The 132288-nt window shown below is 35.9% G+C and overlaps 9 protein-coding genes, 3 long non-coding RNA genes, 4 other non-coding genes and 1 pseudogene across 58 annotated transcripts; 6 read left to right on the top strand and 11 right to left on the bottom strand.

Moving 5' to 3' along the window:
- Window positions 1-6627: 6627 nt before the first annotated feature.
- LOC112276776 (uncharacterized) lies at window positions 6628-15370 on the top strand. Of its 7 annotated transcripts, none has more exons than XM_024508451.3 (13): window positions 6628-6808; window positions 7125-7248; window positions 9374-9555; window positions 9769-10006; window positions 10240-10556; window positions 10669-10740; window positions 10896-11109; window positions 11321-11653; window positions 11901-12484; window positions 12598-13116; window positions 13315-13538; window positions 13720-13822; window positions 14031-15370. In XM_024508451.3, exons 3-13 carry the CDS (start codon window positions 9424-9426, stop codon window positions 14724-14726), a joined length of 3432 nt encoding a protein of 1143 aa, XP_024364219.1. In that variant the 5' UTR covers window positions 6628-6808; window positions 7125-7248; window positions 9374-9423; the 3' UTR covers window positions 14727-15370. The 7 variants fall into 7 exon arrangements, 6 of the variants coding, with proteins under 6 accessions (XP_024364219.1, XP_024364218.1, XP_024364216.1 ...); XM_024508450.3 differs by having other exon boundaries at window positions 6662-6784; XM_024508448.1 differs by having other exon boundaries at window positions 6803-6982.
- A 3808-nt stretch (window positions 15371-19178) lies between these two features.
- On the bottom strand, window positions 19179-22276 carry LOC112276630 (purple acid phosphatase 23). 2 transcript variants are annotated; one of them, XM_090247129.1, is made up of 5 exons: window positions 21854-22276; window positions 21546-21740; window positions 20671-21413; window positions 20124-20552; window positions 19179-19891 (listed from the first exon to the last, which is right to left on the bottom strand). In XM_090247129.1, exons 1-5 carry the CDS (start codon window positions 22128-22130, stop codon window positions 19829-19831), a joined length of 1707 nt encoding a protein of 568 aa, XP_090103255.1. In that variant the 5' UTR covers window positions 22131-22276; the 3' UTR covers window positions 19179-19828. The 2 variants fall into 2 exon arrangements, with proteins under 2 accessions (XP_090103255.1, XP_024363872.2); XM_024508104.3 differs by having other exon boundaries at window positions 19179-19902.
- Window positions 22277-23503: 1227 nt separating this feature from the next.
- On the bottom strand, window positions 23504-26289 carry LOC112276631 (uncharacterized). 2 transcript variants are annotated; one of them, XM_024508105.3, is made up of 6 exons: window positions 26056-26289; window positions 25601-25888; window positions 25230-25319; window positions 24807-24927; window positions 24271-24651; window positions 23504-23882 (listed from the first exon to the last, which is right to left on the bottom strand). In XM_024508105.3, the coding sequence occupies exons 1-6, from the start codon at window positions 26140-26142 to the stop codon at window positions 23758-23760; spliced, it is 1092 nt and encodes a 363-aa protein (XP_024363873.1). In that variant the 5' UTR covers window positions 26143-26289; the 3' UTR covers window positions 23504-23757. The 2 variants fall into 2 exon arrangements, with proteins under 2 accessions (XP_024363873.1, XP_024363874.1); XM_024508106.3 differs by having other exon boundaries at window positions 25601-25954; window positions 26056-26196.
- A 68-nt stretch (window positions 26290-26357) lies between these two features.
- LOC112276632 (uncharacterized) lies at window positions 26358-29208 on the bottom strand. The gene is made up of 6 exons (XM_024508107.3): window positions 29078-29208; window positions 28525-28849; window positions 27769-28061; window positions 27494-27675; window positions 27010-27295; window positions 26358-26820 (listed from the first exon to the last, which is right to left on the bottom strand). Exons 2-6 carry the CDS (start codon window positions 28679-28681, stop codon window positions 26734-26736), a joined length of 1005 nt encoding a protein of 334 aa, XP_024363875.1. The 5' UTR covers window positions 28682-28849; window positions 29078-29208; the 3' UTR covers window positions 26358-26733.
- Window positions 29209-30447: 1239 nt separating this feature from the next.
- Window positions 30448-33013, bottom strand: LOC149986451 (uncharacterized). 3 transcript variants are annotated; one of them, XR_016500532.1, is made up of 5 exons: window positions 32541-32681; window positions 32106-32403; window positions 31394-31450; window positions 31136-31181; window positions 30651-30945 (listed from the first exon to the last, which is right to left on the bottom strand). It is a non-coding gene; the product is annotated as an uncharacterized LOC149986451 (long non-coding RNA). The 3 variants fall into 3 exon arrangements; XR_016500534.1 differs by lacking the exon at window positions 31394-31450 and having other exon boundaries at window positions 30448-30945; window positions 32541-33013; XR_016500533.1 differs by lacking the exons at window positions 32106-32403; window positions 32541-32681 and adding an exon at window positions 31809-31996 and having other exon boundaries at window positions 30801-30945.
- Window positions 32702-39020, bottom strand: LOC112277009 (uncharacterized). Of its 4 annotated transcripts, none has more exons than XM_024508934.3 (18): window positions 38552-39020; window positions 38059-38331; window positions 37566-37724; window positions 37186-37283; window positions 36960-37020; window positions 36732-36806; window positions 36499-36602; window positions 35994-36138; window positions 35612-35668; window positions 35288-35404; window positions 34995-35086; window positions 34680-34758; window positions 34388-34453; window positions 34204-34252; window positions 33987-34076; window positions 33532-33641; window positions 33227-33310; window positions 32702-33013 (listed from the first exon to the last, which is right to left on the bottom strand). In XM_024508934.3, exons 2-18 carry the CDS (start codon window positions 38326-38328, stop codon window positions 32852-32854), a joined length of 1818 nt encoding a protein of 605 aa, XP_024364702.1. In that variant the 5' UTR covers window positions 38329-38331; window positions 38552-39020; the 3' UTR covers window positions 32702-32851. The 4 variants fall into 4 exon arrangements, with proteins under 4 accessions (XP_024364702.1, XP_024364701.1, XP_024364703.1 ...); XM_024508933.3 differs by having other exon boundaries at window positions 38059-38336; window positions 38552-38991; XM_024508935.3 differs by having other exon boundaries at window positions 37577-37724; window positions 38552-38983.
- A 4429-nt stretch (window positions 39021-43449) lies between these two features.
- On the bottom strand, window positions 43450-43521 carry TRNAW-CCA (transfer RNA tryptophan (anticodon CCA)). Its single transcript has one exon. It is a non-coding gene; the product is annotated as a tRNA-Trp (tRNA).
- Window positions 43522-45633: 2112 nt separating this feature from the next.
- On the top strand, window positions 45634-45705 carry TRNAW-CCA (transfer RNA tryptophan (anticodon CCA)). Its single transcript has one exon. It is a non-coding gene; the product is annotated as a tRNA-Trp (tRNA).
- A 1024-nt stretch (window positions 45706-46729) lies between these two features.
- On the bottom strand, window positions 46730-50623 carry LOC112276416 (uncharacterized). Of its 2 annotated transcripts, none has more exons than XM_024507707.2 (8): window positions 50147-50623; window positions 49681-49936; window positions 49253-49457; window positions 48895-49125; window positions 48370-48718; window positions 47986-48168; window positions 47615-47816; window positions 46730-47482 (listed from the first exon to the last, which is right to left on the bottom strand). In XM_024507707.2, exons 2-8 carry the CDS (start codon window positions 49916-49918, stop codon window positions 46998-47000), a joined length of 1893 nt encoding a protein of 630 aa, XP_024363475.1. In that variant the 5' UTR covers window positions 49919-49936; window positions 50147-50623; the 3' UTR covers window positions 46730-46997. The 2 variants fall into 2 exon arrangements, with proteins under 2 accessions (XP_024363475.1, XP_024363476.1); XM_024507708.3 differs by having other exon boundaries at window positions 50083-50336.
- Window positions 50624-50840: 217 nt separating this feature from the next.
- Window positions 50841-51595, top strand: LOC112276418 (uncharacterized). The gene is made up of 2 exons (XR_016500530.1): window positions 50841-50975; window positions 51081-51595. It is a non-coding gene; the product is annotated as an uncharacterized LOC112276418 (long non-coding RNA).
- Window positions 51596-52078: 483 nt separating this feature from the next.
- Window positions 52079-54264, bottom strand: LOC112276417 (uncharacterized). Of its 3 annotated transcripts, none has more exons than XM_024507709.3 (3): window positions 54223-54264; window positions 53546-53789; window positions 52079-53347 (listed from the first exon to the last, which is right to left on the bottom strand). In XM_024507709.3, the coding sequence occupies exons 2-3, from the start codon at window positions 53745-53747 to the stop codon at window positions 52443-52445; spliced, it is 1107 nt and encodes a 368-aa protein (XP_024363477.1). In that variant the 5' UTR covers window positions 53748-53789; window positions 54223-54264; the 3' UTR covers window positions 52079-52442. The 3 variants fall into 3 exon arrangements, with proteins under 3 accessions (XP_024363477.1, XP_024363478.1, XP_073387010.1); XM_024507710.3 differs by having other exon boundaries at window positions 54134-54264; XM_073530909.2 differs by having other exon boundaries at window positions 54097-54264.
- A 13211-nt stretch (window positions 54265-67475) lies between these two features.
- On the bottom strand, window positions 67476-67547 carry TRNAP-UGG (transfer RNA proline (anticodon UGG)). Its single transcript has one exon. It is a non-coding gene; the product is annotated as a tRNA-Pro (tRNA).
- Window positions 67548-72038: 4491 nt separating this feature from the next.
- Window positions 72039-76706, bottom strand: LOC112276715 (uncharacterized). 26 transcript variants are annotated; one of them, XM_090246981.1, is made up of 4 exons: window positions 76241-76664; window positions 75936-76007; window positions 72825-74161; window positions 72039-72544 (listed from the first exon to the last, which is right to left on the bottom strand). In XM_090246981.1, exons 3-4 carry the CDS (start codon window positions 73974-73976, stop codon window positions 72215-72217), a joined length of 1482 nt encoding a protein of 493 aa, XP_090103107.1. In that variant the 5' UTR covers window positions 73977-74161; window positions 75936-76007; window positions 76241-76664; the 3' UTR covers window positions 72039-72214. The 26 variants fall into 26 exon arrangements, with proteins under 26 accessions (XP_090103107.1, XP_024364089.1, XP_090103109.1 ...); XM_024508321.3 differs by having other exon boundaries at window positions 72825-74164; XM_090246983.1 differs by having other exon boundaries at window positions 75997-76020.
- Window positions 76707-87117: 10411 nt separating this feature from the next.
- LOC112276559 (uncharacterized) lies at window positions 87118-89908 on the bottom strand. The gene is made up of 2 exons (XR_002968092.3): window positions 87801-89908; window positions 87118-87636 (listed from the first exon to the last, which is right to left on the bottom strand). It is a non-coding gene; the product is annotated as an uncharacterized LOC112276559 (long non-coding RNA).
- Window positions 89909-95528: 5620 nt separating this feature from the next.
- LOC112277074 (small nucleolar RNA SNORD18) lies at window positions 95529-95613 on the top strand. Its single transcript, XR_002968254.1, has one exon. It is a non-coding gene; the product is annotated as a small nucleolar RNA SNORD18 (small nucleolar RNA).
- A 14533-nt stretch (window positions 95614-110146) lies between these two features.
- LOC112276680 (formamidopyrimidine-DNA glycosylase) lies at window positions 110147-115771 on the top strand. Its single transcript, XM_024508220.2, has 10 exons — window positions 110147-111395; window positions 111784-111835; window positions 112305-112365; window positions 113048-113116; window positions 113296-113421; window positions 113615-113665; window positions 113988-114065; window positions 114377-114476; window positions 114622-114656; window positions 114783-115771. Exons 1-10 carry the CDS (start codon window positions 111167-111169, stop codon window positions 115536-115538), a joined length of 1557 nt encoding a protein of 518 aa, XP_024363988.1. The 5' UTR covers window positions 110147-111166; the 3' UTR covers window positions 115539-115771.
- A 138-nt stretch (window positions 115772-115909) lies between these two features.
- On the top strand, window positions 115910-120284 carry LOC112276678 (uncharacterized; annotated as a pseudogene). Its single transcript, XR_016500785.1, has 9 exons — window positions 115910-116716; window positions 116909-116978; window positions 117094-117225; window positions 117443-118230; window positions 118407-118496; window positions 118656-118751; window positions 118947-119049; window positions 119238-119341; window positions 119714-120284. The product of XR_016500785.1 is annotated as an uncharacterized LOC112276678 (transcript).
- The last annotated feature ends 12004 nt before the right edge of the window (window positions 120285-132288 follow it).

The following is a 132288-nucleotide window of genomic DNA, read 5'->3' on the forward strand; positions in this document are numbered from 1 at the left end:
AAGTGTTTACCATGAAATATCAAGTTCTTGAAAAATTATTTCAAAGTCTTCTTTATATTGTAAACATGTTTTATTTTAATTTAGACACATAGACATAAATATATAATGAAGGCAGTAAAATAAATTTCAATAACTATGATTTGATTTGATTTGGTTTTATTTGATTTTTTTAATAGTAACTTAATCATTTAAAATGTAAGTTATATTTTTTCAATTAATTAATTTTCTATGTTTTGATAAGCACAATTTATATGGTTATACAAATTATATAAAATAATTATAATATAATTATTTGACATAAGGAACTACTAGGTGGACACCCCACTTTTTATGGTATAGACTTTCTCCTCTGTCATGCACTCCACAAAAAAAACTAATTATTGATATTTTATTTGGCATTCATAAATGATATTAAGACTACAATGTTCTTTTTATGTTTTTATTATTTGAAGACTTAATTTACCGAAGGTTTGCATGAAAAATACAATAGGAAGTTGAGATAATATGGAGCTGTAAAATATAGTTGGATGAGGATATATAAAAATTTGGTAATAAAATAATAAATATAAAATCATGATTTGATATATAACTACTAATTTTTTGTGGGGTTATGTATATGGGGGTGCATGGAAAATGAGGTGTCCACTTAACAGTTTTCTTGATGTATCGTAATATTTTAAAAGCTTCATCTTATCCATTGGCAAACTTATAATTTACAGATTTATTAAGATCAATAAAATATCATATTTTTAATTTTTTTTTGTAATAAATTAAAAAATGGGTTTACAACCATACACTATAAAATCAAGGTTTTATTTTATTTCCAAAAATACAATAAGAAGTTGGTGGTTACAAAAATTATCTATGTTCTTTATTTAATTTAATTTATTTTGTATTGAAATTTCTTGTTTTCTCATTAATTACTTTAAATATAACTGGTGGTTTATTATATAATTATATCTATTGAAAGTAATAACTTACCAATTTATCTTTAACATATACTTGTTTTTTCTTTTAAATCTATTTTTAATGTTTGAAATATATAAAAAGGTCTTGCAAATATTATATTTTGTAGTCCACAAATAAATTTTTATTTTTTTATTCATATAATATTTTAATAAATAAGTTAAATCTATTATATTTATTTGAAATTAAATAATCTCTGGTTTTTTTAATAAAGAAAGGTTTAAATCAATCTGCTTGGTTTCTCAACTAATATAAAAAATTGAGCAACATTCTTTAAATTCTTATTATAATCATAGAATACTTATTTGTAAATCAATAAAATGATTAATTTTACAAACACTTCGAAACAAGTAGAATTAGATGTAGGTCTTTGTTAAAATTAAGCTATAGAAACAAAAACATTCACTAAAAATTTAAATAGTGGAGAATTATTTCATATGAATTTTGTGACATAAATAAGAAATGATTATTTTTGAATATTATATGAAATAGATGTGTTGTGAATAAGTAATAGTTTGCAAGCATGCACAGCTAGTATATTACATGAAATAGATGTGTTGTGAAATTATTTACACGTATGAACAGCTAGTTTTAAACACCCTTGTATTAATTTATGCAGCCAATGGATATTGCATGGTAATTTAACAAGTTGTAGCCATGTATGTAAGCAGAGAACTAGGATATATTTCAACAGATTTACAAATTCTTACATCTGTTATTCAAGTTTAAATCTCTAATGTAATTGAAATAAATATCCACACTAATACACCATAATTTCGAATTATATATCCTTGATCTAAATCTCATTTATAACAAAATTTGCCTCACAATACTTAACAATCCGGGGGTGAATTTTAAGTGTTTTTCACCTTAAAATTTGGAACTTAGAAACTTTATTGTGCACATCATGCTATGTGTATGTATTTCAATAAAAATAATCACCTTGTCCTTGATTCCAAGGAAAATGTAGTGAATTATGTATGAAGTTTGAAGTAGCAGTTATCAAAATTCATCAATGTTGTATGAAGAAGCAAAACAATGAATGGCATTGTTAAATGGAATTGTGAAGTTAATCATATATAAACTACCATTCAATAGCACTAGGATTCAAATAAACTACCATCATGTTTTAATTTTGTAATATTTTTCTCATGTATATTACGAGTATTTAATATTATTTTTCAAACTGGCTAATATTGAGCTTTCCACCTACTCTAGAATCCCCACTACCTTCATACTCTTTGCTTTTATGTCACCTACCAATTCTTAAGCTTTTTCTTTCAAATTCTATCAACAAATGATGAATCCCATGAATTGCCACAGGGACACACACACACCTCCAAGCCTCAGTTAAAAAGGGAGTGAAAGAAAAAAGGAAAAAGAAAAAGCAAAGGAAACTTTGTTCAAGGGGCGTTGGGCTGACATTAGTTTGAATGATGCCAATGGAGCTTTGGAGTTGTACCATATTTTACCAAAGAGTACCCCCTTTTTAATGACCCCCACTTGGGCCCCATATTGTTTCTTTATTCATCCCATCTTTCACTCATTGGTGTCACCAATCTATTCCCTCATAGAATCATTAATTTTTCTTCTCTTTTTGGTATTTTTATTCAATTTTTGGGTTTTTTTTTTTTTTTTTTTTTTTTTTTTAACATTGGACCTCATCATCAAGACCAATAAAAGCTTGATTTGGAGGTACATGAGTTGCTGGAAAATATGGTTTGGAAATCATGTGCATAGGAAACCTTTGCTTGTTCCCAAACTCTTTCCTCTTATGTAGCCCTATCTACCTAAAGAATAACATGTTTACAATGTAGTGAATGAAAATGTTTTGGTTTTGTTTGATGAATGATCTTTGCATGTTATTTGCATACAGGTAATCAACTTCATTGATTTTGAATGGAAATAATTTCATCAAATAAACCATGAGCTTTGTGGGGAAAAAAAAAAAAAAAAAAAAAAAAAATTCAAATGTTGAAATCTTGTGTGCTTAATAAATTTGAAGCATGACATTAAACAGCCACATGAATTGTAATATTGTTTGAGCAAAAGAAAATAAACACACACACACACACACAAATGCTACAATTTTGTAAGTAAAATATCAAAATGAAAAAAGGTGAGATATGTTGAACAAGTCCTTAAATTTCTTGTCATATTTTACAGGGTCTGTTGGATTTCAATTTGAACATGCACACATTTGTAAAGCTTTTAACGTACATGCTCACTATCATTAAATTTAAGACAATGTTTCTTATCATCATATGCATTGACACAAAGAATTTTCAACTGCCAATGGAGTGTTACCTCATTAGGGCTAAGGTCCAAGCACGGTCTTATAGAAATGGGCTTTAAAAGATCCCCTTCAAGGAAGCAAATTGAAGACCAAGAGCCCACATGTATTGGAATGAGAGTCAAAGGCCAAAGCACAATTCTTTGTATATGGGTCAAACTCACTCTCATGCTTGGGAATTAATTCTCCTCCTCTTTTCTCTTTACACTTTTTTTTTCATCTTACTTTGTATTCTATTTTTATCATATTGTTTGAACGTGTTATTCGATTTATTGTTGAGAGGATCTTGAAGAATCACACCAAAGACGTACTTCCCCTTGACAGACATTTGTTTAGTGGTTAGACTACTACCCTATAGAACAATCAGCTATTGCCTCACAAAGTAAGTAATTCATTACAGTGATAATGTATCACAGAATCCTGTCCCCCTTTTGACTTTGCATGGGAAGGGTTTGACCAATTTGGAAGGTGTAGAGGAGGATGGACATCCATTACTATATCAATATTCATAAATGTAAAGCTAAGCTACGTAGCTAGGCACAATCCCTAGGCCAACAGGGCAGTAGAGTGTGTGTTACATTTTAGGAGATACAGTGCGGTGTTTACATTTCTTTTCTCATGTGATGAGTTTAATTCAAGCAGCAGAAACAGCTAATGCAGGATGCTCACAGCATTGGGAGTTGGGAAAGAGGTTCAGGAAGATTAAGGTGCTTTCAGATAGGCATCCTCAGAGCATGCATTCAAAACCAGCCCCCAATTTCTGTGTGTGTTGACACCCACACACATATATATATATATATATATATATAATCTCACACTTTCAAATGAGTGTACATGTGATGGGTTTTGAACCCTAAAATTAATAGCAGTAGAATAAGATGAAGTAGGATAAGTTGTACTAAATCCAGAAACTGAACCTCCTACTCTGAGAACCAGAGCAGAGCCTAGTGTACAAACACTACTGCCACTTTGGAAATAGGATTTCTCCTCTCTGCCTGCCCACCAATAAGAAAATAAAAAAGGGGGGGTATAGAATGGAATATGTGTGTATTTTTTAATATACATATATGAGCTAGTATAATATATATATATATATATATATACATACACTTTTGTTTTAGTTGACCAGACACTATTCTACAAGTGTGGAGGAGAATCAAGTGCTATAAGCAGTCCCACATACATGCATTCATACATGTACATGTGTACGTACTTGCACTCTTCAAAGTGTTCATTTATCAATGAAAGTAACAAGTTGGCAGCTCATTATGTGGACATATTCACTCAAAAACTAATTCCAGTTTTCAAAAATTGTTCTGACATGTTAGTTTTTAATTGGATTTGACTTCTACCATGCTAACATAGACTGATATTTACTTTGTTTTTTTGCAAGAATTGACACTGTAATCATCAGGTTTGATTACACATTTTTGGACAACATGAAGTGAGAGGTGAGTTTGATAAATGAAGCCAATGGAGGGGATACGGGGGAAAGAATGAAATGAGATAGTTGATCTTCCCAAAGCATAAAGACCCTTTCACATGACTTCCTATTTGGTAGTATTGCTTTCTTATTGCATTAGCGGGAAACGTACAAATGCCATTTATGAAAGACTGCTATTGGCACTGGCAAAAGGGGAAAAACCAGCCAAAGTATGAAGAGATTTCTACTATTATTTATAATAAATGAGCTTGTGGGTGTATTTATCATTCATTCATCCACTCCATTCTTAAAACCAGCCAGTGTATCACATCCCAAGGTCTTGGAGCATGGAACATCTGACTTGGCTGTGTGTCAGCTCATAAACGGTTACCAAGCAAGAAGAAAGAAGAAAGAAGAAGAAGATTGTTGCATTTCCTGCAAGATAAATAAATAAATAAAAAACAACAACCAGGGTTCATTTATATTTTATATTTATCCATCTTAAATAGTGTTATGACTACTACCATGGTGATAAATAAGAGTGTTGATTTGATTATTTGTTTCTAGCAAACATGTACCAAGATGTTATCATCCTGGTCCTTTTTACAGTGCATGTTTCAGCAGCTCTCATGCACAACAGATGATGATTTTTGAGGGATGGGGGAGGAGAGTTTGGTTGGACAGCTCTCCACATGGAAATGTAATGGCCAATGGGGCAATGCAAAACGACACAGGAGGCCTTCATATACCCCCCCCCCTACTTTTCTTTTTTCTTCTATTACAATTGCCTGTGGTGGAGTGGTTTTTGCAGACACTAGCTGGCTGTGCATATTTGGCACCAGGTTTGGAAATCATGGCCTCCAAGAGCCTACCTGGCTGGCAACAAGGTCTTGTACTATGTGGCCATGACCCAAAGCTCCATCATTCAAGAGTAGAGCTGAATCCACCCTAAGCATATTCGTGCACAGTAACCCCTACAACACATTGAAGGAAGTAAACCTCACCTACTTGGACACTCTGCCTGTTGTTTTTTCTTTGAACCCATGCTAACAGAATTGGAAATGAGCACACTCCCAAGGGGTGTTATTTTTACCACCATTCCTTTTGTTGTGAGCTTGTGTCTCAAATCACACTGCCATGCTTAGAATCCCAGACCTGCAGCTCAATGATCCCACAGCATTGATCTTAGCACAGACAATGTGCATCAAGCTTCGGAGGCCATTAGGGCTTAGTCAGAGGGTTTGATGATGGGGTCTGCTGGAGGAGTAAAAGATGCACTTTGCTTGGTTGAGCTACTACACCATGAGCTACACATAACACTCCACACACACACACACAGCAAAGAATTCGGTGTGTGTATGTGTTTCTGACACCTGGTTTGCATCATTGACAGGGAACCCACAAACAGTGCAGTGTTGACATGTGGGTGCAGGGAAGAAACTTGCTGACCACCCCATATTTTATGAAAGGTAAAGGGAGGGTGGAGAGGGGGGCAAAGGCTTGAACCCCCCACCCCCTGTGGCCATGGGCAAGGGGGGGTACTTTGTCCAATTCAGCGGAGCATGTCAAATCAAACAATACAGGAAAACATTCTCCAAAGCAGCCTGTGTGAATAGGCTATACAAAAGTTAAAGGGTGAGGGGAGGGGGGGGGGGAGTGGCACCCCTTCCATGCAAAGTTGATATAGATGCTACTTCTATCCCAAAGAATCACATCAAGTAAAGCTCCAGGACTTTATTTGTTTGTATCAGTGTTAGGTGCTCATGACCCCACCAATAATGCCCACAGCCCCTTAGGGGAATATTCACACCCTGTTTTATCCTAGCAAATGCTTCAGGATAATATTGACACTAGCAGATGCTGTCAAAACAAATCACCTCTCACAGTAGCAAATATATATATATATATATATATATATGTATGCGTGAGTGTGTGCGCGTAGTTAACTTAAAATCGTCAGCTCACGGTGACTCATTCACTCCCACGAGTAGCCCTGCAAACTAATTCAAACTTGTTTTGGCAACTGTGTAAAGCTGCAAAATTTGGATGTCGGAGTGGGTCTGGAGTGAAGGACTCTGGACGCGGTGTATATATGTGAAGAGGTAGTCAGATCGATAGTTAGAAAGGTGTGTGAGTGCGTGTAAAATTTTTAACGCAGTGAGGGGGTGTCAATCTGATCTGGAGGGAGGGAGGGAGAAAGAGAGAGAGAGAGAGAGAGAGAGAGAGAGGGGCGTTGGATATGGCGTGTGTCCCTGCCCCCCAGCTCGAGAGTCATTGAATATGTGTTTTGGTTTTTATGTGTACGTTTCAACGCTTCATTACTGCGCTTTGCCAGGACCTCTTAGTGCTGTTGTTGTACTGTTGTAGCCCACAAGCTTCCGCCACGATTGCTTGCAGCCAATCACTCCTGCCTTGGCCTCAATTCATTCATGCGTTGTGCAGCTCTAGACTTTGTGCTGATGACAACCATTTCACGTTGTTTCCAAGACATGCCATGAATTTTCACGATTCTGCACGCCGAGCAAGCGAAAGGAAGGAGAACTCAAGCTCCTTGTGCTCGAGGTTGGTAAGTTTTTTTAAAAATTCTTTTTCCTTGTCTAGTTTCCGACACGGTGCTTCGCAAGGAGATCGTTGACGAGGAGCTTTAGAAGCTGCATTTTTTGAAAGAAAGAAAAGAGCGGAATCGAAAATTCTCCTTCTTTCAGGGTTTGTGTTTTGGCGCGTTGTTGTGCATGATTGGAGTTGTCTTTGATACGAGCTCTTAAAACTTAGTGTGGCACCAATGTGGCTTCACTGGAGTGAGAAACGTGTCTGTATTTTGTATTTCTGTGCATGAGATGGGAATATGTGACGGTTTTTGGATTGTGATCCACGGACCCCACCTTAGTAGACGACGTAAACGGTGGTTCTTAACAATCGTTCACCTTGAGAGCTAGATTCGACAAAAGCTGTAGGATGGGGAGGATCCTAGTGTTGTGGAAGGGTTCTTGAGTACCTAAGAATCCTGTAGTTAGCCATAGAATTTTCAAATTGAGCACACCTTCTCGGCCTTTGAGATTAATTGGCAAAAACAGTCTTCTATATTTTTTCTGTCACCCAAAGTCGGATCACTGGTTATGATTTGTTAGCACTACATGCAAACCCTGTTGATCAGTGCTCAACAGATAATGGATCCCATCAGAGCATCCCAAACAGTGTTCGAGACCCTGCATTCATCGCAACGCTTAACTTTCTGCATTAGTCTAAAAAATTGGTTATCGTTTAGTGAGAAAGTGACCAGGTGTTTTAGGGAAGAAGCAAAACACAGAACGTTACATTGTGTAGTGCGATTGCTAGATACTGTGTGGCGGATTTCCATGCTTCAGAGTGCATCATCGGCTCTCTGCAGACCCTTTCGTCGATCGTTAGTCGTGGAGCAGAGTCTCCTCACTAGTGTGTTGTGTGATCCAGTTTGAGTGGACACCATCTCTTCTTGATTCGACTAATTCGACCTGATGCAGTTCACTTAGAAACCGGTCATTTATTCTTATCGTGGATGCGACAGTATTGATATTCTGATGGTCCTTCCTTATTCTGGTCTTTTAGGCTCGACATCAAGCTCTACAAGCCTAGAAACGTTAGCTAGTGGCCATTTCGTATCCAGCAACACCCATGGGAGTGCCTCTCTTGTGTAATTTCGTTGTGTTTCGCCGTTTTTATCTCATATTGGAGAAATTGGGAGATTAGAACATTGGGTGTGTATATAGTTTGCGCATTAAGGTTGATACCTTCTTTTCCTTTTCACTCGGAGGCCATGGATAGTCTTTCTACGAATGTTTCAGCAAAATGTGGTTCAGTGTTACATACGTCTTCCTCACTACAGTCAATTGCTGTGTATTTTCCTCCTCACATTCCATTCCAATAAGTTTAAACAGTGTAATGAGGTTTTACGTCGAGAGTCTCATTATGATCTTGCGGAATTTGCTGTTGGATTTCTATCTCGAACCACAGTGGAAATCGCCTAGACATAGATTATTTAGATTTACGTGGGCTGCAGTAGGATAACGAATTCCTTCAGTCCCCACCGGCCTCGTCCTGAAAATGTTCTGTCATTTTTTAAGCAAGATCGTAATTAGAATTTATGCGCACAATCGGACGTGTTCAAGGGCAACTTAAGTGTACCAGAGATTCAGCTATGGTACATGCAGTTTGTTGATTTCTAGTCATTCCTAAGACAGATTCATGCAGGGCAGATATATAGATTCATTGCTATGATGTCCATAGTTTCACAACTGACCATCTTGATTGAGAGCTAGCCAATCCCCAGAACCCTTTGAAAACCGTGAGAGAGGCTCAGATTTATCAGAATTCCACAACTAGCGCTCTTGCAGTTTCATCGAAAACTATCTTTCGATGTCGTCAAATTCCTGGTTGGAGAAATTGACTCTGAGGTGGCTAACATGCTTGATCTTCACAGTCCTGGCGACGATGCTTGCTATTGCCAAGTCATAATGTAAGCTTAATATGTTGATATTGAGGCGTGGTTCTCCTTTTTTCTAATATTCAGAATTGAGAGTGCTCAGTGTATCATGAATGCTGATGCTTTCTTATTGCTGGATATTACAGAAAAAAACGTTCCTATTTCTCATGTGCTTTCCCGAATTTTATCGTTGTTTCAGCTTGGATTGAATAATTTTTTCCCTCACTCGCAGGATCTAGGTACAGAAGGATTCAAATAAGATACTTTTGGTCGACTTAAGAAATGGAGAGGTCATCTGAGAAGGAGAGTTCAAGACGGAGTTGGCCCTGGAAAAGGAAGTCGAACGACAAAACATTAGTTCCTCAGGACTTAGGACCCTCTCCAGTACCATCTAAATCTTTTGATAATCACCAGGTGTGACATCTTTCAAGACAATGATGCTGACTAGGCTAGAAGGGGACCTTAACTCCGTTTGAATTTTCGGCAGTTAGGCTGCCAGTTCTTGTTTGCAACTTCTTAAATGACGGTGTACTTGAAATGATGCTAGTCTCTCAGCAATGGCAAATGATGGATTTCGAGATTATGGTGAAGCGCCTTTTAAATGTGATGGGCTTGATAATAATTCAGATATGGGAGTACCAGCAGCAAGACGTCCTTAGTCATCAACGGCAACTGTCTCCTATGAAAGCTAGAAGTCTGCAGGATCGCAACCGAATAGCTATTGATGAAACCAGAGGCCAGTGGCTGGAATCAGAAGAAAGAGCAAAAGTACTATCCGAGAAGCTATCCAATGCGCTAGCAGACATTACCTCAAAAGATAATCTTGTCAAGCAACATGTCAAAGTTGCTGAAGAAGCCGTCTCTGGTATGGTCCTCCACGAAAAATATAGGACAGTGTCATAACTTCTGTCACATATGTTTATTATTTCATCTATGACTCCAGATTATTACTCGCCTAGAATCTATTCGGAGACATCTGATGGAATTGGATTCAGAGCGGAACGTTAGCTCAGACTCGAGTGGAAGTAACCCTCGTTCTTCTTCACGCGTCAGCTTATACTTGTGATGGTTATAACATTATTGTCTGGTCGTTTTTAGGTTGGGAGAAGGCCGAAGCAGAAGCTGTAACATTAAAAGCACAGCTAGATGTCGCACTTCACCAGAAACTTGCGTCAGAGGATCGTGTAGCACACTTGGATGGTGCCTTGAAGGAGTGCATGAAGCAGCTGAGGCAAATGCGGGAGGACAATGAACAACATATGCACGACACTTTGTTAAAGAAAACACGAGAATTTGACAAACTTCGATTTGACATGGAAGCTAAGCTGGCGGATTCTTCTCAATGCTTGGCTCAGTCCCGATCAGAGCTCCTGGAATCAAGAGCTGAAGTGGCCGCGCTTGGAAAGGCCTTACAGGTAAGAGCTCCAGAATCTTTGCCGTGAAATCTCGACCTAGGATTACTAACGTCACAGCTCAAGAAATTTCACCTGCTAAACGTTAACAACGGCATGTTGCTGAAAATATCAGGAGCGTTCTCGCAGCATTGTGGAGATCAATGAAGCTAAAGGGAAAGCTGAAACTGAGATAAAAGTACTCCAGGTATGTACTTGAAAGTTTTGGCTAACATGAGGAATTACATCAGTGTACCATAATTTCGCTGAATTCCAGTATCATACACCAAGAACTTCGTCGAAACTTTTTTCTTGTGATGCGCTTGAATTCTCAGATTGGTCTGGTTCTGGGATGAAATGTAGGTAAGGTTGGAGACACTCGAAAAAGAAAACTCACAACTTAAGTATGAGGTACATGTGCTCAACAAAGAGCTTGATATTCGAAGCCAGGAGCGGGAATATGAGCGTAAGGCAGTGGATATGGCGTCCAAGCAACACCTTGAAAGTGTGAAGAAGATTGCCAAGCTTGAGGAAGAGTGCAATCGCCTTCGACTCTTAGTCCGCAAAAAGCTTCCAGGTAATGCTTCCCCTTTTCACGATTTATCAGTAAGGATGTTCCTTAATATTCTACCATTTATGCTGCAAAGAATTGGGTCTTTGCATGGCACCTTCCAATGGGTGTCCAACGGTTGGTAGATGCTTAGGATGTTTTAGGATGTTGACTTATTTAGAAACAGGGCATTTGATCAGGGGCATCATCATTTAGCTTATTTTAGTAATATCTGCAGGTCCAGCTGCGATTCAAAGAATGAGAATGGAAGTGGAGGGTGTATCTAAAGATCAAGGTGATAGGAGACGAAGGTCGATGAGCCGTTCTGGTAGCCAATTAGACCTTTCTGCTGCGACCGACGGCATGCAGGAAAATGGACATGATGGTCGCACGCATGAAGCCCAGATGTTAGCTGAGCGAGTGGTGGCCATGGACGAGGAGATGAAGATGCTAAAGGAAGCCCTTGCACAGAGGACTGCAGAGGCTCAATCTGCCCGTTTCATGTGCTCCAAAACCTCAGCCCATCTCTCAACTGTGGAGGAAGAACTCAAAAGGGCTAAACAGCAAAACGGTATAAATTCTCATTGGTTTTTAAAAATCTTCGATCTCCGCGTCTGTTAGTGCATTGTGCGAAGGTTAAGAGGTGGCATACTTTGTTCAACATGGATTTTCCTTTTTGTTTTGGGTAAGGTATCAGTATCCTCGGTAGCAAGCCTATGGTAGAATTGCACCCACAATTGAATGAAAGGGGCGAGAAGGTTGTTAGCCTCGTCCTTGTCAAAAGAGAACTTTAATTTATCGAATTGCAATGTGTGCAGACGCATCGAGCAAGCAATCCACTAACTTCAACCCGGAGTTTATAGGCAGGAAGGGTGGTTCATCGCTTGGCAAGTCTGATAATAGAAGAGAGTCTCAGAACTTTGAACTTATGGATGATTTTGCGGAGATGGAACGTCTTGCCATGAGCGTTACCTTGACTGAACCCCTGAGCAGCGTCCCCACACCTAAAACTCTACAGGACTTGGAAGAGGCCTTGGCATCGAAGACTCGGGAGCTGGAGTCGAAGTTTCAAGACTGTCGAGTGGCCGACCAAATGTGCCAGGATCTCAGGCTGAAGCTAAAGGATGCTGAAAAACAGCTCAATGCACTTCGATCCCACAATGCAAGCAATGAATCCTCAGTAGTGAATTTGCAGGAAGAGCTAGATCTGTTATCTCAATGCGAACGCGGAAAAAGTGGAAGGCATAGTCCAGCTCCAGCTAAAGGACTCTCAGGATATACCTTGAAAGACATTCTGGTGAGGGCTAAGACAAAGGAAAATGGAAAAACAACTTCTGAAGCTAGCTCTTCAGAAGGGATGATGAACGACGAGCAAGTCTCTATTTCAGATGCTGAGTCGAAGGTGAGAATTAAGAAAACTGTCAGGTTTTCATTGCTGACGGTCAGCCTCTCCTTACTCAAGGCGTCTCTTATTCCATGCATAATAAAGGTTCTTACATTTATTTTGGTCCGCAGGCAAGCACTGCTCACTTGGAGCTTTCGGTGGCAGTGCGAAAAATTGTACATGCTGTGGAAATGCTTGTTCAGGCAACTGGGTGCGATAACAATCCATCCTACAAGGATATGTCTAATTCTGCAACCAACGAAATATCACTTCAACTAGATTGGCAAAATCGTGAGTTGAATTCCATCATGCGCAATCTAGCGCATGCAAGTAATACATTTTTACAGGGGAAGTCCGACTTTGTTGATTTTGTGGTGGAGTTGGCGGCAGTCCTGGATTATGTTTTGACCCTTAGGCCTTTTGGAAGCTCTGCTTGGGAGAAAGTTGAAAGCTCGCGAGAATCGGTTAGCAAGGATCTGAAGTTCATGCGAGAACAGTGTGCAAATTTCGATGCGGAACTTGATCGTCTAAGATCAGAAAAAGCTGACATTGCTTCCCAGTTGGAGAAGGCAGTTGAACAACTTCAATTTTTCAGGACGGAACATCAGGACGGCAAACCGATGATGACACATGGAGTTTCACAAACTCAGGTACACGAGATTGTATTCTTGCATAGTTCATGAAATCAGCAGCCGAGTAGAGGTTCTGGTTCAGAATGAACCTTCTGAATGCTCACGAGGGAAAGGGAACTAGTGTTTGGATTCAAGTCTTCAATAACTGGGTGCAATATCATTTGAAAAAAGAAGATTTCTCTTTTCCCCTCAAAGAAAACGTGGATTTTGTGGCAGTATGGTGACGATTCCCCAATTGCTAAATGTCGGAAGGAGGAGGACACAAGTGAAGAAGAGTTCTTGGTCCTGTCATCTCCGAACCCTGCACTCCGAGCTGCAAGTGGAGAGCTCACGAGGTTAAGGGATAGAGTGGCTGAATTGGAGAAGGAGCTACAGGGTGAACGACAGCGACACCAAGGGGTGGCTGCCAAGCTAGGAGACCTACAAAGTCCGGTGCTAAGGTATATCTCGCTGAAGTCTTGCTGCAGTCTTGCTGCACCAGTCGTGATTCTGGAAGTTATTTACGCGAGGAAAGTAAGTTTGATACATCTCAACACCTTGCAATGTTTTTAGGCAATATGATACCCTTTCTGCACGATACTTTTCGTGACGAGAACATTCTCCCTCTTGGAACTTTTGTAGGGCTGATAATGTCGCCGTTAGTGGTGAAATGTCCCCCGGGTCACACGGAGACTTATCGGGTCATTCGACTTCTGAAGAAGATGAAGATGACAACTCTGAGAAGGTACTGTACTTATGCACTAGTGCTGGCAATGACATGCATATGATCTATGTAAATATTGAAAGTGACTCTCGACTTCCAAAATTGGAACTGGGTGAAATTTTGTTAAGTCTGCAATTAACGCGCATACGACGGTGTGATTTATTGCTCAAGTCTCCGTTGCCGATTGCTTTGATGGTCTTTAATTTCAGATTTATCCTCATTTTTGCAGAAAATTAATAGTATTTCCATTAACCGTGAGCGACAAGAGCGAGAGATCCAAGCAGCAGCACTAGCTGAGTGCCAGAGAACCATTCTTGCTCTGGGAAAGCAGCTTAAGAGCTTGGGGACAGTTTCCCAGGGCCAGGAAGAAAGAGAGATCTCTCCCAACTCCACAAATTCTTCCACATCCATCGAAAAAATGACTGAAAACATGGAACTTCTAAGGTGGCAGACGGAAGCAGTGCCGGACGTCGTTGAAAATCTTTCCACCAACCCAGCTAGCACTTATCAACTTACCACGGTTGGCCAACGGGAGCCTGGAAACCAGTGGGTCAGCCCCAGCCCATGTCGAGCTCAACGCAGTCCAAGCCCTGCTGCAGCTCGACGACTTCCTTCTACTAACGTAACATACTCATCGACACAAAACGACTCCAGCTTCTACAGTCGTGGAGAGGGCGGACACACAACTCCTAGAGCTCCCTCGCCGGCTCGGTCAGAGTTGAATCTGCCAAGACCAGGCTCTGTGCCAGCCTCCCCTTCCCGATCTCCTGCAACAACTCCTTGGTCCTTGAGATCTCGAACCAAGGAGGCACAGGGCGACGCTCAACTAGAGGATGTTCCAGTGGAGAAGCCACGAAGTAGCTCCACCTTCAGTCGATTTTACTCAAGGACCAGAAGTGGAAGTATAAGCGGATCAATTGGATAACCTGCCACAATCCAGCAGAATTCTCAACATAAAGATTCACACTCTCTGATCAACAACGTTCATGGCTCAAGAGCTGAGAACTGCAGGCAGATGTTCGCATTCGATCACGAGGTACCAACAGTCGCACATTGATTGAATCACAGGACAGAATGAATGACTGCAATCTTCGGATTGCACACAACAGTTTGTCTAATTGTAAAGTCTTTACAGTTCTAGTTTAGTCTGAGTGGAAGTTGATAGTAGCATCTGGAATACCTCTACACTTCGACATTCCATGGCGTTGCACTAGATTTTTGCGCTTGCGCTCAGCCTCTGCAAACTTATGCTGAAACAGGCTGCACTTCAAGGAACTTTTTCTTGTGCTGTAGCTAGCAGGTAATTCCATTTGGTAGTGTGCCAGCCCAACTTAGGTGTTTTCTAAAATGAACACATAATATGGTTATCATTTTCTGATAGTTTTTTTTTTCTTCTAAAGTCCTCTTTGAAACTTCGAAAATTTCAACTACCAGTTTCGAACAGTATGTGAATTAGCAATGGTGTTGGCAATAGGTCATTGCATTAAACACCGGAAACTTTTGATATCCAGTACCTAGTAATTTAAAATCCAAATGCAGATCAATAAAATATTTCTCTGTGTTCATGCATTTAGTGTGCAAATTTAACCATGTTTAGTTTAGATGCTATCCTCGTCACTTCCTTATCCTGGTTTGATGTTTACTTGTGAAGTTCTGGGTGTTTCATGTTATCTAGTTCTCGGATTTTTTTACTTTTTAACACATCCAACGTCAACATTGTGTTTTTTCAATACAGCTGTATTACTAAAAAATCACAATTGTCTTGAATTTGTTGTGTTTGTGAAATATTTTAGAGCCTTGGCATTAGCCAAATATAGAACTTCAAAAAAATTGTCTATACAAGATCAAATGATTATATTATTCAATTGTAAATATAGATTGTTGTCTCATTAATCTTTATAATTTTTTTTTTGTAATAAAAATATAAATACTAGATTTGAATTTGAATACTAAGTTTCTTCAAATCCTATCTTCATATTTTATGCTTACTAATTCTAATAACAAAATAAAAAGAAAGCTAATATTAAAAAGTTATTCGTTTATTCCAATTTGACTTCAAGACTTTACATTGTTCATGTTATTTGGAACCTTTTTAAAATGTAAAACATATGATTTAAACCACATAGTATTCTTCTTTAAATTCAAACAATTGTAATTAGAATAAAAATAATTAACAATAACATATATATAATAATAGATAATTTTTATTTGATTTGAAAGGTTGTTTAAATAAGTGCACTTATAACATGACTTAAAAGACAACTGTAATATTTTATAACGACTAAAAATAACTCTTCATCTATACTTTTTCAGTGGGCAATAGCATGTAGAATATTTAAAACATTTTTAGATATTTCATGGTACATTAATAAATTAACGAATGCATGTTTATGAAATCTCATACAATTAGGAAATAATAACACTGAAAAAACCACCCTGATTTCCAAACAAAAAACCCATCAAAGAACAGCTATCACAAAATTATTTATAGTCAATATTGTAGAATTGGAGAAAAAGAGCAGAAAAGAAAAGAACAGAAAAGAGAGAACGAGAGCGATGAAACCACTACTTCATCCATCCACCCACCCATCCATCTATCCATGGTAAATTTCGTGCTCAGTGACGGGCAGTGTATTGGAAGTGCAGGACCGGGCAGCGGGCAGGGTCGCGGCGTGGGCGAGGCGCGTCGGGGCCCAGGCTCTGGCCAACAGCGTCGTCGCTGGTCAAAATGCCGTCGCATCACATTGCGAGAACGGCTGTAGCAGGTTTGTCTTAGTGCGCAGACCTGGCTGCGATCCTTTTGGATTTGCTGTCACGGGGTGCCAGCCAATTCGCGCTCTCCTCAGTCACAACTGATGGGTACCACGGAGACGCCGAGGAGGCTGGTACGACTTGTCTCGGGTCACTCAAGCTCGTTTCCATCCTGTGTGGCAACTCATCCCCACCCCCTCTGCCGGGGCCATTATTGTCCTTGCTACCTTTGTTTCCTTCCTTCCTTCCCTCACTCATCCCTTCTTCCACTCTATCGTGGAATTGATCACCGCACCCGTCGCCAATCCCTTCTTGTGATAAGGAGTTCTCGTTGCATTTGTAGGTAGCTCTGAGTGCAGCATGAAGATGGCCACCGTTGTCATCGTGGGACCTGTGTGAGGCTTTTCTGTCGTCATTGTAGGACTCTGTAACGTGTTGCAAGATTTTGGGTCGCGACTTCGAACGAGGGATGCAGTTTATCGTGGTATTTTGAGATGCTGGGGAAATCGCTCCAAATCTATTGGAATGTGTGAAATGGAGTAGCCCAGTAGAATGGCCAGTGTGCGATATCTTCCCAATACATTGGATGCGGCCTGAGGTCTAGATCATCCAAGAAATAGGAACAAGAACCTGCCGGCTTGATTCTTGAGCTTGTGATACAAAGGTTGGTTGGAACGGTCTGGAGATGACAAGAGGGAATTGCCAAATCTTCTGAGATGTGCGTCGCAGGCTTACTATTTGATTTGCTCGAATATCTGTTAGCGTGGGACTTCAACTTCTTTGCAGTATTGATCTAATGTCGGTTGAGTGCTGAATGCTTCTCGATTGAAACATGACAAAATGCTGGCAAACTATGTTGCACTGTGAGACCTCCTGGCAAGGCCGCTTCCTGACGGCAGCATGGGCTCCATTAAAGCTAAACTTGATATCGGGTATATTAGTGCGAAGCAGACCAAGGCCGTCCTTCAGTGATTCCATTTCCTTCTCTTCATGGTAGATGAATGGATGCGGCATGTATTGATTCTGGCTACTTTGATCCTCCTGATCCCTCTCATGCCGGTCCTGCCGCTGCCACCACCCCCATGGGTGCTCATGCTGCTGCCGATCCTCGTCTTCGGGGCTCTCGTGGCGCAGGCTCTGTTTCATACTGAAGTTCATGTAATCTACGTTTTAGAGAAACAGTTGGAATCTACTTTGTTGGGACAAACAGCTGGAATCTACTTCGCCGAGACTTGGATCAGCTCAAAATAGCCACAAAGATGATGTCGGTATCAATTCCTCGAATTTCCTTTTTCCTCTGCCGTTTGGAAGTGGGGTTCAGCAAGCAGGAGACATGGACATATCAATGCACTGATCAAAAGATATCAAGAGTGATTCTAGCTCCCAATTTTTTTTTACCACAGACGATACCACCATTCAGACAAGGTGTTCACCATCAAATTATGGAATCCGCGAATTATTATTAGAACCTACTTCAAGTACTGAGGGGAGGTCCCTGATCATATCTCCCTCATCTCTTCCATTCTCGGGTATAATTCTACGTCCGAAATTCGTTGTATGTATTGTAGAAGATACCAGCTAGCTGCCCGAGAATGGTGTACCCACTTCGTTCAGATTGATCGCTTGCTTGCTTCCTGCTGCAGGTTAGAGTCCACTTCTGAATTTTTTTTGCCCTCGTTTCCACACGTTTTCTACCACCCTGTCAGTTGTAGAATTTTCATTCAAAGCTAAATTGAGGTTGAATCAGCTGACACTTCTTTAAAGCAAGGCCCAGGCTGTTCGAATCATTTCCCATAAGTGATCTCACATTCATCATTGGATTTCACGTACCACGACCAAACTCCGGACACAACAATTATTCACTGCTGTGGCAATGAACAAATCTTTTATTCAAAAAAATCTTTTTCTGTTCTCTCTTCTTTCTTCAATTCCTATCCTGTTCTCAGATTGGTTTCTGTTGCAGGGGCTCCTTCCCTCAGTTTTTGATTTCCAAGGTGGAGTCACTGGACGAAAACCATTACCCGTGTTTATTGTTGCAGGGCGATGCTGCAAATGTTTCTAGGCACCTGATCACAATTCAAAGTCACCATAACGACTATTTTCCCCAAATTTTAATCCACTTTAGATGGTGTATTGCATACATGAAAATCGAGACTTTTGAAACAAATCTGTTTAAATTCGGATGAAGCTGTTGCTGCATGTTAAGAGCAGTCCGGGTTTTAGTTTCAATTTTGATTACGGGAAGCATGCCACCTCGATATCACATGCAGCGCAGCGCGTTGTACATTCTTAGGAAAGGCTCACTCCATTTGGAAAGGTTAGAGACATCATTGTTTTACATCCCTAGGGATAAGAGCCCATCTTCCATTCATGTTCTACAATATCTGGTTTTTTTTAGTTATGTTAATGCGTTGTGTCCACGCATTCAGGATCAGAAAGTGTTTTGTAGCTTTGAGCTCCTCTCATGAGAAATTTCATGAGTATTGAAATGTGCCTCGACATTCCAAGCTCCACTGATGACAGCGTGTGGTTACCGAAGGCGAACATGTGGGGTTCCGCCTTTCACATCTGTACCCAGGAGAGATGCACTCTGCAATCAGCAAGGGTCAACCTGACATTGCAGATACGCAAGTAAAACTCACAAAGCCTCCCTTCGATTAGAAATTTAAATATTACCGTCATAGATTTTGCTATACTTCGTGATGGTTCTACTTTCTTTACATCACTCGTGTTCTCTTTCGACCTGCGGTTGGCCACTGAGGTAACCAATATCGTTGATGGAGCTTATGGGATTTGCGGAACTTGCCGACGAGAGCCTGATCTTCTCCTTCGGCGGATCTTCACCTCCATTTCTACCTCCTGATATAAATTCAGCCCAACTGCAAGGGCAGCAGAATGAAATCTAACACATATGGTTTTGTGTGTAATCTGACACCAGCAATTTCTCCACAGCCTACTGCCATTAAATTTTCGGAAGCACTCTTCCATGCCTTCTGATGCTCGCAAGAGGGAACGAATTTCTGATCAATCCCCCATTACTCAACCTCCAGCACAGGATCAAATCGCATAGGAAACAGAAAGCCTCCGCAAGCGTGCGAAGCCTTGAAGGCCTCCGTCCTTGTTCTCCAAGAGATCCTCTATCCCAAAGAACAGGGCTACTACCGCAGTTTCGACACCAGAGAAGAATCACCCAACTGAATTTCAAGCCTACTCAAAATTTGTCTCAGTTTTTTTTTTTTTTTTTTTTTTTTTTTTTTTCTTTTCTTTATTCAGTTATCATCGAATATCAATTTTCCGCCATGTCTCTGAGCATTCGTGATATGCCACCATTGCTCGTCTCTGAACATTATCTGTGCAGTGTTTAGACAAATGAGAATGTCTTTACATGCTATATACAAAAACTTATATTGTAGTTGCGCAATTCTGGATTGGAGCAAAATTATCATACGCAGCTAATATGTATGAATATATACTAGATCTTACACCGCTACAGAGTAGGGCGCACTTTTAAGATGGCAGTTTAATGTCAAAACTAAACCATTTAAGTATGTTGTTGGTATTCGGGCCCCACCGGCAACTTTCTGTCACGGTAATTCTTCATGCTGCTATATGGGCACCCGTCCGGTTGCCGCACAATGTATATCTGATCGCCAACGGCTTCCTTATACATGTCCTGGTTCCGATGCCAGGTCCAGAGCGCGTGAGAGGAGTTCACCACCTCCAGAACTCCGTGACCAAAGCTGCTCTCCCGAAACGCGCTCCAATCGGGCTGCCGGTCCCAGCAAAACTTCCCCACAGCAGGCCCGAAAGTGAAATTAGAACGACACACTCCGCCATACTCGGGCACGTTATCCCCCGGCCCAGGACACAAACCCGAGTCGTCCGCGTGCGCCACATCCACTTCCTCAATATTGCCGCCGTCTCCGACCGTCACGTACACAGGTCCACAGGGATTCAACGTGTAATTATACACTTGATTTGTTCGCTCATACGCATGAACCTGCCAAAGTCACACACCCAAAAGGAATCGATCCTTCGAGACGTAAGAACAATGAGCCTTGTTGCATGTAAAACAGAGCTTACGATTTGCACAGAAGCTCGCACGAACAATTGCTTACATGACCCGAGAAGACGATGTTCACTTTGTAGGAGTAAAGCAACTCCTCCATTTCAAGTCTCATGCACTCGAACTCCCGGTAATGCGAGCTGTAGCTGTTGTACCACGGGGGGTGCCAGAGTGCAACCAACCACGGCGTGACACTACGATCCACACTCTCCAAGTCCCTTGCCAACCACGCATACTGCGCTCCCGTCATGTTGTAATCGACGTATCCTCCAAGCATGACGAAGTGAATGCCGCCAGCGTCGAACGAGTAATATAACTTGCTGTTCGAGCCACTCTCTTGAGATGGAACGGAGAATCGTGACTCGTACGCAACGAACGACTTCCCACCAGCTTGAGGCTCAATCTCGTGGTTGCCTTCGATCACCATCATCGGCACTTTTGATATCAATGGCTGCATAAACCTGCCCCAGTCGTCCCAGTGCGGCTGGTAAGTCTCCCGAGTGGGAGAATCCGGAAATGCACAGGAGTAGCAAGGGGCGCTCTCGCCGGTCGTCAAGTACTGATTCGCGTAGCTTAAGTCACCGATCATCAAGAGCAGCGAGGGGTCGTTCTGGATGATGTGGTCAAGCGTGGTGCTTGAGTTGTGCGTGAGGCCAAGGTCGCCAACGATTGCAATTCGCGCCGGGTACGCGCTAGGGCTTGGTAGCGGAAGTGTCGTGAAACTGTGCTCGGCACTGAAAGTGTCTGTGGCAGCATCCCCGCACTGGAAGTAATAACGCGTGTTGGGTTGCAGACCTGAACCACCCACACTCCATTGAGACATTAAGGTACTCGTGACCTAGTTCAAGGATCACTGCACGAGATGGTTGCGGGAAGAACCATTAGAAACGCGATACCAGGGACATCGCCCGAGGGATTACCACGTACCAGTAAGCCTGACGTGGTGGATGATTCCCGAGGTGTAGTTGCGAAGCCCAGGGAAGTTGTAGAGCTGCGAATACACCAGCGATGTTCCAGGGGGAGATTCAAACGTGTAAACGCCGGGTGCAAGACCGTAGCGCACCGTGCTGCCGACAGTCGAGGGGTCAAGCGGGGTCACTTGCGAGCCAATCTGAGCATCGCCTACAGCGTCACCATCAAAACACGACGTGACCAATTAGCGCCGTGACAACAACACTCTAGGTCACAGGCACCGCGAAGAAACATTGCAGCGATGGAGAAAAGGGGGCAATTACCGGTGACCCAAGAGACCCACATAGCATCCGGCGTCGAGAGCGCCAATGCGATCTGTTCGGGGGCATCTCCCACCACGGTCTTCGCCACGCGCGGGTCCGTGGGCAGCAAGTCGACGCTCCCTCGCCGCAGGGACGAATCAAACTCCACAGTCCGGGGCGTGAAAGGGCCATCGAGCGTGGTGGGAATCCGCTGACCAGCTCCAAACTGCGCCAAACCCAGCACGAGAAAACAAACATACCAGAGAGGCAGCACCGCGCCACAACCTCCACTCGCCATGGCTAGTATCCTCCGAGGTTCACCCACGCTCCGCGACGCCCATGAGCAGCGTCACCGCGGGGCAGGCCACAATTATGACCAGTGCAGTCCAGTGGGAATCATACGCGGGACCAGGCAACAATCCTGCTAATCACTCCAGGGATATGTGCGGCATATTCTCGACGCACTGAGGCACTGATTCCACGCAGTGCGAAGCAGCGCACCCTCTGTCCCCCTCGCCCCGCCCCTTGCTCCACCTGATCGACGCATCCCCTCATCGCCTCGCGACGCAGCTCTGCGTCGCTTGCCATCCTCAGTACTCTCACACTCTCACTAACTTTCTGACTCGCTGTGTTTAGTTGAGTGTTCTGTTGCTGTTGCGTTTGGGTTTGGGTTTCCATGGCCTGGTTTCCTTGGGAGGAGATTATTGGGTTGTGGAGTTTGCCTGCTTTGTTGCCTCTTGCTTTTATAATGTACACTGTGGGGGTGTGTGAATGTGTCTGTGAGCAATTTACTTGTGTTGATTTGTTGTTCATCTTTTGTTTTGAGTGTGGTTGATGTGGAGTTTTCTAGGACTGGGTGTTTATGTTTAGTTGATGATTGGGCTTAGCTTTGGATAGTTTAGATTTTTTCTTTGGGAAGAGACCACACAATTGGACAGGTGACAATGTGGCCCCTACTGGAAAAATTATCAAGTTCTGAGTTAGCTTTTGTAAAGCACTGAGTAAAGAATATTTGATGTATGTTTCAGGACAGTGTAACATACATCAAATTTGTTACTTTACAGGCATAAAATCTTTTACTTCAACTTGTTTGTAAGTTTTTGTTTTTAAAAAGGAGTAAGAAGTATACAACAGTTAAAAGAATAGATTTTTTAACTTATTTCTCATCAAATTAATCTTGAATATACTTTTTTCACAAGACATCTTCTGAATAGTTGTAAATTATCCAAGGAGAATATGCTCTAAAAAATGATGTAATGCTACAAGTATATAAAACATAAAAAAAATTTAAAATAAAAGACGAATGTTATGAGTTCAAAGAAAGTTGAGGTTTCTTTTAAAATTTTATGAAATTGTAAAAATTGTATTTGAAAATTTTAAAAACCTATTTTCAGTTTTTATAGTATTAATTTTTTATTTTTTATTTATTTATGTTTGAAAGAAAGCACATCAATTTCTCTTCATTCAAATTTTATATTCTATACCTCAATGTACATGGAAGATTCAAAATATAAATCAAAACAAAGCCCCATACTCTTAAAGGTGAAATTGGGTCAATGCACAACCTGATTATTCTTTTAGATATATAAATATATATATATATATATATATATATATGTATATATATATATATATACGTATTTTAACCACTATGACTTCATTCAGTCACCATAATATGAATCATTTCTCGCATTCTGACTCATACAAAAGCTTTTAACATATTAGTTACTCTCATCTGCAGAAATTAGTGGCCATGCGACAAATAGCATGTGCATGCTTACTTGGAGACTTTGTTACGACAATAAACTGCTATCCTGCTGATTCTGTGTCAATAAGTTGTGCACATGTTGACGCAGAGTCGCAAAAAAACGGAAAATAAATAAATAAATAAATAAATAATAAAAAAAAAAAGAAAAAGAGACTGATCATTTTGGTTTTGTTGTTTTGGTGGACTGGCGAGGACCATTCTTACGTGCAAGCTTCTCTTCCCATTCATCCAAATTCACCACTAATTGTACCAGCTCACTGATGTGCTGCGCCTTCCCTTTAACTGCCACACCCCACAAAACAATTCACAACATGTCTTGCAAATTGACACCATTTAGCATGCTTACACAAGCAATATCTCATCGAATTGAGTTTCTAACAAGTATGTAGGAAATGCTTGTGAAGAGCCCGATTTGATATTTGCGGATAAATTGGCTAAAATGCATAGTACTCTTGAACGCTCTTTTCCCACACCCAGTCAAGGTACCAGGTACAGACCAGTTACCTTTCACTCTAAAGTGGTTCAAAACAAGAGTGGTTTTCATATTGCATTCAAGCAACTACATAAGAAAGTTATGCATAATGTGTAGGATTGAATACAAGATAACGCAAAATACAAAAGAACTCATCGATAAGTGATGTAAACAACTTCATGATGAGGAGTGGCTTACTCCAAGCTGGGTTGTGAACATGCTGAATAGGTGAGAACTCAGGCTCCTTCTCAGTAGTGTGGGTTGGAGCTTTCGGGTAACGTTTCAGGTGCCGGGGGTTGTCGTAATGGAACAAAGAGTATCTCATCCTAGGAACAGCTTGCTTCTTCCTTTTTGAGTTTGCAGCACCTCCTCCTGATTCTAAACCTGAGCTCGAGTCCCCGCGATCAATGCCCTCGGGCGAAGGGGAGGGTGGCAGCCCTTCCATAGTTTCCCCTTCAGTCTGTTCTTCCTCCTCTTCCTCGTCACTGTCGAACTTAGACCTTATAGTTTGTGGGGAAAGCGGACATCGGAGAGTACTTTGATACTGTAGCTGCTCCGCTCGTATCTGCTTCCGCAACTCTGACTCATCACAAGATCACAAATAAGAGCCCAACACTGAAGTCGATAGAAGTTTTGGGCGTTTGTGGTTTTCCTTGATTAATGGCAACTCGTCGTTGCATATCTCTGATAGAAATTCAGCAGGAGAACGAAGAAGATAAAGCTGAGAGGCATACTTTGATATCTGAGGCGTTCCATTTGGACTGCATACATCTTGCGCAATTGTCCTCGCATGTCGTCCTTGAGAAACTCGAGTTTTCGCCAACCCTCCAGCTCGAAAATCCGGGCGTCATGCCTCTGCACCCCCATCACCAATTCCGATTGATCAAACCCAATGAATTGCCCCAGAGTGGTTCACATCATTTCTTCTCATGGCATTTTCCATTTTCGCGGCGTTTGTTGCCGAAGGAAAAAAGAGACGACGCTATGCACAAGCACCGGAGTAAGGTCAACACTTCCAGAGAGACTAAGTACAGTTGGGTCCAGTTTTTGTAACCAAACGACTTTTGCATGTGAAGCTTCACAAATCATCTGAACCTGTATTAGGATCTTGAGAATCGCCTACGCATGTCAAGATACTGTTTGAGCTCTTTCATCACCTTCAGAAGCTCATCAAATTCGTAGTGTTTTGCAAGATCGTTAGACCGCGATGAGCGGCTTGCTTTGAAAAAGTCATGAGGATGGTTTCCCTACAGAAAAATAATCCTCTCATCGTCAGTGACGAGCAATTTGAAGCACCATAACCGTCGATCACCCCACCACTTCGGATCTCGTCTCATAAATCGAACCAAGGAATTGCTTATATGTGAAGACAGGATGAATTTGAGAGAAAAGCATATGCTGAAATTTCAAACATGCAACGCCGAATCCTCTGAAATGTATAAGCTAGAGCTAGTATTACAACTGAAGTGCATACAATAGTAAACTATGAAGGTCGTGTCTGGATGGAAAATAGATAGCATTTACGTACATAATGCCATGGCTTGAGTAACATGTCCAAGTCGTAACCGCAATAGTTTCCGGCTCTCAACTCCTTCTGGTCGACATACGGAATCTTCTTCCAAGCATTATCCAGCTCCTTCTGCTCGGCTGCTTGGTCTAGTGCTATCCTGGCTTCCATCTCTGCTGGGGACTCTGCTAGTGGCAATGAAATTTTGTCCAACTTAACAGGTTCCTTGGGCGGTTCCAGTATAGTTACTTTTTTCGGTGCCATAATGCCTACTCTTTCGATCCAAAACTGCCACCGACCCAATCGGCTCTATACGACACCCCAACCTCAATATAGTAGTCAGGGCATTCTCTTACGTTTTTGAAAACAAAGTGCCTGTGCTCACAATTGAAGGAAACGATAATAAGACGAGATGACAAAATGAAGATCCTGATTTGATATAATACATCAGATATGGTTCAATCTACCCCCATTACCTGCATTTTAATCACAGCCGCATACTTGCAATAGTGACCATGCCGAAGTAGCTGCTGTAGGATTGTAACAAATAAGTGAACCATCATGGACCTGATGATTCAGACAGTGAGGTCCAAACACTGAAGATGTTCCACAGTTCGCATTTTAGGGCTGAAGGAAGAGGACACTGGCTGGTTGTGATACAACTCGGCTTCGATGGATATTCGAAAGGTAGGGCAAAGTAGTTACGAACCAAAGCCTTCCATTTCGTAGGAAAAGACACATTGCATTAAATAGATGATAAGAGAATAGAGAAAAGAGCTTCCCAAAACGAGCAGTTAACTCACAGAAAAAGGGTCCCATAAATGTCAATACTTGGAAAGGTTCCACATGGCACCTATCTACTTGATTACGATAACTGTTAGTGTGTCTGTCAACTTTGCAGACAATATGGTAAGTCACCACAAGGAACAGCTGCTGAGCACGATGACGGTACCATAACATGCAGGCAGTAGAGAAAGAAGAAGTTTAAGATTGGCGCAAATAGGACAGCTATTGTGTTGCCTTCCAACAGAACATACACTGCGAGGCTCGGTTCTTGTGAATAATGATTCATCTAAATGTGCTGAGGGTGCTACCAAAATATATCCTTGACACGAGAGATTGCCAAGACAATTCTATAGGGCATAGTCACATAATCATCTACTCGCCTCTAAGACGGTGACCTCATCTATTCTCAGTTCAGCATCTGTAGACTGTCCAAAAATTACCACGGAAAGTTGTACCTGCACAATACCACCCAAACAAAATTCAAGTTTTGATCTGAAATTATGTCTAAATGTAAATCGTCAATAACAGTTACAGGAATTAAAGTCAGTTTTGCAGCTAGCGTCATTGTTATGCAAGTATCTACAATATGATCAAAAAGTCGACGAAACCAAGATTTGCGAAACACTGAGTTAAAGGGCAATTACGGTCTCGTTCTCGTGGTCAACATAGTTGACAATGCCGGTGTGGTTGATGAACGGGCCGACATTGATTCGTATTAACGCACCCTTCTCTATGGTAGGGGGCGGCGGAGGCAAATTCTCTATCTGTGCCTTTAATTTAGCTTGCTTCTCTAATTTCTCTCTTTCATCTGCCTCTCTGTCTGCTTCTTCTTTCAACACCTTGAATTCAGCTTCCGCTTCCTCCATCTTCCGAAACAACTCTTCAATTTCAATAATTGATACTGCCGAGGGAATTATCATATCACTTACGCTGCACCGAAGGCAAAAGAACAAACACGAATTTTCGTCAATAACAAGCCTTCACGGTGGTTTACCATACGAACACATCTGCATAAAGGTGTAGGTAACAAGGACAGTCAAAACTTAGACCTGAACATTACCATCTTTTGACCGATATACATAGATTACCGCAATCTCACAAATCAAGAGCGTGGTGTGCAGCAAGCACCTTGTGCCTTGAGCCTTGGTCCCAAAAAAGTTGTATATTCGAAGGTTGCTTCTAATCATGTTGTAAACATCGCGATTCATTACACATCGAATCAGTAAACAGCCAGGGTAGAGCCGCACACGTGAATCAGAATATCTCCCACTCTTGAGCTTTCTAAAGGAAGGTATGGATGGCGTCAATACCTGGAGAAATACCCAACTGCAAGCATCAGACTCACACTTCGCAATTCCAAACTGAATACTGGAATACCCATCATTGGAGTGCAAATTTCTTACCTCGTACTTCATCCCAGGGAACATCTGAGCGAACTGAATATGCAATTGCTCAGCGGCTTCATGCTCAGCTTTCTTTGGAGTTGAGACCATATACCACACATAACCCTTTGAGGCCAGGCGATTAATGTCGAGAATCTGGTCCCATCCTTTCGGTGGTTTCTTCTTGACGTCCAGCTTGGTCTCCACCTGCTCCTTCCAAGACCCTTTCTCCTCTTTCAACGCCTCCCGTCTTTCATTCCGCAATTTTCTTCTCTCTTTGGGACTCAACTGGTCGACTGGTTTAACGTCCGACTCTGTCCCGATGAACCCACGTCAGCTATCTCCTATCCCTTCGTCATATTCCCAGTTAATTCAATGCGATTCACAAAATGAGCTTATACATTTGATAGTGCCCTCGCCTATGTGGACAACACATTGTGTCCAAGTCAACACACAAGTCTATCAAGCAACAACAGGCTAACAGAAGCTGGAACTTCGAAATGGTACTGGAACTACTGTTAAAAAAGAAAAGATTTTATAAAGCGGACAGTGATTGGATTTTCTAAGACATGATTGCATCAAAAGCATCCAAAAATTGTAGAAAAAGTAAAGTCTACAATAAAAATCATAAACCCTAAACCCCAATCAACCTTAAACGTTAGAGTACCTCCTAAATACGCAACAGGTCTACTCATGCAAGGTCAAGTTACAAGATGTTCGGGAGAGAGGTTTCAATAGGTCCACTGGTTCAGGATAACACACTCGGAAGGAGCTCACCTGCAGTTTTCCCGGGCAACTCACACACCACCACCCGAGTCCGAGTCTGCAATCCATTACATAGCTTTTGCAGAGTCTGGCTTCTGAATTTAGCGAGAGAATTGCAAATAGTGGAGTTGGAGGAGCTCAGCATTGATCTCTGGAATAGAGAAGACATGATAACGTAACTCTACTCGCACTCCGCACCCTCCCTCGCCCTTGACACAGCGCGACCACACGGTTAACGCAAAATTGCGAACCCAGCCAAGGAACAGAATTCATGCCCTCACTCCACGTCCGAGACCTTCAACGTCAAGAGCTCCCCTCAACGAACAAAACATGAGCTCTGCAAAAACAGAAAACATCCACATGCCTGAGAACCGAATTCCCTGAAATTCCAAGTAACAACAGTGGCAGTCTAATGCAACCAATTCCGCCACAATTCTTCTCTACACAACCTCCAGGAAAGGGAAAGATAACTGAGTCATCGCCACCTGAAGTCGCAAAAACATTCAGCAGAAGCGAGAGAAGAGAGAATTGAGCAGAGAAAAGGGGGTAATGCTGGAAAACTCACCTGCACCCCACTGCACTAAACACACAGAGAGAGTGCGGCAACTGTGCCATGAATGAGGTGCTCGCAACTCAACCCTCCCTCACTAGCTCACTCACGCTCAATCCGCTCTTCTTCACCGGAGCATCTTCTTGAGGGTTATCTGCTCCAAGTCGACTGATTTCCTAGATATACATGACGAATTTTTAGATTTCTTTAATCTACTCTTTTCTAGATTCCGGTGGTTACTGTGAAGCAATGTGTTCTCAGATTGGGAACGTTGTAATATTGCACTGGTCCAACATGATATTTGGTGCTATGTGATCAATGTAGATATGGATTTAAGCTAAAATTAAATTTTTGGTACATAAATTATACTGTATTATTATTATTTTTAAAAGAAATTAAGGTAAAATAACTCATTAATGCAAAAGTCATGTGTAGATTTATACCCAGCTCCAAAATTTATTAAAAGTTACTAAAAGTTATTATATCTTCTAAAAAATAAAAATATTTTTAAATAGCTGATCTTCGTAAGTTTCAGCAAGTGGATAAGAAAATATTAATAATAATCATCAACTCAAAGTAAATATATTTATTCTTATTCAGTCATTATACTATACCAAACTTCTAAATATGATCAGTTTAGATTCCTTCAATTTTGCTACTAAATGTTTTTTACAATAATAATTAAGAAAAGGTTTGCAGTTCATTTTCCTTACTTAAAGGTAATAAAATTACTTAAATTAGATATATATATATATATATATATATATATATATTCCTATTTTTTTTATCTACCTACTATTATAAAATAATAATTTAAAATTAACTTTCTTAACATTTGGTATTAATTATATCAAAATGAAATTAGTATTCTTTTTAACAATTAATCCCTCAGAAACTAATAGTTTCTAATAATTAATTAAATTTTGGAAACTAACTCTATTTATGGTGCACAATTAATAACCTTAATTTTTAAATGACTATTTGATTTTTATTGACATTTATTAATTAACAGTGGTAATTAACAAAGACTACATGGCTGGAAAGGCCACGTGGTTATACATGATTGGTCAAGGCTAGGTTACATGGCTGCTAGGGTAGAAATAGGCACCCTAAAATATGGAGCCTGGGCAAGAATGATTTCTATCTTAACTTCAACACCTGCTTTGATTCATAACCTCTACTAACTTCTTTTTTTTTATAACAAATGATACTAATTGACAAGAAAACATCATGTGTGTGTGTGTATATGTATATATATATATATTCAATATAACATATTATTAATTGCTGATTTTATTCTTCAATTTTAAAAAATTTGAATTGTACTTAACAGTAGAATAACGTGCATATAGAGGGATTTTGTGTAATTGTGTGTAGGCAAACTATTAATGCAATGCACCACTGATAAAGTAATAATATAACTGTAAAACCACAGGTCTTTAAATAATACGTATAATTCAATCAATGCATAGCTAACTCTAGATTTTTTCAACAAATTTACATATTATCCTATGCATATTCATTTCATTGCACAATTTCACATTTCCCAAGCCTAGTGCAAAAGTTATGCAAAACTCTAACTCATTAATCTTTTCAAAACTTCTTTCATGTTGGTTAGGTTCTGATGACAAAATCTTTCATGCAAAATTCACAAGCATCAGTTTATAGTCTTTGCAACCATCACAGGCCTCATGCGGCTGATTCCCCGGAGCTGGCTTCACCTGAGTGACACAATGGAAATTCTCGATCTAATGCCTGATCATTCATCATCTTCACCCCAGCACCAACCTCACAGGTCTGTCAGTGTACCATTTGCTTTAATATGTGCTGATTCAGCATTGTGTTCCCAAATTTCTCTCGAGGATCAAACATCTTCAATTCATCTGACAACCGAAATTAAAGACCCATTTAGAAAAGCTTTGAAGATCGTATTGGTAGTAGTGACAAGAGACGAAGTATATTCATGCTTTACTGTTGTCGCAGGACAATAATCAAATACGTTTTCCATTGTGCAGGTAGATAGTAAGTCATCTCGAGCAAGACTCTCGAGTAAGTGAAGAAGGTGAGCCCTACCTGTGCGCATGGGGGTTGATGAATGGTGACTTCCGCGCATCTTTGGCTGCAAGAGGAAGCACAGATCACAGGTGATTAGGTACACTTAGATGAAGCCACTTTAAAGAAAAGGTAATTGAAAAGAGCATAAACGATGTAGCAATAGTCCTCGCACGCTTCCAAAGTTGAGGATGAAAGATGCAGATCCTCTCATGACATATCAAATGAGAACCCTATGCAGTAGCACCACGGATATCCAGAAGTTAAGTCGTGGCATACCCCAAAAAGCAGTGAAATATAACCAGTGAACTCGATCGGCTACGACTGAGGTCGGGCCTGACAAGGAATAACCTCTGGACGTTAATTCCTTAAGAAACCCATTTGTAGACATAAATCCTACTTGGAAAGAGAGTAGTGCTAGAGATATTCAAGCTTCAATCATTAGCTGTGTGACACTCCAGCTTTAGGGTAAAGGAATTATTCCTCCACTATAATCCAAAAGAACACGCGAGAGCTCTTTCTCAATCGATTAAACTACGTCAAGAACCGCAGTGCGAACAGAGTCCAAGAAAAGAAAGTACATACATTAGCTACATGCAGCACATTTTCCAGGAAAGGAAGACATTGCATGAGAAAAACATTAAAGGGGGAACAACGACAAATATTTTATAAAGCTCCAAGCAGAGAATTCAACCCCGAACACCGTAAAGATCGAATTCCAACGATCATGAGCCCGTTGCAGAAAAATGCAGGTTTGTACATAATACAGTCCACATGCATGTTGAAGAGTGTCGGACAGGAGAAAGAAACCAAGAAACTCGATGAAAAGAGGCCTTCACGGAAACCACGGACGAAGAAATTATGAAATCACATGTTGCAAAAAAAAACCTGGTGTTCGTCAGTGCATCGGACACAATGTCATGAGAAAGAATTAATGCCAGGCGTTCGCTACAAGGCAGAAGCTATGGAATCGAGAGCAAATAAGACTCACGGTCCAGTTTAGATGACACCCAGGTGACGAGGCCCAGGGTGAAGGCGAAGCCGAACACGAACGGCCAGTTCCTGGCGCCCTCCGAGAAGGCCACCTCTATAGCAGACCTTCCAACTATCTTTCTCGGCTGTGGCATGGTTGCAGAGCACGTCACTAACTCGGCCTGTGATGAGCTGCGAACGGATTGGCGCTAGAGCAAGACTCGAGCTTTACCAAGCTTCCCCTGAGCGTGACAATGGTGGCGGAGCTGCCATAATTTCTGGTTTTGAAGCAACGGTCTCTGGGAACCACTGGACGCCTGATTGGGAGCATGGGAACGGGAGAACCCTTCAGTCACCTTCCAGCGGCACATCGATTAACCAACTCCTCACTTCAATTCAATATTCTAAAAGATACCAGAACAGTGAATTGAAGTGAGGAAGATAACATTTTAACCTTAAATCTGGATGTCCCCTAGGGCTTCATGCTGCGCATTTTCAGTCTTAGCTTGCTATACGCTGTAGCTCGCCCGTCGCTGATACTTTGTTGAATACTACGTTAGCGCCACAGCAACTCTGAAGCAGTTGAAAAATGCAGCCACAATATGGAGACTTATGTAGCATACACAAGGAGGGTTATAAAGTTGACAACTCAAAAAATTGGTGGTACAAAGTGCTGATGAACCCTCAGTCGTGAACTTCTTTGGGGTTGCTGAAATCAATTAATTCTGCTAGCCCAATTTTGGCCAGGGAAAACTACAAAAATATCTAGGCAGTTGCTAACAACTGGCGACCTTCAGGAGAATCTGAGGCCCGGCCGAGCAGGACGGTCTCTTTCTCCACCTTTACCATGCCCGGTTTGCCGCCTTTCAACTTTTGAAGATATTTGGGACTTGTATACGACACTGGAACTTTGCCACTTCCTCGCGCCTGCCAGAATTCAATCATTTTTGCGTCCTTTTAAAGATTTACAACTACAAGGCTTGTGAAATATAATGCGATGCAACAGAAGCAGTGAAATGCTACTGCAACTGAGAAAAATAAAAAATTGGATTTGATGAAATCAGAATGCTGGTGACCATATCAATGATGGAAATAAAAGATCCTCAGCTTTGCATATAATTATAAAGACGATTGGCGTACCTTAGAAAAGTAGGCTGCAAGGTCAGCTGAAAACTGCAAATCCTCGTCTGTGGCAGTCTGTCCAGGCGGCACCCGCAGTACCGTCTGCCAATGAAAGAAGCATGCGAAAGCAGTGATCATTTTGAACGAAGTCATTGTGAGAATCAAAGTCGACTCTTCAGAATGGGATCACAGAAGAAATTGAAAATAAAATTGCGTGGAAGAAACAAGTGGTTTTTATCAGAGTGATTTCTGTCGTCTACATTGTTTGGCAGCAAGGAAGTAATAGATCATTGAACAAGTGTACGAAAGAGGAAGAGGTATACATGACTCCCAGGAATGTTTCGAGCGTGGAACCACAAATCATATTCAGTAGCCACACGGTTGGCCAGCACATCATTTTGCCGATTATTACGACCCACAAGAACTTCGTAGCCTGCAGTCAATCAAAAGTTCATTATAGTTGAGTCGCGTATGAATTAAGAGAGACAGTTTAGAGAAATCGAGAGTTCTGCTTGATGTTTCAAGCATACGCTGACGAAAAGCCCTGCCTGCCTTACCCTCAAGCTCTCAGAATTTTACATCTTTCAAATTTCAAAACATGTTATCAGTACTCGATGCAGGATATGCTCAACCTTCATGCTAGTATGCAACAAACTCAGGATGAAATGATAGATTCGATACTACGTGAAATCGTTCGGAGGATACAAATGACGCAAGTTGTTACACCATCCCAATTAAGCAGCCTAATCAACAGTCACAAAAAGAATCCAGATTTTACCTGAAGGTGAGGTAAACCGACGCATGTTTGCGGCGAAGTTGTCAAGGGGTGATGATTTTTTCTTACGCTTGCTTGAAGGAGGTGGAGTACCTACAACAGACCTGCATGTGTCAAATCATAGCGAGGAATTCAAGAAAGCTAGACCTGACTTAGACGAAGAAAGTCAACGCTGAAGCAAGACCCTAAAGCAGAATAGAGAAAATCTTCCTTCAGTCACCTGCTATGATGGGTTTTAAGTAGGCTCCTTCGACCAGCTCGTCCCGCACCTGTTCGTCACAGTACACAAAGGTATATTACAAGCGACTTAGCACCAACACACACCAGTCAGCATGCAATGGAAAGAGACTAAGTGACAATAATTAGCAAGGTACAGTGAAAAGCAGCGAGCTAATGAACCATACCTCTTCCAGGCTTCGCAAGTCAGTGGAACGTGTATACCGGTCCAGCTGCTGAAGAGAAACTTCTACCTGAGTACACCAACATCAGAGGTTTTGGCATTGAACAAACATACACTCGTGATCAACACCAACAAGAAAAATGGTGCTTACTCCAGAAAATTAACACACTCGAACCAAAGTTGACATTCTGAACTAAATCTAAGGCACCTGGCATTAATCTCTGTATAGTATCTTCATAGAATAAAAAACAAGCCCCGAACAAATCCAAAGTCAGTGAGAACATTTAGTGTTGAACCTGAGACAAATATGTGAGCTCATCCCTGGCTTCTGCCAGCAAGGGTGCAACAGCTTTCTCAGATTTCTTTAGCTTCTGACTGTTGCATCGATTGAAAGCGAGGATTAGATAATAAGCCATGCACCTAGAGACTAATGAAACATCTAACTTCAAAAAGCACCTTCCTTATCCGACAAGATATTACAAGTATGTGGAAGGAATAAAACATCGACAGAGAAAGTCTAAGGATAAAAGTTGTTTGTACGGTGTATCATTTGTGTATGTTCCTTACAAGATGGACAAAAAATGAATAAAAAAGTCAAAGCAAGGCTAAACCTGCGCTTATACAGTTTCTGAGCCGTAACGAGTGCAGTTTGACGTGGATCTAGAGCAATTGTAGTCGGTTCCTCTGTTTCAAAATCAGGTAGCTGAAGAATGCTAGTGTCAGACTTGAACCTTTACAAAGTTCATCTTTGAAAAAGTAAAGAATCCAATGCTACACTCGTCCCACAACCAAAAATCTAAGAATTAAAAAGGTTGCCAGAAATCGACACCAAGAGAAATCTATCTAGACTAGTATGATCAATAAAAAAATAGTAAATATACACTTCAGATAGTACAATACTCACAGTGATTGATAAAGCTCCAGGTTCGCACACATGCAAGTTGGCCATCAGAAGGTCTGCCATTTTGGAAATTTTACTGTATTCCATGGATGCTTTGATCTGGTCCTCGAACAGGTTAACCTGCACAAAGTGGTCACAATTACTATTGTATCCATAAGGCGCTCAACATAATGCTAAAGACCGATGGTATTCGCTGGCAGTGCACAATCAAAAACAACAAAAAAAGAGAAAGTGGGTCGGAGGGTGTATTTCTTCTTGTTAATGCATGATGGTTTGAATGATAGTCTACCGTGTTAAGCCAGTCCCAGAATTAACAGCATGCCATACCTTGGATTGCGCTTTTTTAGTGGCCGCGCTGACTTTCGCGACCAGCTGCTGTCGTAGCTGCATATAGTGAATTAAACCAATAAAATCAGCACAAGGAATCCATTCGATGAAAAGATAGTACAACACAAAGTATTCATCTCTGAGCATGACACGTTACTCCTTGCAAACTAGGACGAGCAAATTTATTTTCGAAGTTCGAGGTAGGAAGAGGAAAGTTAATTTGGGAACTAAACTACAATGTTCGATGAGCAGTATAATGCAAGAACCACTCCAAAGAAAGTTGAGAATGAATGACATAGGCTGTTACGTGCACTAGACGGTCTTAGAGTTGAAATATCAGACTAAAATGGAGGCAATGATATTTTTTATTTTTTTATTACACCTGCTGGAACTTTTCAGTCTCATAAACCCTGGTGTAATAATCATCCAGCATAGCGAGTATGCCAGTCGCCGCATCCTCAGAGTCTTGATCAGTAGAAAGTATGTATGGGCCATCTCCACCTAATACGCTATATGACCCTGTGCTCCTGCAAATATATTCACAACTTCAAATGCCCAATTTACATCATATCAAGCATACGTGCGACAATATTTAAATTGAGGAGACTATTTGATAGACAATGCAAAAGTAGCACGCAAACTTTTTGATGGAACACAGGCGTGCATTAAGTTAAATCTACTGTGCAAATCGCAGTGAACCACAGGTAGTCAAATTGCACAGCCTCACCTACAGCAATTGACTCAAATTTACAAGTACCATGATCAGCAACTTTATATTTGTTTTGCGCAAAACGAGTCCACAAAAACAAATAAATAATAAGAACAATCAAAACTTCCATTATTCACGGAAGACAGGGGCATAGGTACAGTGATAAAAAGGAAATTACCTAACGAGGCCCGGCTTGAAAGTTGATTCTTCCAAAACCCTAAGCCAATCTAACCATACGACATGCAGGGAAAACCATTCATCCTCAGTCATTGCTGCAGGATCCTGCCAAACACACATTAAAGACGGAACAAAGGAACAGTACCACAAGTTAAATCTACTACCTCTGTTCAAATGAGAAGCCAATTCGAATGAGCAAAGACTTCAGAAAGAGCTGCGTTATGCAGAATGTACCATCGAAGGGCTTAATCCACTCCGAGAGATAAGTTCTACCGCCAGTCCAGGGCCAACTCCACGAAATGCTTGAATCTGATTCAATGTAATCACACGTGAATTTTGTACGTAAGTCTTGAGTGTATTTGTAGAAAAAATAACCTAATCTCAAAGGATTTCAACTCAAACTCGGACAGTTATTGTTATTATGATCATTTACACAATTGTTAGTGTCAACTGGACACCTACCAAACTATTTTGAAGCTTGTCTTCTTGAGTAGCGCGCGTGATGAGTTTCCACTCCGCCATCCTACATGATAATACGCGATCAATACTGATGAAATCAACATAGATCAGTAGCTGATTGTCATAGACTATGAGTACATCCCACCCACTATTACACATCTTCAATTTATACTCTGGAATCACAGCTATGGACTTCACTTCGAGTTTTTGAGAAGAGTAAGAAACAAACCCCATCGAAATTGACGGAAAAGAACCTTGAGCTGCTGGGGGCATACGGTAAGTCCCTCCAACTTGTACCATTCTAACGCTCGTCATCTTTGATCCAACCTGTAATCAGAAGGACTACTTAAGCGACTGAAGATTGCCTTGGAATTCTCTGAGGGAGCTTAGAAGACACTGATAATCAGATGAAGGAAATTTCAAGGGTCGAATAGTTCTGCTACACAGGAATGGAAACAGCTGCATGAGTGTACAAGAAACAAATATACAATCTGACTGTGAAAGTATACCATGGTAAATCATACAAGATACTCGTCTTGCTTTACAATATTTTTTTAAAAGGCTGTGCAAAGCATTTTCCGACGATTTTAAAAGGAAGATTAGGCCCACCTGATACGCACATGCAAGGACTCCCATGTCTGCATTTGTTAGAAAAACATTGCTGTACCGTCCCATAATCTCCACAAATAAATGCTTAGATGGCGGATCAGATGGCCTAGCCCCAAGTCTCAATTCTATTACCCTCTCCAGTTCCTGTGGAATTCGCACCTGCACTGTCACCGGCATTCAGTATCTTGAGACATTAAAATTTGTGGTACCTTTCTCACTTCGTTTATTTCGTCGTTGAGTACCTAGCGTACGCTCAGAAAACTTCATTCACATCATTCATCATCGTACGAATTATGAATCTTTCAAGTTAAAGACACTAGGATAAAGATATTTCCTGGTCACTTTGGCCAAGAATATCTCACGCAAAAGAAGAGCAGAAACGGCCTAAGCTTTGCTATCCTATACATGTTATTTTCGTCAGACAAAAAACACACTTAATCATGAGACTATGCTTTCACGCAGATATCTAGAAATTTAGACCAAAGTAACTAACCTCTATAATTGCAAGGCCCTTGAGGAGGTGACGGAGCTGCTCTCCAAACGAGAAGGCTTCAGCTATTGAGGGAGCACCACCTGGTGGATCTCCAACACTGACGTGTGCACAAGCCGGGTTCCAGCACAAGCGTAACCAGCCTGATTCCTCAAGCGTGCGAATGGCAATCAAGAGCGTAAACCTATCTGGTTGCACTATTTTCTCCATTTTGGCAGGTGTCCACGTCGTTGACAACTCTGAGCATACAGCCTTCAGTACAGTGTAATCCATTGCCTGCACTGGTAACATATTATAAGGCAGTTGGAATATGTCTACCTCAATAAACCATGACCAACACAATCCCTGGAGGGCACAGACATAGCAGAAAAGTTTCCCTTCCGTTATCTGCATCACGTGTGCACGCTCCGTGATCTCGAAGACATCAATCTATGCTGCAAAGCTGAAGTTCATATTCAATTCAACACGAAAACTCTAAAATAGAACCTATCCATACCTTTCGCGCACACTCTCAGGGGAGAATGCCGCTTTGCACTCCTCACACTGCTGCCAAACCCATTTCCAGACAATTTCAGCTTTATAGGTGTCCATTGGCTGCTGAATGACAACAAACTCCATCGAATTTCGTCCGCAATGTGCCCTGTACACCGACGCTGAGCCCTCCGCGTCGTCAAGACTCTACTCAATCCTCCACAACCAATGCTACTCGGCTGCGCAAAGCAGCATGGCGACAATTCACAGGGATGCAAAAATCCCCGCGGGACTGGCATGGGCTTCACAAGAGACAACATCGCAGCGACGAACCGATTCAGGCTCCTCCTAACATGTCACAGAAATGCATAAAAGTCCTGCAATGCTCAGAATTGAGCCTCAAGGGTCACACGGTCGCTATGGCGGAGGGACTCCTCTCAAAGTGTAATATCACGATAAAAGCGATTCCGCCCTCAGAGCCAAACACCTTTCCATGAACATCACGCGAATAGCTATGTGTCGATGTCGCAGAATTCTTATGTTGTGTTTTAGGACATGTTGTAATACATTTTTGTGGTAATTTCTAAGAATTTATATATGTGTGTAGGTTTAAGTAGAGAGTTTCAACTACCGGTCTCTTTCAATTTCTTCCTTCTATCTTGTTTATTCAAATTTTCATATTTGCACAAATTACCAGAAACTTATGAACACTGAAAAAATTGAAGTCTTTTATATGGACAGTGAAGTTGTGCAACAAGGGGTGTGTGGTAGATTTAAATTTGAAATCCCACCTTCGGCATCTTCATCTTGCTACTCATAGTGTGTTACTTATGAACTAAATATAATATTTGAAGGTTTGTTTATAAATGCATTTTTTTTAGATATACTTATTATATAACAAAACGTTGTTGATATTTCATTGCAACCTTCTAATTGTAATTTAAAGTTAATACATATTGTTTTAATTTAAACTCTATTCAATTACTTAATTGTATTATGTACATTCGTAAAATCTAAAATTTTCTAGCCAAAATTTTAAATATGCAAGTCTTCTAAAATAGACATCATGTGTAAAATCCATGGTTTAAAGGCTTTGGGGTTCAAGGTTAGTTTTCCAAGTAAGAAACATGAATTGCTTTAAAAGTTATATATCATTTTTTAATAAATGAAAACAAGAACAAATGCTAGGAACAAAGATGAGAGGAGGGAGAGAGGGTCGAGATGGAGGACATGTGCTAGGAACAAGGAACGAAGTCAAGAGAGAGAGGTGTAATGATAGTTTTGATAGGTGGGTTGATTTAACATTTTTTTTTTTATTTTTATTATATGTTTCTTTAAAAAGTATTTAAGATCCATTCATTTAAACTTTGTTTTAGGAACATGTTAAATCAACCCCAACTTTTACTAAATTTATCCACCAATCAAAACCATCATAAAATTCTCTCCTCTCCTGTCCCATGTCTCCCTCCCTCGCACCCATCTCTCATTCCTTGTTGTATATCATTGTGAATAGCAATAATAACCTTGAATAGAGATTTTTTTTTTTTATAAAGTCGTTTTGTGACTAAAACATTGCTAATGTTGTATTGCAAACTTCTAATTGAAATTAAAAAAATTCACATCTTGTTCTAATTTCAACATTGTTGAATTACTTGATTGTATTTTGTATATCTATAGAATCTAAAATTTTATAATTGAAGTTTTAAATAAACAAGTCTTTTGAAATACACATTATGTATAAAATCCATGGTTGAAGGCTTAAGTAAAAGTTGAATTTTTTAGTAAGAAACATGAATTGCTTTAAAAGTTGTATATCATTTTCTAAAAAATGGAAATAGAAATGGAGTTAGGAACAAGGTCATGGAACAGGGATAGGGACTGGAGGTGGGAACAGAGACATGAGGTAAGAATGGGAGACAAGGAGGTGTAATGATGGTTTTGATAGGTGAGACTATTTTGTAAAAGCTAGGTTGATTTAACATTCCGCTTGTTACATGTGTACTTTATGAAATACTGGGTGAGAGTCGGAGAGGGAGGAGGGAGGCTAGGTTGAGGATGGGAGGAAGGGATTGTGTGTCGGAGTGAGGCGGGGCGACGTAGTGGACATGGGAGGGGAGGGGATTGGGAGCGCACCAACGATGAGATGAGGGAGAATGAATGAGACGAGGCGACGTAGTGGAAGGGATTGTGTGTCTGAGTGGGCGGGGCGACGTAGAGGACATGGGAGGGGAGGGAATTGGGAGCGCACCAACGATGAGATGAGGGAGAATGAATGAGACGAGGCGACGTAGTGGAAGGGATTGTGTGTCTGAGTGGGCGGGGCGACGTAGAGGACATGGGAGGGGAGGGAATTGGGAGCGCACCAACGATGAGATGAGGGAGAATGAATGAGACGAGGCGACGTAGTGCAAGGGATTGTGTGTCTGAGTGAGGTGGGGCGACGTAGTGGACATGGGAGGGGAGGGGATTGGGAGCGCACCAACGATGAGATGAGGGAGAATGAATGAGACGAGGCGACGTAGTAGAAGGGATTGTGTGTCTGAGTGAGGCGGGGCGACGTAGTGGACATGGGAGGGGAGGGGATTGGGAGCACATCAACGATGAGATGATGGAGAATGAATGAGACGAGGCGACGTAGTGGAAAGGATTGTGTGTCTGAGTGGACGGGGCGACGTAGAGGACATGGGAGGGGAGGGAATTGGGAGCGCACCAACGATGAGATGAGGGAGAATGAATGAGACGAGGCGACGTAGTGGAAGGGATTGTGTGTCTGAGTGAGGTGGGGCGACGTAGTGGACATGGGAGGGGAGGGGATTGGGAGCGCACCAACGATGAGATGAGGGAGAATGAATGAGACGAGGCGACGTAGTGGAAGGGATTGTGTGTCTGAGTGAGGCGGGGCGACGTAGTGGACATGGGAGGGGAGGGAATTGGGAGCACACCAACGATGAGATGATGGAGAATGAATGAGACGAGGCGACGTAGTGGAAGGGATTGTGTGTCTGAGTGGGCGGGGCGACGTAGAGGACATGGGAGGGGAGGGAATTGGGAGCGCACCAACGATGAGATGAGGGAGAATGAATGAGACGAGGCGACGTAGTGGAAGGGATTGTGTGTCTGAGTGAGGTGGGGCGACGTAGTGGACATGGGAGGGGAGGGGATTGGGAGCGCACCAACGATGAGATGAGGGAGAATGAATGAGACGAGGCGACGTAGTAGAAGGGATTGTGTGTCTGAGTGAGGCGGGGCGACGTAGTGGACATGGGAGGGGAGGGGATTGGGAGCGCACCAACGATGAGATGAGGGAGAATGAATGAGACGAGGCAACGTAGTGGAAGGGATTGTGTGTCGGAGTGAGGCGGGGCGATGTAGTGGACATGGGAGGGGAGGGGATTGGGAGCGCACCAACGATGAGATGAGGGAGAATGAATGAGACGAGGCGACGTAGTGGAAGGGATTGTGTGTCGGAGTGAGGCGGGGCGACGTAGTGGACATAAGAGGGGAGGGGATTGGGAGCACACCAACGATGAGATGAGGGAGAATGAATGAGACGAGGCGACGTAGTGGACATGGGAGGGGAGGGGATTGGGAGCGCACCAACAATGAGATGAGGGAGAATGAATGAGACGAGGCGACGTAGTGGAAGGGATTGTGTGTCGGAGTGAGGCGGGGCGACGTAGTGGACATAAGAGGGGAGGGGATTGGGAGCACATCAACGATGAGATGAGGGAGAATGAATGAGACGAGGCGACGTAGTGGACATGGGAGGGGAGGGGATTGGGAGCGCACCAACGATGAGATGAGGGAGAATGAATGAGACGAGGCGACGTAGTGGAAGGGATTGTGTGTCGGAGTGAGGCGGGGCGACGTAGTGGACATAAGAGGGGAGGGGATTGGGAGCACACCAACGATGAGATGAGGGAGAATGAATGAGACGAGGCGACGTAGTGGACATGGGAGGGGAGGGGATTGGGAGCGCACCAACAATGAGATGAGGGAGAATGAATGAGACGAGGCGACGTAGTGGAAGGGATTGTGTGTCGGAGTGAGGCGGGGCGACGTAGTGGACATAAGAGGGGAGAGGATTGGGAGCACACCAACGATGAGATGAGGGAGAATGAATGAGACGAGGCGACGTAGTGGACATGGGAGGGGAGGGGATTGGGAGCGCACCAACGATGAGATGAGGGAGAATGAATGAGACGAGGCGACGTAGTGGACATGGGAGGGGAGGGGATTGGGAGCGCACCAACAATGAGATGAGGGAGAATGAATGAGACGAGGCGACGTAGTGGAAGGGATTGTGTGTCGGAGTGAGGCGGGGCGACGTAGTGGACATAAGAGGGGAGGGGATTGGGAGCACACCAACGATGAGATGAGGGAGAATGAATGAGACGAGGCGACGTAGTGGACATGGGAGGGGAGGGGATTGGGAGCGCACCAACGATGAGATGAGGGAGAATGAATGAGACGAGGCGACGTAGTGGAAGGGATTGTGTATTGGAGTGAGGCGGGGCGACGTAGTGGACATGGGAGGGGAGGGGATTGGGAGCACACCAACGATGAGATGAGGGAGAATGAATGAGACGAGGCGACATAGTGGACATGGGAGGGGAGGGGATTGGGAGCGCACCAACGATGAGATGAGGGAGAATGAATGAGACGAGGTAAGGTAGGTAGGTCGGAAGGAAGCAGTAGTAGTAAGTAGGGCTGGCTGTCCAAGGTAAAGGAGAGGATATTTAAGCATTGCCCACAACGAGATTAACTTAGAGACAACAACCCAACATCCAGTTTCAGTTATTGAAGGCAGGCAGGCAAGCCAAGGTTCGCCTTCTCAAACGTTTTGTCGTCACGCACGACGTCGACAGGACAAAAATGCGGAGGAGGCGCAAAAGAGTTCTTCTCACGATGAGTTCGGGGGTTTGAACCCGACGTGAATCGAACACGCAACCTTCTGATCTGGAGTCAGACGCGCTACCATTGCGCCACGGATCCGCGAGAGACGGTCGATGTTTCGGCAGGTACAATTAAAAATTTTATCTATCTTACCACATCCCTGGCCCCACCCGCCCCCCCACCCCCCCAATCAAAGAAGCCGTTTGACAAGGCTTCTTGACCTGGTGGGATGGAAGGCTCACAGCGTTTGACACTGAGAACTGCTACAACTCAAAAAAAAATTTATCTGTCATGCCGAGGTAATGTCTTGGGTTTTGGCGTGCCACTTGAGGCGAATTTTGACAGTGGCTCCGTTCTTACAACTGACGGCAAGACAACCTGGGAATGGTTGCATCTGGAATAAAAATAATGGACGCCATCTTACTCCTGAATATCATCTGACGTCCACAGATGAAACTGTGCATGATGTATCCCCCAGGCATTATCAACGGCACAGCTCCTTGAACTACAATAGGTGCTGTTGGCGTAGTGTTTTTTACTCCAAAGAACACTACTACCAAGTCCGAGACATACAAGACAGACGCTTTCAAGAGTTAAAAAATAAACATAAAAGCGCTGAATAATCAGAATCATAACAATCTGTGAGGTTGGCGTAGAAGAAAAAATTCAAATTTATAGAACAATATGCCCAGTGAAAGTAAAACGGATCAGCACAAAGTAGCGTCATCACAGAGACAGCAATGGAAAGCGAGGGCGGGACACACTGTGACACACTTGAGGATCAGATAGGGCTTTGCTTTAAGAAGAAGACTAGGCTGCACATGATCCTTGAACTGGCAGTCCACGCCTTTAAGTTCAATCTATATACCGATTAAACAACAAAACAAGATAGTATACGTTCGTCCTCGCTGGCATAGAATAAGCATTTAATTGGTGCATGTGGCTTGATTTAACGAATGAATCCAATTGACTTGATTAGGTTTTCGTGTGTCGTTTTCATCGATCTTGGCTTTCGTGCATCTTTAAAGGTCTACTTGTTGGGGTCGTTACGGTTGTTCTTGTGTTCGACCTTTCAGTCGTTGTTGTGTCTTTACACGAGTTCTGTTGATTGCGTTTGTGCCTTAGCTCGCACTTTGAACGTTTGGTTTTTCAGACTTTGATAAGCTATGGAAGAGGTAACGTCGATATTGAGGTCGAAGGTATCATTCCTGGTTTTGGTGCTCTTCTTTTTAACACGTTGTCAGTTCCAGATATTGTGAGAATGGAGATGATGGTTTCAGTAAAAGGTTTGAGCGGATTCGCGGTGGAAAACTAGTTGGGCTTGTTGACCACCAGTGGTGCTTGAGGATTATGGGCTGGAGGGGCACCCCGGGTACCTGCCAAAGATATGGCTTGACACCCTCGCTAGCCCCACCACACTATCTTGTTTTGTTGTTTAATCGGTATATAGATTGAACTTAAAGGCGTGGACTGCCAGTTCAAGGATCATGTGCAGCCTAGACTTCTTCTTAAAGCAAAGCCCTATCTGATCCTCAAGTGTGTCACAGTGTGTCCCGCCCTCGCTTTCCATTGCTGTCTCTGTGATGACGCTACTTTGTGCTGATCCGTTTTACTTTCACTGGGCATATTGTTCTATAAATTTGAATTTTTTCTTCTACGCCAACCTCACAGATTGTTATGATTCTGATTATTCAGCGCTTTTATGTTTATTTTTTAACTCTTGAAAGCGTCTGTCTTGTATGTCTCGGACTTGGTAGTAGTGTTCTTTGGAGTAAAAAACACTACGCCAACAGCACCTATTGTAGTTCAAGGAGCTGTGCCGTTGATAATGCCTGGGGGATACATCATGCACAGTTTCATCTGTGGACGTCAGATGATATTCAGGAGTAAGATGGCGTCCATTATTTTTATTCCAGATGCAACCATTCCCAGGTTGTCTTGCCGTCAGTTGTAAGAACGGAGCCACTGTCAAAATTCGCCTCAAGTGGCACGCCAAAACCCAAGACATTACCTCGGCATGACAGATAAATTTTTTTTTGAGTTGTAGCAGTTCTCAGTGTCAAACGCTGTGAGCCTTCCATCCCACCAGGTCAAGAAGCCTTGTCAAACGGCTTCTTTGATTGGGGGGGTGGGGGGGCGGGTGGGGCCAGGGATGTGGTAAGATAGATAAAATTTTTAATTGTACCTGCCGAAACATCGACCGTCTCTCGCGGATCCGTGGCGCAATGGTAGCGCGTCTGACTCCAGATCAGAAGGTTGCGTGTTCGATTCACGTCGGGTTCAAACCCCCGAACTCATCGTGAGAAGAACTCTTTTGCGCCTCCTCCGCATTTTTGTCCTGTCGACGTCGTGCGTGACGACAAAACGTTTGAGAAGGCGAACCTTGGCTTGCCTGCCTGCCTTCAATAACTGAAACTGGATGTTGGGTTGTTGTCTCTAAGTTAATCTCGTTGTGGGCAATGCTTAAATATCCTCTCCTTTACCTTGGACAGCCAGCCCTACTTACTACTACTGCTTCCTTCCGACCTACCTACCTTACCTCGTCTCATTCATTCTCCCTCATCTCATCGTTGGTGCGCTCCCAATCCCCTCCCCTCCCATGTCCACTACGTCGCCTCGTCTCATTCATTCTCCCTCATCTCATCGTTGGTGTACTCCCAATCCCCTCCCCTTCCATGTCCACTACGTCGCCCCGCCTCACTCCAATACACAATCCCTTCCACTACATCGCCTCCTCTCATTCATTCTCCCTCATCTCATCGTTGGTGTGCTCCCAATCCCCTCCCCTCCCATGTCCACTACATCGCCCCGCCTCACTCCGACACACAATCCCTTCCTCCCATCCTCAACCTAACCTCCTTCCTCCCATCCTCAACCTAACCTCCTTCCTCCCTCTCTCCGACTCTCCCCTCTGCAGGTCTCCGTTTCAAGTCATCGTCTGTGTTGGTGGAGGTAATTGGTGAAATGTCCCCTACAACTCTTACAGGACAGGTCTTTGTTTGACAGAAATTGTGTGTTCGTAACTTCCGATGAAGGTTGCAGTGTACGAAGAAACAATTGTGCCTTTATTTTGAGTGTTTCGTGGGACATTACACTGTTAGCGTGCATGTGAACGATAACAAATGTTATGGATTGAAGGGATTATTCAAGTCATAATCCAACTTATTTCCTTGATAAGGTTTTTAGAGTAGTTTTCTTCTACAGCAACCTGTACACTATTGAAACTCTAGCAGGAACGTACTTTCAGGCATTCTTGAAGGTTATAAAAATAAAGTCCAAATCTTCAAAATGAAGATAGTAAGTGAAATTTCGGACAATGGTGTATGATGTGATAATATTTCAGTTTGTGCAATGTGGAAAATCATGATATGCTGCTTAACTTATTTTCACTTAATGCAATAAAAATAAGCTACTTGGAATGAAGAGAAATCAACTATCTGTATGGTTAGCTAAAGATCTCAAACACAATGATCAACCCTCTCGTCCCGAAACGTAAAGCAGTGGAACTACAAAATTAGCCTCTCACAAAAATTGGCTCATGGGTCTGAAGAGGAGATTCAGGCTCTGAAACAGACCTACCTGTCGTTTAGGCCCATTTTCAACCCGAATCCGAAAGGGTACAGAGGATCGTAGTTCTGGTCGCCGACGTTCATGGGTAATTGGTCAACTCTCTTGAACCATGTTCTTGAGAGTTTTCCCTGGAAATCATATCGACCAAAGAGCATATCTGCAACTCCAGCACCTTCAGTGCCAGGAAGCCATGCGGCCACAAAGGCATCCATGTGGCTAACGATTGGCTCCACCACGAGCGGTCGGCCGGAGACCATCACCACGACACATTTTACGTACGAGCACGTGTCTTTGATCAACTCCTGGTATGAACTGGACAAGGTGAGGTTCATATTGTCCCCATACATTTCAGCATACGGCTCCTCACCGACAACCACTATCGCGTACTCATACCCCTTGTTCTTCGCAGCGCCTGTCCGGGGTTTGGCCAAGTGCACAACCTTAGAGTTTGCGCTTACGGATTGCTTGATGCCTTTCAAAATGGTCGTTCCTGTAAAATATTCGATCCCCGTCACGCGTTCGGTGAGTCAGTTCCTATAGATATCATCAGCGGATGAGACACTGAAGTATATGTATAGATAAAATAGGAGAAAAAATAGAACAGACGTGACATAATTGCTACCTTTTGTGATATTGTTTCCTGCTTGGCCTTGCCAGGTGATGGTCCAGCCCCCACACTGCAAGCCGAGGTCATCGGCATGAGCGCCAACAATGAGAATTTTCGTGGCGTTCTTATTTAAAGGCAAAAGAGACTGAGATCCCTTGCCATTCTTCAAAAGCACCAACGACTTGCGCACTGCTTCTCTTGCCAATGCTCTATGAGACTGCTCATTTTACCAAACGAAACCACAAATTAGGAGATTTAGTCGCAAAACACGTGGTATTATACACTAGTCAGAAAAACTTCATGAAAACACATCGGGACATACATCGGATTATCAACTTCTGTATTCTAGCTGACAATGAATTGCAGTTATACAAAGAGCTATTTACCGGTGCACCAAGGAATGATCTCAGGCTCTCGTCAGCATACGGCTTCTCGAAGAGACCCGTTTCAAACTTAACGCGTAGGATACGTTTCACAGCATCCTCGATTCTAGACATCGGAATCTGCTTGGCGGCGACCAGGTTTTTAACGACAGATATGAAGTCCGTGTAATTGTAGGGCACCATTACCTGTCATAGAAGTCAACGATGAATTGTATTTCAGGCAATTTTTTTAAGATGACCACACGCACAGAAAAACAGAAACTTGAGAGTTGGAACGTAAAAGTTAGAATTCTGAGATCATACTCAGATAGGTTAACGTTTAGTATGTTCGAAACCTAATGTTTAGGTTATCACAGAAAAGAAAACACTGAAGTAACGGGAAGTCACCATGTCAACGCCTGCATTAAGTGCAAGGTATGTGGCGAGCGTGTAATTGACGCCTGGAGGATCTGTGATCCGTTCCACAGCTTGCCAGTCGGAGATAATGAATCCCTTGAATCCCAATTGCCCTTTGAGCACATCGGTGAGTAAAAACCGATTCGCATGCATCTTTATACCGTTCCAGCTAGAGTAAGAGGCCATAACTGTGGATACTCCCTTTGCAATGGCATCGGGATATGCCTTCATATGAATATTTACAAGCCCATCATAGTCGATCACCGTGTTATTCTCATCGATTCCATTCGTAGTACCTCCATCGCCGACGAAATGTTTTGCACAGGCTGCCACCTTTCGACTGCAGACGAGGGACAATAATTCAAACAATGAAATGAAGACACTATATCAAACTGACTAACTGAAGAAGCTTAATGTTTATGTTAGAAAACCGATAACGGTGGAACCAATATTCCTCTACGTCTTTCACAAGAGATTCAAACAGATGTTTAGGTGAATGGAATAGTGTTGTGCCACCTGTTCTGCACATATGGACCCTCCCTGTCAGCTGGAGACCTCCCTTGTAACCCATCAATTATAGTTGTCATGCTTCTCACCACCTCTGGATCTTCGCTGTAGCTCTCATAACAGCGTCCCCACCGCGGATCCCGACAAACAGCAATGCAGGGTGCGAACACATATGGGATACCAGTGGCCCGAACCTCAAGAGCAGTGGCAGAACCGATTCTTTCCAAAAGGGCTGGATCTCTGGATAGAATGTGACAAGAAAGCATTGTAAGTTGTGAAGCCGACTACAACATCAATGTACACTGCCCGATGAACAACTAGCATACTGGATGGGAGATAATTGTGGTGCGCTAGAAGTGTTGGGTACCGCGTGCAGCCTAGCCCAATATTGTGAGGAAAAATTGTAGCTCCGTAGACGTTGTTGTGCCCATGGACTGCATCAATTCCATAAATCTCCGGAATTCCGAGCCTCGTTTTTAGAGCTAGCCTTTGGACGTAATCCGTCATGTTGGTCCACTGATGTACGGTTGCATTGGTCGCAGGGACACTTCCACCGCCACTCAAAACGCTGCCTACTCTCACAACACAACGTGATTGTTAATCAAATTTTTGAAATTTTGAGACATGCAGCAGGGGAGCAACAGTCAACGTACGAGATGTGTTCGTGAATACTGCTCCACAGCTTGCACATAATTTGCAAGAGCTGAATGGTAACACATTCTGGTCTACAAAAATCTAGGTGGTCGAGCACAATATAGCCTTTACGTTTATTGGCGACTTTCCAAGCACACTGACCTATGTAGTACTTCGAAACAGAAGATTCATTGCTGACAGTAATTTCTATTTGAGTCATCTGGCCGATCTTCTCATCGAGCGTCATGCGTCCGTACAGATCCGACACCCTCACAGCCACCGGTTGACTGGCGTCCTTATACAGGATTGGCTTCTCGTCATTGTCTGCTCTAACTTCTGCTATAGTACACGACTGAAGTACCACTGCTAGGACGCAGAGCACAACTCCACGAATACCCATGGCTCGATTGAGAAGAACCTGAAAACCAACAACACTTCCTTGAATACGGCGCGTTCACAGATATCCAACTACTAGGAAAAACTGAAACATTTGAAAAGGGACGACGTTAGCATGAAGCATGAAGTAATCACATAAGAAACAACTCGGGAAACAGCCGTTCTTACACGGCTCAACGACGAGACCACTCTCTCACATTGCTATCACGTCACGAGCACAAAGTCGACAAACCTGCTCCTACAGTGGTCAGAATCCAGGAAACGATGGCTGGAGCTTCAATCGTATCAGTATACACACGACAGCTCGCATGGTCGCAACATAGTCACAAGCTCAGAAGCTCCCTCCAACACCGCACCACCTATCGGCAAAACCGCATCCCAGACGCTGAACCACCAACGAACGCCAAGGAATCACAACCACTCGGGTTACACTATGGGAATTAGCAGAGAATGTCACACATATACGAGCAAGATTCGCAGCAACAATTCCAGTAACACCAAATTTGGGAACGGTCAGTTCCACCAACGTTTCCGCCGCCCGCATCTGACAGATCAATGCAGGATTCCTCCTCCAGGGCTTCTCTAGGGTGATACAGAATGGAGAAGTCAGGCATGTCCCTAGGGCAATTAATTGCTGCAGCGGCTACTTGGCAACGGAACCGAGGTCTGTCGCCTGGCAACACAGCATGCTCGAGGAAAGACGGGCAATAACTCGGACAAACGTGTCTCGGCAATTTGTACTGAAGCTCAGACTCCCGCCCTGTCATGAACGGCGGTGCAAGGATGGCGCCTAGATGGACAGCGGCACGATGGATGAATGAGTGGATAAAACCACAGATGGATGAACCACCACCTCAGATTGTACAAAGGCCGTTGAGATGTGACCGACCCATTGTTACGTACGTGAACAGTCATAGTTCCGTTCACACCGCTCAAGGGTTCTGGCATCGGAACGGCCAATTAGGGTTGCTCAGAGCTCAAGTGATAGTTCTCGTTTGGTTGATTGCCAATCTGCGTGGGCATGGTGTATCCATGCGTTTAGTGCCGTTCGTCTTCTATCGGTACGATGGGTTCCTTTTGGATGCTGCTCACGGTAGTGGCCAATTTTGTTGTTCACGTTTTCGGTTGAGCACATGTGGTTATGACATCTTGGTGGCTTTGCATAGGTGTACTGCGTTACAGTGACAATCAAGTTTCTGAGTAGTCCTTCACCGTCCAGTTCAGGAGCGAGTGAAGTATCTTCTTGGTCACGTCATTCTTGAGGAGAAAATTAAGCGATCGACGCAAATCATGACAAGCGTCGCTAAACTGAGGATCACTGCTAATTACATGATGGATCAGTCACAGCTTTGGCCACCACTGGAAGTATTCCTCGTAAATCGTAGGAGATTACTTTTCAGGGTTGCACGTTGACATAGGTTACGACATTCAGACAGCTGCAACTTCCCGATTATCCCTCTTATGAGGCATTGTTGCTGAGACTGGTAGCTAATCACTTCCTCTTGTATAATGCTTGGGAGGTGGTTCAACGACGCAGACATTGATGAGATTCAGAGATTGTGGATTTTCTTACATCTCTCGTCCGATCACGGTTTGATCGACGCTCTGATGGTGGGATGATTGTTCTGTATAAATATCCACGATGAACAGCAGTAGTTGCTGTTCCCCATATTCGCTGAAACCAGCCAATCTTATCTTTGGATGTCAGTTTGTAGGGCAATTGGAGTTCAAGAATGTAGCCGCATGGCGTTGCCATTGTGCGTGAGCATGTTCGTTAAGAGGTTACAATGAACTTACACGGTAGTGGGACCTCGCCCAGTATTATTCATTTCTAATGCAAACCTGCTTCAGGATTCAGCTCAGTTGATCAGCAAGCCAGGTGAACTTCAATTGTTGCCTTTGGCAACATACAGTACAACCACCAGATAGTCAAGATGTTCTATCCCGTCGCTCTTCCACCCTTCAACACCAACTGTATATGATCTCTTCGCTGATAGTGGATATTTTTCAGTAAATGAGAAACAGCAATTTGGAACGTCGTTCATGAGGAGTTATTTTTCTATAAAAGAATATTTATTGCGTGATCCAGCATCCATACTGAGCACACCATAATGAGAAGAGCACAATCTGCTGAGCAAACAGTAAGCAAATGGACGCGAATTCATCCGATAAAATTTGATCCCTGTTTACGACTACGACCGATTAGATTACTCTAACCAGCAACGTATGATTGATTCGACGAATTAACTTCATATACACAGTACTGTTGCGAGCCCCCACAAGAACTGGAGTCAGTTGTGAAGGAGTCGACGCAAAAGACTTTCATAAAAGTACCTCTAAAAGATCCTGCTGAATCCTTTGCCATGAAAATTTCCGCACTAAGATTTCAATACCGGCATGGCAAATGGATTTCCCCTTATCTTCTAATAATACAGTCCACATGATAAAGCATGATAGCCATCACCCGGATGCGCCGCATCTCTCAGGTTTCAGCATCATCTGGAGAATCGGCCGCTGTGGGAAAGGCTCTAGTTCCTCCTACCACTCTTGGCGGGTTTCACGTCATTGCCTTCAACCATCTTGTCGACTTGGTTCAAGGCAGGCTTCAGGATGTTGAACAGGACCCATCCAATGGCGGGGGCCAAAATGAAGAGAAGGATTAAAGGTCTGGTGTCAGCACCGAGCTGTGCAATTTCTTGAACCTGCGCATCAGCCTTCGGAGCAGCCAACAGAGACATCGCAGCGGCGCTTATACCAGTAGCTCCAATCATGCCACCGAATTTCTTCCCCCGCTTGACAGGAGCACCAGTGTCGTTACCTTCAACTATATTGTTGATCTGATTCAATGCAGGCTTCAAGATGTTAAACAGGACCCATCCGACAGCTGGAAGAAGAAGGCCAATTATGATAAGCCCTCTCGAGTCAGAATCGGCAAGAGTAGCAATCTCCTGGGCAGCGTCCGCATGTGGGGCCAAGAACAAGGACGCTGTTCCAAGGCCAAGAGCACCGATCACACCCCTTTTGCGGGTTATTGCGGCGGCGTTGCCCTGGTCCTGCATCTTTTCAATCTGGTTCAAGGCTGGGCGCAAGATGTTGAACAACACCCATCCAACGGCAGGTAGAAGGAGGCCGATAATGATAAGACCCCTTGCATCAGAATCTGCAACTTGTGCGATTTCCTGGGCTGCATCAGCGTGAGGGGCTGCTACCAAGGCGAGAGCTCCAAGTCCAGCACCAGCCACCAAAGACTTCGCAGCCTTCATCTTGTCAACCTGGTTCAAGGCTGGCTTGAGGATGTTGAACAGCACCCACCCAATAGCTGGAACCAGGGGGATGAGAAGAGCCACCACCCTGTTGTCACCCTCAGCCAAAGCCATGATTTGCTGTGAAGCCAAGGCAGATTCGGAGGTAGCCATTGCGGCGAACATCGCACCTGTCATACGTGGCACGTTAGCTCATCGAAACCAGAACATCGTCAATACCCGAGCGTCTGCTAGATAAAATTCAACATTACGATATAATCCTTTTTTTATCCATTCCCAATGCCAATTTCTACTTCACAGGTATTCGAGAGGAACCTCACATCAGATCATGTGATTCCCGAACACAAGTGAAAGGAGAGCTAGCTGACCTGCTAGTGCGTTGGCACCAACTGAAATTTGCTGTGCAACGCCATCGGATGAGGTCGAAAGCTTAGCACAAGGCACAGCTCTGGTGCTCACAGCGGACACCTTCAGGTTAGTGGCGCGAATGCCTTGCACTCCAACTCCGAAGGCATTGCTCCTCCTCAGAGCAGTGAGCTTGGGGCCTGCGGCCGCGGTCGCCATCGCCATTTCACTACTGATTTCACAGTTACCGCGTCTGAACTCTCACACCTGCTCAACATGCACACACACACACGGCAACCTCGATCCTCTTCAGATCATTTCCAAGACCACACATCACAAACAACCCCGCAGGACCCAATCACAATCATCACCTGCACTTCTCATCATCTACAAAATTTCATGTACCGAACACATCACCCTACGGATGCATTGATCTGCTAACTCAACCACACCTGGGCCAGTACAACAGCACAACGCAGCAAATCTAATCAAAACTACATGAACAATCACAACGAAGTCAAGTCATAACAATCACCATGAAACGAAGAACAATCAGAATCAACGAACCACACACATTGAAACAGAATTGAAACGACATCGTAGGGACAAACCGTGCATAGGAAAGGAAGGCAAATCCGAGATTGAAGGGCAACAAGGGTGATGAATTGGTGACATGGAGAACGAGCGACAGAAGGCAAACCTGAGCAAGGGGGAGGGATGGAGGAGCGATGAAGACGTTGAGGCGGGGAACAGCGAGTAGGGCAGGGCTGTGGGGCGAGGTGATGAGATGGGGGCATGGGGATAAGGCTGCCGGTCTCGAGCATGGCAGCCAATGAGCAGCGATCTCTCACCACACCTTGGACGCCATAGCAACCTATCGGGTGAGATATCCCCCTCTCCCCGAGGTGGGGCTCGTCGCAAAGCACACCATGAGGCGCCCAATGCTTCCCATTGGGCTTCACGTAAGCGCCACTCGGGATAGTCTCCCCGATCTTTTTTTTCTCATTTGCTTCTGTCGGAAAGGACGAATGCGGAAGAGCCAATCAATCCCATTCAGAATATGCTACTTCGGCAATGCACACAACAAATCCCCCCTCTCTCCTCGTCGCTTCCCCCCTCACTAATTTCCACATCCAACATTACGTTGCTTCGTTACCGGCACATGACACGCTTTGCATTTTGCATTCTCTGACACCTTCTCATGCATTTTGTTTTTGTAACTTTATTATTGTTGTTGTTGTTGTTGTTGTTTTACTGTGAGCTGCATCAAGCACTGATCCGAAGCTGGATTTGGTGGACTCAAGCGTTGTTCTTCTTCATCTTCATTGGAGGGAAGGGATCGCTTCCGGCGCTCCATCAATGAGCGACGTCATTTGGATCTAGGGTTTGTCTTATTTGATTGAGTGGGATGTTGTTTTATGTGGATCTTCTTAAGAAGATTGCTGTGTGTTTAGAAAAGTATGAGGGCTCTTCTTGTTGTGGTAGTTATTTGTTGTAAATTGCAACTTAGCTAGCTCTTCTTTACATTGTTGAATATATATATATATATATATATATAATTCTAAAGTTGTCATTTTTGTTGTTTGTATACAAATTGTTCACATTTGAGTATATATTGATATTTTCTACTTTGTATTTGTATAATTCAATGTAAAAGAATAAAATAAAATAAGGTTATTTTTAAACATTTACACAATTGTTGAAGTCTTTACATTCTAAAAATTCATAATTGTCTAAGCTATAAATTGTGTGTAATGAGCAATTTTGATGCACAATTCAATTAGATTTTATTCACAATTCACATCCATTCACTCCTTTTAAAAAAAAATCTCCAAATATAAGTCTTGAAATTAAAAACATTATAAAAGAAAAGAAGACAAATTAAAAACATTGTATTTAAAAGCATATTGTCATATTTTTTTCATGTATATTCAGATTTGATGCTCTAAAATTATTGTTCTTAAATTACAAGCCTATCGAACCTCTTAGATTTCAATTATCTATTGTTCCTTAATTCAATAATTTTTGTACATCAAATTATTACAAATAACTTATAATAATGATAATACTAGATTGTTAAACATACATCCTAAAATTCTTATATAAATAAATCACTTTGATCATTACAATTGATCAAAACCTAAAATAAATCTTCTTCATTGATAAAAGTAGCAAACACAATTTGTACAAATTCTATCTTCTTATCTATTAAGTCATTGTAACATCCTTGAAAAATTCTTAAAATTCAAAGCTCTCACTCTTATTTAAACAACTAATCTAACTTAAATACATAACTTTGTCAACTCCACATTCTTAAATCTTTCTACTTTGCCACCTTTTGAGCAATAAAAAAGCTTTGTGATGAAGACTTCAAAAGAATTCTTTGCAACTAGAATTTAGCAATTATTGCTCTTTATTTAAAATCTCAATAATATAATTATTTTATTTGTATGTTTTTCTAATCTTTCATTTAAAGACTAATTTTTAACCAAATTATCAACTATTACATACACAAAAGGAAGATAAATGAAACAAATTGAAACAAAGCTAAATCATCCAACTTACAAGGCAAATTTTCAACATAAGCACTATATGGCCAACTTGTAAAATAAGTATTCAATATGTACAACATGTGGCCAAGTTTTTAACTTACCAATCATCTACAAACAATTATAAAGTCAAGCTCTTGTCTATAAAAATTTAAGAAAAAATTCACCAAAATATTATAAAATTAAATTATTTTTAGATATTTTTAGCTAATTCTTCTTATCTTTCAAACAACTAATATTAATATTGATATCTATGACATTATCTTCATTTCTAGGAACAAGTTCTATAAGAAGAAGTGATCACATATTGCTGAAGTTTAAGGTGCAATAAATTGTATTTGCTACAACCTTTAATATTTGTTTTCTTTAAAGATAATTGATAGGTTCTTTTAACCATAAATAATGTCTCATATTAGAGAGGAAAGACCACCTTGTTATTTGATCTTTAATGAAATCTTTATAACTTCATTTACATAAAACTTTAGAAACTCTTTAAGAAGTGGTTTGTACCTCCAATTATATTATCCAATATTTGAAGTCTATTCCATAGTTGTAATATCAAATGCATTATATCCCACCATTTATTTAAAGAAGAATATGTCATTCTTCATAGCCTTCATCCATGTTATATTGTCTTGAAAGTTGTGACAATTCCAATGGCTTTTCTAATAATTCAACAAATAATAACTATTGAATTAAATTTGTTGGTTGTTGATTTTCTATCTTAAATATAAAAAAACCACAAATAAAAATAAAAGATAGAATAAATTCTTTATTGAAACTATTTATTTCTCTAGCAAATGATATTTTAACTCTTCATTTTAGTTTTGATAAATGTCATTGATAAAAAGAATGAACTTTTTATTGCATTTGTAAGATTCTTGGATGGCTTCTATGTGTGTACATTAATATTATATCTGAGCCAATGTACAAGTTATTCCAACCTATTTTGGCATCGCTTTAAATCTAAAACCTCTTCTACTTCAAATTTTTGATTGTTGTTGATTTCTATGAAAGAAGGTAGCAAGTATTTTTTATTTAACATATCCATTGTTTTATATTGCTTAAAAAGAAACATATGGAAATTAAAATGGATATTTAGGGATTTTCAAGTACATGAATTATAATGAAACTCTAAAGAAGTAATACACTCTTATAATATTTTAAACAAAAGTAGCCAAATCAAAGATAAATATAAGATAAAAAAAATAGAATATTTATTGCCAAATATAAAGAGATTATAAATTCTTGAATTAAAATAAAAATATAAATAAAGCATTGACATGAATGAAGAAAGTCTCATTTTTTCTTTTATGTATTATTTAATTAAAAAATTATGTGGTGTTGTTCTCTAAGTCATTTGACATGTGTCCAACTTACAAGATAAGTTTCCAATATGTGCACGACATCACCAACTTATACAACAAGTTATAAACATGTATGAAATATGACCAACTTATAAAATAAGAGGTCAATATGTCCAACACGTGGTGAACTTGTTGGCCTAGTTTTCAACTTATCAATTCCTTGCAAATACTTAAGAAGTCAAATCTATATTTATAAAGCTTTTTTATAAGTTATTACTAAATTTATTTATTTTTATATAATATCTCTTATCTTCACTATTGTCAATATATCTATGACCTTAATTCTTCTTTTATATGCAAGTTCTATTATGAATGGTAATTATATGTTGAAAAAATCTAAAATATGTAAATTATATTTATTACATAATTTGATATTTATTCCTTTTGAATGTAGTTGAAAGATCTTTTAAACCTTCAAAAGTATTCCATATTTGGATATAAAGACTACCTTACTATTTGATCATAGTAAAGACCTTTATAACTTTATTCAAATAAAATATTTAAATCATCATGAAAAATAGTTCCTACCTTCAACAATATGTATGAAGAGTCTCTTCTAAAGTTATGATATCAAATGCATTGGATTTTTCCATTAATTGTGAAGGATAAGAAATTGAAGAATGAAAATAATTAGGTGAGATTTATCATAAAGGAAGATGATAAAACAATAATGAAAGAGTATGTATATTCAACAAAAAATTGGAATGGATTTTATCAAAGACAAGAAAGCTATTGATTCTTGAAACTAGACTAAAAGCAAGAAAGAAGTTTGTAAGAGTGAAAAAGATCTCATTTTTCTTTCTATATATTCTATTTAACTAAGAATTTTGTAGCAATATTCTAAAGGATCTCCAAAATGTGTCTAACTTATAAGACATGTGTTTAATTTGTAAGACAATTTTCTTATATGTGAGCCACATAGCCAACATATACCATGAGTAGCCAATATGTATAACATGTGGCCAACTTGGCTAAATTTTTAATCTATCAATCACTTAAAAACATGTATAAGTCAAATCCACATCTATGAAACTTTTTCAGAAGATATTGTATCATTTACCTATTATTATTTACTTTTATATAATTTTTCTTATTTGAATAAGTATTAATATTGATTGTGTCTATAACATTTATTTAAGAAAGAATATATTATTCTTAAGAGTCTTCATTTCTATTACAACATTGTTGTGTTGTAACATGACTCTATGGTGAAAGATAATAATATGGATCTTATTATAGAAGAAACAAGTTAAAAGATAAAATAGAAAAATATGGATAAATGATAGGAAGGTAGTAAAACTTTTAGTAGTAATACTGCCTTTTTAGAAAAGTGGCTTCTATTTACTTTGTAGGGCTATAAAAAAATAAAAAATAAGATAGATTAGAAAAATAAAAGATATAGGAATATGTAGGAGGAAGTTAGGAGTTGGTTTTAGTAGAATTTATCTCAAAAGGAACAAAAATTGATATCCAGAGAAGACCAATTACCAACCAGGGTCGAAATCAGACCCTAAGGCACAAAACTAAGCCTTGATGACAATTCTAGGATTCTTTTGTTGATTGGAGAGTAGGATTTAAGATAAGACTGGATATAGTTTCTATAGGCATTGATTTTGAAGGTTTTGGATGGATAATGACTATGTAAGAGCTTTGCAAAGTTGATGTTGTTTTCAATGATTCTGGTTTTTTGGAAAATAAAATATGATTGACGTTTTGAGCCATTTCAAGAGTTTGGTAATAGATCTAGAGGTAAAAATTCTTAGGGTTTGTGGATGTAGATGTGTTCAATGTGTGCTGTGAATTTGGATTTGATAAAATAGTTAGATTGAAAAGCATGAAAGTTTTTGTGGATTATGATCTCGAAATTCAGGGTTTTGAGGACTAGTGAGGTTTTCTTACATATCTATCAATCCACTTGTCAAATTGAAGCAAAAAATTTCATAGAGGTAGCCAGCTTGATTTCTAAAAAATGTGTAAAGTTTTGAAGCAACGTTATATTTCAATCAAGAGTAATTGGCTTTAAGAGATTGGCACAAATGTTGGAGAAGGAAGCTAGCCAACACCCAAGCACATTTTTGATGTTATCATCTATTTGATAATTTCGATCCTTTTCAATATTATTTGTGCTTATTATTAACTTAATTAATGAAGAATGCATAAAAGTTGAGTTAAAATCAATAGTTCAAACATTAATTATTGAATTTCAAAATCTATTGTAAGGTTGTTCAAAATTTATTTGAGATATAGAAAATTTAAAAATTAAATAAAAAAATGATTAGGATTTGATTTGGATTAGGATTTGATTTGGTTTAGGATTGATTTGGATTTCTTTAGGATTTTTTTAGGTTTCTTCCGGATTTCCTTGTGTTTTTTTTAATGCATTTCAAAATTAAAAAATTAAAATATAAAATAAAAACAAAAAAAGTAAAATAATAATAATAATAATTGGACTTAATTGATGCTTGATTATATTTGTTAAGCTTCTATAGCAATTTATATACGATTTTATTAGAGTGGTTAAGACTTGTTGTTGCAAATTCCTTTTATCTTCCACAACCAAGTGCCCAGATCATTCTCAAGCTAGATTTTATGTAATATGACAACGTCTTAAAGATTGTGACAATCTTAATACCTTGTCTGATAATCTAATAAAGAAAATCTCTTAAATTGAATTTGTTGGTTGTTAATTCTTTATTTTTTTAATCTAAAAATATATAAATAAATAAAAATCACAAGTAATAATAAAAATAGAATAAAAAATTTATTTAATATATTTTGTTTATATCAAAGAATTTTTTTTGTCTCTTTATTTTAATTTTGATAAATGTCATTGATGAAAAGCATCAATTTATTTTGCTACATTTACAAAATCCTTGAATGGCTTTTATGTAAATTTTATTAATATCATATTTGCACCAATATATAAGATATTTTAATCTACTTCTATAGAATAAAGCAAATATATTTTTTAATATATCTATCTTTAGATATGATTCAAGAAAAAAAATATAAAATGAGATTTTATAAAATTTGATGGATATAATTGATATGTAACTATATTAATCTTTTTATAAATAGAAAATAATTTAAATTTAAAATTAATCCAACTTGTGAAAATAACAAATAGTCTTGATATTACAACAAAGTAATTGTACTTTGTCATCAATGTAGAATTGAGATTGTTCTTTAGAATAAATATTTGTATTGATTTTCTTTTTTATATACTTTATTAGATTGTATCTTTAATGTTGCATGCATCTTCAATAAATAATTTGTTAAAATCTTCTACTATAGCATTATCAACTTTTGAAAAGTCAAAAGTATCAAATCATATATAATAATTATAATTATTATAGAAAGGTGTTTATTAAGTAAAAAAATGTTCAATGTTAGTATAGAAAAACTTTATCAATGACAAAAGAGTTTTTTAATCACCTTGATAGTATTTAATGGTAGATTTCAAATATTGCTACAATATTTAATTCACATATTTGATTCTTTTTATGTGATATATCTTTTAATAATCAATAATAGCAATAAATATTTTCAAAGAAAATTTAAGTTATTTATTCACCTATGATATTTTTTTAATATGGTATCAAATGTACCATCTTAGTGAAATAATCTACTATCAAAAATATAAAGTCATAACAGCTTGAAATTCAAAAAATTGTAAAAAGATCTATAAAAAAAATGATCATGGTTGTTTTGGTATAAGTAGTGGTTGAAAAAGTCTATAAGATTGATGAAAAAGAGTTCTTAATATTAAACAAATATCACGTGATTGTACAAAGTCTATAATTTTTTTCACATTTGAGGCCTCTAAAAATCTCTTAAAATTAACTCTAATATTTTATTATATCTATATATATATATATATATATATATATATATATATAGAAAATTATAATGATCTTGAAGAATAATCCATTTTCTTTTATCATTTAGAACATATAAACATTTCTTAAAATAAAAAATATTATTCTTAAATTTAAATTTAAAATATAATAAAATATAAATAAATCATTCTAGATATCATATACAAGAAGATCTATAGACATATTTTATTGATCTTATAGATTTTAAAAATTGAATCAATGATAAATGTTAGTTTTATTGTTTGAAGATGAAACTTCTCTAGTCTTTGAAGAATCAATTTTATTAATTAAATGATCCCCTTTTTTTTTTGGTGCAAGATAAGAATATTTAGGAAGGACATTTGACCAATCTTGTTGTTTTTTTAGCCAATATGTAATATTGAATACAAATCTTAACAAAAACAATTTCAAATGGACTTAATAATAATTCAAAATATATGTTGATATGAAATACTTAAAGTTCTCATGATTTGAATTAATAATTACTAGAATAGAAGCACTTTCAAAATAATTATGTTATTCTTGAAATAAATCCGTAATTGAAAGAAATTCTTTGTTTTAGATCTTGTTATTAATCTCAAATGTTGAAAAAAAATTGAATGAAAATATTTGCTTCTATTTGTAATAATACTATACTAAATGCAAAGTCTGATGCATTTGTTTCTATAAAAAAATATCTTAAAAAAATTAACTCAATACAAAATTAATGTTGAAATACAATCTATCTTGAAATTATCAAATATTATTTTGGCTTCTTTATTTGGCTCAAGTTTGTCTTTATGAATCAAAATTTTAAGTGGTTTTGCAACCAAAAAAAACAAAATCCTAATAAAAATCATTAGACGTCTTCTACTATCTTTAAAAGCTTATAATCTATAATAGTGTAAACTTTTTTAAGATCTATTATAAGAATATTATTTGAAATAATATATCTTAAGAAATAAAATTAATTTAAATAATTATATATATATATATATATATATTATTTTGGCATATAATCTTAAATATTTTTAAAAAATTAATACTCAATAAATATAAAGTTTATATTTTTTATATTCTTAGAATGGATTAAATATTATTTAAATAATAAATAATAAAATCATCGAAATATTCTATAAAAATATCATTTATTGGATGTTGAAAAGTAATTGGTGCATTTGTGAGTCTAAAGGACATGAAATTATATTCAAAATGTCCATATATTTTTCAAAATATAATCTTCAATTCATCTTCTTCTTTTATATATATGAAGTTATATATTCTTTGTTGATTTATTTTAATATGGATATTTTTTTGATTTGATTAGTAAAGAAGTGATGATATTAGATGTAGAAGGTTTTTAATTTTTATGGTAATTTTGTTAGATTCTTAATAATCTATACATATAAGCATTGATTCATCTTTTTTCATCTAAAACAAGATAAGAGTTCCTACTAAAATTTTTGAATAGTATACAAAGTTCTTAGCCAAATTCACATTATATATATATATATATATATATATATATATTTAGATAATAAAAAAACTTATTTTTTCATAAGGTAAAAATTGATCAAAATAATAGTTGAGCTCCTTTTTTAAGATCAATTGAGCAATCATAGAAAAAATGATTTAAAAGAATATTTATATATATTTTTTTCAAAACCTCTTGATAATCTTTATATTGGTTTAGAATGCTACTTAAATTTTTTTTCCTATTTGAAATAGCTATGATATAAATAAAAAAAATACGATTATTTTCTTACAACATGCATAAATACTCTTTCTCCTATAAATTAGAATGTGATTTTACTAAACTTATGATTTTTTATTTGGTTAACAAATTTCTTGTTATAATATGGAAAAAATTAAGATTACAAAAAATCCAATCCATCTGAAAATTTTACTTTTTTATTTAAAATAAGCCTACAATGATTGATTTAAAAGAAGTTCTAATAGTATTAAATATCACTAAACTATTATGATCATTTTTTGCTACTTCTACATAGATAGTTTTATAAGTAAGATCTTCAAATAACAAAAGACAACCATCTACAACTTTTACATGAATAGGCTTTATTTTTATTAGTAATGATATATCATATCTTTTAACAAAGTTTTTATCTAAAAAAAATTGAAGCTCCAAAATCTAATAAAGCAAAGGCTTTGTAATCTTTAAATGCTAAACAAATGTCTATTCTAAAACAAGATAAGAATTTAGAGGAGAAAATAAGGACTTCATTAGTACACAAAATTCTTACTACAAATTTTCTATTTTTTTTCTAATATTATTTATTTATTTTTTTAAAAATCATGATCTTTATTTTATAGTTGTCCTACTACTTTGAAACATGTTAAAAAATATTCTTAAGTTTTCTATAATATAAAAATAATATTTCTTAATGATATTGAATCTTTTTATAATGAATAAAATATTTAAATCATATCATATCAATTTTCATAGTTTTTGGTTTTAATGAATAAAATTCTAAAAAATCCAAAATTATTGTCATAACTTCATTTGTTCCTCTTCAACCAAATCTTTGTTTTCAATGCCTTTTAAAAAAGTATATTTTTACATGCAATGGCTAGAACAATAAATTCTTCTAATGAGTTTGCTATTACCATTGTTAATAAAAAAAATCTTTGATATTATCCTTTAATTCATATCAAAATTGTTTAATAAAGGTTTTATTGTTCCAATTCCCATTACAAGTAAAGCTTTGAAATTCAATAATATAGATGGTAGCTTATTGTGATCTTTGTCATAAAAATAGGAATTTATTTTGTTACTTTTTCCAATCATTCTCCTCAAAAATGGCCACGAACACTTTTAAAAATGAATTTAGATCATATAGAAATTATGAATAATTTTACATGAAAAGTGCAATTCAAAAAAATTACACCTAAATAAAAGTGCATTTATAATTTTAACTTTAATAAATTTGTGAAGAGATTAAAATTAATGTAATATTTAATAGAAATTGATTCATTAAAAAAATTCTAGAAATTTTGATCTTGTTCTTTGGAACTTTTTTAATATATTAATTTTTGTCTTCTTCATACTTGTAATAGGAAGATCTTTTGGATTTATTTATAAGGTTGACATACTTGTTTCTCTTAATTGTACATCTTCTTGGTATAGATATTAGATTTCATTATGAATTTCTTTTATAGGCAAAAGAATAACATTTTTATAATTAAAATTGGTAGTACATAAAATTTCTGTTTTAAGAATATTAATAAGTTTGTAAAGATTTGCAGTATCTACAAATCTATTCTTACTTCAATCAATTATAATAATCATAATTTATTTCTTTCTATTCTTTTATTAGCCAAATTTAACAAATCTATAATTCAAATTAGAAGAAAATCTACATCATCTAATATTTTAAAAATTCTAAAAAAAGATATTTTAGTTTCTTTAAAAAAATAATCAATGTTAAAAAAACAAAAAATACATATTAGTTTAAAGGTAGATGATTTGCAATATTTAAAATAAAACAAAAGAAGAAAAATAATCTATTTACTTTAAAAATAAAAATAATAATAAATTAATAATCTTTTCAAATTTTCTAAGGTATAAATCATAACAATACTTGAATGAAGTAATACACTCTTGTGATATTAAAAAAACAAAATAAAACGAAAACAAAAAAAATCAAATATAGATATAAGATGAAAACTATAATTGTTATTGAAAAATACAAAGAGATTAAAGTTTCTTGAGTTAAGACAAGAATACAACAAAGACATTGATAAGAATGAAGAAGGTTCCACTCTTACATCTATATATATTATACTTGACAATATTTTATAGGACATCCAATACATATCCAATTTGTAAGACACATATCTAATTTGGAAGGGAAGTTACCAATATGTATAATATATGGCCAATTTATAAAGCAAGTAGTCAACATGTATGATATGTAGCCAACTTATTGGATTAGTTTTCAACTTATCAATGACATATAAATACTTGGAAAGTCAAATCCATGTCTATGAAACTTTTAAGAAGCTAGTCAAGAAGATATTATCAAATTTAATTACTTTTGCTTACTTCTATATAACACTTCTTATCTTCATTAGTGTTGATATGTTGATAATATAGATTCTAATATGTATAATCAACATGTAAGTGAATTGATTTGTTAACAAATAGAAGATTGTCAAAGTCTACAATAATCCAACTTGCCTCAAAGATGGATTGTCTTGATATTATAACAAAATAACTATACCTTGTCCCTAACATAAGATTAAGATTGTTATTAGTAATAGGCATTTACATTGATTTTTTTGTTATTCTTGAGTTTCTTTAATTATGTCTTTATTATTATATATAGCTCTAACAATTATAATAGTTTTTGTACATTATACAAAATGTGATCTTTTAGAAGAAAAATATATATTATAATAAATATAAAATTATATCGACTTAAAATTATATTAGTATTATAAATTATGGATTTTTAGAAACACTAGTATTATATTAACTTTTTAATTTTTATAGATTTTATAGTGAAATTATAAAGAATAAACTTTGTATAATTTTTAAAAAATTTATAGCTAATTTATTCTTTAGATGTAGTTGAAAATACATTTTATATAAATTTTAAAGAAATAATATTAATATAAATTATTGCTTGACTAATAAAAACTTAAAATGACTTTTTAAAACTCATTCATAGAATTTTAATATTTTATTTTTTATTGTAATATTTAAGTAGCATATACATTAAAAAAAATTATAAGGTAGTGGATGTTCTAATTTTTTATATTAAATAAAATAAAATAATTAAATTTTAATTATATATAAAATAAAATAAATATATTATGTAATAAAATTAATTAGAAATAAATTAATTCTCAAAAATCAACTATATCTTGCTATATTTCTTAAAATTTTATGTAAGAAATTTTTTGGTGAATTTAAAATAAATTAAAAATTTTCTAACAAATGATTTATTTAACAAACTAAAAGTAATTTAATATAAGAAAATAATATTTTTGTATTATTTATAAAATATATAATCATATTATTATGCAACCAATTTAATATAAAAACTTATAACAATAATTCGTATTATCATGCAACCAATTTAATTCCCAAATCTTTAGTGTAGACAATTTTTTTTTTAAAAAATTATTAACTAAATAAATAAATAAATATTGAAAATAGATCATTGAAAAGTAATTAATTAAGAAAATCCTTGAAAAGAGCATATAAAAGTAGTCAATAGATCATATAAAAAAGTTCAAATTAAGATAATAAAATAATCTACAACAATACTTACTTTTCATTAAAATCTTTGTATTGTATTTAGTCTAGGAGTTTATTCTACCTTATATCAACCTCTTTTTCTAAGTAAATTTATTATATCTTCATTTTCTTTTAAGGCAAATAAAGATAATCTTTTGTCTTAGCATTATCTATTAAATAGATTAATCTAAATAAATATATTTTTCAGTTTACATTTTAAAAAATCAAACTCATCAGCAAATAAACTCTTCATTATAATTTTGGATTTCAAATATGTTTTGTAATTACATTTGGCTCTTGAACCATTTTTTTCTTTTAAAAAATTCTCTACACAAGAAAATATTGTGCATATTTTAATTGCAAACATTTAATTTTCTTACTAGATATGATATTTTGGGTCCTCTAAGATTATAATTTGTACCTTTTTTCATATTAAATGTAAATCTTGAATTCTCTGTCTCATGTCCTTACTGCTATCCTAAGGAGCTGAGAGAGCTGGAGCTCACCACAAACAGTTTTATTACAATGGAAAGTGATTGGGGGTCCTGATAAAGGATGCAAAACCACAGTCAACAACGAACTCTAGAGATACCTGAATGTGCTCAGAACATCCTTCTTTTAATTATCACAGTAAAGTTTCTACAAAAGTCTTCCAGTTTTAGAATTTCAAGGACGAAATAAGATACTGATCCTGTATTCCTATCATGAATGTACCGCCATCTAAACATTGCTCATGCACAGATTTCTGTCTCATGCCAATTTAGGCAAAAAAATTTACTCTTGAGCCTTTACAGTTTAGGTGAAAGTGTTGGAACCCATAACTTCGTCAAGTAGTGTAGGGTTCATGTTAGCGCCGAGCTCAACCTTCAAATAAATCAGGTTGGGCGTTCAAAAAGGTCTGCCGTATAGACAATTGAGGGGTATTGGGAGAATCGAACTCCCGACCTCTCGCACCCAAAGCGAGAATCATACCACTAGACCAAATACCCGTATGCACAGATGAGTATTGTACTCATATGCGGGTATCTTCCTTATACTTCTGTTTATATTGGGAATCCTATTATTTTCATCAATTCTTAAAATACAACTGATTTCTTTGAAAATATGTAAATTTTATTTGAATGGATAATGGTGTAATTGAATTTCAGAGTAATTTGGCTAATAATAGTAACAATAGTAATAATAATAATAATAATATATTAAGAGAATAATTAGGTGGATACTTTTCTTTCATTGTACAAGTACATCTTCTCTCGTCTCCTCAATAATTGTAGACATTTGCACTTATTATGCACATTGTATCTATATTTTTCATATCAATTTATTTTCCTATTCTCCACCAATTCAAATGCAAAGGTTTCTATTGGATGTGTAAAGAGAGAAGAAAGTCTACATCACTAGCATTTTCTCCTCTTGAGTATGAGATTTGCAGGTTCATTACATTTGTTCCATTTGTGAAAGGTTTTGAAATCATTGCTCTAAAAGTTGTCATTGATGTGATAAGAGTTCTTGGTGACATACTACAATTTGCAATAGCAAGCCTTTTAAGCTTGAATTATGTGATATTTTTTTATTCAATGATATTAATTTTATTAACTAATGCTAATAAAAAATCATCAAAAAGAAGATTTTTGTTGGAATCCAATGATCCCTTTCATTTAAGAAAATATTGGAAATTTTTTAGCATTTTTTATAAAAAAAACCAATACAATCTAAAATTATGTAGTCACCTACTATGTGAGTTGTTTCCTAAAATTCTTCAAGAACCTTATGTAGGACATAGTAGGAGGTATTTTGGATAGTAATATATTAAAGAGGATTATTATGTGAAAATAAAATTTGGATGGATTTGCATACAATTCCATGATGTATAGCACAATCTTGATTTTTTGATCAATAGAATGAAAATGTTGTATATATCCTTCAAATTCTTAATTAATACTACAATCCACCGTTTTATAGCCAAGTGATTTTCTTCGACATGAGAGATTATCAAATACCTAAAATGTATCACCTCCATTGCCCAAGCACAAAGAAAGTGAACTTGATATAAAATCTAAGATTTTTACAAGTAGTTAATAACTTCCTTCTCAATGCTTTAAACTCTTAACATCTGTATCTACAAGGTTTGGAATTTCTCCTCTATATCATTGTGAATAATTTTTCTCAAATATTTCCTAAAGACTTCAATTTTTTTATTAATCTCAAACCACTTCTTAATTTTTCTCAAAACGTTCTTTTGGATGTATTTGACACAAAACAAGTTGGTCACAATGTTTTCAAAAATCGTTTAACAACTTCCATGAAATCTAATTTTTTATTTTTTATTATTACTTATAATAACTTTCTATCTTCTAGGATATTGCATATATGTTCTTATGTCCATAGACAATCAACAATTTTTTTATATTGTATAAAGTAAAATTTGACAAAAATATATATTTTCATAGCTTTAGAATTAATAATGTGCAAGAAGTACATGTTAAAGTTCAACATTTATTGATAGTAAAAAACTTAATAGTTGTTATAAAATGCTATATTGATCAATTATAATTTGTGAAATAAAGATAGTCAATATATATATATATATATATATATAGTTGACATTCAATTTAAAAGCTATGTCCACATGAGAACATTTTTTAATGCTTTACTAGAATTTTGCACAACATTTATAATTTGCTTGTCTCGAGCTCAAATCCAAACACACATAATTATAGAATTCCTTCAACTACATAGAATCTTATTTCTGTAAAATAGACATCATAAGTTTTGCTCCTTCTAAACCCTCCAAATTCCATAGAAGAAATACAAGATTTAGTACATGTATTGTGTTCTTTTTTTTCTTTTCTTTTTTTCTTTTTTTTTTACTAAGGTAGCACTAACAAGATTAAGCAAGAAAGTTGTTTTTTATAAATAAGCATCATAATGCGGACCTTTAAAATATATAGAAGAACAAAAAAATTCACTAATTGATTTTATATATATGATCTAGAAAAAAAATCTCTAAAAATGCCTTTGCAAAGACAACTAAATTCTTTAAAAATAAAAATAGATTCTTGGACAATCAACAAGATCATCTTTGAAAGCATGGCAAATATTATTTGTGTAAAGTTTGTCTAATAGTGCTTTCAATGGAATGCAATTCTAAAAGTCAACTGCACACATTTATTATTTGACATTATCTATATCTCAAATAATGTCTACTAAAGTTTTGTTTTGCTAGCAAATGTTAGAAAAAATTGCTCTTAGAGTAGCATGTACTTTGCTTATATGTTTGATGGCAAGAACATCATTAGAAGAATTGCAGAAAGAATCAAAGCAAGATCATAGTTGTCGTGCTCCATCTTAGTAGTTACTTCCCACATCTCATCACTAATATCCACTCAATGCAAGATAGAACTCCTAAGACACTTAAATCTATGTGACTTGGTTTCTTATAGGTGGCATTTTTTAAGATAAAAATATATATTTTTTTCTATATATGAGTTTCTTGTGTTTTTTAATAGACACCTTGCCTAATCACACACAATGATATTAATGTGTGTATGAAAATTATATTATTATAAGTATGTGAAGGTATGTGGCAAGAGTGTGCCCACATAATAAAACTAAGGTATCTATCTAGTGATTTCTTAAATTTATTAATAGTAGTCTAATTTATACATAAATATTAGCAATATGCATTAAAAACATATTGCAAATATTTATCTAATTGAAAGAAATATAATATTCTTGAAAGAATGTATATTTAGTAATATTGATTATTACAATGAATTGAAAAAACAACATTATTACCAATAGTATATTTAGTATTAGACACACTTGATTAGCAAGGTGTAAAATAAGCTTTAGGTATTTAAAACATGATAATATTATATATATATTTTTATAGAATTATCATATTAAAAAAAACAAAAACAAAAGATAGATTTCTTAAGGTTGAATATTTAAATATCATTTTATTTTTTATAGTTATTATATTTAAATCAAGATAATTAAATATAACAATATATATATATATATATATATATATATATATATATATTATAGTATATTTTATTTTAAATTTGAAGTATTTTATTTAAAGATATTTCTATCACATATTCTATTATTTGTCATCGTAGGACTATGCACCTTTTAATAACCACATAATGTAATCTCTTATAATATAACTTAAATATTTATTCTTGAGTATAATCATAATTATCTAAAATATTAATTTTTATCCATACATCTATAAAAAAAACATCTTTTATCAGAATTTTTAGAATAATATTTTTTTATTTTTTGATAATTCAATACAATTTTCTAAAAAATATTAATATAAAATTATTACATTTATGTTTAGATTTCAACATATATATGTCCATATTCACATGCACATTAAATAATTGCACACATCAATAAAATTTTAAAAATCTTGCATATCTTGAATTATTTATCCTGTAGAGATTTAGGTTACAAAAATCATCACAAAGAATAATATAAATTATACAAATACTTATTTTCTAGCAATCCTAATCTCTTTTTTTTCAATTTCTTTTTTTGTTTCTATAAGTTTCAGTCATCAAATTTATATTCTGAAATATAATCATAACTTGAATTTACTGATAATGATCTACAAGATGGATTTAAACCAATTAATTGTTTTGTATTTTTTTAGTAATCTCCTTCTGAACATGAGATTAGGATCATAATTTTTTAAATTATCATTGATTTCACTGTTTTTAATTTTCTCCACAATTCTTGTAAAGAAATAAATAATAGTAATCATAAATTTTTTAAAAACATGTATTTTTTACAACTTTTAAATTTCATGTTACATGTGCTATGCATCAAGTTTCATATCAAAAATGTCTTTACATCCCACCACCAAAGCCCAACAAGCATGTCAGAGACATAAATAGACAATATTGAAGAAGCCAGGAAAAGTATCTTATGCACAATATAAAATTTTAAATTATTTTCAAATATTTTGATCATGTAGATTCAACATTTTCATCAATATTTTATTTTTTGAAAAAAGATATGTAACAAGGACAGAAAAATTTAATCCCCTAAGATTTTCAGACGTAAGAAACCTTTGCGAACCCTACCCCACAAACACAACAATAACTTTTAAAATGGAACCATAAAATTAGAAGAAGGAAAAGAAAAAAAAAAAAAAAAAAAAAAACACATGCACACACACAATAAAAAATAATAAGATAACAAAATTATCTAAAAACACCCGATGTTGTCAAACATTAAAACAAAACAATATTTACGAAAGGCAAGTTCAGAAATTCTGAACAGATTTGGCAATGCAAGATGAGCCATGTCCATATATTTCTGCTCTAGAAACTATGCAACTCCAAAAAAAATAGCAAGAATTTTTCTTTTCATTTTCTTTTTGATATTCCCTCCAATTATTCCATCGTAAGAATGCCATGACTCACAAAGGCACTTTAATATGAGAAGAGTAAAAACAAAAAGAGTAAGTGGGGAAAGAATAAAGTAATTAAAATTGGGGAAGATCACCATCAGTTGCAATCTGATATATGTTACAAGTGCCACAGCCACGGTATGGAGCCAGCACAATCAGGCAAGAGGTAGATACGTGGAACCGCCAGCTGGACAGCGAGGGTTCGAGAAAGGGCGGGAAGGAACCACGTCAGCTTTGGTGGCATGGGACCGAAGGCGTGGTGGCACTCACAAGCCTCGTGAGCCCCGCGTTGGGTTGTCTCCGCGCAGCGCTCACAAGGAACTTGCCGAAGGACGCCATTTCGTCTAATTGATCCTGCGCTTCTTCTTCCTCCTCCTCCTCCTCGCTAGACTCCTCCTCGATCTCCAGCTCCTCAGCGATCTCGTGCAAGTGGCCCACGGTGGTGAGATCCCTCAGCCATGAATCTGTGCTCACGGAATTTGATAGAGACGAGGAAGACGACGATGCGAGTTGGCCTCTTTGGTCGTGTCTTCTCGGATTCTTCGTCCCTGGACCCTGCTGGCAGCAGCAGAAAAAAGGTGGTATTACGGCGAGGGGAGAAGAAAAACGGAAGTGGGTGCAAGCTGTACATTACGATTTAACTACGCTCTGAATATTGTGTTGTTGTGCCGGGTTTGTGATACTAGAGTGTGTTTATTGGTGCCGGTTCTTTGGGAAAGAGCAGCATTCTGGTATTCCATTGTGCTAATCGGTCGGATGGGATTGGATTGCACGCTGGAAAGTCCAATATTGAAAATTAGGTTGGGCATGAACAGGTCGAAGGGATGTGGAAGGGTACCTGTAACCATGAAAACACTGGGCTCCGCTGTTGCGGTGACATTCCGCCGTTTGCTTCCTTGTGGCTCCAATCGGATGAAGCAAATCTCGTCCCCCGTTTCCTTGAGCCCCTTCCTCTCCTCACATCGTCCTTAGATCGGCTCGGAAAGACGCGATTTCTCGATGTCATGGGGCTAACCAGGACCTTCACCCATTTGGGGCTCTTCTTGCTTTGCCATTTCGGGCTGAAGCACCCTTGCTCCGCCAAGTTGTCATTCAAGCTCTCTCCGCCGCCATTACCATCCCGATCGATGCCGTAGTAACCAAATCTTTGCATTTTCTCTTCGAAGCATGCGTCTCCCGCCTGTTCGTTGATTACCCTCAGAGCTGTGTCCTCAGCTCTGGATCGAGTGTCTAGAGGTAACGACCGCGACCTGTCTTCGAAGTATATGTCATCAGCCTGCTCGTTGATTACTCTCAGACCTGTGTCTTCGGTGCGGGACCTGCTGTCCAAAGGCAACGACCGCGAGCGAAACATTCTAGGCTCATCCACGAGGGTGTTAAACCGAGGATTAGCCTCGACGGACAAACGAGCTACAATGTCCTCGATGCCGATGTTGAAATTACTGGAAGGATAAGAAGGCTCTGTAGAGTCGATTGATTCAAAATTCTTACTCTTCAACTTCGGGAAGGCCCTCGGAGAGTCTTTCGAGAAAGCCAGCTCGAATTCAAGTCCATTCTCTAAATTCCTCCGCCGTTGGGCATGCAAATCCGTCGATCCTACCATCGCGACCTTCAAATTGCGCGAGTTGGTAGGACCTATATTGCCGTCGAGTTGCTGTTTGCTTCCGTCCACAGTGTCACTGCCGTTTCTCTGATTCACATTGACACCGATCGAAACGGGTGGCCTCGATACCTCATTCAGTTGCAGCTGTTTCCTGGTGTTCAGTGCTGCTACGGAACCAACATCTTCACGTGGGACTAGCGGGCGAGCATTAGAACGAGCAGGAACTGGGTCGTCCGAGACGCTCACCGATGTCTCCGAAATCTGGTCTGGATCATCGAGACGGAAGCTCTCTCCTCTCCACAGCCATATCAGCCTCTCCTCTAAGCAGCGGGCACACACACCACCACACGGCTGAGATTCCGATGGATGTCTTTTGCACTCCCGCATCACGATGTGCTAAAGCTCACGGCTGCCTTAGTCACAATGTGGGTACACTAGACACCATGAAGAACTCGGAAATACATCAACAGTCGGTGCTGACCGTCGACAATATGTGGGAACTGGAAGGGGGTGAGTAGATGCCGGAATCCTACTAACCCGTCAAGCTTGAATCGCAAGCAGCACTGACTGAACTGCTGCACACACAGTCACAATTTCAGCTTCACGAATTTCGGGTTCTGACCAGCCAACATGTTCATGACTTCTAAATTGCGCCTTCAGCAGAGAAGGGATCTCCAGGTATAAGGTCAGTATTGCTGAACTCTTCCATTGACATTCTATGGAATTCAAATATCTCTGGACTGCAAACGCTGGTTCTGAGTTGTGAGGGCAATTACGAGGAACTCTCAGTGAATCCTAATTCAATGAAAATGGCACCAGTCGAAAGACTCTTTCCGTCGCCTTCAGCAGATGCATGAGATGCGACTCGATAAAGGGAAATCATCGGAGGAATCCACTCGGCGCACGCGACACAAGAAATCGTAGGAAATCGCTATTACTATTTTTATTGTTATTATGATTATTAATTGGATCGTAAAGCGCAATGGAGATCATTGCTCTGGAAAAACATATTCTAACGACATCCATCTTGCAGTGGGGCAATCCTTATCCTCTACTTTCGATGACCTAGGCTGCTGTCGCAATCTCCATGCATAACGTACACAACCGAAACCCAACCGACGCTTTTGTACAAACCAACAGCATCTCTCAGCACTAAAACTCAGAAGCTCAAGCTTCGCATCTTGAACCTCGACGACGAAGCTCCACGGCTACTGTTCCCGAACAGGCCCAGCTCTGACCAACCGCGAGCTCCTGAGCATCAACGACATGGCCACATTCCTAGCAGTACATGATCGTGCTCCTTAAATGAAACGAAATGGTACCAACAATCAGCAAGACTATGCCAGCGCCAAACGACCGTTTCTGAGCGGATGACCCCTCCACCAGCAGCTCCTTGCCACAGCAATTGGGAACGCTTCCGTCCCTGGCTTCCATGTCAGGGGCTCAGAGGGAATGTGTTATAGGGTGACAGCTACTCACAGCCTTTGTCGTACACTGTTGGGAAGCATGACTGTACACCCTAAACTCGTTTAATCAGTTCGCACACGGCGCACAATGGAACAAGGGAAGCTTGTGACATGCCACTGGGACGAGCCCTGCGTCAATTACTCACTACGAGTACAGAACAACAGCCTGACCGACTACAAGTCCCCGACCGTCGCCATGCTCCTCATAGTACCGAGCCCCGTTATCCTACACGAACGCCCCACGCAACGAGAGCTCCAGCTGCGAAGTAAAAAACATTCAACCCCCGAACGAAAACTTCCAACCAATTTTCGGTACACTTGATGAGTGACGCTCGCCCAGGTGAGTCATCATGGGTGACGAGCGCTGATGCAACCAGGCTGGGACCAAGTGTGCCGCAGTTGCTTACGGACACCAAGGACTTGCCCGGGGCAGGAAGTCGGGTCAAAGGTAGGTCCAACCCTTTTCTCCCGCAAAAGCCAGGGCTACTATATGATGTTACTAAGCGGAGCGTGAAAATCTTGCAGCCAAAGGCTAAATTTACACAACCAGGCTGACGCGGAAATGGACCCGAGAAGAGCGACATCGGTTCTGACCCCGACGACGGTGAACTAGAAGTATCAGCGGCGCGTGAACCCCAAATTTCAACGGAGCATTATTCACTGGAGCTTGGCAACGCGACGAAACTTGGCCGCGATTGCCACTAGAGTCTGTAGACTACACCCAACCTCTGATATTTTTTGTTCCGTGGAGCTGAATCTCAACACGGACGTGTGTCCGCACGTTCCAGCAGTGAGCTGGAGATCCTCCGAACCTGACTCCTCGAGACAACACGGCTGCTCACATAGCCAGTAAACCTAACGAAATCAAACACTAACTAACCAGTATGAGCCTCATGCGACGAAGACGAAGAAGAAGAAGAAGTAGAAGAAAACATCGCTACCTCATCTCCACCTGCACAAGAACCCTGCAACCAATTGAACAAGAGATCGAAGACCGACTACCACGCTACAAAATCAACACAACCTCCTCATCTACACTCATTCACTCAGAAGCTCAACAACAACAACAACAATGAAAATCAACAACCTAGAAGAAAAAGAAAATAAATAAAAACGACGAAAAATCCAAGAAAACAAATATCCAATACGCTCTACTCAACCCGCACCACTCGATTACTCCCCTACCTCCAATTGCGCATCGGCGAGCCAGCACCACAAACGAAACATTACATTTCGCAACTCATCAATTCCAACACCCCCGCGAAGCAGACACACATTGCCCGACTCCGCCACGTCTAAGAAGTTTAGAAGAAGGATACCGCGAGGTACAATCCCGCTCCAGCGTGCAACTAACAACACTCACATGAGCCAGAATCAACAGAATCGGATTAAGCAAGCAACCAACCAAAAAAAGAGACAGAGACAGAGAGAGTGAGAAGGAGGGAGTGAGCGAGAGAGCGGAGTAGCAACTCGAGAGCGAGAGGGGAGAGAATTCTGACATGCCGTGACGAAGCGTTTGCATTCAGCTGTGAGAGTGCGAGTGCGGGTGAGTGAGTGGCCGAGTGGCAGTGGCAGTGTGAGTGGGATTTGGCACCCGTCGCTCGCTCTCCCCGCGCCACTGCGACTGCGACCGCCTCTGCCCACCCGCCGGGAAGGGCAGGGCAGTCCACCCCATCGGGCACCGTCCGTAATCCGTATTCGTATATCATACGGGTATGTGTCTGGTACTCCAGAACAGAAACTGGTCTTGGGGTCTAGTCCTGCGAAACTTTTTCCTCTACCATTCTTTTTCGTTCTTGCCCGGGTGGATTCTGATCTTTTCGATCTGGGTCAGAATCAGAAAAGATCAGAATTATGAAAGGGGTATGTTCGGTACGGGGTCCTTTTCTGTTTTTTTGTAGTGAATTTTTGTTTTATTTTGGTTATTGGGTGTGCGGATGTTTGTTTTGTATTGTGAGGGGTGGGGGATAGCATCGGGGGAGATGCTTTGAATGCCATTGAAATCTTAGCTTGTACAAACAAAGCATAAGAATTGAAAGGTGCCTGAAGAAAACCCCCCAACATCAATGTCTTCCATAAACTTACTCTCAATGCTTCAATGATGTCGCCACCCTTCAGGCAACTTACACAAGTCAACTTTTCATTATGGATTCTTCTCATCAACCCTCTCTTCTCCCAAATAAGTTCATGATTTTTCATCTCATCTCATTCATTCATACAACCTAAAAAAAAACAAACAAACAAACAAACAAACAAACTCAATGGTAATCAAACCACCCCAAATAATCAACTCACCAAAAGGTTCCATCCCTTTTCGTTTACCAGAAATGATAATAATTACATATATATATATATATATATATATATATATGTTAAAAAAATGCATGCAGATTTGAAGATGTACACGTAATAGCCCGCAAAACTCCAAATCCATCCTTCTGTTTACCGAGGACAAAATTTTCAGTGCCGTTTGAATAGGGTAAATCTTACGGTCGACTCCTTGACTAGGAGAGAGAGCGAGTGAGCCATGGACGGCGAGTGAGTTCCCCAGCCTGGTTTTCACCAGCGCTATTCGATCGCCACATGGACATGGGAACTTGATGTCTGAGCTGGACGTTGATGGGTCCACGCCGGAGGTTCATCCGACTACTTGGACGACGTGTTCATCCGTTCATGGATGAATGATGTCTCCGTGCTGTGTCCTGTTGCCGTGGAAGTAGGCCGGGCCAACCTGTTCGACCCGTCCTGTTGTGGCACATAAAAGGGGCTGATGGTGGGGGTGCGGGGTACATTTGATTGTGTTGAGTTTGACTTACATTTCTTATTTTTCCTTCAATTGGGTCTTTGCCCAACACAAGTCCATGAATTTTACCAACAAAATTTTATAAAACACACACACACACACACACACATTTATATATATATATATATATATATATTGTCATCCTATTCTATTGGTTTGCGTATGAATGAAGGGCAATAAAGTGTGGTTTATCTTTTAGTAATATTTTTCGAGATATTGCATGTATTCCAATGTGATGGATTTTTGTCTTTTTTTGGGTAGCTTGTGAAGATTCACGACTTTTCATGTTTTTATAGATATTAATACTTCACGAGTGTATTCAAACCTCATCCTGAACTTTGGAGATACTATTATTTGGGAGTGTGTGGACGTGTGTGTGCGCTTTGCTGAAATTACGTTGACAAATCCTGTATTTTTATTTTATTTTATTTTTTTCTCTTTTTCACTTCTTCAAAATGTGGGATATAAAGTCAGGTATTGGTATAGTTATAACAAATAAAATAAATACAAGAGCAAGAATATGTGTCCAAATTGGTTTTTTGAATACCAATAGTTGTGTTTATAGTATTGCATGCATCCCTGTTGAGATGATTGCCAATGTATATATAATTTGAAAACAAGAACACACTTCAGAAATATTAATAGATATTTTTAATTATTTGAATAGAGAAAACTCAAGAAATATGTGAAGTAGGTGGCAGATTGTGGTGGCAATAGCAAAAATTGTGGTAGCAAAAGTAACTTATATACAATATTCCTTCCAAAAATTAATTCCTCCAAAACTAACAAGCTCCAATATATAATTAAACTATTAAAAACTAAATTTACTATATAATTAATAACCTCTTATTTCTTATTCTTTTTTATTTAAAAAATAATGACAGACAGTTGTTTTCAACTCACAAAAATTAAATAATTTAAAAAGTATATTTGCATCGAAAAATTGATATTCTGCATAAAATAACAAAGTCATATTACTGATTATATTTTAAATGTTTTTATTGATACATTTTTAAAAACTGTTAAATATACAAGCTTAAATTAAGTAGATATAAAAAGTACATTAAAAAACAGAAATAAACTTATTTTTGTAAAAGCTGATATTATCACATCCATAATTTTTGAAAAGAGATAAACACTATTTTTCACACTTCGTTTAACTCTAATATTTTAATAAATATCTTTTTAAAGCCTGATTCAGAACATAATATTTTTTTATATATATATATATATATTCTGTAGCTTATAGGTCATGCGATTTTTGGCCTTTCGTTTTTAACCCTTTTGCTGTCATGACCTTGTGCAAATACTTTTTTTGAGATGCACATAAGCATGCACACCAAGCTAAAAAAATTACTTATTACCTTTTCTAATTATTTCATATAATATTAGACAATAAATAGAGCTTTTAATTGTAATACATGTTTAATACATTAGAGATGATTTATGTATATGTATGTATTTATGTATATCCCTCCCGTTTTAAAAAAACATGATAATACATTAAAACACGTTTAATTGGTTTATTTCTACATTATTATTTTCAAAAACAATCAACAAATATTTTTTAATATTCAATCAATAATTATCATTATTAATTATTCTAATGATTAAAAACTTAAAGATAAAACATTTTCAGTTTTTTTTCTTTTACACTTTATAAAATAGTGTATTCATTTATTTGAAAAGTTAAGAAATTAATCAAGTATTGTAGTCCAATGTATGGTATAATCTTCCAAATCATGAATTTTTTCATACAATGGCAAAACCATACTTGCAGCAACTTGTTCTTAAACACAATTCACTTTCTTTTCGATTATGTTGGTGGATTCTTAAATTTTTTTTATGTGATGCAGGTAATTTAGCTGTAATTGTATGCCAATAATGTTATATCAATTTACAGGATTAAGTTCATTCCAGTTGGTGCTTTATACCTGAAAAGCATATAGTTTTTAGAACACTATATTAAAAGAATCGTATAAATATTTAATTACTTGAAAGAAGAAAAAATAAGTATAGATAAAAAAATGTCGTTTATATTTTGAATATTTGTATGCAAAAATATTCAAGCATATTGAGTTTATGCATGTGTGTGTAATAATAATTACCAATAATAATAATAATAATAATAATCTATGACTGAAAAAATCAATGCAGCACAAAGCACATATTACAAAGAGGTATAATTGAATGAAGAATATATATATATATATATATATATACACATCAATTGAGATAAACATTTGCACAAATGTTATGTGAGTTTATCAAACTATTTGATATTCGTGTTTCTATTTAATATACTAATTCAATTAATTGTTTTTTTTTCAAATTCTGAGTGGTTGATTATCAATGGCTGAAATAAGAACAAAACAGGGTGGGAACTGTTCTGATTCATTAATTAACGATAAAATATCTCCAATGTTGATTAAGTTATAACCTCGAATCGCATTTAATTAAAACCAACTTAACCATCAAAAGCCAAGTCTATGACAACGTTTATTGTCAACATTAGATCAAACAGATTTGGTAGTTTCACAATGCTACACTTCAAATGGAAATTGGTACAAAAACATAAAAAACCATTAAACTTTTTGAAAATGTATAGTCCTAAAAATGGCAGTTATGTTTTATTACTGCTACTATTCAAATATGAAAAAAACATTCATTGAACCGTCTTCAAAATCTCATTCTGATATCCCATCGTCTCCAGATATTTTACTGATAGATGCTATACTTAAAAACAGAGGGTTCCACAATCTAAAATCAATTCAGCTTTGATTTCTTAGGAACGATTTTTAAATAACTAAACTACCTGATTAGATGAATTATTATAACTTTTATATGAAGATGTACCAATAATTTTTTCAAAGACATTTAAAAAAAACATGACAAGGATTGATAGTAATAGATTGTTTTTCTAGTGCTTTTGAATTATGGAGTTTCATCAAGGAAATAATACAAATTATCATTACATTATATATACACATATATATATATATATATATATATATATGTGTATATATATATATTATTTATTGTGTGTATACACTCAAGCATTTTTAGCCTTACAACGAAAATTAGAAATACAAAAAATAATATAATTTATTAACTTATTTACTTATGTATATTTTTATACATTTGTGCATATATTTGGTTTGTGGATTTTTAATTATTGAGATTAAAAAATCATAATGCAATTTTTTAATAAAAAATATTCATTTGTGAATTTATTTTAAATTTTATTATATGTTCATAAGATAATTGAAATCTTAAATATGTACACATATATGATGAAAAACCTTGAAATTATATTTTGATACGTATATTGTATCTCTTTTGAACTACAATATATAATTAATAAACATACACATGTATATATATGACATTAGTCTATTTAAAATTAAAGAATTGTTTTTCTCTACCAGAAAGCGAAATCAGCTGATATATTTACATGTTCATTTCACAAACGAGATAGCTTAAAACAGAATCTCTAGTTAAAGTTTAATTTTTTCATTTCCAAATTTATATCGAATTATTTTATGGCATTGAAATTTTTGGTGGCAATATATTAATTTTGACTAAATAAAAATATAATTTCTTCTTATTTATTTTAGAATAAAAAATTCTAATATCTTTCGACAAATATATACACACATCAAAGAAATATATCAGTTAATATAATAAATTATTGTGTTCTCAGTACCCACTATATCTATAGAAAAAATATAAATAAAATTACATTAACTTAGTTTGAAAAAATAATAAAATAAGGTTTGGTTCTTTTTTTAAAGTTCAAAAAAGTAATTAAATTAATTTAGTTAAATGTATGAATTTATATGTATAATTTTTTTTACTGAATTAACATTTAGTAATTCTATTGAAAAGAACCAATTTAAACTTCAAAGCACGTCACAATGTAAAATGATTTTTGAAATTTAATACTAATTAATAGATAAGGTTGTAAGATTTTTTTAATTTTTTAAATACAAACTAAAAGTATAAAAAAGTTTTAAGAATTTTTATAATTTTTTTTATATGTAATGATGTATATATATATATATATATATATATATATATACATTGTTTGTAACCACCAACTTATTTAAAGCATATGCGAAATTTAATTCATCTAAAGGGATTTTAAAACTAACTTGTTTTGTGTGCATGGTTGTATAAATTTAATAATTTTATTATAATTTATTTTTGGAAATTATCTCTTATTGTTAAACCAACTAATCTATATAATGCTTTAAATGTCTATTATAACATGAAACTATCAAGGTATTTCTCCATTAATTTTATCAAATTTAATTAAATCACAAGATAACTTAAAATAAAATTGTTCATTTCCTCAGTTAATAAATATGTAAAAACTAAAAATCATTCAAACAAGAGACAACATTTGTTTTGGAATTATAATACTAAACCAAGACATTTGTATTATAACAATAAAATTTTATAAATTTCCATATAATAATCATACAATCTAGATAACTAATACCTCAAAATAAAATCATAATAATGAAAACATAATATGAATATATAGTTCAATAGTAAATAAAAAACCAACCAAATTAAAGATAAATCAAAGAAATATATGACAATTATATATGTATTTTAAAATTTTGGTATATTTTAAAATTTTAAAACTATGTATAAGAATTGAAATCTAACAAATTATATTTAAAACATAATCTAATATATTTATTAATAATAAATTATATTATTTATTTTTTTAAAATAAATACTATAAAATATCACAACTTTTTTTGTTGTTGGTATGTATGTATATATATATATATATATATATATATATATATATTGACATGTATACAAGCACAACTAAATTTTTAATATTTTATTTTTAAAAAATAACATTATAAATAAATAAAATAACAACTTAGATTGAATTAAATAATAATTGTTTAAGAAGACTAAATTATCTTTGTATATTTTTATTTTATTTAATTAATTTAAAAAATATATATATTCTTAATAGATCTACTTAAATATCATTTGAATATCATTCCAATATTTAAAAATGTACAGATTTTAATAAACACTTCAATATAATGTTTTTGATATAAATTTTATGTAATAATTTTTGCATAAAATATCATTTATTCATATTTTATTATTAAAATTGTATTGTTTAAAGCTTTAGTTCAACTTATTCTTTTTAGTACATATTTTATCCAATAAATAATAATTATTATATATATATATATATAATTTATAATTTTTTATCTCTATTATTTTAATATATTTTTAAAAAAATTATAACATATATAATAAAACTTAAATGAAAGTGTATAAAATTTTATAATTCAGTAAAAAATTTAGTCAAATATCTTTTAACCATTGCAATTCAATCTATTTATTACATTTTATATTATTTGGTAAAATAAAAAAAATAGAATATAATAAAATTTAATAAGAAATCTCTTTTGTACATCTGTTTTATACTTTAAAAAATGATGTTTGTCTATCTGCAAAAAATATTAGTTGATTGAGGTTGTTAAAACTATTTAAAATCAATTATATCACACCTCCATAAACATATACCAATTTATGATAAAATATACAGAGTTTATTCATTAACATGTTGCAACAGTAGTTGGAGGCAATTGACCGTTTCAATATGAAGAAGGAACCAAATAGAAAAGAATCAATTAAATTAAATTAAATTAAATGCTTGTAGGGAATAAGTGAGAAGAGGCATTGAAGTTAAACAAGACAAGAGACATGCAAATACAAAACAATGGTATAATACAAAGTAGAAATTTACTACTTTTTGTCCTTCATCTTTTGTAATCTCTCCCTTCATTGTCCCCTTTCTCCTTGTCTATTCTATTCCATCTATTACTTACTTACTCTATATCTCAAATAGAGCTTTGTAACTTTCCTTCCATTGTTCCAATTATCTTGTGAATTGATCTCTTTCATTCTACTAATCCTTGTTTCAATTTATATCTCTCAAATGACTACATGTCATTTAGTTCTTTAAATTATATGGACTTGGATTTGTCTAAAGTTGACAATACTTGCTATTGCAATTTAGTGATGAGGTTTGCATTTTTGAACTACAATAGCATGCAAGTTCTCTCAGGAAGTTGTAATGATAGGAATTACAAGTTGTACTTAATCATGTTTTGATATTTGTATGTAGGGCATTTGAGGTTAAGAAGCTAAATAGTGGATATAAAAATCACATGTTATTGAAGTTGACTCTAAAGTAGAAATAAGACTTATAGATTGAGATGTGGTAGGATTGCATAAGTGACTCTTTATGTCAATGTGTCAACATGTCTATGCAATAGCACACATATGATTGTTTTGTTTTTGGATGTAGAATAATTTTTGCTCAAATCTTTAGTGGAACTCATGCAAGTGAGAGGGTAAACATTCAACAAATAACAATTGTATTGCAAGTGAATAGATACTATTTCACGCTTATGCAATATTAGTTTTTGATTCAATTGGCATTAGGAAGGACAAACTAAAGGAATATTTAAGGTGTGCCTTTTTAATCTTATATTCACCTATGGTCAGCTTTATATATATATATATATATATATATTTTAGCCATACACATTGCAAATGTCTTTATGCATTGTAACAATGAAAAATCCATAACCAATGTTGTATACTATGAAATGCTTCAATAGCAACGAGTGATTTAGTAGCGAAATAACTCTAATAAATATTTAATTTTCTAACTAGGTTTCTTCTAGTAGTTATAAAAATAATTTTAAAAAATAAATAGTAACAAGATCTTTTTAATACAGATTTTATAAATTTTAGTATTGTTTTTACTTTTTTGATGTCAAATACAAAAATATACTATTAAGTATTTATTTAATTTAAATAACTTCTAAAATATTTAAAATGATTCAAAATTATATATATATATATATATATATATATATATTCTAAAGAACAGAGGAATCAAGATCCAATAGAAAAAAAAAAAAAAAAAAATGAAAAAAAAAAAGATATTAGATTAGAAACAAGAATAGAATGTAACTAATACTTAGAATGCTACAAAATGTATGTGAGCAAAACTAAGGCTTATCTAGCCACCTTACACTATGCAATTGGATCCTAATAAAATATTATTATTATTATTATTATGAAAAGGTTTCAACAACTAAAAAATACACATCTTTAAATTATTCTATTAAATATATTAATAAATTATAAATATTTTAGCTTCATATTAAGGGTTATAGAAAATATTTAGTTAGTTAATTAATAAGAATATAGTTATTATATAAACTAATGATATTAAATTGTGTTTCAAGTAATTAAAAATTATCAAAAACAAATAAAGTTTTAGAAACATTTCTTGAATGTTTTGAAAGGTGTTAGGAGCTAAAATTTATTATATATCTATCTACAATGTCACTTATTATATATTTTGATAAAAACTAATCTTTGGAACATTTCTGCTTCTTCTATGTTTTCTAATTGTTTATTATAAAAAAAATTAAAAATATACTTTAAAAATATTATGTATTCATAAATTAAGTATATTAACAAAAATTAAATGTTAATTAAAAAAGCTAAAAAATAATTTTAGTGTACAAAAATTATCATATATATATATATATATAGAAAAAATTTATTATTTTAAAATAATATAATAAAATCTATTAAGTATCAAAAAGAGAAATAAAATATAGGATTGTGAAACATAATCATGACTAATCACCATGCATGATCATGCTTCAAGTTAAATATAAATGTATAGGTTCTTAGTCATAATAACAACATATTTTGCAATATGATAATAAAAAGTCATCAAAAGTTATATTGAGAAAACAAGTTTCATTCCCTGTTCTTATACAAGATTGTGTTCAACAAAAGTACAGTTAATTTTTTTAAGTATTTACTTTATTTTATTTTATTGTTAAAAACTGAAGTTTATATAAAAAATTTAAAATGAGAATACAAGTCAATCATCAACTCTTCTACAAATGAATCAAACACACATTAGTGATAAAGTATTTTGGCTGAAATTTTCTGGTATAATAACAGAGAAATATAAAATAAAATAAAATAAAATAAAAATGTGTATATATATTCTACAAACGATAATCTTTAAAGTAATCTTTAAAGTAATCAAGTAAAACATGATGACCCAAGATCTTATATGACTACAATAAGTATAAAAGTACATACATATGCATGAATCTAATTGTAACTTATTATTATTATTATTATTATTTGTAAAATACTGTAAATATATTTATAGTAATTACATTGCAAATTGAAAGGAAATATATCTGAAGATAGCATTATTAAATAGTACTTAATATTTTATGATCTATAATTTCTTTATTTTGAAAGGACCTAATTTCATTTCATTTCAAGTGAAAAGTTGCACAGTCAAAGGTTCAATTACCCTACAAGAACCAAATATACATGCATTAGTGAAGAAAAAACTTGTCTACACATTGTGCAAAACATAATCAACTGGCCATAATTAGCTAATATTTTCTTGTGATATTTGTACATGTACATGTATATATTCAAGTCAAATTTGTAACTTTTATGTTTTCTTGGTTAATACATTTATGAACATCTTCTATATTTTATCACACTAAATTAACAGATGCAATCAATTGTGATAATAACAATATTTAAAAAAGATAACAAAGTAATTAGATTCTTTAAGATATATCAGCTTTTGAGGCACAAAGCTTATATATATATATAGATAGATAGATAGATACACATAAGTTTGTAGATTAATTTTGGTTTTTCTTGCACTCCATGTATATATATACATGAATAACAATAATAGTAATAATAACAATATATATATATTGTTATTATTATTTTTTTTCTTGAAAGAATCATTAAAAGAATACTAATAAGTCTTTAAAAAGATAACTACATCATATATTTATTATAATTTTTAAAAAGTAATGATTATATATATATATATATATATATATAATGTTAGACTATAGATCTAAATTATCATATTTAAAAGTAACTTGATATTTGTAAAAGTTGATTCTAGAGTAGTTTTAAACTTTAAGGATCAAACTAGAAAAAAAACCAATTTGACTTGAACCCATTTAGTAAAATTCCTATGTGTGATTTGTAACATTTTAAATAGGAAGGATTGCTTCTACTAATTTTAATCTTTTCGAAATTTTATTTTTTCCTATAATTTGACAATTTTGATGTTTTTTTGAATTTCATAAACAAAATTTAATATAAGAATAAATGATGAAATTGAGAATTTCATAACAATGTTCAAAAGTACAAACTTTATTGAATATTACTGTGACCCCCAACGAAAAAGCATCCAAAGCCATTAATTATACATCCATATATCTATATTACTGTGACCTTGTGATGCAACATCCATGACCGCTTCTTCCATAATGCTCCAAACCCTAAAACCAGGTTTGGGAAGCTACATAATACACGCACTCACTAACTCCTTTGAGGTGAGAAGTAATACACAAAATTATTACCGCGAAACCATTCTGAGTGCATTAGGTTACTATTAGGGTTTCCATTGCAAAATGGGGGCGAGGCATGAGACAGACCGCTAAAGGGCCGCTGCACCTGGAACGTGCGTCAAAAACAAAAAACAAAAAACACAGAAGCATATGCCTCAACATCAGCATAGCTGTTCGACACAATGCGGGAAAAGGGGAAGGGAAGTAGAAAGAAGTAAAATTGACCAGGAACGACGACGACGACGAGGAGGAGGAGGAGGAGGAAGTCACTCTCGGCAACGGTGAAAGAATCCCTGTCAAAGTCAAGTCTCGGTGGTTAAGTAAAACCGTGCTTTCGGTGACGACCATTCTCATACACCTCCTCCCCACAGTGCAAATGTCTATCTTACCCAACTAAACCCATAAATAATATCTACAAATTTAACAAAATTACAACAAACCCACGACCATCACCCACCACTTGCACCGGCCGGATCTAGTGCAAAGGTCGCCGTAGTCAAGCTCGGAGAGTCCTCCTCATAGTCGTAGGGGGTGTGTGAGTGTGTGGTGGCGAAGCTGGGACCACTCCACGAGAGCTGGCTGAAGAGTTTAGCCCATCCAGCAATCCAAAGATAGATAGATATCTTAAGCTATGGCCCTGAAGAGAGAGAGAGAGATCGGGGGCAGCATGGAGGGTCACGCATGAGCCATGGCCCTGCTGCCCACCAAATAAGCGTGTAACCTCGACGTCGGCCGAGGCTCCGCTGCATCTCGAATGCGTGATCCCAGCCCACTCCAATACTCTCCGCCCTCCTCGTGATCTCCCCCCCAAAAATAATTAGGGCTGACGGAAGCACGTATGGATGGATGGATGAACTATCCCTTCCACAGTGAATAACTTGTTCATCATCGCTTGACCCACATTCATCTTGATTTCGTTAGTTTCGTTTCTCAGTTCGTTCGCTTGTGTTCGGATTGGATATCAGCCCACTAGGAACGTGACGTTCCTTTTACAGTCTCAGCACAAAAGTGGTGGATATGTACATGTAGGGGAATATTGAATATAGTCAAGTTTTTACTAAATCAACCCACCCATCCTAGCCACCATAAAAAAATGAAAAAGAAAAAGCAATTTCTAAATTTATTTCTCTATTAGATCTGGAATCAATAAAAAACCAACCAAATTCATCATGATTACCATACACTTCATCAAGGGTGGATCTATTTAACATTCCCCAATATATATATATTCAAACTAGCCACTAACACATGAACCAAGATATTTTTAGTATTGGTTAAAGTACTAAAATGTTGTTTAAATGTTGTTAATATGTGGAGAACATTCAAAACAATCAACAATGTTGTTAAATGTGTATTTAAAAGGGTTGTAGTTTTTCTTTTTTTCTTTTTTTCTTTTTTTTGTAAGAATTTATTAAACTTGGTGTGCATTAGATGTTACAACTACATTAGGATCATGTTAGAACACATGCTATAGTAATTATTTTGGTCACATATATATTTTTATTAAATGGATCTAAAAATATTTAACTAAAATATTTTAAAGCCATTCTTGATTTTTAATTGCTTGAATTTTTTTTGAATGAAGATTAAATTTTAAGAAAAAATATAGATTTTACACAATTACTAAAGTATCAAAACAAATATGTAATAGGATTTTGTAAGTAATTTAAAAACTAATGGATAAGTATTGACATCATTTCTTAAAGTTTTATAAAGGATAAAAACAAGTTTGTATTCAAAAAATTGTTGTTGCACTTGAAAAAGATGTATTAAAATGGATACTTCTTAAAACACACAAGAATGAGCTAGTGAAAATGAAAAATATAGATAAAATCTAAGATAAAGAATGTAGAGTGGGAGATCTCAAAAAATATAAAATAACCTTAAAGTATAGTAGTCTATACTACAAAGCCAACAAACTTGTGAACAAAAGGTCTTTTATAGATTGTAAAAGTTATATAACATTCAATAATTAATTTTTAAGATAAAAAAAAGAAGAAGAAAAAGATAATTTTTAATTATATCAAAATGAATACACCATGTTCATAAAAGATTTTTTTACAAAACTATTCTTCTTAAACAATATTGCTAATGCAACCACAATTTTTGCTACTACTACCACAACTCTCCATCTACTACATGCCATATTTGTTCAACATCTTTCAAACTAGTTAAATTTTCTTTGCTCAATATCTTTCAAACCATTTGATTGAACAAATGTCTTAATTGGAATATAGAATAATTTAAATAATATTTCAAATTGGTGGCAGAATGAAGTGATAGTAGCAAAATTGTGGTAGCACTAAAAATATCCATTCTTAAACCGTAAAAAATCATATGTATATACATATATGCACATACACATTCATTCTCATACAAGACTCATTTTAGCAATAAAGATACAGGGTAATTTAAATTTTATGACTAAAGTGTTAAAGAATAAATATATTATTTATTTCCATGTAAATAAATTTATAAAAGAGACAAAATTATTATTATTTTTTAAACAAACAATACAAAAAAATGGTTTTTTTATTTTTATATTATAAATTTAGTGATATTATTTTAAGAAGTATTTATTTATTTCTATTATTAAAATATATATAATTTAAAATATTAATTTAATAAAATTTCCATTCTATAGAATATAAAATATTAATTCTATCACATTTTTCATCCAATTTGTGGAGTTAAAATTTAAATTAATTATTAAAAATATTTTTAATAACTAATGTGGTTTATTTTTTCTATTAAAGAATTTAATATAGAAGTAACAAAATAATAAACACAAGATAATCTTACTACTTTTCAAATATTTTGACTTTTTCATATGTGTTCTAAACCAAAATATATATATTTTTTAATCTTCAACTATTGGAACTTAATTTTAAACCATTATTAAAGTCATTTAAAATAGAAAAAATATTTTAATTAAAATTATATTTAATTTTAATTTTTAATAAGAAATTTCTATATTACTTGCAAAAATAGAAGGAATTAAAAAGCAAATGGAAGTACATTGTACATGTTAGATAGATAATATTTTTCCTGTAAAACTTTAAGAAAGCTGTTTACATACAAATTAGATTATTTGATCCTTATAGATATGTCACATGATTATTGATATTTTTTATAGCTTTTTATTTTTATTTTTAGAAGACTTCTTTGAAAACAACTTACATCTTGATGCTTGGGCCACAAGTCTTATGATCTTTAAGAAACTTCCATAAGGCCTTCTAGAGAGCTAATATATATATATATATATATATATATATAGAGAGAGAGAGAGATATATATATATATATATAAGAATGAAACCATTTTTAATCTTATTTTCATTTTTTTTACATTCTAATCTTGATTCAAGTTTATTTAGTTATTTTTTGTTTGAGAATAGTCATTTAATTTTTTACCTATCTTATATATATTTTATTTATTCATTATTTTTCTTTCTTCTTATGTGGAGATATATAAAGATAATAACTTACAAATTTTTGTTTGAAGTTATGTTCTTAATATCTACATTCTTTGGATGTAAATAATTATTAAGATTTTTATTATTTAAAATATTATATATCATATAAATCTAAAGCTTCTATACCTAGACTATTTAAATAACCAAATAAAATTCTTAAATTTTAACATAAATTTTAAATATTAAAAAATATTTTTTTAAAATTATATAAATTTATAATGCATGCCTTTTTTATAAATAAAATATTATCTTCATTAATCCAATTTAAATCATTTAAGAAAGTATATTTTTAAAATTTTAAAATTATTAATTTTAATTTTTATATATAATTTTATCTTAAAAATTAAATTTAATAATTATATATATAAATTATTATATATAATTATATAATCCTATTTTTATGTCTATACCCATATATAATCTTATATAGTTGGTAAGAATAATATTTTTATTAAAATAAAATAAATTGAAAATTATTACAAATAATTTATAAAAAATATAAATTAAAAAATTAAAAAAAACTAAATCAATCATGATCTTATATTTTAAAAAAGTAATATAAACTCTGTTCTTAATAATTATATATAAAAATAGGATTATATAATTATATTATTATTAATTTTAATTTTTATATATAATTATATATCAGTAAATATTAATTAATAGTAATTTTATATTAAAATTATATATATATATATTTGAAATAAATAAATGAATGCAAAAATACAATTATATATTCTAAAATTATTTTTAAGTATTAATATTTAATTAGAAATACATAAGTAAATTATTATTAATATATTTTTTTAATATATATTCTTCTTCGTTTTTCTTTTCAAGTGTCATTACAGTAACCATTAAAAATCATGCTTCAATATTTACAGTAAGAGTTGCATAAACTCTATTACTTATTATTGCATTGTTAATGTAAGAAAATAAATAAAAATAAACTCAATATATGTAAGTTCTTTCTAGGTATACACATATCAAATGGAGGTTTAATCACATGGAAGAATTGATCTTCTTGATTCCACTCCTTTGACGTGATTGAGATAGAAACAAAATATATTTGTATTTAGAAGATGGTGGTTAAGTAGATTAGATCTTAACTTCTAAAATTTAACTAAATTCTTAATACTTAGATTTAAAAGCTAAACACTGAAGAGATTACACATTATTATTTATTAGAAGTTAGTCAAGTTAGGATTCAAAATTTCATAAGAGAGTGAAGATTATTGCTGTAGATTATAGTTTTTTGCCTTTTAGGAATAGAAATAAACTTGATTACAACTTCAAAATCTTAAACAAGGCTAAAAATTTAATTTCAGTATGTTGTGGTAAAACTAATAGTAAATAAAATCTCATGTGATTTAGACATACAATTAAAAACATATATTCATAAAAAACCAAAAAATTAAAAATCAAAATTACATGAACATCATAATGTATTTGTTAAAGACATGTAAATAATTAAAGTCAAATATTGGGAGCAAAGAACTTTTCTTGTATATTTGTTTTCTATGTATATATGAGTTGTATTTAAATAATGTTATACATTTAATAAATTTTAGTTTATTAAAGGTTAATATCCAAGGAAAAGAAGTTTGATAAGCTTGACTTCTTTTTAAGTAATTAGTAGTACAAAAAAGAATAAACAATAAATTTGATTTAATTTTAGTCTATCTATTTTTATTTTTTTATAAATTTATTGTTTTTTTAATTTGATTTTGGTGCTAGAACTTAAAGTCTACAAAGTCAATATAAATTTTTATTATTCTAAATTTAATAAAAAAAATAATTTAAGAAATTATTATATATATATATATATATATATATATATATATCTTGTTATTAATTAACATGTTTAAAAATTAGACTAAATAGTATTTGTTTGTGTGTGTATATACATGTCATTCTATAACACAATCATTTAATTGTTGATAGCATACAATAACAACATATTATAAAAATCTATACATTTTTTTGGAGTTTAATAATATTTGTGCAAAATATTGTTTTTTTCCCATACATATGTTGATTGAGAACTAATCTCAATGTCTTAGATCTGACAAGAATATAGAATCAAGTGCTTAGATTTTTTTATTGAATTAAAGTATAATTTTGCTCTTTAAAGTGGTATCACAATAATCAAAGTAAAATGAAAGAAATGTCATGTATCTCTTGCAAAATAGAGAACATACATTATAATTAAAGGCCATGGATTGTGGCTCTTGGTATCAAGCTAAGATAGTGAACCTCTTTCTAGATATCTCATTGATTGAGACACTTAAATGAAGCACAAATCAACTATCAAATTTGGATAATTTTATATGTAGATAAAGACATGAAGAGATATATTATCCTTTGAATTGATACACATAGATGAAGATTATTTTCTTTAATATATGAGACACAATACATACATACATACATACATACATACATATTACTAATGCCATCATAGGTTTTACTATTGCCATTACAATATATTATCTACTCAACATATTTCTTTTTTTTATTCTGATAAATAATTATATTCAATCAAATGTTTTGAAATGTATTAAGCAAAGGTGGTATGTAGTAGATAGGTGGTTGTAGTGACACCAACAAAAATTGAGATGGGGTTAATAATACCATATATACATTTCTATAAACTCACATAAAATAGATTGATACAATAGTTTGGTCTATTGTATTTTTTAAAAAAATGCTCAACTTTTCTATTGATGCATAAAGTTTTTTTAAAAATAAAAAATAAGAAATAAATGATTATAATATGAAATAAAATATATATAATTTTATAAAATAAATATACCAATTTTGGAACTTATGCTTGATTATCAACTATGCTTACAAAAGTGGTTAATATTGTCAAAAGACAATTATAACTTGATTTTAAAGATTTTAAATAAATACAATACAATAAAAATGATAAAATTTATTGCTATCACTCATATAAATTGAGGCAAAAGAAGCTTATTTTAAAATAAAAAACATTATTATTCATTATCTTATTTTATGATACTATAGACCAAGTTTGTCATTCTTAATTGAATTGTTAAAACCGTTGATTAAAAATACATTAATGCCTAAAATAATAATACAACATATTATTATAAGAAATTGTTGTAACATCAACATATTTAATGTATTTTTTTAAAATTTAATAAAATACATTATAAATATATATATACATATATTGAATGTCATTGATAAATAACACAATTTTAAAATAATTGTGTACATTTGTTTCTATTGACAATAAACTTGTATTGTATTCATGCTTATTTAATAGTCTTCATGTGTTTTAACATACTCAATTTATTTTTTGTAAGTAATCAACCATATATATATAAACACAACCAAAAAAATTATTACAATTTCAAAGGTTAAATTTTATGGTTTTAATTCATATATATGAAAGAAGTGAATGAATGAAAAAAACAAAACAAAACAAAAAAAAAAAAACAAAAAAAAAACAACCTACATTCAGAATTTTGCATAACCAGTGACCAAAACAAGAGAGAAAGAGAAGATACACAAAATAAAAACATGCATATATAAGCATATACTCATACAAAAGCTTATTCACAAACATTGAACCAACTCATTTGATTCTCACCAAAACTGTTGCCATCTAGTCATTCAACAAACAAACAAACAAACATTCAAAAATACCTATTTTCCAAAACAACAACTCCAAGTTTGCATTCACAACCACCAAACTCCAAAAGAAGTCACACAAATTGTTTAAATTTGTGGGTGTGTGAGAGTGGACAGGCCTTCATTCGTTAGGGTTTACCACCTCAATTGCTGTTCCTTCCGTTGTTTGCTTCTTCTTCTGTAGCTGCGTCTCCAACGCCATTTATTCTATAGAGGAAGCCCCTCTCTCCCACGGTTTCATTCCATTCCTGCTACTCTGCGTTGCTTCGTCCGCTTCACCCCTTTTGTGGTCGTGGGTTTTGTTAGTTTCTTCTGTTGTATTTCGACCTTTCACGGCCGATTTGTTTTGACAGCGCGCGCGGAAGTGGCTCATGATTTGTGGAGCTTTCCTCGTTGAGGGCCTTTCTCTCGTTCTGTCGCGTTTTCGAGCCTATGTTGCTTTTGTGATGTCATTGGGTTACCAAGTTAGAATTCTTCCATACTACTGACATTTTCTAGGGTTAGGGTTTCGGCAGTTTTGTACCCACTGTTCGACTTAAGTTTCCGACTAGATTTGGGGTGTGTCAGGGGTGGGGTGGGGGGTCGAGAGTCTTGCTCTGTTGTGGGCACTAGTCGTAGCGGTCGCGGCTGGACCATGTTGCTGGGTAGCTTTGCCGCTCCTGGAGGAGTGCCAGCGGATTTTGAATACTGATACGACAGATTTTGTATAGTCTGCCTTTTCATTTGTTCTGTAGCTGAAGTGCCATTGCGCAGTGAAGGGCTTTGAATTTGCTACACTCGTCTTTGTTTTGATGTTTACACTCCCGATGATTACAACACCATGCTAATCATGAAATACATGATTACAAAATAGATATCCGTTAAATGAGGGAATTTTGCTCGCTTGTACACAATACGGTAGTCTTCATGATCATGTACCATTGTCCGGAAGATACGCCCCTGTGGCTGGAATTCTCTTACTACCGTTGAGGATATCTTGAGCCGTCCTTTTCTGATTACACGACTATTTCATACCAGGCGGCGATTGTCACATTTTGGGTCTATCTTTGGATATAATGATCGCAATTGGTCCGTGTTTCTGAATAGCCTTCGAGCTACTGGAGAAATACCAGCGATTTTTCCTACTGATCCATTGCTTTGCAATTACCCTAGAGTTTGTCCTCTCGGCTTATTCAGTGGTGTTGCTTAGCGTGCTGCACTATGTAGGTTTCCCTTTTCGCCCTTTCGTCTCGTTCTGCTTTTGGTCTATCTCTAGTGCGCCAAGTCTCAGAGTTGGGCACTGGATTGGACTTCAGCAGTTGAATGATGAAAGTCATTGTATGGAATGTTACTGACAATCGTCTTGGTCCTGTCATACATATTATTTGATGTTCCGGTTGCCCTGGTGACCACTGGAGACTTTTATGGATATTATGGGTGGAAAAGTGTACTTTTAGGCGTGGAAGGATACGTGGTCCGGATAGATCATCTTGTTAATTGTTATTTGATAGCGTACATGTTATTTGTCACAGTCTTGTACTTGTTCACTTGCGTTTTTTCTGTTAACTCTACGTCTGGATATTACGATCCATGTCCTGTCTATGCGTCGTGTATGATGCGCATCGGGTTAATTAAAGACATGTTTGGGACGTGTCTCCATGGGCGTCACCGATTTGGTTCATTCAGTGTATGCTCTGGCTTGGGTTGGACCTAGAGCGCTGTTTTATCCCCTCGAATGATTTTAAAAGTAGGTATTCCCAGTTGTGAATTTTGAACAGAAGCTTGAATTGACTGCTGCAACACATTTTCAGTCGTGTGCCAATGACGCATATTAAAGTTGCACGCTTAGTCGATAGGGAATAGATTTACACATGTTTGAAGAGGCCATTGATCTGTCTGTAGACTCATCAACTAAATGACGGAGCACAAACATTCTGACACGAATATGATTGACTAGTTGTAACCGGGTGTATTTGAGTCTGGAAGTAGTTGCTTCTTGACCTGCTTTAAACCATGAAGGTGGACTAGTTGTAGCAAAGACTGCGAGTATATAACATCAAAATAGTACCATATCTTGACGTGCATGAACGAATTCTGGCGACCAGCATGTTCCTAGTAACATATTTTAACAACCGAATTGAACTTTCATTTCATTTCATTTCATTTCACACCTACATCATCAATAGTCGCCACACCACATCTCTTAAATAATTTTATCGCGCGTACGGCTGGATAATTGATGTCCACCATGATAACAAATCCTCTTCACATCCAACTTTAATCCCTAACCTCTCTTACAAAACTAATTACTGCACCGGTCCCGCTCCACGGGAAGAAGATGAAATGAGACCTTCCCAAGATTTCTTCTTCAACAAATTCTATCAAAAATGCTGACACTTCACAATCGTAGAACAATTTCCTTGTCGACAACTTCGACGTGAACCCATTGAGACGAAGGTGCACACTTCCTCCTCAACAGCACTGTAAAATGTGATGAAGACGAGAAGGATATTCTTGAAACTACGTCCGTTCGCTCTTTCGAGAACACCCACTCTCTTGAACATGTAGTGACACAAACAATCTGAGCTCAATGTGATAATCCCAATGCCTAGTGGCCTACAACGCTGCAGCCCCCACACGGCCTGAAAATAATATATTTAGGGATCGAAGCTCCAGGCTGACTGCCACGGTGACTCCACAATGCAATTAAACCACACATTTGAACTTCTACGCTGAGACGATGATTGGATCTTTATCTACTGATCGTTGCAGCCTGCAACTCCCACCGGTCCACTCAGTTCGACCCCCACCCATGAGTGAAGTTGCTCATCTGGCCTGGCTAGCCTTTAATATCCCATACTGACCCACATGCAGTTTGTTACGAGAATGCAACTTCTGTTTGGGATGCGCACAATCATAGGAGTAGAAATAATGCAAAGAGGAGAATTCACAACGGGCAAAATTCTGGCCGCAAACACGGTGTCTGTGGTTTCATCTGTGCATGTTTACGACCTTCGCAATACAGACAGCATCCATGTTCATACCCATATCCATCGTAGAGTTTCATAAACGCGGAGAACAGCGTGGAACACATAAAAAAACATGTGAAGACGAGTGAGCAGTGATATACCCAATCGTCTTCGCATGTGCTTCATTACTGCACAGTCTGTGCTGCGACCAGTGGAATGAAGAATTAAGAAATATATATATATATATATATACACACACACATAAATAAATTGTACTTGCAACAGCGTGCGAAGAATTGGAAGAAAAAGTGGGGAAATAATTGTACTAGGATGTCAACAAAGAGAAAAACTTAAAACATTAAAAAAGAAAAAGAATGTTAGGTATAATTCCCACTTACAATGGGATTGTGTGTTAGTATCTTGGAACGTTGAAAATCCACTAGACATGTACTATAAACATTGATCAATCTAGCTCAAATATTTTTGTAGCTAGAATTTGAATTGCCAACTTATATATACAGATATTTATATAGGATTTTTGAGTGATTCGAGGTCACTGTATATCAATTTAATTTATTTTTATTGGTTGTAAAATAACTACATGCACAATAACATATGATACTTCACTTCTTCCATGCTATATATTGTTAGTTTATATTAAATTATCATAAATAAAATAATAATAATTTAAGATAAAAAAAATTTTGCAATTTTTTTGCAATGGGTATTTTTATATTGCAGGAGATTGTCTTGTTAAGAATCAACTTAATTGATTCTATCGTATATTTTCCAACCACTAGCTTCCATGATTAAATAGCATATTCCACCACACAAGACATTAACAATTTAACATTTTAATACTTTATTAGTCTACATACCATCAATGTAATAGGTTCCTTGATAATAGTTTTTTCTACAATTGCTTGAATGAAACACTCAAAAGAAACGAGAACTGAACTTTTATGTATATAGGGAAAGACGAATGCCAAAAGTCCACAGTTCTTAAGAACCACTGTGTAGCAAAGGATTTTTGTAGAATTAGATTATTTTTATTTTTAAAATGCAAGAAATAAATAAACTTAATAAACTTAATGCAATAAATAAATAAATAAATAATCTTATTTTTCAACCTAAATTTTTTACTTCTGAAAAGAAAGTTTAAAATTTCGAAAATAAGTGTACTACTCATTTACAATGGATTTTTACAAAATTGTCTTCTGTAACAATATCATTATTGGTGTGGTCAATTTATTGGTGTTAATGGTGCTAATTATTCTTAATGTATGTTTTGTTTCTAATTTGAAATTTAAAAAGTTTCGATCAAACTTCTTGTTTAAACTTTGAGTTCTTTTATAGACCAATGGCCTTATCAATCTATAAAATTGAAATATGTGAAAAATTGATTGAAATTAATGAAATTAAACGACTAAAAATTAATGAAATTAATTGACATCTATTTTTATTTTTATTCAGCGGAAATTGAAACATAACTGTGTTAATAAATTATAATAACATCATTTTTTAAAATGAATATATTTATTTTAACTGATATTTTATAAATTTTATATATCTATAAATTTAAATATATATGTAATATGTGTGTATATATATATATATAATTCTTATACTATATGGTGTAAATAATGTATTTTATAAAATTCACTATAAAATTATCTTAAAAGCAGATTGGAATTATGAGTCTCTTTAGATAATTTATGTGATTATGCAAGATTTATCAAAAACGCTTTAAAATAATAAAAAAATTGTTATAAAAATGTTTTACGACTTGGATACTAATTGCATTAGCCTTCTTATCCATAACAAAGTTTTATATGATCTTCTTGTTAGCTTACTTGTACAAAGCTTAAGTTGGGATCAACCTCACTTTTATCCGTTTTTAAAATTATATATATATATATATATATATGTATTTTGTGAGAATTTTATATTTTTTCATTAATAATAAATAACTTTAAGTTATTTTTAAAAAATAAATACTAAAAAAATATACCAGAATTTATTTTTATTCATAATGGTTTTCACTTTACTTTATTTTATTTTATTTTTGAAGTGCTTTGGATGTATGTTTCAAACAATATGTCCAGGCCTTTCTAACGAAGCACAGTTTTTACAATGTTGGACATTTGTTATGATATAATCAAAAACTATATCTTTTATTAAGAGAATGAGAGATTTTTTTTCAAATTCATAGTTGTAAGATAATATTTTCAAGACAACTAATAGTAGTTATTGAACTTTAAATGCAAAGTAGCTGCTTTTTATGTAGCTCTATTCACATTCATTGGTATCCTGTATTAAGTTTAATTTAAAGCAAGTAGGATATTTTACGTTATATAGTAAATTTTGGAGGACCAAATTCCCAATGTCATACATTAGAAGGGCTTAATTATGTCTCTTATATAAAGAGTCTTTATATCAACAACACATGCATGTGATGTTTGTACATGCATTTTTCTATATTTCTAGAAGTAGGTATGTAACATAAAATACCAATTTTAATTTTATATTCTTAAAATGGTCATATGCCAACATTTTTGTAATACAACTTAAATATGGATGTTTCACATTTTCGTCAAGAGTGGCATTAAAATAACTGAAGTTTTAGATAAAGAATTCATTTAAATGTCTGCGTTTAATTATAATTCCAAAGAAGATATTTACAATTTGATTACATTGATTTGACAAAACAGAAGTAGATTAAAATAATGTTAGTGGATAGGTTTGATGTGAATAAATCAAACTACGTCAGAACTCGGATTTATGGCAACAATAAATCTTTTATATATAAATCTAATGTAAAAATAAGTTAAATCATTTAAATTAGAACTGGTATCAAAACAGGAAAGAAATATATATATATATATATATATATATGTGTGTGTGTGTGTGTGTGTATACATACATATCCTGCCATTAAGATCAAACAATATTCAAAGGTTGGAATCCTATTATTAAGGAATTGATTATATGGTTATTTTATTATTACCAATAATGCTCTTGGGTATGATTTTAAATTGTGTTAAATTAATTAGGTTTTTATTGTCTAACCCACATATAAATCTGGGATCTCATGCTGGTGAAAAAGTCCATACAGACTGGATCAATAAATAAAAATCTCTCACTGTTAAGTATCTAGAGCTCCAGTAAGCATGAAACCTGAGAAGTGTGTTACTGACTAATTTGATAGCATTTTGTTTATTTTTCAAACCACTAAAGTAAATAAATTTACATATTTTACAAATGTAGAGTTGATCAAGTCCGAATAAAGCACTTCCTAGATGCAAGCAAGAATTTTGGACTTATTCTGACTTAACATATAATTATTTGAATATATATATATATATATATATATATAACACGTTCACAACCACTACAAAAGCCTTCCACAAGAAAAATTAATTCCACATTTTATCTTTAATAGTAGTGATGATATCCAAGGAGGTTGAATTATTGCAAAAAAAGTAAAGTCACAAATGATAGTCAATGAACGTAGTGAAAATGTTGAATTAGTCTTTTGACTCTGATGGTTTGGAGGATTATGAGTTGATGGAGACAATTTTATTTGTTTCTTCACTTAATCATTTTATTAATACTTATAATAGATGCATCATAATTTAGTAATTCTTTCAATTTGGCACATGAAAAAAATGATGTAAAACTCAATATAGTTGAAAATTTAATATTTTACACAATTTTACACAAAAACATAACTGTGATATAAGTGTCAATATGATTTAACCATGAAATAGTGTTTTGATTTTTTTTAGTTTTTTAAAATTTCTGATCTGTTGCCTATAGTTCCAAAATTTCAGTGTTTTTGTAATCTAAAAAGAATGAATTAATCCCTAAAACAAATTATCAACATTAATATTGCCTATATGAACCTCAGATATTTTGGTGTTGGTATGGATTGTCTCAATTTGTAAACTCACAATAAATATATATATATATATATATATGTATGTTTTCAAGTCATCTTCAAAACTTCATTGACTAAATAATACACCTAAATACTATAAGAAATAAAAAAAAGCAGATAAGAATCTTGAAATTTGTGGGTGGAACAATAGTAGTGGGTCTGTTCATAAGTCAATCACAATGGTGCAAAATTGTTATATATATATATATATATATATACATATATACACACATGTTTATTAAGGTATTGAAGAAATTTTAATTTTAATTTTAATTTTTTTTTTCCTCTTCAAAGCAGCCACATCTTTTTATATTGTTACATTTTTTTTTGCAAAATTATACATACATTATTGTAATCCAAGTGATTAAATATATTTTGACATGCATATTTATACATGGGAATTGTTAGGTGAACACCCCTTTTTAGTACTATGCACCCTATATACATACACAATAAAACTATTATTTATACTAAAAGAATTTAGGATAAATTTATATTAAAAGATTTGTGTGCAATGGCTTATAATTTTATTCTTTTCTTTTCTTTTTGTTGATTAATTTTACAAAAAATTAAAATATATGTCATATAATTTATTATTTACTTGAAAAAATTATTAATTTTATTTATAGAAATTTATGGGAAAAAAATATTTATAAAATTTTATATTTTTTAATTTTTAATTTTTTCATATATAAAAAAAATATATACAAAGACAAAGTTTTAAAAAGAGTATGAGATGAATGATTTGGGAGAACTTCACTATTGCTTTGGAGTAGAGTTTGTACTAAAAATAGCATTACAATGAGTTAAAGTAAGTGCACTAATGAAGTGTTGAAACAATTCAACATAGAGGAGTGCAAGCCCATTGGAACACTATTGGAAGCCAATTTGAAGTTAATGAAGCTCACAAATGTGTATGTAGGTACATTTCATAAGGATATCTTTGATGTTAGCAGTTTTATATACATAGATATATGTATATAAATACACACAACATACATTCATATTATAGAAGCATATCAAAACCAACATTAAATGATTGTTTGTATAAATTCAAACATAAATTTGTAAAGTCAAGTATTTCTTATGTTGTCAAATACATTAGTAATGTATTGGAAGAATTACTTTGATCACAACAGATTAATTGTTTTATGTATGTAATAAAAGTATTACAATGATACTTACAACTAAGTCCCACTTTAGCTGTTAATTTTCTCAAAGGAACACTATAACTGCCCAGTTTTTCTTGCAGTATGATTGGCTTCGCTGTTATCACACTTTAAGGAACCATTAGCTTACAATTATTTTTTCCAACAAAAACTTCTCACAAAATCTTTGCAATCAACATGCATACATATATATATATATATATATACATATTTACACACATCAGATTGTAATCCTGTGCAATTTAAGTATATTAAATGTCTCACTGTGCTTGAAAACAAATATTAAACATATATGGGTCATGCATTTGATGTATAGAAAGTATGGATTTGATACAAAAACTCCATCTTTCACATAGATGGTTGGTTAAAGGAAAAGAAAAGCAAAGGAACTCTAATGATTCTGAGGAAAAAAGTAGGAGAATGTATGTATGTATGTATATATATATATATATTTGGATTCATTATGTACTTGCTTTTGTTGCCAAAATACAAATTTAAATGTGAGGGAACAATAAAAGTCTTGTGATAGCACAAACTTTATGTTTATGGGTCACGTGCTAAATAGATGATTTCACTTGGCCCAATAAAAATAGCCAGACTAAAAAGTTTTTGTTTTTAAAAAGAAATATAATACTTTAAATATAATTTAAAATCATGGATGGAAATACAAAATGAGAAGATGAATCCCAAATGGCCCATTTCAACACAATGGAAAGGACTTAAAGCTTCAAACCATGTTTGCCAGTTTGCATTGATGGGTTCAACTTAAAATACTTTTAAACAAATTTCATAGAACCAAGGGTTGTTTAATACAAACTACATGTTTCGTTTTTCATTTTGGATGGAAAATCTTAGTATGATACTTTTACTTTTACTTTTACTTTTTTGTTGTTAAGTATCTAAGACTCATACATTTAAGAATCCAAACATAGTTTATGTCCAATAAAACCAAATCAACTCCTATATATCATAATTAAATGATAACCTTTGGAATTGAAGAAATGGTATTTCTCATCCTCAATCAAAATTCAGTAATAATATAAGTAAATTATGTTTAAAAAAAAACCAGGAATTAACCAGAATCTTTATGATAAAAAAAAACGTATTGCATCTTGGCATCCATGATTTTTGCATGCTTTTATTTATTTCATATTATTTTTCATTCACATCTATGGTACATGTAATTCTAATTTAGAAAACGTGCTTATGAAAATGCAGCAGCCTAAAATTTAATTTTACTTTTTTATTGATGTTTATCAGAGGTTGTGATTTATCAACCATCTTAGCACATTTGGCTCTTTTTTCTAAAATTCTTTAATTGGTAACATTGAATTTAAGAATAAAAATGAAAAACAGTAGAAACCTTCACTACCATATACACATACTTAAAATTTGCTTGTATATCAACTAAATGTGGCGCCCTTCTTTCCTCCTTTACTCTTTCAACCTCCTTCATCTCTACCTTTATCCCCTTTATAACTTTCTTTAGAATTTTCTTTAAAATTAAAATTGTATTTTTTACATTTAGTATTTTCAACTTTCTAAATAAAAAAATCCTCTTTACTTGAATTTCTTTAATCCTTCCATCTATTATTAATACAACTTAATTTTTTGTTATTATTATTATTATTATTATTATTATTGTATTTGGTGATTCTTCCCAATCAACCTTATTGAATCTGATTTTATTTATTTAATTGATTTTCAAAATTAACACTAGCAAAGTCTCAAATGAATCACAAATATGAACATAAAAACTTAGGTATACATTCAAATATATATATATTTGAACATGTATATTCATATATATGCACATACAAAGTTCATTTTCTAGGCCAAAATTTCTCCATCAATTGTTTTAATACTGGACACAATAATAGAAATAAAAAAGGAAAGATAAAAGAATAAAAAGAAGGGAAATCCAATTTTTGACCAGAATTTATCTGTTCAACGGCATTCCTTTTTCCCCCAAAAGTTATGAGAACATTCACAATTAAGAACACTCTCTCTATCATCATCATCAGATGCCAATAAGCCCATGATCTCATTGATTTGGAGTAAAAACAATTATATATATATATATATATATATATATCCATATATTGACATTGGGTTTGTGAGTTAATACTCACACAAATTAAAATGGTCCAATAGAAACCAGTGATATACTTTACGAACTGACATGACACACTGTCAGCTGGTCCCATTTTTCAAAGCACTGTTAGTTTCATGAGTTGCATGAATTCAATGAATGCTACATGTTAGCATGACACTATAGTTTACTTACTTATCTATTTATTTATTTATATTTGTGTATAAATTAGAATATTTTTCCTTCCATATTCATTGATATATATATATATATATATATTCAAACAATCAGCTTTACAGGTTTCAACTAATAATGTGTTTGTACTTGAAACCACTCATTTTTTTTTGCTACCTTGACTTATTTTTTGTTTCGTTTTATTCTAAAGTATCATATTTATGATAATGGTAGTTCTGATATATATATATATATATATATACTCAAACACACGAGTGGAAACCCTTCCATTGGGCACTACAACCTTTGGCACATTCGATCATTCCCTCACTCATCCATGCCTCTTTGTTCCCATGTTCCCTGGTTCTGATGTTCCCTCGTTCCCTTGATTTATCTTTCCTAAGTTCTTTGGTTCCCATAATCCTCAAGTTCCATGCGTTCCTTGCGTTTCCTTCTTCACAACCAATCAAAAGGCTTCTCTGTCTCTTTGTGTTATATCCAAACTGTCTTATATAGATATAAAAATATATGACCCAGTTTGCTGATTGAGTTTTTTTTTTTGTTTTTGTTTTTCATAATACATTTTGATGCACATTTCGTTGTATACTTGAATTCCTATCAACATTTCAATTGTATGATTAACTTCTGCCAATCATCACCAACATTTTTTTTAATGTTTTTTTGCATCTTCCTCATCAATGGTATGATAAAAAATTATTTTCCCGCGTTAACCAATTGATAACCACAGTGAAAATTAGCACAGGTACATGCACAGAATTTTATAACATATTAGTATAATTATTATTCTAATTCAAGGAATTCCCAAGCCAAAGACAGGAACTATGGTACTCATCCTCGTTCTCAACGGGATCCCCTCCACCGTCGCATCGTCAGTGCCACATAGGCAGAAAGGCTTGATGAGGGTGGCGGGGTCACCCCCACCCCCGGTCACCTCCCTCGCGCCGAATACCGCTCCATTTACGAGGCCGGTGTGTTTCAAAATGTGTTTGTTTGTGTGTATGTATATATATATAGATATATATGAAAGAATCTGCCGTTTCTCTATCTTCCACGATATCTCGTCGTTTTCGTCGTGTTCGTCGATGCGATTATAGCACTGGAAGTGCGTGGCTCGCTCTGTCGAGAGTGAAGCATTTGGCCATAACGCCACAACTCACAATGGGAATCTTCATCGCCGTTCTAACACACATACAGGCACACACACACACACAAACATACACTCTCGTTGCTACTGACTCAGCCCAGATTTTGCAAGGTTTGCATTCAGAGACGGCATTGTTGTTCACGGAGAGTCCCTGCCTGTATCCACAATTTGCATCTCTTCTGTACTGTGCCGAGAGAGTATGAAGTTGGTTCTCGGCGGTCTGTAACTTTGAAGTGCGAGATGGTGGGTCTGTTTTCGAAGGCAGCTTGATTGTGTGTGCATGTTGCCCGAATTTGGACATGAGGCTTTGATGTTGATTCCGATCTCTGAAGGAACGGGCTCCTTTTTCGTGTGTGTGTGTTTTTTTTAAAAAAATTGGAAATCATGAGCTCAACGCATGGGGTGGAGTGAGGTTGTCTGTGAGAATAGACTGAATGGGTGCGTTGAGCGTGAGAGAGTTGAGCGAATTGACATCGTCTCATGGATAGGTGCTGCCTGGCTGGGAGATCAGGGATGCAGATGCACCATTGTTTGAACTTCGTGGGATTTCTTTCGTAGCTAACCTAAACAGCCGAATGGATGCTTTCATGTCTTGCTAAGCAGCATTGAAGGTTATCACCTGTGCCGGCAATGATTTTGCTACGACCATTGAACCCTTATGTCAACTTTCGGTGAGTTTTCGGGTTTGATGGAGCGATGAAAAGGTTTGTTGCTGAGAATACAGAACTTGGGATTTCGAAGTTCACGAGGAACTTAAAGGATATAGTAACTTGAGATTTGACGACAGCGTGAGAGTATGAGGAAGGTAAACTATTGTTATTACCTGCATCTTGAGATAGTTTGGTAGATGACTGCATCAGCATCTTAGATGTAAGCGCATGCGAAGTTGATGAAATGTGGGTATCAATGCTCAGGCTTCTTCAATCCAGTGGATATTGTTAAGCCCTCGGCTGCATTGTCCTTGCCTTCCGAGACACTCCCACTTTTACACAGATTGCTGTGGGAGCATTTTGTACCAGGTGCTCTTTATCTGTGCTTGACTACGTACAGGTAATAAGCCCTTGTTGGGTGAGAATGAAAGTGTGCGTTCTCATGTTACTATGATCAACAATGTTAGAGCAAACATTCTGACAAGAATTAAGGATGCTCCTGATGCTCCGGTTCGGGGATCGGTTTTTGCCCGCGTGCACTTAAAAAGATAGACGCTGTAGCTGTGAGGGCCATTTCTACACGGGAACCTGCTGCAGAAAGCTGTGACTAGTATGCGGAGATTTTTTGCCTTCTTTGTTATCACTATGAGGGTCTTCAAGGATTCAGGATATTGTATATATTCATTCTATACTAAGTTTATACAACGGCCAGGGTGACGTGACTTCGAAAACTGTTTGAAATAAAACTAGCAACAGCATATAAGTCGGGATACATCCTCTAATGCGATACCGAGGTCGATGCAAGTTGAAAGCATGGTGGAGCTTTAGTAAAGTACCTGAAGTTCCTCCAGGTTTTCAGTCTTCAATTCAGTAATCGTAACCCACATTTGCCAATGTATTAATTTCTCTCCAAATTCACGAATAATTGTACTTATTTTTATATTACTTTCATATTTGTTACAGATCCCCTGCCTTAATCGCTCTGCAGGTATGGCCAAACCATCATTTTGTTCCAAGGCCTTTATACCTCTGCTTTATGACTTCAATCTGTGTTTCGTTGTACATTCGCGTGAGGTACTAACAAGTTAAATTGTAGCTGAGAAGTCAAAGCAGAGCAGTCACAGACCCGACAATGATGAGCACAGCATGTTTTGTTATGATCCACATTGCTGCACCAGATGAATCGCCTCACCACGAAATTACCCTTGAGACAAGTCCCATGATGTGCTATCACGTGCCTACATCAAGATAAGCAAACTGTGTGGGAAGGAATCACGCTGCTGCAATCGTGCCTTTTCATCACCATGAATCTGTAGCGGGAAAGAAAGGGATCAACCTTCTGAATGCGCAGGCGGTATTCTATCCCGTTCGTACTCCAGGTTGGGTGAAGAACGCATATCCACATTCGACATCTTCAAATGTAGAGCACACTGTTGCGCTGCTGCATTGTCCTTCACCTCTCTCGTTGAAATAACCACTACTGCGCAGAAGATGATCCGTATCCACACAATTCAGTACAACCCTTATTGCTCATCAATAAAAACCTTGATGGGTTTTTTTGATAGCGATTTCTCTGTACGAAGTCAGAAAAAAATTCGTCTGTGAATGGTTGACATTAGGCTGCGTTTGTCTAAAAAGCTCACAGTTTATATCAATTCTCAAAACTTTTGAGACCATATTTCACATTTTTTGCTATGGAAAATACTAAATTTACACATATAATCGTCTTATTGCAAAAGCTTGCATGTGTAACATTTTTTTAAAATTAAAATCATTGTACACTTATAATTCCTTTGCGATCTGACAACAATTCTTATGTTTTTCAATCTAATGTTTCACAACATAAAATGGACCCAAGGCTTCTTTGTACTAGAATTTGAAACTGATTTGAAATAAAGGCAAGGATTAATGTACTCCCATCATTGGTAAATGAGCTGGAAATAGTGTATGAGCTTTAAACTTTAAAAAAAATAAAGGAATTCTAAAATCAGGCTGAAGTTCATCATTTCGCACACACTAAATACAGTACAAGACTTGATATGAAGTCAAAATATTTATAAATGTTCCATCAACTTTCAGCTTTGGAATCTTCCTTGGAATTATGTCGAGGTAAAACCCTTCTCCATCGGGAGTTTGATCTAAATCTGCTTCTGCTTTGAATCGACCAAGCCGTCCTCAGATGGGAGAACATCGCCGGATAGTATAGAAAACAGGTTTGTTGTTTATCGTTATGTTTTGACGGAATATTTCAGCCAGCTGCCTGTGAGTTCACTGCCTTCTCCAGTACTAGACTTTTCAGTTTTTAGTTTTATTTCGCCACCAATTGGACGTTAAGGGCCTGTGTTTGCTATGATGACACAATCCCGGATTCTTTCAGATTGCTTGTTTCTATGCAGATTCCATGACTTCCTCATTGCTATAATTAGCGATTAGACAATTCGTAAGTAAAAGCTCCAAAAGACGAAATTCATCTGATAGTGCCGTAAAAGGCAACAATCAATGCGGAATTACAGAGTGGAACCAACGTCAGAAATTGGGGGCAAAAAGGGAAATAAAGATTAAAAAAGAAGAAGAAGAGTCAGCTCTCCAAAATGCAAACCAATTCCATGCAATCGCATGAAACGGGTAGAGAAGTTACAGCGAGAGCGAAATGCTCAAAGTACTAAGCACTCACTGTTCACATATTTGGACAATAGCAGCAGCAGGCACTCATTGGCTGACATCGTACGGAAGGTAGGAACATGACCGATCACCTTATACATGATACCAGTCGGGGACATGGAATGGTACCGAACTCGTACCTCATTTATGGAACCCAGAATGGTACCTACAAATACCACGGAAGAATTTCAATCACTCTTCTAGATTCTACGGCGATGCACAGCCCGCAGTGAGGCTACGATCTCTCACATCATACAACCTGGCTGCAGTCGAAGGCATTAATCTGCAAACCGGACATCGGTGGCGACAATTCTTGCTCTCGCAGTCGAAACTCAAACATACAACCATGCTCAAATCCACCACCAGCCCACCTCAAATAAGAACATGATCTTCCGTCGGCAAGGCCAATCAACTCACACACGCACACACCCTCACCCCTCTACCCACATTATCCTCCTACAAGCGAACGAGGAAAAATCTCCGACACCATGCACCGCATGAAGAGAAACGAGGAGAAATCCACGAGCTCCTCAGAACATGAGGAAGCAACCGGAACACACACACACACACAAACCGGAAACAAACGTAAGGTTAAGTTGGGTAGGTCATTGTCAGGGGGGGAGGGTGAAGAACCTAAACATAGCCGATCCATCTTAGAGAGTATGCAAGCAATCTTCGTCGGTGGGTCGCAGGCAGGGCAGGGCAGGAAGGAAGGAAGGATGGCAAGGTGGGGAGGTACGAGAACTGCACTGACGTGTCATGATCAGGAAGAAGAGTGTGGGAGAGCTTGGTAATGATGCCGAGAGTGCAGGACTCGCACGGGTATGCGGAGGAGGGAGGGAAACGGGGATGGGCAGGACCAGGAGAAGACGAAGACCAAGGAGATGGTGTTGCCGCAGGGCGGGAATTCCAAATTCCGGAACAGCCGGGCGCATTTTAGGTCGCCGCGACTAGAGAGAGAGAGAGTGCGGTGAGAGAGAGAGGGGCATAAGCAGTGGTAGTAGTAACAGTAATCTTAGTAGCAGTAGCAGTAGGGGGTGGGGGAGAAGGGCGGGAATCCACCCATCGTCCACTTTCCACGTCTTCTTCTTCGACACACCGAGGGCGGTGTAATGATTCTCGAGCCGAGGTGGGACGAAGCGAGTCGAGGAGGAGAGGAGAGGTGAGCGCAGACGGAGGAGCTGGAATCACTTTACTTGGGTCACAACACACACACACACACAAACACACACAGTTGTAGTAGTAGTAGTAGTATTACTACTCCCTCCCTTTTCCCTCCTATATTCCCTTGTTACCACTAAAACAGCAAACCCAGAGAGGGAGAGAGAGAGAGAGAGAGGTTTCACCCTCCCTTCCCCCTTCCTCTGCCTCCAACCGTGAGCATTTTGAACTTGCGGTGTGGTGGTGAGGAGGGCGGGCGCCAGCGTGTGTGAGGTTTTGGTTTCGCCCCGGAAGGCACTGGCTTGTCGCCGTGTCCATCTTCAGGACGGATTAGAGCTAGATCACGACTTGCGGAATCCGAGATTGTTGCTAGAGGCGGGCATTCTTTTTCGTGGGGGGTCCATGCTGTTGTCGCCTCGGTGTGGTGGATGTTGTCTGGTGTGACTTGAAACCGAGGGGCCGAGGGATTTGTTTCGTGGGAGAATATTTATGGCTGTTGTCGCGTCACCGAGGCGCTATTGCTGCTTGTTAGCGGAAAGCGGTGCTTACTTTGGTGCTCTGGCTTGAAGGTAGAACAGGGATCCTTGTGGGAAGGGGTTGGAGGTGTTTCTTTTCCTGGGGTTTCCCGAACGTTTGGAAGACAAGTGACTGGTTCGAGGGGAGCGGAAGTCGTAGTTTTTGTTTTTTTTGGGTAGGGGGAGGAAGAATTTTGGAACGGGCTCGAGATGGCTGAGCTACCAGAGGTGGAGGCGGCCAAAAGGCTGGTGAACTGCCACTGCCTTGGGGCGACGATAGTGAAGGCCATTGTGGACAACGACACTAAAGTTATCGATGGAGTGACGCCGGCTGTGCTCCAGGAAACTCTGACGGGTAAAAAGATTGTAAGCGCCCTTCGAGAGGGCAAGCATATTTGGCTGCAACTCGATTCTCGTCCGTGGCCCTCCTACCAGTTCGGTGAGTGCCTCCTGAACTTTGTTACTATCGATCCTTTTTCTCTGTTTTGTTCTTGTTTGTGTTTTTATTTTTGTCGTAATCGCTTTTTGTTGTTGTTTTTTTGAGCAGCATTATTTAAGTCCTTCAGATATGGGTAGAAGTTCTCATCACTTGTTTTTATGGCCTATCATACTTAGTATTCCGTGCTAGTAGAGGAGACTCTAATGAGGATGGCTCTTACAGCCTGCTTAACTATTCAACTTTTTATATTTTGGTGAATGAAGCTCTCGCTTTCTATGGCCGAGGTGCAATGTGTGTTAAGCCAAAAGCCTTGTTTGCTCTTATTCTTGGCGTTCTTCCAGTACAGAACTTTTGCTCTCGTATCTTGCTGATGGACGTTACTGTGCAGACACGAGCAGTGCGTTCATTGTCAAGGGTGCCAAGGGCTCACAGTATAGGAGGTAAGTACGATTCATTCTGTGTTCTGAATAAGCTGTTACGCCACTTTTCCTGAAACTGCACTGTAGGAACATATGGGGTTTGGTGCGTCGATGCCGAGTGTAAACTTTTCAATTTCTTTTAGTCCAGTGTAGCGAGCCAGGACTGAATAGAAAAGCGAACAATATAAACAGAACACGAGTATTCCAAATAGACGCCTTTTTCAGCACAAGTTGCCTTTGGACACTGTTACATACAGGTGATCGAATTGACTAAGGATTTCAGATTTCTTGGGACTCACTAGAGTTCTTGAGTTAATTGGTCTATTGGGAGACATGAGATCTGATTCTCTTAACTTGTATATCAGGGGGGAACGTTTAATAGGGTGTCAGCTAATTTCGAGGAATCGTATCTAGTGTTTTTCGGTCTTACATGCTTTTATCGCACCTAAGTCTGGTCACTAGAATGAGCGTATTCGATTGAATGTTGCAGCCCCAAAGTGAGCGACGAAGAAGAAGCGTTTCCGACAACTCACTCGAAAGTACTTTTGCAGGTGTGCATTCCTTACCTCTTCTGTTATCTAATAATTTGGAAGCGAATTGTTTGTGCGTGCGTGCGTTGGAGAGAGAGAGAGAGAGAGAGAGAGAGAGAGAGAGCTAGAGAGAGAGAGATTCACCTACGTTTCAATAATGCCAATGGATGTTTTTGTCTGCCCACGTCACTCTAGCGGATCTGACTTAGCCCTTTAACCCAGCCTGTCGCAATTAGAAGCGTTGACATTCGTTGTTTAGGTTGTTCTGTCGTGCCGGCGTCGGCCTTTTGGAATGAGGTTTTTGTTGGCCTTTACCCTCAATAAGTCTATCTGTCTGTTTAAAATGCATAATCTAGAATCTAGTCACAGAATACGATATTCCTGTAACTCGAACAATTTGAGATCTGAAATGAAGCAAATGATGTTTCAGATCATTGCTATTGTACATGTTTGGAGTTGGTAGTTTTGAATGAGATATTGATGGTTGTGGATGTATTGTATTATCATTATTCCTGTGAATGTTGTTCATTTTAGTACGATGTCACACGTGAGTCAGTATTGTATTCTAGTAGGGTGCTGTGTGTTGTGCCCTTTCAATTCTTTCAATATCCATGTTCGAAAATCATGGTTTGAGTCCTACAGTTGTGAGTATGTTGGTGGTGTTGGGTTAATGACACGTTTAGAGTTTGCTGGTGGAATTCAGCTGGACAACGGAGTGGAGGTGGCATTTACTGACAAACTTCGCTTTGGCCGCGTACGCCTCCTTGATAATGTACGTGTTCTTAAACCTTTATGTCAAGTTTGTTTCCCCTGCCGAAGTTGTGGCCTTCATATGGATAAAGCACTTTTTCTTCGTAAACTTTAGTTCTTTGATTTGTGTACTATATCATACTTTGCGTAGAGTACAGAGTAAAGACTTATCATGATTGTTTCTTGACATGAATTTTGCAGCCTTCGATAGCGCCGCCCATTTCCGAGCTAGGATTCGATGCCTATCTTGAGCTTCCAAATGCGGAGCAGTTTACTGAAGCATTGAAAACCAAGAAAGGATCTGTGAAAGCTCTTCTTCTTGATCAGGTACTGGACAGCAGTGAAAATTTTGTAAGATAGTTGCTGACTTTTAAGAACTTCGAGAGATGATCTATATCACATCTTTTTTACTCGTTTTCCCCTTCTCAGTTTTGTTTTTGTTTGTTTTGTTTGGGCGCGCGCGCGCGTGTGCAATCTTGGTATTGAAGAAGAGTTTGTGGGAGTGTGTCTGTGATTGCAGAGTTTTCTTTCAGGCATAGGAAATTGGGTGGGAGATGAAGTGCTGTTTCAGGTATGTTTCTATACTCCTCTAACCTGGTAGTATTTTTAATTTTATATTGGAGATTTCCTCGGGTCATATTTAAGACACATTTGCTGTGCCTCACTCTGAGCCATGTCAGCTTTGTCGTTCCTGGAGATCATGATAATGTGGCGGTGCCATGATAACAGTTCTCATGTCATGAGCGTGTACCATGCTAACAGATGCGAAGGCCTCTCTATGAATTACTTCAATATCTTGTATATGTGTGGTGTAGTATTCTTCATGAAGGGGAGTTTGTAACATAACCTCTGTAAAGTGCTTTGATCTTACTATTTAAATAATTTTCTCGTAGGCAAAAATACATCCTGAACAGTCGGTTAATTCATTGACGGAGGAGCAAGTTGCCAAATTACACACAGCCATCAGGGAGGTATGTGCTCAGCTGAAAGCAATCAAATTGTTTGCAGTGAGCTATGATTAGATTGATTTTTAATTGTTATAGATTAATTATGTTTGTACCCTGCAGTTTTGTTGCATTCAAGTGTGTTGCTCTTCACCTTTCGTTATTAAACGCATCAGCTTTACTGTGAAGGATCACCCGTATGGATTTCTGCATGATAGTTGTGTCCGGAACCCGAACACCTGAAGTGTGCCTATGTAATATTACTCTGATGCTATTTGTATTCTTTTAGACCAACTGATTTTAGCTGTCGCTGGTTTACACTGGGGAATTGACTGAAGGTTTTGGATAAGGCGGTTTCCGTTGATGGAGATAAGGAGCAATATCCTCGAAGTTGGCTTTGTCATCATCTTGGGGACAAGAAGCTTGGAATGATTGATGGTATACGAGCAATTTTTATTCCATGCCTGATTGCCGTCTGAGAGTAGTATTAGTAGTGAATAGTTGTCGCCACCTCCTGGAATGTTACCACTCTTTCGTTCTTCAATGTAAGCTATGTATTTTATTCCATCTCTGATTCTTGCAGGAAATCAGATTGAGACGATAAGCTTCAGCGGAAGGGTAAGTGGTTTTTTATTTAACCGTAAAGCGCTTGGTCTTAATCTCAGTATCCTCAGCTGATGTGGATTGTAACTTCAAGTTCGAAATCTTTTCTAGATTTGCTAACAAGTTAAGTGATTGTTCCAGACGTCAGTATTCGTTCCCAACATACAGAAGTATACTGGACCTGAGCTGAAAGGTGCTAAGACGAGTCAAGCTATTGACGAGGATGCGGTGACAGACCCTGATTCCGACGGTGAGAATGTAGAGGAAGTCACCGAAGGGTCAGCAGCTGAAAAAGGGGCGAGCGGGGTGAAAACGGGCGTCACCGAAACACCGAAGCGTGGCAGGGGAAGACCTCCGAAAAACAAAGGCGACAGCTCAGCTAAGAGTCATGCGACCGCCAGTCCTGCTGCGGCTCCAGGAGCAAAGAAGCGGGGTAGACCTCCGAAGCTGAAAACTCCCTCTCGCGCTAGCGATGGAGAGGAAGGTGGAAAGGATAGTGAGCCTGCCAAACGAAGAGGCCGACCTCCGAAGGCAAAAACAGATGCTTCTAAGGAATCAGTCAGCAAGTCTTCGGAAGAGGCTCCTGCCTCGGGAGGCAAGGGTGGCAAGCCGGCTGCAGGTGAAGCTGATCTAGCTAGTCCTCTAACCCCGAAACGCAGGGGTAGGCCACCGAAGGCTAAACCTGAAGCTGCAGAAGAGGTGGAAGTTGCGAAGAAGGCCAAAGTAGAGGAGGCTGGTGCTACACCAAAGCGTAGAGGTCGGCCTCCGAAGGTTAAATCTGAAGCTGAGGGTGAAGATGACTCGGTAGAGGCTCAAACACAGTTTGCCGAAGCCGCCGCTACGACGCCAACGCCGAAGAAGAGAGGCCGTCCACCAAAGGCGAAATCGTCCAGCTGACAAATTTGATATCTTTTTAGATGCAGCCTTTTGACTAGCTAGGTTGTCATTTTAAAGTGGCTCTTTGCTGGTGAAGTGTGCATGTTTATTTACTGGTGCATTGACTCTTCCAGCTCAATTTTGCTGTATTTGTTGTTGCTCACACCCGTAGTGTAGTGGACATTTGTTGTTGCACACATCGAGTTGTAGACGTTCTATATTGTAATCAGTGACAGTGTTGAGAGTTTTATCTACTTGTGTTTTTTCGTGCCTTCATTTTTCTTCTGCAAATCCACACATCTCAGGTATTGTTGATCAAACGTGTACTAGAGGGGGATTATTGTTTCTGGGCCTGTCTTGATCCTTCTTCTTCCGTTGTTATCTACCAAGTGCGTCTATTGGTCACAGAACACGCACTTTATCTTAACTGAAGCCTTCACATGGTGTGAAACTCAAAAACAAACTTGGGTCATGATGCGATATTCAAGGTGAGGTAACTGGTTATGCAAGATATTCCTTTGGACATACTGTAACGAGGTTGTAACATCTAGGTAGGAATTGTGAAGATTCCGCGACCCTGGACTGAGACATGGAGTAACAACTCAAAGAAATCCCTGTTTACACCTGCCAAATGTCCGTGGGGAAAGAGCGAGCTTTGTGAAAATCAAGCAGAACTGGTAGGAACGCTTGTCGGAGACCAGGAAAGAACTAGACCTTTCGAGTCCATAACTGTAACGAATACAACTCTGTCTTATATTGGCTTCCCCTTCGGCTCTGTCCTGCCCTTCACGACGGACCTTATTCTAACCACAACTGCAACTATCTGTGCTCGCCCAGACGTTCTGTCATAGTCGATTACTTCCAAATTTGATCTGGCCTTGATTGCTCTCAACACCTTCGAAAGATAGCTCTACAGTTGCGAAGCTTACATAGAATTCTGACTGAGCTGGGGTGTTTGAAATTACCGCAGCCCAGATATTCCTCTGGCATCCTCGAATTTGTACAATATGGTGATGCAGCTTGGTGTGTGTGAAGAATTCGATGACCACTACTCAGGGACGATGCGCGTGTGCCGGAACCGCGGGAATGGTGGTGGATCTTCAATTTCAAGAGGCTACAACAATGATTTCCAGCAATCCGACATTGATCTCTTGCTACGTGCTGCTTCGGTTCATTGACGACGCCATTACCATGGTCAGGTGAGAGTCTACCTTCGAAATGATGCAGCAGAAGCTCCTATCTACTAGTGCTGGAAGCTGAACCTTGTTTGCATCATCGCAACAGTGTTAACAAATCTTATTTGTAACAGATTAGCCTCTAAGATACAGCTCAAGGTTGAGCTGCTCATTTGTGTTTATTGCGTCGCATCTGATGAAGGGTTTGACTTACAGAGCTCTGCAACACGTTACAGTTCGGCTAATGACAAAGCTGGAGGATAGGAAGTGTACCTTCCCTTACAGTGTAAGTTCTCCCCTCGTATCATTCTGAGCCCAACGCTCTGTTTCGCTTGTCCATGAGTGTCCATGTTAGCGCTGGAGTGATGACGCGAAAACTGCTTTGGGCGAGGGAAGCTCAGGATTTGTATGAAAAGCTCCGATGGCACTCCGCTTGCTACTGGAAGTGGCAGGCTGCAGAGAGTTCCAAGTTTCTGGAGTTGCAGCAAGAAGTAGTGGACTCCACTAAGGCTCTCTGCTACTTTTTCCTTGAAGTAAGACTTGCTATACATCATTTCTTACTGAGCGTAAAAATTCCCTCATAATCGCGTAGTTTGTCCTCCCGAGCTCGTGTACTCCACTTCGCAATTTTTGATCCTCGAGGTATGCCCAACTTAGGCTGCAATAGATTTTATCATTGCTCAGACGTGGTCGCAGTCGTGTTTACTTATGGTTTTCGGTTGTGATGAGATTGTTGCTGGCTCTGATCAGTTCTCTAGGGCACACACGGAGGGTGCTGGGATCTTCCCCAGGAAAGTCGTGCCCACTGGTCGCAAGTTCTTCCTTGGTGGCAACTGGAAGTGCAACGGAACTCAAGACTCGATCAAAAAGCTTGTGGATGACCTCAACGAGGTCGAGTTCGAGGAAGATGTAGAAATCGTCGTCTGTCCTCCTTTCCTGTACATCCACCAAGTGCTAGAAACTCTAACCAAGAGAATCGATGTGGCCGCCCAAAACTGCTGGACTGGCAAAGGAGGTGCAATTACAGGAGAGATTTGTGCTGATCAGCTGGTCGATGTGGGCGTGAAGTGGGTAGTGTTGGGACATGCTGAGCGCAGACACTTCATGGGGGAGACGAATTCCATGGTCTCTCGCAAAGCCGCGTATGCATTGTCTCGAGGTTTGGGTGTGATCATCACTGTAGGGGATCGAATCTCACAAACGGCGTTGTGTGCGACCAGCTTCAAGCGTTGGTCAGCAAAGTCCCGGACTGGATCCAAGTGGTGCTGGCTTATGAACCCGTATGGGCTGTTGGTACTGGCAAATCATGCACTCCCGAGCAAGCGCAAGAGGTTCACTTTTCTATGCGTGAGTGGATTAGAAAGAATATCTCGGAGGATGTGGCCTCCTACGTGAGGATCATTTATGGGGGCTCTGTCTCCTCATCTACTTGCAATGGCCTTGCGAGGCAGCCTGATATTGATGGGTTCTTCGTCGGCAGCGCTGCTTTGAATACTAAAGAGTTCGTTGCCATCGCTAACTCTGTCAAAACTAAGGAGGTCTGTCATAGGTTTATCAACTCTCTTCCCAAACTTTTCTCTTCTTTGGTATTTAATACGCTTTTGATCACGCAAGTTCTCATTCTTTTTTAAAAAACACGCTCTGGATTTGTCTGGATTTATCTAGTCAGTACTTTTTACTGATCAGGTTGAAAATTTCCGGTTTTTGAGTCCAGAATAAATTTTTTGTAGTAGAGGAGATGGAGGCACTAGGCGAAGAGCCGGAGCCGCCCTGGCACGAGTTTTTGAATTCTCTCATAAAGGAGGTCTGGTTAGAGCAAGGACTTCATTGAAAAATGTTGAATACATTGGCAAGTTTCAGTTTGTGTTCTGGTGAATGTTATTTAGGCATGGTTGCAGGGGATTTTTTTGACAGTAGCCTATTTGTAAATTGAAAATGAATGTGGGTACTGGAAGGATGACAGATTCGAGCGCTGGCTATGAAGCGATTCTCTACTTCGATGCATGAGCAAGAAATAGTGGACGCATACTATGGAAAACTTGTAACACAGTTTGAGATGGTACAGCTCTATGACTGTTTGAAAAGTCTAAGTCACTTCATTTAAAAATGGATGCCGCTGTCGTAATATATTAGGTCTTTTCATTATCTGGAAGAAAGGTTAGCTCCATTATTGAGCTCTTGAGTTTTTACAGTAAGAATCGATCGGTGAACACTCAGATGACACGCATGCCAGTGATTGTCGGCATAATCACAGGCAACCTTTCATCACAAAGAAGTAGAGGAGCAACTAGCTTCTGCAAGAGCTGAACACAAAGTAGAATACAATGAGTACTTGGATGCTGAGATGGAAATTGTTCGTAAGTTCCTCTGACGTCTCTACTGCTACACCTGTGACTTGTGTCATCAGTAAAGTGATGGTAATTGGTGTCACCGTTAGACTTACTGTTTGTTCCATGGCTGATTAGATGAAAGAGGAACTGACGTGTGTGTGCAATCAAGTATAGAAAATCATGTGAATTGCGAGGGACATGGCATGGGTTTGAAGGGAACACTGAGGCATCTACATTGGAAGGAGCGCGTTTGGAAAAGAAACTTGTGGATGATTTTCAAGCTCTTGAGAATCAGGAGTTCGATACTTTTAATTCTGAGGTAAGAACATCTCCACTACACAGTGAAGATATTGGGTTAATCAAATACTCGGTATCATAAATCTTATGTCGCGAATGCACCAGAACCTTTGTTTTTACTTCTGTTGAGATTCAAGCAAATTCTGACGTTCCACAGAAATTTCTCTGGGTAGTGCTCGTGATGCTTTCCCGTTTTGAATTGAAACTATCACTCAAAAGAATCCCCTCAGAAAATTTTCTTGGCAAATCTGTATGATCATCGATAGACATATGTGTGCTCAAATTCAATGCCATAACCAACAACACGAATTTTTCACGTTGAGCAAGTCTACTAGATCGAAACAGGAAAATCACATCCATGTGTAAATGATGCTAAAGCTGTTGCTGTTGGAAGTGGCAGTACTCGGTTCTTATAAAGGAGAACGAAGAAGTAGAAGAGGAGCTGTTGAGTACACAAGTGATGTTTTCATTCATGACGAAATTGAAGTGTTATTTCTTTGCAAACTGCTTTGTCACTTCTGTATGCTTCTGCTGGGAACTGCTTCTTCCAGTTATTAAATCGGACTTGCCACCTTGGTGTCCATATTGTCTGCATTATCTACTTCTCTTCCAATATTTCGGTTAACCCATCCTGCTTATTACAAATCAATCTAGATTACAAGTGGATGAGTTAGTTGACGGAGGATTAGACTTCGATGCCAAATGCCTCTAGCATAGGCACTCTTCTCCGACTCACTACTATTGAGGTACTGGACTGGGGACAGAATCTCAGTTTTAAATGGGAGCTTCAACAAATGGGTAAGAAAAGCCAAAGCGTAGAAGAAGTTGCCGAACTAATGCGGGTATCAGAAAACAACACCAAATTGAAAACTGTAGAACTTGCGGAAATTAGGGTAAATCCACGAAGATTATCACCAGCATTAACCTTCCATTATGTATAATTTTGGGTCCGCTTGAACTGGAGGTGAGACCTCAAACTGATTTACAGTTTTGCCACAGTTTTTGACAACATAGAATTTTTCTCTTTATCAAAAGATCAAGGTGGATATTAAAAAACATAAAAAATGAACGTTTGCAGGAAAAGAAGAGAGAAAAATGGCTGCCATGGTACACAGCATGTCGGATTCAACGATACTGGAAACGATTAAATATCGAGAGAAATAATGGCGTCGATCCTTAAGGGCCGAAAGTACGAATGGCTGATTTCCATTTTGGATGCACATTTTGTATACCACGTTAGCATTTGCTCGGTAAGGGGTCTTGTTGCTATGCTGATTTCGGTACAATCCAAATACTAGGCAAGAGCTAACATGGCGTTGTCTTGATCACAGAAAGTCACAATAGGCAAAAAGGGGGGCAAATCGGATAAAAATGTCCCAAAAGGACTAAAAGGACAAAAATAGGCAATCATCCGAATGAGCTCAGGTGTGCAGGTAAAGCGATTCTGCCGACTATCACAGATATGAGTTGGCCCCGTCGTGCTTTTGTGTTACGGTAAAACGGCTAGCTTATCAAAGTGCAAATTATAACCCACCCATGAACGGTTTTCATGGAAAAGGTTCTGTTGGTGAAGGTGTCAATATTGATAAAGACATAGCACTGAAGTACGCTATCTATTTCATTCTCTTCACCTATTCGAAGAATTTTCGACAGAGAACGATACGATTTCTTTAGGGTATATCTTACCCACAAACTCCGGGACTATTTTCTCGCCAGCTCACCTATGATACATCCGCAAATTTTCGTACAACTGGGACGCCCTCAACCCAAGGCTGATGTACATATCAAACTGTTCTCACAAAGATTTTGCAGAAAAGCGATGATCATCGACCAACGTGTGCCGTGAGTTGTTTCTGACGTCCGGGAAGATGCTGTATTACTGATATGAAGCAAAATCTAGAGCGGCGATTTGAATACCGAGCAGCAGGACTCTGCGACAGAAGTTTAAGTTGGCAGCATAGTGCGGCACCTTTGACACTGTACTCATCTTGCAACTGTGGAAAAGGGTCTTTAGAACCCCCCTCTGCTGAAATATTTTCATGTTTAAACCAGATGAATTACGTCTTGGGCCATAGTATAATATCGGCTGTAATGAGCCTGGGCAGGAGTTGCTGTCAGCAGGGAGAAGAATCAACCTGTTGTGTACCCCTAAAAGTCTGTGCAAGTTTGAAATGTGACCAACATAATACATTTCATGGCTAATTTCTTTGCGCAGCTATTTCTACACATCATTGATATTGAACAGTTTCTTTCTTAGTAAAACCAAAAAAACCGACAACTGTACCGCACATACCTAGATACACAGTGGTTTTACTAAATCACACGAAAACTAGTCTTGTTGTAACCTTCCAATCTATCAAAACAGAGGCAAGTACACACTGCATCACAGCTGTAAACAATATGAGAACGAGTGATGATAGCTCACATGACAACTGAACTGCACAACGATCCAGTACAAACACACACACAAGTGTGTCGCTTCAAGTCCTCTTATGTGTTCAATAATTGATGATTATATTGGAATTGCAGGTACAAATGTGTGTACAAATGTTGTGCAGACATCAGAGCTATGTAAGGTCGAGATATTAAGCTATTGCAAGTGACAAGATGGTCCATTTAAAATCAAACTTGACTAGTGGATGGGTTGTTTTGCTGTGGTTGGTATCTCTGTATTTGAATAATTCCATTTTGCAACAAATTTGGCAACATCACACTGAATAGGTCAATTAAATACAAGTATGAGCTTGTATACTCACTTACATTTCATGAGCTTTTTGTTGCTAGCAACTGCTCCATGTCCTTTGCAAAATTCAACAGTATCAGTTGGAATTTGGCCAATTAAATTGCTCCAACTATGTCATGGTTGGATCATATGATATAAACTTTCACAAAATGGAATCAATGCTAGCCATACAAGCATAAGATTTATAGTTGACAAAATATGTTAAGTATTTTGTTTTTGGTTCTAAAAGGAATTTTTTTATAAAAATTTAATGCTCTATTTGTTGATATCTTTGATTTTCCTTTCATAATACAATCAGTTTTTTTAATTTAATAATATTTTTTAAAATTTTAATTCTGCTACTTGCAGTATTACTTTAAGTAAAATTTAATCAATTTTCATAAGTTTACGACTTGTAAGAAAAAAAAACAAAAAAACAAAACAAACAAAACAAACAAACAAACAAACAAAAAAATCTCAATAAATTTAAATGAATAATATTGTAATTTTAGGATATTCTTTTAAGAATTATATTTTTTAATATGATATGTAATCTTACAAAAAAATAAATAAAAAATTAAATCTATAAAATTTAAATACCAAGCTTATGTAACATTGTATGTTATTGGCTTCTATAGCTTATTTTGTATTCTACTTTCTTTTTCGATTTTATAGAAATTATATGTGAGTAGTACAGAGTAGTTAGTTTAAGTTGTAGTTAAATCAGGATTTTATTTTTATTTATTTTATTTTATTTTATTTTTATTTTTGGTATTTTTGGTTTCTTTAATTTTCTACCTTTTAATCCTAATTAAAAAATTTGAATAAAATTTGAATTATTTTCATAAATAATTTTTTTTCACATAATAATAGCAACTATTGTTTCATTCACATTCAAATTATAGACGAGTTCTTTTTACTAAAAACAAATGGTATATAAGAATGTGTAAATATCAAATTTCTACATGTTTTCAACTATTTAATTATTAAAAGATGATTAAATTATTATAATCATTTTTAAAATTTTATTTTTTATAATTTATAAGTAAAGCTATTATTGTAAAATTATAATACACTCTATTAAGAAATTGAATTTTTATTTCTTTGATTCCGTTATATAATACAATAATTTAATATTTGATTTATGTATTTTGTAAACAACCAAAAAATAAAATAAAATAAAATAAATCTCTATTACTATATAAAAATGGAAGAAAATCTATAATTTAAAAAAGCATAATGTTTATTAATATAAAACATCTATAATAATGTTATTTTAAATCTTTGATGATGTGTGGACATTAATTTTTTTAAAAAAGAATAAAATCAAAAATTTGCCACAAAAAAAATTGTCAATTTTTTAAATATTTTACTGGATTACATCAAATCCAACAAATTTTGAGTTTCAGGATAATACTATTTGAATAGATTTAAAATAAAATAATAAGATGGAAAAAGACAGTAATAATATTTTCAATTTTTTGTTAGAATTAATGTAATACTTGAAGGTCCTCAAAATTTATGTTATTAAAATCAAGATACATCTTAGATTTTCTTGTCATTAAAATAAGTACTAGTTTGAAGGTGGTAACAGAAAGGAAATTCCCGAAAGTAATGGGTATTTTTTGCCAAAAACTCCATCAAAAACTTCTTTAACAAAGTATTGAACAATTTTTTTTTAAAAGTACAGTTATAAAGTTGACTAATTAATGAGAAGATTGACGTTTTTTTATTTTTTTATTTTTTTATATCATCCAAAACATTAAAAAGTTAATAATATTCAATGCACAACCCTTCAGATCTTTCACAAAAAATCAAAACTCCTAGTTTTAAAAGTAAATAAATTATAATTACAGAATCTAAAATATTTTTAATGCCTTTTCATATTGCTACAAAAAACCTTATGTTTTTTTTATGAGATTAATTTTTAATTTACTTAAATATATGTCAATTCTCTCTCTCTCTCTCTCTCTCTCTATATATATATATATATATATATCTATTAGAATTTTGTCTTTTCTTTATTTTAACCTTATATATATATTTTATTAATTTATAATTGCATATGGTTGAATTGATATCATAGTTTATATCAAAATTCATACATATTAATTATATTTTCTAAGTTTTTTGAAAATACTTATAAATTTTTATTTGCAAGAACAATGAGTTGCAACTTATTATAAATATGCACAAATTAAACTTACAACAATGTTATTTAAAAGACACAAATATTTAAGTGGTTTGCTATAGAATTGAAGCTATGTCTATTGAAGAATATAGAAAGAATCCAATTTCACCTCAATGAACTCTTATTATGCAGTACAACAATGTCCATATCAAGTGTCAAAAAAATCCTATTATTAATCCTAGTACTTACATTGAACATGCTCCAAATTGTATCTACACTAGCTTAGAAGGGTATTGATTCCACACCCTTATTAAAGATCTAATCCTTATTTCCTTTGTTTGAATCGTCTATGGAACTGTTCAAAGCCTGACAAACAAAGCCTGCTAAGGAAATTCTAAATACAAGACAAGTATCAATACAATAAATCTATTCAATATATTTTGTTTTAAAATGTGAAATAATTTATAAAATACAACTTATTTTCTTAGTGGTACATATTTCATTGATTTAATTATTTTACACATCTATCAAGGATATGAATCAAAACAAGAAGAATCTTAAAACATTCTTTTATAATTCAAAAAAAACTTAAAATATTCTTATGTAATTCAAAGAGAATAAATATTTATTCCAAAAAGTAATATAGTATCAAGACTAGAATGACTATTACCAAAGACAAGAAGAATATAGACTATTGAAACTAGTATAAAAATAAGAAAGGTGTTGTCAAGAGTGAAGAAGGTTTTACTCTTGCCTCGATATATACTATCTAAATAAGAACTATATGGCGATGTTCTATAAGACCTCAAATACATATTGATTTTACAAGACACATGTCTTAAATTGCAAGGTAATTTTTTTATATGTATGCTATATAGTTAGCTTATTCTACAAGTTGCCAACATGTGTGATATGTGCCTAATTTGTTGATCAAGTTTCCAACCTATCAATCAAATACAAACACGTTGTTGTGATGTAATATAACTATATAGTGAAACTATAATCAAAATTAAAATTTTAATTAATATCTAATTATCTTGATTCAATAATAATTTAAGGTAACTAAACATGGCTTTTATAAAAGCCTCTTAGGTTATTTTCTTATCTTAATAGTTAGTAGGTTGAAAGGTTGGTTAGTACTTTTACCTATTAGGCTATAGAGACTCTTTTACTACTTTAGAGAGACCATAAATTGATAAAATCAAGTTAGAAGAGGTAAATAATTAGTATGATTGATACTAGGATTAAATTGAAGATAGAGTTTGGTAAAAAATCCTTAAAATAGGTTAGATTAATACTCGAGGGTCGACCATTTGAGAGACACGATTGAAATCAGACCTCCAGCTACTAAAATAACTGCCTAGGATAAAATAGGTTTTTATTTGAAGATTGAAGATTAGAATTTGAGAGCTAGATTGGAGCTTGTTTCAAAGATTTAAGGTTGGTTTTGGTAGGATTTCTTGGAACTTGGCAATTATTGTCGAAAGTCAGGATTTTTATTGGTAACTTGGATTTTATGTAATGAAATTAGGGTTAGCACTCTCAACTAGTTTGTAAGATTGGTGTATCATCCATGGTTCAAATTTTGATAATAGTTGATTAATTAAATTTACTAAGTGTGTATAAAATTTTGTGATAATCCAACAGTGCAATTGAGAGATATATGGATTTTGATACAAGAATGTATCAAAACTTGGTAGTTTGGGATTGGATAGGATTTCTATAATATCTATAGATCTATTAATTGAATCAAGGTAAAATTTGGCATGGTATTGGAAGACTTGAAGATAAAGCTATATATCAATTCTGAATTAAAGTTAACAGTTATAGAAGGAAAAATCATTATTAGAACTTCTACATCACCTTTTAAGTTGTCGGCCAAGTGAAATTAGTACAATTTTTGGAGGTTTTCTTACAATCTGTAAGTTGGATTGGACTAAAATTTCTTTAACTTATAAAACACTCATATTAACAATTGCATGCAAAATTTCACATCAAGTAGATAGTTAGATTAGAAGTTACAGCTTGTCAAAGCTCACTCATTAGGGCTATGACTTACAAGAAAAATCTAAATTGCTTAAATATGAAAATAACAAGGTAATTAGAGTTTATGTATAGTTGAAACTACTAAGAAGAGTATTTTTTAGCACTTTTGAATTAAAATTCGGATTATATACTTCTCAAATGGATGAAACCTATCAAGGTTTCTTGGATAATTGTGAAACACAACCTGTTATGGACATATTCATGTAAGCTAGTAATTACATATATAAATAGGTGGAAGTAAATAAAAGTAGGTAAAAGTAAGTTAATTCTATAGTATTTAATATAGAAGCTTCTTAAAAGCTTCATAGATGCTTCTTTGACTTCATAGGTATCTTTAATTGACTTTTTGGATTAAAAACGTGGCCAACAAGTTAGCCATGTGCCACACATGTTGTTAGCTTGAAGATCAAGCTAACTATGTGGCCCACATGTAGAAAAACTTGTCTTGTAAGTCAAGGCATGTGTCCTACAAAGACAACACATATTGGTGGTCCTATAGAACATTGCCACATAGCCCATAGTTAGATAGTATATATAGAGACAAGAGTGAAGCCTTCTTCACTCTTGTCAACTCCTTTCTTACTTCCAGTCTAGTTTCAAGGGTCTCTAGTTTTCTTGTCTTTTGACAATAGCCATTCTAGTTTCTCTTTCAATATACATACTTGTTTATTTATATTTTGTTACTTTTCTTTGAATGAAGGCTCACTTGTCTGAATTACTTTTTCATCGAGTTCTTGTACTTGACACAACCTCACCTTCCTCAACTAAGTGCCCAATGCATTTTCAAACAAGACAACATGTAATATGGCAATGTTTTAAGTCAAAGCAATATCTATAAGTTTTTAAGAAGCTTTTCTAAAAGATATTATGAAATTAATCTATTTTACCTACTTTATCATATAAGCAATTATTGGAATAAATATATATATCCATGATATTAATCTCTCTTTTAAGAATAAGTTCTATAAAGAGGAGTCATCATTTCTTGAAGAAATCCAAGATGTAACAAATTATATTTATTACATATTTTGATCTTTGTCTTCTTTGAAGATGATTGATAGGTCCTCTCAACCATTGATAGTATCCCATATCAAGGCATGAAGACCACCTTGTTATTTGATTGTTGTTGACGCTTTCATAACTCCCTTCAAATAAAACATTTGGAATACCATCAAAAATAATTCTTATCTCTAACAAAATCACCAAACATCAAGAATCTCTTCTAAGATCATGATACTAAATATATTCTATCTTGCCATCTATTTGAAGAACATATTGTTCTTGAGGATCTTCATTTCAACTATGTCGACTTGAAGGTTGTGACAATTGCAGTATGTCATCAAATAAGTTAACAAGTGATAATTTTTGAATTAAATCCACTAATTTTTGATTCCCTATCTCAAAAATATACAAAAACTACAAATAAGGATAATAAGTAGAATGCTGTATTTTTTTTTTAATTTTTTTTCTATAGTAGAAAAAAAATATTATTTATTATTTTAATTTTAATGGATGTCATTGATGAAAAGCCTTAATCTTCTTTGTTGCATTTGCAAGCTTCTTTATTAGCTATCATATATGTTTACTAATATCATATTTATACTAATGAATAAGATATTTTAATATATTTTAGTGCCGCCTTGAATCTAAAACTTTTTTTACATCAAATTCTTCCATATTATTCACTTCTATAAGACAAGGTAGTATTTGTCTTCTTTCCAAGATATTTACTATTTTATATGGCTTAAAAAAAAATACATGGAGTATGAGATGGATTTTTATAAGCTCTAATAGATATAATTGATAAGCAACAAGATTGATTTATTCACAAATAGGAAATGGTCCAAGCTTACAATAATCCAACTTGCCAAAAAGGTGGTTAGTTTTTATATTATAACAAAGTAACTTTATCTTATCACCAATATGGAATTAAGGTTGTTTTTTGTAATATGTATTTACATTGGTCTTTTGTTGTTTTTAAGCATTTTTTTTTATTATACCTTTATTGTTGTATATAGCTTAGATAAATAATTTGCTAAATCTTTAGTCATAGGATTATCAACTTTTGAAAAGTCAAAAACATTTAGTGATAGATGATAACTATAATTAATAAAGAAAGGTGTTTAGTGCTTAGAAGAATGTATCATATTATTATAAGCAAAAAAATTTCAATAAAAAAAGAGTTGTTTAATCATTTTATTAGTAATTGATGGTATACCTCAAACATTGTTCTAAAATTTAGTTTACATGCCCTATTTGTCTATCAGTTGGAAGATAAAAGGACAAAGATCGATTTATGTCTACTTTTCGGATCTTCAAAAGGATTTTTTAAAATCTTGATACAAATTAAGTCTTCCTATCTAATATAATATTTTTGAGCAATCCATGATAGAAATAGTTATTATCAAAGAAAAGATTAGCTATTTTTTCACTTGTGATAGATTTTGTATATAATACAAAATATGCCATTTTGATAAAATAATCTAATATTATTAATAAAAAATCATATCAATCTAAAAATAAAAGATTAGTAATAAAATTCATAAAAATAAAAGACCATAATTGTTTTAGAATAAGTACTAACTAAAAAAATACATAAGCTTGATAACAAGGAGTTTTTGATCTTAAAAAAATGTAATATGATTGTATAAAGTCATAAACTACCTTTTATATTTTAGACTTCTAAAGATTTCTAGATATTAGCTCTAAAGTTTTATTATATCTAAAATATCTAGTTGTTAAAAAGTCATGACAAACTTAAAGAACATGTAATTGTACTTTGCCTTCGAGAATGTCTAATTATTTTTTAAAATATAGTAGATTTTTTTTGAATTAAAACTTGGAAGTATCATAAAATTTAGAAGAATTATTCTTAATATCATGAACAAAAAAAATTAAGAGACATGTTCTATTGAATTAATTTGAAAAAAAATTAATCAACAATGAATGTTGATTTTATTTTTTAAAGATGAAAATACTCTACTTACAAAAGAATCATTCTTTATTAATCAAAAGCTATATTTTTTTTCTTTTGATACAAGATAAGAATATCTAAAAAAGACATCAAACAAATCTTTTTATTTTTTGAGTCGATGAGTGATCTTAAAAACAAATCTTAATAAAGACATGCTTGAACAGGCTTGGAAATGATTCAAAATATGTAATGGTATAAAATACTCAAGATTCTTGTAATTTGTACATATGGTGACTGAATTAGAAGTGCTTTCTAAATAATTATGCTACTCTTGAAATTACTCCATAATTACAAGAAGCTCTTTGTTCTAGATCTTATAATTAATTTTGATAGTTGAAAATTTCTTAGAATAGAAAGTAATTGAATAGAGCTTATCATCTACTCCTTTTTGAGACAAAATTGGATCCATAATAAAATCTAATGTGTTTGTTTCAATAAAGAATGCCTTCAAGAAATTAACGCAATACAAGATTGATACAAAAAATAAATGTTGTCTTCAAGGCTTCAATAGATGCTTTAGCTTCTTTGCTCCATTCAATTTTTTTTTTATATTAGATGTATAAGGAGAGGTACAACTTGAAAAAAATTCTTGATAAAGATCTAATAATAATTTATAAATTTTATAAAATAGTATATATTTTAAATTATTTTTGAAATCTTTTAATCCATAATAATTTGAACCTTCTTGAGATCCATTATAAGGACTTTATTGAAAATAATGTATCTTAAAAAGTCAACTTGAATAGTGTGAAATATATATTTTTTCATCTTTGGATAAAATCTTATATTTCTAAGTTTTTGTAATACACAACAAATATGAAGTTCATGTTATTTTATATTCTTAAGATAGATTAAAATATCATCTAAATAGTACATGATAAAATCATCAAGAAATTCAAAAAAAATTCATTCATAAGATATTAAAAATTAACTAATGTATTTGTAAGTCCAAAAGGCATGATATTATCTTTGAAAAGTCCATATTTAGTTCAAAAAATAGTCTTTCATTCATCTCTTTCTTTGATGCAACCAAATTATATACTCCTCATAGATCTATTTTTATGTAGATCTTTTTTTGATTGAGTTGGTCTAAAAGTCCTAAAATTAAAGGTAAAAAATACCTATTCTTGATGGTGGTCTTATTAATTCTTCAATAATCTATGCACATTTACAAAGTTATATCTTTTTTCTTCACAACTAAGATAGTAACTCCTATCATAGACATATATTTATTGTAGTTGTTATCTAAGTAATATGAATAAATAGAAGTAGATAGGAGTAGATTAATTTCATAATATCTTATAAAGAAGCTTCTTAAAAGCTTTATAGATGCTATTTTGACTTTACATATATTTGTAGTTGATTAATAGGTTAAAAGCTTGATCAACAAGTTAACTATGTATCACATGTCTTAGTAGCTTATGGAATCAGCTAATTATATGGCATCCATGTAGAAAACTTGCCTTGCAAGTTAAGATATGTATTGTGTAAAGTCAATACATTTTGGAGGTCTTAAAGAACGTTGCGATACAATTCCTAGGTATATAGTATATATAAAGATAAGAGTAAAGCCTTCTTCACTCTTCTCAATTCTTTTCTTGCTTCTAGTCTAGTTTCAAGAAGTCTCTAGTTTTTTTTGTCTTTTGGCAATAGCCATTCCAATTTTTTTTAATATACATACTTCTTTACTTCTATTTTATTATACTTCTTTGAAAAAGTGTCATTTATTTATTTGTTTTCATCAAATTCTTGTCCTTGATAAATTAACAAGAGCATACTTACAATATAAAAGTTTTGTCTCTTTTTAATTCAGAGTAGATTTTTTTTTAATAAGATGTAATCATATTAGAAGATGAAGATTATCATCTTTTAAACTAATATTATTTTTAATTCTTTCATTTATTTATCTTTAGTAATATTAAATGTTTATTTTTTTCTAAGTATTATTGTAGGAGAGCTTGCCAAAATGAAGAGTGCAATGGCACAAATACAAGAACAATTGTCGGAATTAATGTTTGTAATGCATGAATTCAATTTACCACTATAAGAAAGAACAAGAATGATAGAACATAGAGATATGGAGATAATTGGAATTGCTTCAATATCTACACCAAATTATATCTTTTTTTCTATGGAAGAATACCATTCAAGCACTAGAAAACTAAGAATTATCTTATCTAAGAAGTTTGATGATATAAGATCAATGTTTTAAGGATTCATCAATCAAGTGCAATAGGCAATTAAACTTCGATTCCAAAGCTATCCAATTTCAAGATTACAAGTCAAGTTTATTAGAACACTACTTTTGAGTTCTATATTATCATGGTTTTTATCTTTTTTTAAATGGCATGATTCAATAATAAAAAATTTAAAAGCTTTCTTGGTAAAGTTTTGATCTATATATAAAAAATATGATACAATTTGTATTGCAAAAAATAAGATTTATATTATGCAACAAAAAAATCAATCTGTAATATTATATGTTTTATAATTTAGACAACTTGCAATTGATATTAAGTACAATGATGCTACATTTATTAGTTAATTTTTTTTATGGATTACAATATGAGATAAAGAAATTAATGCTTAATTTATGTGACTATCAAATATTAAGTCAAGCAATTAATTTTTTTGTAAAAAGTGACAATCAATTTTTTTAATTTTGATTTGAGAATTGCATAAGTAGGTTTCAATGTTATTATACTTCAATTGCAATACCAACATCTTCTCAATACATATCTTTCAAAATAGAGGATATGCAAATTGATATGATATGTTTAAAATTTCTTATTGAGCAAGAAAAGGATCATCGCCATCAAAAAAGATTATATTTATATTGTGGAGATTCAAAGTACACTACTTAATATTATTTAAAGAAGTTATATAATTATAAAATAAAAAGTATGACTATCAAAGAAGATAATATAGCAAAAAATGAGTTTGTTTAGCTATAATAGGGCCCATGCGCTGGAACCTTGCAACAATATCTAAAAAAGGTCCTATTCTTTCATCAAAATCTTCTCTTAATTTTACAATGGGTATTAGTTTAGGACCTAAATATCATAAAGCTTTTGCCTTATTATATTCAAGAGCCTT

Source organism: Physcomitrium patens, chromosome 24 (assembly GCF_059467195.1).
Source record: "Physcomitrium patens ecotype Gransden chromosome 24, ASM5946719v1, whole genome shotgun sequence".
In the NCBI taxonomy this organism is placed as follows: domain Eukaryota; kingdom Viridiplantae; phylum Streptophyta; class Bryopsida; order Funariales; family Funariaceae; genus Physcomitrium; species Physcomitrium patens.

Excerpts from the sequence above, each read along its gene's own strand:
- LOC112276632 (XM_024508107.3), bottom strand. The coding sequence starts at position 28,681 with ATGTCTTCTCTATTCCAGAGATCAATGCTGAGCTCCTCCAACTCCACT. Across the intron at positions 28,062-28,524 it reads GTTGCCCGGGAAAACTGCAG|AGTCGGACGTTAAACCAGTC; the intron begins GTGAGCTCCTTC and ends TCATCGGGACAG. Across the intron at positions 26,821-27,009 it reads TTGACCACGAGAACGAGACC|GTACAACTTTCCGTGGTAAT; the intron begins GTAATTGCCCTT and ends GGTATTGTGCAG.
- LOC112276631 (XM_024508105.3), bottom strand. The coding sequence starts at position 26,142 with ATGATGGTTCACTTATTTGTTACAATCCTACAGCAGCTACTTCGGCAT. Across the intron at positions 24,928-25,229 it reads AATTTGATGAGCTTCTGAAG|AGGCATGACGCCCGGATTTT; the intron begins GTGATGAAAGAG and ends ATGGGGGTGCAG. Across the intron at positions 24,652-24,806 it reads GGAACGCCTCAGATATCAAA|AGTTGCGGAAGCAGATACGA; the intron begins GTATGCCTCTCA and ends GTGATGAGTCAG.
- LOC112276715 (XM_024508319.3), bottom strand. The coding sequence starts at position 73,976 with ATGCGGGAGTGCAAAAGACATCCATCGGAATCTCAGCCGTGTGGTGGT. Across the intron at positions 72,545-72,824 it reads CAGTGTTTTCATGGTTACAG|CAGGGTCCAGGGACGAAGAA; the intron begins GTACCCTTCCAC and ends TGCTGCTGCCAG.
- LOC112277009 (XM_024508933.3), bottom strand. The coding sequence starts at position 38,846 with ATGTTGTCTCTTGTGAAGCCCATGCCAGTCCCGCGGGGATTTTTGCAT. Across the intron at positions 34,253-34,387 it reads ACTTGCGAAGCCTGGAAGAG|GTGCGGGACGAGCTGGTCGA; the intron begins GTATGGTTCATT and ends TGTGACGAACAG. Across the intron at positions 33,642-33,986 it reads TCGGTTTACCTCACCTTCAG|GCTACGAAGTTCTTGTGGGT; the intron begins GTAAAATCTGGA and ends GATTGACTGCAG.
- LOC112276417 (XM_024507709.3), bottom strand. The coding sequence starts at position 53,747 with ATGGCGATGGCGACCGCGGCCGCAGGCCCCAAGCTCACTGCTCTGAGG. Across the intron at positions 53,348-53,545 it reads TGGTGCCAACGCACTAGCAG|GTGCGATGTTCGCCGCAATG; the intron begins GTCAGCTAGCTC and ends CACGTATGACAG.
- LOC112276416 (XM_024507707.2), bottom strand. The coding sequence starts at position 49,918 with ATGGGTATTCGTGGAGTTGTGCTCTGCGTCCTAGCAGTGGTACTTCAG. Across the intron at positions 47,817-47,985 it reads GATCATTCCTTGGTGCACCG|TCTCATAGAGCATTGGCAAG; the intron begins GTAAATAGCTCT and ends TAAAATGAGCAG. Across the intron at positions 47,483-47,614 it reads AGGAAACAATATCACAAAAG|GAACGACCATTTTGAAAGGC; the intron begins GTAGCAATTATG and ends AATATTTTACAG.
- LOC112276680 (XM_024508220.2), top strand. The coding sequence starts at position 111,167 with ATGGCTGAGCTACCAGAGGTGGAGGCGGCCAAAAGGCTGGTGAACTGC. Across the intron at positions 111,396-111,783 it reads GTGGCCCTCCTACCAGTTCG|ACACGAGCAGTGCGTTCATT; the intron begins GTGAGTGCCTCC and ends GTTACTGTGCAG. Across the intron at positions 111,836-112,304 it reads AAGGGCTCACAGTATAGGAG|CCCCAAAGTGAGCGACGAAG; the intron begins GTAAGTACGATT and ends TGAATGTTGCAG.
- LOC112276776 (XM_024508451.3), top strand. The coding sequence starts at position 9,424 with ATGGAGAGGTCATCTGAGAAGGAGAGTTCAAGACGGAGTTGGCCCTGG. Across the intron at positions 11,110-11,320 it reads AGTCCGCAAAAAGCTTCCAG|GTCCAGCTGCGATTCAAAGA; the intron begins GTAATGCTTCCC and ends TAATATCTGCAG. Across the intron at positions 13,117-13,314 it reads ATGGAGTTTCACAAACTCAG|TATGGTGACGATTCCCCAAT; the intron begins GTACACGAGATT and ends ATTTTGTGGCAG.
- LOC112276630 (XM_024508104.3), bottom strand. The coding sequence starts at position 22,130 with ATGGCGAGTGGAGGTTGTGGCGCGGTGCTGCCTCTCTGGTATGTTTGT. Across the intron at positions 21,741-21,853 it reads GTGGGTCTCTTGGGTCACCG|GCGATGCTCAGATTGGCTCG; the intron begins GTAATTGCCCCC and ends GTGACGCTGTAG. Across the intron at positions 19,903-20,123 it reads ACCGTGACAGAAAGTTGCCG|ATAATGTTCAGAGACGAGCA; the intron begins GTGGGGCCCGAA and ends AACACTGCACAG.